The sequence below is a fragment of the Mesoplodon bidens genome (genome assembly GCF_964165515.1).
Source record: "Mesoplodon bidens genome assembly, chromosome: X".
NCBI classification, from domain to species: domain Eukaryota; kingdom Metazoa; phylum Chordata; class Mammalia; order Artiodactyla; family Ziphiidae; genus Mesoplodon; species Mesoplodon bidens.
This window is the reverse complement of record NC_138163.1, coordinates 25,836,819-25,980,997: the sequence shown is the minus strand read 5'-3', so window position 1 is coordinate 25,980,997 and position 144,179 is coordinate 25,836,819. Positions and strand designations below refer to the sequence as shown.

The 144,179-nt window shown below is 43.2% G+C and overlaps 1 protein-coding gene across 2 annotated transcripts; it reads right to left on the bottom strand.

Annotated features, from left to right (window-relative positions):
* Positions 1-27,382: 27,382 nt before the first annotated feature.
* Positions 27,383-138,037, bottom strand: GPC4 (glypican 4). 2 transcript variants are annotated; one of them, XM_081221367.1, is made up of 9 exons: positions 137,773-138,037; positions 62,960-63,118; positions 49,252-49,643; positions 36,859-37,024; positions 31,749-31,879; positions 31,510-31,656; positions 30,782-30,918; positions 29,945-30,120; positions 27,383-29,838 (listed from the first exon to the last, which is right to left on the bottom strand). In XM_081221367.1, the coding sequence occupies exons 1-9, from the start codon at positions 137,930-137,932 to the stop codon at positions 29,636-29,638; spliced, it is 1,671 nt and encodes a 556-aa protein (XP_081077493.1). In that variant the 5' UTR covers positions 137,933-138,037; the 3' UTR covers positions 27,383-29,635. The 2 variants fall into 2 exon arrangements, with proteins under 2 accessions (XP_081077493.1, XP_081077494.1); XM_081221368.1 differs by lacking the exon at positions 31,510-31,656.
* Between the last annotated feature and the right edge of the window lie 6,142 nt (positions 138,038-144,179).

Genomic DNA, 144,179 nt, shown 5'->3' with positions numbered 1-144,179 from the left:
ACCTGTCCCGTGGCCGCCATGCCCTGGGCAGCAAGGCCTCCCCTGAAGAGAGCTTGACCTGCTGCGTATAGGTGGCTCCGGCAGGACTCAGTCTTCTGAGTCTCACTGTCGTCTGGGGGGTTCGGGCCTCCCACTTGGGTAGGGCCAAGGTTTGCTGCTCCACAGCCCAGGGCATTTGGCTCCCCTTCTGAAATTTCACAGTGTTGGAGCCGTGGCCTACGTGGAATGCGGGTCCTGCTGAGGGCCCCCGCCATGGGATGCCTACTGTAGCCTAATTGACATCAAAATAACAAGCAGAACATTCCCAACTGTTTAAAAAAATATATTGCAAAGATGAAAAACGTCTGAGAAACTATTTCTGAAACGTCCATTCCCTGTGCTTACCTTCTGTGGCAGGGGTGGAGGATAGAGATCCTTCTGGGTTTTCTGCTCCATTGTGTTGATAAAATGGTTTCATTAAATGTTACCGTAGATGCATCTGGAGTGAAGAGAACCAGATCTAACTCTGTAGCCATCTCTTATTACTACAGAACATTCAGGGGAAAGATTCATTGAAAGTAGATTTTCACACCATCAGGATCACATGAGTCCAAAATGGAAAAATTTGAAATAGTCCAAACTTTGACCACTAGAGTCACTGACCTATCCTGTGCGAATCTGGAGTGAAGCCTGGTCCTCCAGAATCAAGAAAGGGGGCAATTAGATGAGAGGCTTGTTTGGGTCCAAGGGTCCAGCTGACTGTGCTTGTACAGTCTCTAAAGGGTAGGGAAGTGCCACTGAATGTTCAGCAACCCCATTCAGGACAGTGTCCAGCTGGGTGAGGGGGCGGGGATACAGGGAGTTGGGGGATGAGGAAGGTAGGGGGGACGTCCCCAGCAGCTGCACTTTGCAACTGGGGAATAAAGCTCCAAGGCTTTGATCTTTCCTTCTCGTCCCTTCGTGTTTAATCTGGTGTTTCGAATTTCCTTCTTCATTGCATATTTGACAAACCCAACTACTTCAGAATCTAGGAGATCTTGTAAATAGCGTACTATATTTCCTTCTCCAAACCCAAGAGGCCTGGGCCCATTTGACCTCTGTGGTTTGCACAAAATCACCATGGGTCCCAGAGGACTATCTACAGTTGCAAGAGTTATAGCATCATTAAATTCCATGCTGAAGGGAGCAGCTGAATTCATCTAATCCTTTTCTAGATGACGCAATGGCTGTCCAGGGAGGTTGGGAGGCATGTGACATGTCACAGGCTGAGACCCAGGACTTGTAATTCCCAATCCTGGTTTTTTAAAGGCATCATCCTTCAAGTGGTTTGAATCCATGCTTGATTATTGGGAAGTACATGTAAAGGGCCATTCTCGTGCAATGAACTTTCAGAGAATATATCTATCTCCATGGACATGGAACTTCCATTTAGGATCCAAAGAGAAATACAGGGATCCCCTGTCAGGTTAGCGATTCATGAAAACCCGGCCAAATCCCCATGAGTGCTGTTACACGAAATCTTAACAAGTGAGTCTCATCTCTGGCCAAAAGTTCCTACTGTCACTCTTCTAGGGGTAAAGCCACAGGATATTCTCTGGCTTGGCCACCCAAAGTCTGTAGCCACTCCTATGAGCACAGCACTAAAAAGGCAATGGTGGGGACTTCCTTGGTGATGCAGTGGTTAAGAATCTGCCTGCCGATGCATGGGACACGGGTTCGAACCCTGGTTCGGGAAGATCCCACATGCTGCAGAGCAACTAAGCCCGTGCACCACAATTACTCCTCCCTCTTGCCTCTCCCTCCCACCCCCCCATCCCACCCCTCTAGGTGGTCACAAAGCACCGAACCGATCTCCCTGTGCTATGCAGCTGCTTCCCACTAGGTGTCTATTTTACATTTGGTAGTGTATATATGTCCATGCCCAAGTGGCTCATTTCTGAGGTCAGTGACCATGTCTTGTTGTCAGGGTCCTCTGTGAGTGGTAGGGGACAGCCATGGAGCGTGCCACTACTGACCCATATGGTGTCTCCACCAGAGTTTCCTCAAGTACCAGGAAGAAAACGTAAATGGTTACAGTTGATGGACATCCATTTTTCTCTAAGGTGTTTAAGAAATAGATGATTTAAAGGAGTTTAGGCATGGCAGGCTACATCATGCCCACTCCAAAGATGCCCACAGCCTAACCCCCAGAGCCTGTTATCCTACAGCGCAAAAGGGACTTTGCAGATGTAATGAAGTTAAGGATCACAACTGAGGTGGAGAGATGATTCTAGATCATCCAGGTGAACCCATCGTCATTACAAAGACCTTACGAAAGAGAGGCAGGAGGCTCAGAGTCAGAGAAGAAGATATGACAATGGAAGCAGAGGTCAGAGAGAGATTTGAAAATGCTGGGATTTTGGCTTTGAAGGTGGAGGAAGGCATCATCCACTAAGACATGCCGGCAGCCTCTAGAAACTGGAAAAGGGAAGGAAACCGATTTTCTGGTAAAGTCTCCCAAAGGAACACAGCATTGCCGATTCCTTGATTTTAGGAATTCTGTCCTCCAGAACTTTAGGATCATAAATCTGTGTTGTTTCAAGCCACTGCCTTTGTGGTAAGTTGTTAACAGTAACATTAGGAAATTAATAAAGTAGGCATCTCTCATGAGTAGGCTGGAATGCCCTCCAACCGGTCCTGTTCGTTTCTTTCTAAGAAGTAAGTTAATAGATCATTGCCATGATTTTACTCCTCCAAACAGGAATCTCAGAGGTGGTGGACAGAGGTGCATGCTGTTTTGATAGGAAGTATCATCTGATGTCTCTCGTTCCACTTGGAACTCAGGACCTTCTTTCAGCATTCTCAGTGAAGGTGCTTTCCCCCAGCCTCTCGTGTACTCTTCCTCAAAAAGCATAGCAAGTCAGGGACTTCCCTGGAGGTCCAGTGGTTAAGACTCCGTGATTCCACTGCAGGGGGCATGGGTTTGATCCCTGGTCGGCGAAGTAAGATCCTGCAAGCTGTGAGGCCAAAAAGGATAGCAAGTCATATCCTTCTCTGATTCTCCTCCTCAAAATCATTCAGTGGTTCCCCATCACCCAAGGGATAAAAGTTCAACTCTTCGGCATTCCATTCAAGCATCTGGCCCTAAATTGCCTTTCTGGACTCACCTTTCAGTGTTTCAAGCCTCCCCACATCCTAGGTTCCAGTCACATGGAGCTTCCTGCTCTCCCCTGGCCTTGCTCTAGTCACATTGTCCCATGTCCCTGCCTTGTTGCTGAGGCACTGGGTCCCCCTGTAGATTACCAGCACCCCGCTTGAACCCCTTTGCATTCCACCTCACTAGATGTTTATACATTTGTCTGCCACCCAGGAGCATAAACACGATGAGGAGAGGAACAACGAATAAATAAATTTATAATAAGTAAATAAGTAAATTTCTTGAAGATCTCTTCTCTCTCACCTCTGCCCCCCAACCATGTCCCCTACACCACACACACAGAACCATACATATAGTGGTGACTCAATAACTGCTGAAAGAAGGAAGTGTGTATTGGGGTCAAACATGACAGAGCTGCAGTGGACCAGTTTCCATATTTATCAAATGCTCTTTCCACTCTGCGAAGGAGAAAAGGTGATAGGAGCCAGGATTAGGGGCTGGAGAGGTCTGGGTTCAAATACGGGCTGTGACACATACTAGTGTCACACATACTAGTGTGACTCTAGGCTGGGTACTGAATATCCCTGTGCGGCAGTTGGAACTCAGGACCTTCTTTCAGCATTCTCAGTGAAGGTGCTTTCCCCCAGCCTACTCATGAGAGATGCCTACTTTATTAATTTCCTAATGTTCCTCTCCTCATCGTGTTTATGCTCCCGGTGTGGCAGTTTCCTCATTTATAAACTGGGAAGAGTAACAATGATATGTACCTTCTTCCATAGGACTATGGTTAGTGTAAAGATGAAATATGTTCAAAACCCTTACAACAGTAACTGGCATGAAGGAAGCAGTATATATGTCAGATGTTATTGGTAGGATGATGATTATGATGATGATGATGATTGTATTTTTAAAAATTTTTACTGGAGTATAGTTGATTTACAATGTTGTGTTAGTTTCAGGTGTACAGCAAAGTGAATCAGTTATACATATACATATATCCACTCTTCTTTTTTTAGATCCTTTTCCCATATAGGCCATTACAGAGTGTTGAGTAGAGTTCCCTGTGCTATACAGTAGGTTCTTATTAGTTACCTATTTTATATATAGTCGTGTGTATATGTCAACCCCAATCTTCCAATTTATCCCTCCCCCCTCTTATCCCCTGGTAACCATAAGGTTGCTTTCTACATCCGTGACTCTACTTCTGTTTTGTAAATAAGTTCATTTGTACCCCTTTTATTAGATTTCACATATAAGTGATATCATATGTTATTTGATGATTGTATTATTAACAGTATTTTTACTGGATTAGCCTTCTCAGCATGGGCTAGTCCCTTCACCTCCTGGTGGCCTGCCTCAGTTTCCTCATCTCACCATGATAACAGCCCATACTTGTTTGGTTACCTTGAAGGTCACACTTTATTTAATCATGTGAGAAAATGACTTTTTTTAAAAAGGTGTGTCAATGGAGAGTACTAGGCAAAGGTTAGGCAGCCCCCGTCTAGTTCTGATGTTACTTTACCGCGTGCCTCTCACCAGCACACACCCCCCTGCCACCAAAATGGAATCCCCTCAAGTTAATGAAAATTAATCCTAACGATAATTTGTAAATTAAAAAAAATCATTTTCTAAATAATAGTAATTTCTAAATCTTTTCCTTACACTGTAAACCACAGTGGAATTATCCTTATAAGAATACCCATTCTGTGAACAGCCCAAGGGCCTTTTTTTTCTTTTTGGTTTTTCTTTTTAACATGAGATCTGACATCAGTCTCAAAAGTGAGACAGGGTGGGAACTTTGTCAAGTTCAAGTCATCTCTGCAGCACCGCTGCTTTGCTCTGTTTTTAATGAGCTGACGTCCTCCTTTTGAGACCGAGTGAAGTGAACTTGGATCAGACCCTTAGTCTTGAAACAATGTGTCCTACCTTTGTTGAAGCCCAAAGAGCTTTTCTGTGCAAAGGCCAGTGTGTCTGAACAAATGGCATTCCGCGCATTTTCGCGGGCCTCGGCTCCAGCCTCAGCGGGATTCCACTGCATTCTTGGCAGTCGGGCTCCTCCGCTCTGGCAGGGGGTCAGCCCGGGGCCAATGGGGTCAAGGAACCTCCACAGGCTGCTTGGGCTCCTGTGTGCACGACTGACAGCTTGAGGCTGCGCTGGGGACAGAGAGGGTCAGTCTCATTGCTAGTTCCTGTCTGTCAGGAGGGGATGCATGTGGGAAGGGGCTGGGAGGGCTCCCCTTCCTTAGGAAGCCCTTGCAAGCGGCCCGAGCTGTGGGAAACACACTGAGAGAAGGTTAAGGCCACCGTGGTCCCAGTCCCAGCTGGCCCTCCTAATAAGTGTCCCAGGCCCATCAAAAGGCCCCATGCAGGAAGGAAATACTACGAGCAGTGCTTATGTTTGGGGAGAGGGATCGTGGGTGAGTTTCCTTCTGCTCTTTACCGTCACTGGATTTTTTCATTTATTGGAACAATGACTATGCAGTCTCCTGGAAAAGCATTGATCCACTCCACCCTGAAAGACTGCAGCCCTAGCGTGTAAAATTTCCCACAGTCGAAATGAGGATAAGGCGCCGATGTCCAGAAGGCCTCTTTGAAAATACGGGTGTGTGTGTGGAGTGAGCCAGGCTGGGGATGGAGGTTTCGCACGTGAACCCATTAGCACCCATGAACTTCTGACCTGGGGGTGGAGCATCTCCCTTGCTAGTCTGGAAGCCTGGACCCGGGGGCAGCTGGCCACAGGAGAGAACATTTTCGTTTGTGTGAGGCTAGGAAGGCAGTCTGGAAAGCAAAATGCAAAGCATGTGAGCAAATACTTTGTGTGTGTCTGTGTGTGTGTGTGCGTCCATCTGTCTGTCTGCTGCCTCCCCAAGTAAGAGGACAGTCACACCCTAAAGGAAGAGAAGAGTAAACATCTGGGATAAGAATACAAAGTTTTGCGGGAAAATTTAGGAAGCAGACCAGAAAGTGTAACTTCCAGGCCTGGCCCTATTTCCTCATTTATAAAACGAGCAGGTGAGGCCCGCACAGTCCGGTAAAATTGCCACTGGTGATGCGTGGCTATTGAACACTGGGGAGGTGGCTGGTCTTTACTGAGTTGTGTGGTTAGTGGAAAACACACACCAGGTTTCGGAGACTTAGAATGAAAAAAAAAGGATGTAAACTATCTCGCTAATTTTTTAAATATTGATTACAGGTTGAGATGATAATATTTGGGGTATATCAGGTTAAAGCAAATCTATTGCCAGAATCAGGTTCACCTGTTCCTTTTTTCTTTTGAATGTGGCTACTAGAAATTTGAAATTACCCATGTGGCGCATATTCTATTTCTCTTGGGCAGCACCGGCTTGCACAGTCATAAGTCTTAGAGCCCCTTAAAATGTCCCACAGAAATATCACTCAATACAAGTCCCACCGAAGTGGGGGGCGGGGGGCAGGCTGCTTCAGAGCATAATCTGAAGCAGGCTGCCATAAGCAGGGGGTTTCTTTGAAATCTCATGTTTTCAGTCTATAAATGCTTATGTGCTTGTTTGAATATAAAAATAACAGGTCTAAAAGGAAAAAAAAAGAATTCTCTCCCTGTCTCCACTTTCTAATCGCTATCTTTAAGTAAGAAGACATACGTTTTCTCTGGTGGCTTCAAGTCCCACCCCATCGATAGCACACTGTCCTGGAGCCCTAGGGGTCTGCGGACCTCAGTTTGGGAAGCACGGGTGGTGATGTCTAAAAGGGCCCGGCCATCTTTCAGTTTCTATAGGAGGCTCCTGAGTTCCTAATTGCCACATGGCCCTTTTGTTCTGAGGTTCTCACCTTTGCTCCCCACCCCTTAGAGTTCCCGAGGCCCTGGTAGTGGATTGGGCCAAGTAGAAAGGACAGAAACAGCCTTTCTTTCTCTTTTGTAGCCCCAGAGAACTATGCACACAGGTGCCCCATAAATACTTGGCGTATTGAATGGTTCAGTAACCAGAACTGGGGGCCGGCCTGCCCCCTGCAGCCGGCAGCCTGCAGCAGCTAGCAGTGTAAAAAGGTCTTTCAAAATGATCCTGCTTTGAAAATTCACTAGGGAAGAAAGCCTCCTCCAATCCTTCAAGGGAAGCGGATGGGGGTAGAAAACAAATGATAAATAAGCAAGCAAGGTAAGAAATCAATCTGGAACCAGCACAATTCAGAAAATCATGGGATGCTCCATCACATAACTAGACGGTAACCCTTATCGAAATTACACCTCCATCAATGGAGTAAGTCGGGATGGATTGCTTATGAGCAAATTTCACATTTTCTCTCTCCTCACCCCGGATGAGGTCTCCAATGAACTTGGCTGCCTCTTTTTTTTTTTTAACATCTTTATTGGAGTATAATTGCTTTACAGTGGTGTGTTAGTTTCTGCTTTATAACAAAGTGAATCAGCTCTACATATACATATGTCCCCACATCGCTTCCCTCTTGCATCTCCCTCCCTCCCACTCCCCCATCCCACCCCTCTAGGTGGTCACAAAGCACCGAGCTGATCTCCCTGTGCTTTGCGGTTGCTTCCCACTAGCTATCTGTTTTACGTTTGGTAGTGTATATATGTCCATGCCACTCTCTCACTTTGTCCCAGCTTACCCTTCCCCGTCCCCGTGTGCTCAAGTCCATTGTCTAGTATTGGCTGCCTCTTGTTGACACCTTTTTCCACCTTAATATTCCCTCTTAGACTAACAATTCTAACTGCCAACAGTGTCCAGCTCTGAGCCACTCACCAGGCTGCAGCCTTTGCAAGCCTCGGGGCAGAGGGATCCCACAACACAACACATCCTGGAACAGAACCCTTGGAAGTTACAAACATTTCCATCTGGTTGATTTGATAAATGGCCTTGAATAAACCTCCAATCCTTGAATAAGCCTCCACGTGGGCTGCAGTTAAACCACCATCACTGAAGGGTGGCTTTATTCCCTAGAGGAGAGTGCCCAGATCACTGGCCCTCCCCCCAGCTCTCAGGCCATGAATAAACAGGAGCTGGGAGCTGGGGCCTGGTTGGGGGGTGAGGTGGGGGAGGAATTGAAGTTGTTTCCAGCCCTCCATTCAGGCCTTTGTGGTCCTCACTTTTCCTTGGGAGTTCCTTTGCTTGGAGACCCAGGGAGCTGCTTCTGGGTACAGAGTCGGACTTACCTTCAGGCTCACATAAGGAAACCTGTGTGAGCATGCTCCGTGGGTCAGAAAGAACCCGCTCAGCTCTTCAGCAGTTCTGGAAACTCTGAAGGGCCGCCCTTTGGTTTAATGAGCTCTAGACAGCTCACACCACCCGGGTAGGTGGGCCTTTGACCTTCACTCAGCTGGCTCCCTGGGGGGAGACAAACTGAAATGCTTCTGGGTCAATATGGCCCCTTTCCTGTGAACATAAAGCAAACTGGAAACTCACAAGAAAACCCAAGTCACATGCGTGCACAACCATTGGACAAAAGCAGTGGTCTTTCTCCTGTGGTCAAGGAGGACGTCTGCTGGTGTAACGCAGGAAGTGTCATGGTGTTTGTGGCACTGAAATAAGTCCCACAGATTGATCTAGGGCTAAGCTCGGTCACATTTCTGGGAAATGAAGTGCTTCTTCTCTAATCACAGAATATGTGAAGTGGAAGGGCTTTTCGCTAGCAATAAGCCCAGTTCCTTCTTTGTAGGTGTGAAGAAACAGAAGCCCAGAGGAGGAGCAATAATTTGCCTAGCTATCTCCCAGCAAGTTAGTGGCACAGGCGGGATGTGAATTCAGCTCTCCGAGCTCAGCAAACACATCAGAGCACTTACCGTATGCCTCGCGTGGCCCCTAGGCACTTGGAAGACACTGAATAAGGTAGATGTGGTCTCTGCTCGCTTGAAGCCTCGCATCTATTTTTTACAGCTTTGAAATGGAGCATAATTCCAATCAAGCCTGGCAGAATCTTCAGAGCCCTGTTTCCACCAGCAGGTGGGAACTAAAATTAGTCCCGCTACCCCGTGGCTTGGGCTAGTCCCTGAGCACAGACGAGCTTGTCAAGCTGTAGCCTTCCCCTTCAACTTGCCACCGTTCATCCATCAACAAATATTTCTCTCTTTTAAGAAACATTTGATTTATATTTTCTTTTCTTTTTGGCCTTGCTGCCCGGCTTGTAGGATCTTAGTTCCCCGACCAGGGATCGAACCCGAGCCCTCAGCAGTGAAAGCACTGAGTCCTAACCACTGGACTGCTAGGGAATTCCCTTAAAAACATTTTAAAACAATTTATTTGTTCAAATCAGAATCAACCTCCAATTCATTCATTGCAATTAATCGATACATTTCTTAAGCCTTTTAAAATCTCTCAGGTCCCCCTTTCCTCTCTCTCTCTCTCCTTTTTTCCTTTAGCGTTTGTCTTTTCCAGTTTCCCACAGTCTGGATTTTACTCATGGAAACATACTGCTTTGTTCCCTAGATTTCCTGTCAATTGGAAGTTAGAATTAGAAGCTTGATCAGGTTCAGGTTCGATTCTTCTGGCCTATTCCTTCATAAATGGTGGCGTGTAGGTCATCAGGAAGCATGCATTGTCTGCTTGTCACTCTTCTCATGATGTTAATGTGACGGATGATCAAGGCCTGGACTCATTGATTTATTAGTGGATGCAAAATCCTGACACCCCCATTCTGTCAGTCTCTCTTCATTTATTAGGTGGAATGCTTGCAGTAAAATGAATCTTCGCCTCATAATATATTTGGTTCCCCTGGGGTATGGTTTACGTAGGAAAGGAAGATAAATGCTTGATTCTTTCTTTCTATTCACCACTTTTCAGATGATTTAGTTACCTGACATCCTCAAAGGGGACCAACGAATTTATTAATTTTTTGTTCTTGTTTTGTTCTTTAAACTACATTATGATACTATGTATTGTCATGGATTGAAACGAAAAATTCTTGATCTCCTACTCCATGTCAGGCATTGTTCTAGGCATTGTTCTGGAATAAGTGCCTGAACAAGACAGACCTGGGCCCCTCCCTTGTGGAGTTGACCATCCAGGGCTTGCTCTATGACACGCTTTCCCACTCTGCTCCTTTAACAGGGGATATTGCACCAGATGCTAACATATGACCATCCCTGTGCAGGGCAAAGGAAATGAGCTGAGAATTGCGTCGTTATGGGGTTTTCCTCAGTCCCTTCTCAGCATAATCCCTGCCCTCAAAGGCTCAACTTTTGTCACATCTCCTCGCTAATCTGTCCTGGCTGTTCATTTTAAACAGGTTTTATGGAGAAAATTATTAAACAAGAACAATCTACACCATGTGATTTCCTTCCCCTTCTGGATCTCCCAGAAATAGCCTCTGTTGCCAGTCTCTGTCCCACGCAAGCAGGTAGAAGGTTAGGCTTTTTCTAGAATGCTGTGGTCCAGGCATCTATGACCAGACCCCATCCCATCGCCTGCACCCCTCCCAGAGTGGATGGGGCCCTGCCGTGCATCTGTGAGGGAGCGTCTCTGCCGAGGGGCAAAAACCCAAGTTGCCAGTACAAGACGCTCAGCCACCCAAAGCCATTGAGAGGAGCTGTTCGTCTCTCTAGTATGCCTGGCTGCGGTGAACAGATGATCTTTTAATTACTTATTTTGGTCCCATACACGCTTAGAACTTCGCTGCAAGGTCAAAGCAACAGCCCACACAAAAGTTGGCTAAACATGTAAGAGATGGAAAATGTTGATGGTGGCAGCTAAATATAGACACACATATGGGTGGATTCCGGAAACTGCAAAGCAGTGAGCCTGACATTGAGCCCCAGCAATATTCTGGACCACATTCTCAAACAGGTGGCTTTTGCATATTTAGAAAAGAATGTGGATCCCACACACTATTGGGCTTGAAAATGTTAAAGAGGAAACCTCTGAGCAGCTCCAGTCAAAGAGTGATGTTTGATGACGGGAAGCAGGAAGGCCATAGTGCTCCTGCTTCTATAACAACACCTGCAGGAGGTGTTAAATACAGGACATCACGAAGATCACGGAAAGTACTGAGAATGACTGAACCTACAGCATAGGTTATATTTTGCAACAGTGTTCTCAAACAAAAATAAAACCAACAACCTAGAATAGCTTAGAGTGGGTTTCTGATGCTGACTTTTTGGGTTTTTTAACGTCTTTATTGGAGTATAACTGCTTTACAATGGTGTGTTAGTTGCTGCTGTATAACAAAGTGAATTAGCTATACGTATACATATATCCCCATATCCCCTCCCTCTTGCGTCTCCCTCCCACCCTCCCTATCCCAGCCTTCTAGGTGGTCACAAAGCACCGAGCTGATCTCCCTGTGCTATGTGGCTGCTTCCCACTAGCTATCTACTTTACATTTGGTAGTGTAGATATGTCCACGCCACCCTCTCACTTCATCCCAGCTTACCCTCCGCCTCCCCGTGTCCTCAAGTCCATTCAAAAATATGGAACGCTTCACGAATTTGGGTGTCATCCTTGCACAGGGGCCATACTAATCTTCTCTATATCATTCCAATTTTAGTATATTGGAAGCCAGCACCTAATGCTGACTTTTAATTCCTTCCTCACTTACAAAACAGTGAAGGCCCTGCTCCAGATTTTCTGGTCCAATAAGTACTCTTCCTTACCTGCACGTTCTAAGCTCTGCTGATCCTCTGTGTGTTCTAAACTGTATTGTCTTCCATGATAGTCTCATCAACAAAATGGTGAAATGTGGGCTGGATGATAACATTTAAGGAGGTTTGCACCTGGTACATTACCTCTATGCAGGGAATCGATCGATGGTGACATCGGGCTGCAGGGAAGAGTGGGACCCTCCAGCCCTGTGCGATGTACATTCTTTGTCAAGGAAAGATCAAGTAAAGAGAATCCCTTGATCATATTTGTTTATGAGCCCAAGCTGACAGGGCTAGCGTGTACAATTCTATATATGTAAATACACACAAACTCCTAACCCAAACCCATTAAGAGCTGGAAGAATTGACCTGTTCACATTCCTGCTCTGAAGGGGACTCCCTGCTGGTTGAAGATCCCTCGCTCTTATCTGCTTGATCTCTCCCCCAAAGAAAGAGAGGAGCACACACTTCTATAGCCCCTCTGTTCTCCCTCCAGGTAAGCCCTGGGAGAAAACAATAGCGGATCAGTATCCATTTCATTCAAAGATCCTGGGAAAATGAAATTCTTCATAGAGATCATTTCATGTTAAAGCTCTCCATACCATACTCACTTGAGGTCTGAAGGAAGTCGGTGTAACAAAATACAATTTGAGCACAAATCTCAACATTCTTACTATAATTGTTTGCTCGACAACAAGGCGTTGCTGTTAGGAAATTGGTTAGGTCAATCCTGTCGTTGACAAATCCATTACTGAGAAGATAGGCCAAGGAGGACAAAGGAAGAGTGAATTCGAAATGCTGGCTCCGCTCAAACAGCCTCACCTTCAGCTGCCCCCCAGCCCGAATGGCCCAGGTTTACACAAGTTAGATATTACATCCCTCCTCTGTTGTAGAAGCTACTTCAATGACTTTGATAAATCTCCTTGAAGCTTTGGCCCACGCAGCACTTGTCAAAGAAGATTCAAACAATTCCTTCACTTGACTTTCGCAAACTAGCCCATGAAAAATGCCCAAGGAGCATTGCCCGACGTTTGGTTGCAACTTCTTTCTAAGAAAGCAGCAAACTTTATGAATATGTTGGTTGGAACTCACCCACTTTTCTTTTAGTAACTTAGGTCATTCGGACTAGGAAAGTCCTTGGGCTGAGGACACAGGAACACACAGATTCTCCTCGTCTCTCTCTCCCCAATGGAACTCTTTATTAAACAGGTGGTTATGTTTTTATTCCAGTATCTTATCAGCACCTTATTTTCCATGGAATGAAGAAGGCATTTGTTCAAACATTTTTGTATATACTGATCAGTTACGAGAAAAGTTGTGCCTTAATATACTCTGCCTGGAAAATACTTTCTAAGTCCAAGAAGAAGAAGTTGGCCTCAATTTCAATTCTAGCTTACAACTGGGAAGGAAAAACCCAGTTTATCCTGTTCTGAAATCAGAAAACCTAATAGACTTGGTAAATGCAAAACTTCATTTCTCTTTTCAGAGTCTCAGGAAAAAAAATTTGAAACACATGTACTGTGCCTGTACATGATCTTTTTCTACCCTCTCCCTTTCCTCTTTATTTCTCAACATTTTCACCTACAAATATGACTAATTTCTCCTGGATTTAAAAATGACTGGCTAATTATATGTGGATTTCAACATAGCATAAAGAAACCAGAAAAGGTTTCGAATGGTCTCTAAGTTCATTAATTAGGTTAACTTTGGTGAGTTCATGCTAGAGAAAGCAAAATCACAATGTATATTTTTACACACACATATATGCAGAGAGAAATCTCCCCAAAGGGTATATGAAGCACCTCCCATGCCATTTTTCCTCCCTCTGGTCACATCCAGGGCAGACTACCTTCAGATTTGTGGTGTCTCCTTAACAAGGAGGTGCTCTCCAGGAACAGTTTGCGGGGGGTGCTTCACAGGAGAGTCCATTGAAAGATTCATGACCGGGATCAAAGTTCTCCACTCCCGTTCCATTCGGTCACTGAAGAGGAGCAGGACTTCTTAGTTGTTCACCAGTGATCAGAGAACATGGCCAAAGAGTGGGTCCCCTAGGGGCACTGCAGACAGCATAGTTATAGTATTCAAGTGAGAAAATCAAGTACAGTCCTCAAGAAACAAAAATAAGAGCATAAGGCCCCAGCCAGAACAAAATGGAATTTGAAGCAATTACCCCACTAACTCAGCAACAAAATTAAAAAGACCCATTCAGATTCATGAGGGTTTAAGACACCCAAATGGTCATAAACCAAATGGCCTCCAATCTCAGATCCCCTTTGGCTACACTGCCATGCTGTCCAGCTTGAGGCTCAGACCCACAGACTGCAGAGAGGCAGAAAGGCTCCAGGGCATTTCTTTTTTTTTTTAATTTAATTTTATTTTTTAACATCTTCATTGGAGTATAATTGCTTCACAATGGTGTGTTAGTTTCTGCTTTATAACAAAGTGAGTCAGTTATACATATACTTATATCCCCATATCTCATCCGTCTTGTGTCTCCCTCCCTCCCACCCTCCCTATCCCACCCCTCTAGATGATCACAAAGCACTGAGCTGATCTCCCTGTGCTATGCAGCTGCTTCCCACTAGCTATCTATTTTACGTTTGGTAGTGTATATATGTCCATGCCATTCTCTCAATTCATCCCAGCTTACCCTTCCCCCTCCCCGTGTCCTCAAGTCCATTCTCTATGTCTGCATCTTTATTCCTGTCCTGACCCTAGGTTCTTCAGAACCATTTTTTTTTCTTAGATTCCATATATATGTGTTAGCATACAGTATTTGTTTTTCTCTTTCTGACTTACTTCACTCTGTATGACAGTCCCTAGGTCCATCCATTTCACTACAAATAACTCAATTTCATTTCTTTTTATGGCTGAGTAATATTCCATTGTATATATGTGCCACATCTTCTTTATCCATTCATCTGTCGATGGACACTTAGGTTGCTTCCATGACCTGGCTATTGTAAATAGAGCTGCAATGAACATTTTGGTACATGACTCTTTTTGAATTATGGTTTTCTCAGGGTATATGCCCAGTAGTGGGATTGCTGGGTCGTATGGTGGTTCTATTTGTAGTTTTTTAAGGAACCTACCTACTGTTCTCCATAGTGGCTGTGTCAATTTACATTCCCACCAGCAGTGCAAGAGTGTTCCCCAGGGCATTTCTATGGGAACCAGAAAGCCACACCAAGTTTGCCCATATTTTCACATGAAACAAAGTACAGGTTGAACTTCCCAGTTTGGGAACTGAATTCAGAGAATCACCTAGCTCGCTGCTGAACACCCAGCAGATACCCACCTGCAAATTCGTCAGGGTTTGCATATGTCGATGATTCTGTATTTGTTGCATTCCAGTAAGTATTTGAGACCAGTAACTATGTAAAATCTTGCAGGTAATTTTCCCAGTAATGCCACAGATGGCCAAATGTGGCCCAACATATTGAAAATCTCACAGTAAATTTATTCATTGTGTTTGTAGTTTTTTTTTCTTTTCTTTTTCTCTGGGGGGTATTCGTAATCTTTTAATATAAGCCACACTCAAAAGTGATGTTAACAATAAGGGCCACACTCAGGCCCTTGGCTACCCTTTCCCAACTGTGTAGAACTAATGTAATCCATTGAGTTGGCTTTAAAACACTGACCTGTAGAGCAGGTAGAAACCTTAGAAGTCCCATTCAAACACCCAAGCATTACCTACACATAGCGGTCCTTCTGATCCAAAGACAGTTTGCAGAGTGGGTTGGTGGTGGCGGGCGTCCCACTGTGCCCCCCTTTCAACCTGAGCTCTACGTCCACATACATGGGACCAGCACACCAACTGCACCAACCCACAAAAACTCCAATTAAGTTCTACATTGACTGGTTGTAACCAATATACAATGGTGGGTGTTGTTCCTCTTTAAAAAAATGATGGGGCTTCCCTGGTGATAGGGCTTCCTTGGTGGCACAGTGGTTGAGAGTCTGCCTGCTGATGCAGTGGACACGGGTTCGTGCCCCAGTCCGGAGGATCCCACATGCCGCGGAACGGCTAGGCCCGTGAGCCATGGCCGCTGAGCCTGCGCATCCAGAGCCTGTGCCCCACAACAGGAGAGGCCCATGTACCGCAAAAAAAAAAAAAAAAAAAAAAAGATAAAATATTAAAAATGAGATGACATGCAGTAGAAGCTATTATGGATAACTGGGCATACAGATGGAATCAACTTTCTGTTTCTAGGTAGCAACACTTGGACAGATCACTTTCTGACTTATTCTTGACTGCACTTGAAAATAAGCACACTACAGGATGAAGATGAGGGTATGGTTTGCAGAGAGCAAAGAAAGGAACTGCATTATTTAAATAATAACCAGGAGCCCACACTTACAAACACACACACACACACACACACACACACACACTCCTATGTGACTGACCCCTCTCTCCATGGAAGAAGAGTTTATGGAATGAATAAATAAACGCATCAAGGAATGCACCAATGAATCAGCCCTACTTATGAAATACCTCCAATGCACTATAGTAAGCTTTGAAGCTTTGAGAGAAGAGTCTGGAAAACCCTAGTCCGTACTGCTTGGTTGGCAGTTGTGCTTCCTTCTACTTTTGTCATTTTCTGTATGTTATGCCTTGTATTAGCATGTCAGTTGCAGCTTTCTCTCTCCCATGTGCTTACATGATGCCTGCTGCTTGGATCAGCAGCCTTCATTATTTTCCCCTGCTCTTCATTGTGAGGCAAGGTCTGCAACTCAACAACAACCCCATATCCTTTTGACCTTCAAGGAGCCCCCTTCAGAACAGAGGCTCAAGCAGACCTCATCCTTAGTGGAGCTCCAAACCAACAACGGGCTGAGACGTTGGAGCCAGAAAAGCACTGTGGGCCTCAGACAATCCATTTTCGAGAGTAGGCAAAAACCCAAACACCACCTGTTTTCAATATGAGCGTCTCCATTACCAAACACACATTTTTACTTAGGTCTCAAATTAGGTGGACTGCTAAACCAGCCTCCAGTTCCCCAACAGCCCAGCCCTCTCCAGAGTAGGCATCCGCCTGTATAATCAGCTTGCCTGCACCATGGTGGTCTGGCTGGCATCCACTCATGGTGCCTTCTACCCTGAGTCCTCGCTCAGCTTATCTGCAATCCACATAGCCACCCGACAAGTCTGGCCGCATCGCCAGACAGGCTCCTGCCTGTTATAAAAACAGTGAGTAGGATGGGCCCGGCCCTCCCTTGGGGAAGCAGCCGAAAGTATAGACTAAATGGAAACCATCTTCCTCTTGGCCAGTCATGACAAGGTTGTGGAGACCATCTTGGTGGCATGTTCTTTTGAGGATGTGAAACAGTCCAGTGGCTGGTGTTTTTCGGAGCTAGTGAGTGATTTGGGAAACTTGGAAGCAGCCTCCCATGCCCTGCCCTTCCTCACTGCCCTCTCCTCAAATCCCGCAATGACGATGTCATTGCTTCCACTGAAGACGTTGCTCCCTGTCAAAATGCAGAAGCTCCAGGAGGGAAAGCAGACCATCCGAGCCTCTAGGGTAGGAAGAGACTGCTACCTGGGAGGATGAGGGGGCCTGGGACAAACCTGGCCTTCCTTAGTTTTTTTTTTTTTTCCAGTTTCAGAATTTGTCTGTGAGAGATTGAGGCTCCAATGGGTCTGAGCACTGATCACGCCAGTGATGACTGCTGGAGAAGCAGGTCATGGGTGACAAGATGACAAAGGCCAATGTTGAAGGAAGCTGGATAAGACCACCAAGCTGATAGGTCCTCTTGATGCAGCCTCACACCAGCCCACCATGAGTCCATGGAGTCATGAAATCGGTGACTTTTAACAAAAGAGCAGGACTTGCACTTGCAAGCATGCTGGCTCCTCCTCCCCAAGTACAGATGTGAAGCACTGTTCACGTGACCTGCCTTCGGAACCCACTTCTGAGTCGAATGAGAAAATCTCTCTCCTTCTTTCATAATCACATCTCGTTTTCGAGCAAAATTACTTACCTTGAGACTGAGGGCACCCCACGAGAACTTGGCTTCCTTGGCATCTATATAATACGCAGAAGGATCTGGTTAGTGACAGAACACTGCGTCCAGTGCATCAGACTTGGCCTTTACTAACTTCTGGCTATTAAAAAAATTATATCCATCATCAGACTCAGGAGATGTGCCCCAAAGTGGGGGGGGACTCCAAGTGTGCCACAGGCTGGGACAACACTCCCTACTGAGTCACAGGAGCAGTGAGTAGCTAACCTCTTGAGGGAACAGCCTAAAGAGACACCACTGGAAAAATGAGGGCACGTTGGTTAAAGTAGAAGAATGGCCAAGTATGACTATTGGGAATTGGGAACAATTTTCTGAAGGTTGGTTCCACAGGCTATGTCAGACTCTTGGCCACTGTTAGAGAAGAATTAATCTGCCTTAACCGTATTTACACAAAGCCAAAACCAAATCCAAAGCCCATGTCTGAACATGGGGTGGCCAGAGCCAAAAAAGGGAGGTGGAAGGGAGGAGTAGGGCTGCTGCAAGGATAGTGGCTTCAGAGTTGGTGGTGGAGGGAAGGAACATGAATCAGGAGGATGGTGAAAAGAGGGGGTAACATTATAGATGGAATCAACTCTAATTTGAAAAGATACATGCACCCCAATGTTCATAGCAGCATTATTTACAATAGCCAAGACATGGAAACAACCTAAGTGTCCATCAACAGATGACTGGATAAAGAAGATGTGGTACACACACACACACACACACACACACACACACACACACACACACACAATGGAATACTACTCAGCCATGAAAAAGAATGAAATTTTGCCATTTGCAACAACATGGATGGACAGGGAGGACATTATGCTAAGTGAAATAAGTCAGACAGAGAAAGACAAATACTGTATGATGTCACTTATATGTGAGATCTGAAAAATACTACAAACTAGTGAATATAATAAAAAAGAAGAAGACTCACAGATATAGAGAACAAACTAGTGGTGACCAGTGGGGTGAGGAAGGGGGGAGGGGCAAAAAACAGGTAGGAGATAAAGAGATACAAACTATTAGGTATAAAATAAGCTACAAATATATATTGCACAACATGGGGAATATAGCCAATATTTTATAATAACGATAAATGGAGTATAACTTTAAAAAATTGTAAATCACTATATTGTACACCTGTAACATAATATTACAGTATGTCAACTATACTTCAGTTCAAAAAAATGTGATATCATGTCTCTGACAATGCAAGCATATTTATGGGCAGTCTTCCCAGCTGGACATAGAGAAAATCTTTCCATAGCATCATACTGAGATTCGAGAACAATTGACTAGAATCCATTATTCTGGTGAGCCTAGACAACTACTTTTGGTCTGGTTAGGCAGTGGTGATCCATATAGTCAGAGAAGAACAGTCACTGGGGGACAAAAGGTCCCTTAATCTCTACCCTAGACTCTCCCTGGGACATTGTCCCCAACCCCTACCCACTGCAGCACAGCAATCGATGCTACCAAGCCCTTGAACAGTCATGGCCAAGGCAGGAGCCATTGTTATTCCCCATTCATCTGGATTCATGTGAACACTGCAAATACACCATCCTACACTGAGTGAAGGTGGCACCAAGGGAAATGATCTCCTCTTCCCACAGGGACAACCAGGAGTTCAGCCAGGCTTCTCCAATCTAACCGGGGAAGGAGCAATGTGGGACTCACATACAATGAGTACTTTCAAAGCTAATACTGCAATGCATTTCCTTAAAACATTTTCCCCCAAAATGTTAGTTATTAGGTTATGCTATGGTCTAATCTCTTGTTAAAATTTAAACCAGTCAAACCCAAAATGGGTTTGAATTTTGAAAAATATTTACAGATCTTAATGAAGACAAGCCAAAATTTTCCCAGAGTTATTTGGTTGTTTATTTTTTTTAAGTATCTCTTGGCAACACATATGAAGTTGCAAGGAAATTTTAGTTGGAAACATCTGAAAACTTCCATTTCCAGTAAACACTGACAGCAAGCAACTTCAAAGGCTCTGCCACCTAATCACTGAGCAAACAGTACATGTGTGGACACTTTGGAGTCGGCAGAAAACGCTTTCTAATATTTAGAGCTCCCTAGAGATAACATTGCTTGTTAAGTGGTGAGATCCCTGCCACGGGAGGTGTTCAAGCAGTGTTTGGGCAACCACTTGGCAGGACTACTGTAGAGGACAACCAATCACTAAAGATTCAAGATTGACCTGGATGACCTTGAAGAGACAGTGGGAATTGAGTTGAGCTGGTATGTCTAGAAGGTGATGAGTTTCTTTCTTTGTAGCTCTACATTCTGGAATCCCTGAAGCTCAATGAAGTTGTCTATCCCTGCCAAAGTTGCTGATGCCTAATGCACTTCTCCACCCCAGATGCAGCAAGAGTGCCCTATAGGCCTACTGGTGTTGCCCTCTGGGAGTGCACAGGTGTAGTCAACCCAGTTGTTCACCTACCCAATAGATGTTCCTCCCTTCTTCCTTGCTGAAAATCCCCTAATTTGTTCAGGGTAGTGTTCATCCTCCTCTCTGTAGCCACGTCTTTCAGGTAAGACTGGCCTCTGCCCAGGGCATGAATCTTGGTTAGCCTTCATACTCAACAGCTCAGGGCATGTGAGCTGACTCTGGGCAATGAGTCGTGAAGGGATGTCTGCTGGACGAGGGTATTAGCTCTTCACAGGAGACTTGAGAATAAAAAGAGTCTCATTGCTACCAGCAGGAAGTTGCGTGTGAAGATGTATTATTACTACAACTGTGACAGCCATCTTTTTTTATTCAGCTTTATTGAAGTTTTACAACCATCTTTCAACCATGAGCAAAGCTATCCAACATGCTGAAGTGGGCTAAGTTGAAAGATGGAAAGGCTCTGGATCCTTCATAGTAACGTTGAGACGTAACCATCCCTGGAGCTTCCGTACATCGCGGTGTCTTGTTATGTGAGATGATAAATCCCTTGTTGTTTAAATCATTTTGAGTTGGATTTATCCTTACTTGTAGCCACGAGCGTCTTAACTAATACCACAGTCTTCGATCGGATCTTGTCCTCTCAATGTCTTATAGAGACGTGGTGAAACCACTCTTTTAATCCACGTGGTCTGGGCCAGAAGATTACAAGAAAGACAGACAAGGGGATTACTCAGAATCACCCGTTCACTCCAATACTGGTCTTCCAAGACCACTTTGGATTCTTTGGGGAGATACAGATGGGAATTTGATCCTGGGAAACACTTCTGCATAGCTTTCTCCTTTCTCCCTGTCAACTCTGGAATCGGAGGAGCTGGTGCAGCTTCATTATGTGACCCGGAGAGAAAAACCTTTCTTTACAAAGGAGATGGCAACTCCCCAGGAACTCAGAGTCTGGCGGCAAATGGGGGAGAACGGTGGAGAGAGGTGGGGTGGGGATAGGTAATCAAGAGGCTGGAGAGGTACTCGCCTGAGTGTCCTGCTTGCCTGCCTCCTGGGTAAAAGGCTTAGTGTGTGAAATTCTCCTCTAGGGGCTCTGGTAGAGAAGAGTAGAAAGAGGTATTTTAGGGATGGAGAACCGTGAAAGGTCAGGGTGGAGGGGTAAAGGGACCCTTCGGAGCTTCTCCTGTTTTGAACACTCAAATCAGAATATGTCATCATTAGAGAGTTAGAATATTTTCTTGCGAGCAAGAAGCAGGCTTCACACTCCCATCTGCTCATTTTCTAGAAAACCTCAGCCTAAGGCTTTCATCTAAATGCAGCTTTCCTGTTATCACTCGGCAATGGTCGGTGTCCAGGCTAGCTCCATTCTAAATGTGGACAGTGCGCAGCCCACAGGGAGGGCGCCAAGAGGGCAGATGTGGCCAAGATCTTAGAGTCCCTGCAGCTGGAGCCCCTTCCTGTCCAGGCCCCAACCTGTCTCCCAGCTCCTGAAGTCTAAAAGAGAAAAGCCCAGCAAGAAGTCAAGCTTTGCGGTTTTCAAACTGTGATCACCCAAGGGGCAAAATGACACAAGCCACCTGGGATGGCAGGAGGCAAGCAGGCAGGGATTCTCCTTAATGTGATGGATATTTGGCCCATTCATCCCCCTAGCTGGCCGTCTAATGCTTGGAGAGGTTTCCCCACTCCCTTGCAATCCCAGGTCCCTGTAGGATGGTGTCTGGGGAACCAGACTCCAGGGATCCTTCTCTGTGTTTCTCTGCAGAGCCAGGAGGCCAGAGCAGAAGGGTGTGGCCAAAGATGCCTTGGAGCTCTGGAGGGCCTGTGTGGGCAGAGGCATGCAGGCGAGCTGGAAGCAGTGCCCAAAGAAATGGAGAAGATGTGTGCGTGTGGATGGCTGGCATGCAAGGGTGTGATGGGCTGGGAGGCCGGGAGGAGTGCTTTTAATGTGTCTGACTGCATTCTGAGTCTGGACGTCCAAAAAGTACTCCTTGGGTGGAACTGGGTTTTCTTCACCAGTAAGTTCCAAGTCAAGATCGTTTGGAAGAGGCTAGAGTGTACAGGGTTATGAAGGGAGCTGAGCACTTTAGGCTGTAGAGCAGTGTTGAGCATGTAGTCAAGCCCAAGGACAACCCCATACTTAGTTCATCTTCTTTATACACCCTGGGCATCGGGTCAAGTCCTATTCAATAGTTTGCATTAGATTGTGCCCCCCTTGAATTTTCAATTGCCTTGCCTGGTTTTTGAGAGCTTCGTATTGACCCCCCCTTCCCTAGTCCCATACTAGCAAACGCATCACCTCTGCATTTTACACACATTTCCTTTCTGCTGCCTCACTACGCATACCTATCACACTACCATCCCCAGACCAGTTAGTCCCACGTCCCTGTTTCTCCCCAGTGGCTTCCTGACGGTAAGGACCCCATCTGACTGACATCCTCCCTCTCATCCTCCTGTGCACAAACCAAGGCCAGACGTGTCATAGATCAGATTACTGCCCCAAATCCCATGTGATTTTGGAGGCCCACATATTCAGAGCCATTAGAGACCTCTGCTCACCAATAGCTGGCCTCTCTAGGTATTTCACCTTTGGAGTCTGTTTCAATATGACAAGGACTTGCAAATTCGTTTGCTTGTACACTTCTCCAAAAGGGAACTTAGCAGACAAATCACACAATGTGAGGCACATAAGGATCCAGCCAGCCCTGACTTGTGTGGAGGCCAGTGGCCCAAGGGGCAAGTTGAAGAACACCAGTCTCTCACAGCCACCTCAGACGATGCCTTCCTCCCCCATACCACTCTGATCCACCTCTTGGATCCAGGGGTTTTGTTCATCATCACCATACAGCATCTTTGGTTTATCCAGTTACATAACTCACTACTCATTGAGTAAGGGAAGAAACCCTCTTTGTTCAAAATGGACCATTTACACATTCTAAGAAGGCAGTTTGCTAAACTTTAGCTCTAGAAATTCACCCTTCCCACAACTCCCGATTCTAGAGGTGATTCACATTGCCTCTCAGCGCCTCTCCTCAGACTAGTGAGGCCATCACTTGCCTTTCATTTGGAGGCAGAGTCCTCAGTCCCTGCTGATCTTAAATTACATCTCTCTGGACCTTGTAACAAGGTCTGAATACCTCTAGTCAAGGACCTTTCCAAATTTTTCTAGCACATACTGTCTGATGGGCATGCTAGGACATATGTTCAGGAAACAACCAACAAAAGCTCCAGGGTTCTCTCCCCTCCGCCCTTGTCTGAGGTAGGAAATGGCAAGTCAAAATCTCTTGACCCTAAAGCACACATTTTGCCTTCAGATGTTGTCCTTTCTAAGATGAACTAAGACCAGCCCAGCAGGAGGAACCTATTGTTACACTCCCCAGGCTAGAGCAGCCCGTTATCTCAGATCTTTGTGTCCAATCTCTGACCCAGGTGTAACTTTCAAGGTGGAATCTTGTCAAGGGCTCTTTAAGAAGCCCAGATATTATTCACTGGGCCCCATTTATCCCATCTATCCTCACAAAGCTCCGGCTGATTAAGCAGGTGTGAATTTTCCCAACGTAAACCATGGTATTCTTCTCAACGGATCAAGGCAGCTGTCCAGGCACCCCCAGAGCCCATTCACACAGGGTCACGTGAGGCTGTCCTGCAGAGGACCAACAGGTTCACTTGACTTAATCCCAGTTCTTTAAGAACCAGCAAGTAGAGACCACAAGGTCCCCTTGCACTATCATCCGAGCTCTTTCTGTTTTGAAATCGGGCTGAGCAAACAGCCACTGCCACTGCGGTAAGAAAACCTCGGCATCATCAACATTTGTCCCCAGGTGGTCCTGCACTCCTCGCCCTGAACTCGGGTCAGCCAAGTCAACCAGTGTCTGCCATGACCCTTACCCTGGCCCTTCCGCCGGACCAGGACAGCTCTACCTGCAGCAAGCCTGACAAGCCCCGCCCCCCTTCCTGATGATTCAAGGAGGTGGAATAAGGGGAAAAGGGTAATCAGAGGAAAAATACCACTTGAGATAAACAGGCTTTTGTGGCAGACCAACCTCGGTTCCAGACCTGGTTCTTGCATTTCTTACCTGTCATGCCTTGGACAAGTCACCCAGCTTCTTCCAGTCATTTGACACATCTTTAAAATGGAGGGATTTCTACTCTGCCGGATCATGTAAGATCATTGCCGTGGCCCAGCTTTTGTGCCAGGCACACAGGTTCATCCCATCTCGCTGCTCAGTGGAGAGGTTACAGGTGAATTAACGGCAAGGAACTACTTTCCGTTTTACAGTAAACATGCCCAAATAACTGTTCCTTGCTACTGCCAGAACTCGTTCCAAAGTACTCAGAACTCCAACAGGATAACAACAATTTTTCCTTACACTTGAGAGACATGAGAGCAGGGGCACTAAAGACCTTTAAAGGCAAATGTAGTGAAAGAGGGCTGAGATCCTAGTGCGTGTTCAGAAAATCACCCACTGACTATGATTATTTCTTTCTGGCCAACCTGGCACCAACTGCCCATGCCGTGAGTCACCAAGAACAGTGGGTTATAGGCAGCTTGAGGCTGTCGATGGTGATGCAGAGCAAACCCCAGGCAGTGGTAAATCTAAGAAGTTCTATCTGGAATGCATTTTATATGTGCATGTGTGTATATTTTTTTTTCTCGGCAGGAGACTTACCTTCCGAATTATGTTTCCCTTAGGCTATTATTAAAATAGTGTGCATTTCCCAAGCACACACCACTACCAGCAGGGCAGCCCATAAGTGACAGGGTAGAGTCTAACTGGGATTAAGTGTTTGAAAATACACAAGTACACCTGTGTGTAGATATGATTGTGTGTATACACACACAAACACACAGGACTTCCAACTCTGTCTGCTAAGAAACACAAGTGCAGAGAACTTTGATCAAAGTCCATAAGACCTTTAGAAAAGCATGTTGGGTCAACACACATGTGCTGTTTTTTTCAATTCTTTAACCACACCTGTCACCTTTCATCAGCTTTAACCTGACAGGATTGACACATGAAAACCTTGTTCTTTACAATGATCCTGTATTTTTTTTCAGAATTCCTAACATTTAAGAAATGTCAAGGGCTTCCCTGGTGGCGCAGTGGTTGAGAGTCTGCCTGCCGATGCAGGGGACACGGGTTCATGCCCCGGTCCGGGAAGATCCCACGTGCCGCGGAGCGGCTGGGCCCGTGAGCCATGGCTGCTGGGCCTGCGCGTCCGGAACCTGTGCTCTGCAATGGGAGAGGGGCCACAGCAGTGAGAGGCCCACGTACTGCAAGAAAAAAAAAAATGTCAAAAGTAGAGTAAAATGGCATTTAATTCCACACATGGACACTCATGCTGAGAAATGGAGTTCTGTAGTTTTTACTGATTAATTCCGAATTTAGAAATCACTTCAAACATTGATGAGTAAAAATTTAATCTTACATGAAAACTGAATGTGGACATTTGCATATCCTTATGATTCCTCTACCGCTGGACAGATAAATCACGCAGTAACCCAGACGATCTAGTTACACATTTTCCTAACACTCTCACCTCCATCCTGTGTGGCAGTTGATGGTGCTTCCAGGCATTTGGGTGTGAGGAAACATTAAGAGTACTTCATTCTATTAAATATGAGTCGATTCCAGGGCACATTTCATTTCTGAACCATTTCCAAGCATTAAGAGTGGTATTAATGTGCTGTGTTCTAAGAGGATCTTCCCAATCACTTTTGCCAATGTCTTCTTCACTGGTGATGATATGGAAATAAAGCGCCAAAAATGAAGCTTAATGAACCACAGAGAGCATCCTAATTGTGCACTCCAGGATGATAGCACTACAACGGCAAACTGCTCCCCGTCAATTCCATGTTTGTTTCTTGAAAAATTACCTAGATTAATCTGGGCCAAAATGCATTAAAGATCCAAACTGCAGTAGCACGGAGAAGCCATGCCTTTAGAATAGGAATCCATTATCTTTAGGGACTCCTCCTCAATACTTTTGAAAGTTAACCTAAAAAATATGAGATGATTGAGTATAATATGCTACCTTTCATGTAAAGAGGCAAAAAAGAAAAATCTATTCATATTTGCTTCTATTTGTATAAAGGAACTTTGAGAGAAGATATATTAAACAACTAATAAGTTTATCTAACGTGTGGGAGGTAACTGGGCAGATGGATGCAGGAACAGGACAGAAACTTGCGCTTTGCACCTTTATAGTACATGTTTTGGTTTTTAAACCCTGTCTATATATTACCTACGTAAAAACTAAATTAGACAAGCAAATATTATATGGCATTTGCCTTACTGATGGACTCGAAACTCCTATATTACCAGGTTGTGTTTCAGGTATTTTTCACATATATAAAAAGGATTTTTAGAAGAAAATAATTAGGAGTTTAAAAGTGGAAACTGAATTTCTATAGTATAATGTATCACGGAATGCCGAATTATATTTTTCCCAGTAAGCCCTAAGTTGGAGGAAACTTCTCAGTGCTTTTTTATTTCAAAAAAGAAAGTATTTGGTAGTCTAGTATTTGCTTGAGAGTGAGTGCACACACATACACACACACGTGCACATACGCATGTTCGCGTGCACACGCACACACACACACAGAGGCTTCCTATAGTAGATACAGTTATTAACATACTACCTTTTAGCTATTCAAATGGACATAGTCTGCCAACACAGAAGGGCAAGTAGAATTTTGTGTAGCACCATCTATACGTATTTTTATTGTGGTTCTGTCATCACGTGATAAATTTTACTTCAAAAATTTAACTGTTAATTTTCGTAAAAAATTACCTGCAAACTATTAGGTTTCTAACACTCAGGAACTAAAGTTCAAAAATTTAAGCCAATTGTTTGTATGGTTTTATCAAAATCATAGGTGCTAATTACTGACTTTTTGAAATGAAGTACAAATCTAAGTGTCGTAAAATGTTGTTTCTTAAGGTACAGATGAGAAATGACTTTGTAAAGCACGAACCCTTCACGTGTTATTAACTGAGGCTTTGGAAAAGCAAGGTCTCCTCACAAAGCTTTTCTTCTACCTCATATGCTGAACTCTTAGGTTTTAAAATATTCAACTTGCCTTTATTCCTCTTTTGGGGAGGGTGTGGGGGTGTGAGCCTGCCAGCTGGTTAGAAGCCAAGAGTTATCCAGTCAGACCTGAGTGGAAAAGTCTAGGATTTGTTTATTTCATATTCAAGTTCAAAAGCAAGAGACAATTTAAATAATAACAGAGTAACAGGGAAAAAAAAATGCAAAGAAAGAAAACAAATCAGTTAGACTCCAGAAGAACCTTCAAGAATATTTAATTCGGAAAATGTTATTGGTTTCGAGAACTTGACTGAAAGAAAACAGCTGGGCAGAGTTCAAGGTTTTAAATTAAAAAACGATCTAACAAGGTCTATGGGGATAACTCTTTGAGCCACATTTTGGAGACCAGATTCATTTCTACCAAGTAAAAATAATAGCAGTCTAAGCTATAAAGGAAATTCCTCACAACTGAGGTAGTTACTAAGTATCAGCACATTTTCCAAGTTCTCACAAGGCAGCTTAGCTATTTACAATCAATTTTTCCTCATACATAAATGGAGGGCCTTTTCAATTTTATGTCTTCTGTGATTTGTTTAAAAAACAAAAGAACAAAACACTTATACACACCAGCCAGAATATGCCTATTTTATTAACATCATGCTTTAATAAATAACTGGCTACTTCTAATAAAATTAAGCCTCTGTTGACAACAGCCCCCAATATTCCATTTTGTCCATTCTACAGAATTTGGTGTAAAAAGTTGAAGGAAATGTAGACCCTGAGCTATCAAGTAATTATGTTTCAATATAAAAATAGAGAATTACTCTTATAACTGAAGATTAAACAATAACACAAACAACCTCTGTGGGTTTCAGCTTCCGTGGAATTGGCTGGGATCTTAATGGCTGTCTGAAGCAGGAAGAGACTTGCAGAGCGTGATTCTTTCTGAAGACTTCTGGGAACTCTTTTTAACGTGGTTTTGTTACATTCTCATAGCTTTATGGGCTGTCATTTGGTAAGGACTCAAGGAAAGAAAGGGCTCCAAAGGGGCCAAGGCAGTGCTTACTTACTCTTTGGCCTGGGACAAGAGATAATGGCCTTTGCCCATTCACCCGAGTGGCTAAATGTCACCACTAAGATGTGGTCTTCTCAGCTCTACCTACTCCGACTCCTTCCCCGCCCCCCCCCCCCGCCAAATCCTGACAACACATGCAAAACAATCTGGACACTCAGATCTCCCCCAAGTGGGCTACTTGGCTGATAGGGTAGCACACAGCTGTGAACCATGCATGGCAAGACCCTTGCCTTTCCGATCAGACGGGGCTGGGAGAGAAAAAGACTCAAATAAGACGCCTTAAATCTCTTAAAAAAAAAACAAAACCTGGGATCCCAAAACAAATGCAAATACACCTGCTCGGACGAAAACTTTGCTTGAGTGTTGATAGTTACTCCCTGAGCCCAGGCTGTACCCCAGTTCTGGCTAGCCCCCAGACAGCTCCCTCTATATGACCAGGGTTGAAATCTGCAACAAGAAGGACCAAATGAGATCGTTGGGATAACAATTCAAGGAAGGTCAAACGTGGACACGAAGACCAGCAAACAGTGGGCGTGCTAACTTGCCTGGATAAAAAAACCAAACCAAACCAAACCCACCCCCAAACTAAGTGTGAACAGGTGATAACTAGGATATCCTGCATGCCTTATATCTTTCGAGGGAGAATGCGTCAGGAATCTTCTAGATGGACTACACTTTAAGTATAAGCGGCTTCAAGAAATGGACCTGTGATCTTAGTTTATACAATCCAACTCAACCAAAATGGGTAGTCTGCAGTCTCTTCCAGTCACCAGCTATAAATGAAGTAGAACCTTCTTCTTGTATTGATGTTTGAATACAACCTGACAAGTGACTCAGAAGCCCCCCTTGCACCTTCACATTCTGTCCTAACTTAATAAAAATTTTAAAAAAGGACCTCCTCTTCTCTCCAGATAAGGCAACTAAAAACAACAGGGATAAATGGCAATTTTACTGCTTGTTGGGCTTTTTCTTTTAATAAGATAACATGATAAATAAAACCTGCTTCTGTACAGCTATTTAATATTTCAGAAATACGTACATGTTACATGCCAAGAAAGGACCCTGGTTTTCTTGTAAGAAACAAGGTGAGACCGTATTGAAGAAGAAAAAAAACCCCACAAACAAAACAAAACAAAAAACAAACAAACAGTGATAAAAATCACAAATGCACAACTAACTACAGTTCTGTACCTACACTGTTAGCCACATTTAACATGATTCTGAGGAAGCAGGACCGACCTTACGTACAAGTCCCCTTTTCCCACAAAACTGAATGAAAAAACAAAGTCAGCATCTTTTAAACCAGTGGCCACATAGTAAAAACTGTACATTGTTGTCCATTCATTTAAAAAGCAAAGTCACTAGGATGGTATAAAAGTGATAACCGGTGCCTTTTTAACTTTTTGATGAAGAACACTTTTTCTCTAAGGTTGAGAATTATCTCCATTCTCCCTGCATAACCAGGGACAAGATGCAGAAGACAGTGAGGAGGTAGGGCCGGGCCCCAGCGGGGACCCCAGCGCTGCTGGCTTTATCACTGACACTCTTCCCAGAGTGGTCAGTTGCGTTATACTCAAACTCCGAAGGGCACTGCTGATACTCACATCCACTTCCACTTCCTTCTCCACTGCTTTCATCACCTATTTTTGAGAAACAAACAAACAAACAATGGAATAGAGATTTCACTCTGCTGCTTCTCATCACAAGGTATACAACAATTTGTCCTTTAGAAGCACAAATGCTTACTGATATCAAAGAAGTCCACATCATTCCCATTATAAGCATTCTTCATTTTACTGGTCATAACTCGAAGAGCCATGATTTGACGAAGGATAAGTATGTCCGGTTTGCTGGTGTCAACCTGGACCTCCGGATTATTGCCCTGGTTGGCTAATCCATTTCCTGTCACTGCAAACAGGTACCTGCAATGAGGAATGACCCCATTCACATGATCAGTAAAACAAAAAGTTACAGAAGATAGTCAAAGATTCTTGCCTAGGCTCTAGTATTTTCCACTGAGTGCAATGAAATGCAAGTGCTTGCCTTTCGAATAACTCGAATCTCTCCTTTTCCTGGGTATACATTATGTTTCTCCAATCTGACTGTGACCTTTTTGAAAACTACCCATTTCGGGGAGGTTGGTGGGTCAGAGTGAAGTAGGTACTTGTCTAACTTACTGAGTATGTAGGGGAGGGACACAGAGCATCATCAAGTAAGAGAATGAGACCTTCGGAGAACTGGTACTTTATGAGGCCAGGCCATCGAGCACAGGACCACAGGTATAAAACATTAAAAATAATGACACTATTAAAACAGCTCAATCCCTCATTGCAGCTGTAACACCAGCTTATAACCACTGTCACAAACCTTTGCCCCAGAACTCTTTGCAAGTAGCTGGGGGCCTTCCCGACACTTCTTCAGCAGAGCCAATTCCTAAGAATGTCTAGAAGCCTTCCATGTTGTTGCTACCTACTTGTGAAATGCTTCATGCTGCCTCGACTAAACAACTGAGCAAACCTTCTCTGAAAGGTCTCCGGGCATCTAGGAAGGGAGAGCTTGCACACCCGTTCGAGGGAGGCTAACCTGCTTTTGCCTTTTCCATTCCAGCAGTCATCCTCATTGCCGTTCCCTGCAGCCATCCTCTCATCGTTGCACACGTTACCAGGAAGAGAGGACCAGAACTTCTTGGCCTGTTTCAGTTTCTCCTTGACATCAGTAACCTCATTAAGAGAGAGAGAGAAAAAGAGACCTCTGTAAAACCCCAAAACCACCTACACATGTGCCTTTTTCATCAAAGTATCTCCAGAGTCTCTCTGTAATCAGGAGAGAAAAATGCAGATCACACTGATACGTAAAATGTATAAAATCACCCAAAGAATTAACAGGTGAAATAGAAGCTCTGTGAAAAAAATGTTGCCTAGTGCCTAGATCCACAGTCCATTCTCACTCTACATCAGGACCGCCATCTGAGGCCCACCGGCTCTCACACCCCAGAGATACACTGATAAGACACAGTCTCTTCTCGCAGGCTTTTATAACTCAGGATCCAGCCTATGTGTTACTACCCACACTGTGAAACAAAAGGCAGGTGTTCAGATATGCCTCAGCGCACCCCACTTGTTAGCCTACGGATGAAATTTCTGAGCTAGGGAATCAAAGAGGCAGATTCACTGACATCCCTGTGCAAGTTTCTGGAAAACTTTCACTTGAAAAGACCCAACAGTTGGAAGCGTCCCAAATAAAGATGCATTTTGAGCACATGTTTTCAGTTCTTTGGCATTAAACACGGCCATTCCTGCCAAAGTGCTCACCAGTCGGTCCAAACTAGTGCCAGCTGCTGTGGTTGGGCGCTCCTCGGGGTGAAAGGGTCTGAAGCGGGCACTGAAGGCACTTTCAGAGATGGAACGGGAAATCCGACCAGCTGGGAGAGGCTTAGGGGGTCCACATCCCTGGAAAACCTGTATTGGCATAAGTGTGGTCACGTGATGGAAGTGACATCGCAGGCTGGAGCGATGCCTTCCTCTCCTTTGCAGGACCCGGCCTTCCTTACCTTCTGAGACACCTGCACGCTGTTCTCCTGCATGTTCATAATAGCATCCGAAATCTTCACATCGATGGGATCCATGACCGATTCAATGTTGAAAGGACCCTCTAACCTCTCGGCCACCATCAGCATAGCATCTAACATGAGGTTTGGGGCAGAACAACACAGCATACAAAGGAAATCATTAGCTTGGCCTTGAGTGATCAGTCTGATTATTTTACTGTCTTTGTTTCCCTTGGGGGATGGTGCTGGGGGGGCGGGAGGCAGGGAGAGGCATGATCATCATTAATTCATGCTTTTAGATCTATTTCTATGACACAGAACTTCATTCAGTCAGCATGTACCACTAGCTCTCTAGAGTGTGAAGTGACCAGATGAAGGCTTTATTCCACAGCAAGGAAACCCAATCGGGAACCTTCTAATGCACTGATTATTCATCCCTCCATGTGTCAGTGACTGTCGTTGTACGGCTCTGAGCTAGCTCCCAGCTGACAAACCTAAGGCTGGAAGCAGAATAACATGCCAGTTCTCCCAGAGACCTCCACGTTTCTTGTCATTTCATGTTCCATTTACAAGAGTGAAAAACATAAATCAGTTCGCATACTGGCACACCAATTCTTTTCTTTCTTTTTTTTTTTTTTGCGATACGCGGGCCTCTCACTGCTGTGGCCTCTCCCATTGCGGAGCACAGGCTCCGGACGCACAGGCTCAGCGGCCATGGCTCACGGGCCCAGCCACTCCGCAGCATGTGGGATCTTCCCAGACCGGGGCACGAACCCGTGTCCCCTGCATCGGCAGGCGGACTCTCAACCACTGCACCACCAGGGAAGCCGTGTACCTCTTTTTATTCAAATGAAAAGACAACCCAAGACAGGGCACAAAATCCATGTGTTCACAATATGAGTCTTCACTAATTACTCTGGAAACCACTTTTACATTTTGGAGGAGTCTAGAATTTTTTAGGACACACTGAATCTCTTAAATGAAAAGCGCTGTTTGGGTTTTCTTGTCATCCATGGTTCTTGGGATTATGCGATTTAGTATTTTTCCCTGATACTTATTGTGTAAAATTAGAAGAAATTGGAAAGGTAATCTCCAAATGAGAAAAAGGATGCCTCATTCATGACAAGCAGTGAACTTTTAAACTTGTTCTTTCCCCTTAAAGGAGAGTTAGGCTCACATTCTTCACAGCCTTCAGGTAGTCCAAGGACAGCTGCCAGAAAGAAGGGCGAGTTTCTAGAAGATGGTGTGTCTCTCTCAAAGTGCAGGCCACAGCTGAACTTCTACCTAAGCTCGCTGATGGAAAGGAGTTCTGGCATCAGCAGATCAGTGAACCCAAATCTGGTCAGCGACCTTTCACCTTCTCCCGAGAACAAATGCAACCCAACATTTTAAAGCACGGGCTCATTTCTTTCAACTACAGTTCCGATGTCACAAACCACGGATAGATGTCCGTGCAATGCAATTTTTTTTGAAAGTCATAACAAATGAAGTTTCAGGTTGCATTGTGGTAAGCGCCGATAAACGGACACTTCCAACCTCTAAGGAAAGGCTGCCAGCATGAATATACCATTGTGCTCGAGGAGAGGAAAAATGCGTTTGATGTGCTAGCAAAAGGGGACTTTTGTAAACAAGTGGAGCACAACCTAAACGTGTTCATCATTGTCGAAGCATCAGGGCTGCCACGTCCAGAGGGCACGTGCCTTCGGAGCCGAGAAGGAGTTGCTGGCTCCAGAGAAAAATATTATGAAGGGACAGACCATAAACATCTCAAACACAGAGGTTTCAACAGGAAGGAAATGGCGCACCTCGTCACTACTTATTTCCCTAGTGGGAAGGAAAGGCCAGATCATGAACGTGTTCGTGTGTTTGTGAAAGGGAGCATAAACCCCAATTCTCCTGGCTGTTTGGTGTCTTTGTCAACTCCAGGCCAGCCGGCCGTGCACAAGGGCCTGGGAAGGGAGAGGGGCCAGGTCCTTGTCGTGGCGGTGCCGTGGCGTTGCGTGTCCCGCGACTGAAGAATGCGAGTGAGGCTGTGGTCTGCCTGGAGGCTGCAGCCCGGGAGCCAAAGCCGCCCCTCAGCCCCAGGGCAAGTCCTGCCTGGCTATCCACTGGGCACCTCCATAGAAGCGGACGACCCTGATGAGAAGCCCCAAGGCGAGTCCCACAGTGGCTGGTCCAGTGTTGCTGCTTCTGATGGATCTAGGCTGCAGGTCTCCCTTTGCGGGGTATCTGACTGGCTCCTGCCTCTTGCCAGGAACTGGCTGATGTCCCAGCTGGCAATCCCGACCCCATCATACTAAATTCCCAGTGGCAGCAGACATGTCACATTCATAAGGGTGGCTAGGAGTCAAATGAATGTTACCACGACGGCAGTATATGACGGAGAGCAAGTTGCACCTACCCGTAATTTATGATTCCCCAGAAACTGACTTTCGTGGTCGTGGTGGTAGTGGGAGTATTTTTCAAAAAGAAGGTTTCCTGTAACCAACCTCTTACGAAGCCAAGTCCAAGGTGTTCTGACTATTCGGATCCACCTTGATAAAGGTGGACGACAGTTTAATAGGTACAGTTCAAGAGAGGGACAGGAAGGCTCGGCAGCAAGAAGGCAGAGCTGGAAAACTCATCCTTAGTCTCTTCAAAGGGTCTAGTCCAACTGCAGGATTTTAGTGCTCAGGACACTCCCCCCGCCACCCGGGCAACAAAGCAGCCCCTTCTCACTAGGGAAAGCGATTCCTCTTGCACTGTGCCACCGATAATCAGAAACCCAATCTTCAGCCTCGCGACCTGACTGGATGAACAAAAGGCAGTTTCCTGACTTAACCCCAACATCTGATTTAAAGAAGTGGGGGGGAACAAGCCCTTGCCCATTCATTAACTGCAGTCATGTTAAGGGGGGAAAATTCCTTGCAAAGAAAAAAGAAAAAGAACTTATGGCAAAGGTATGTAAATTGGGACTGAATTCTATAACCACAGAGCAAATTAATTAAACCCTTGTGAAAATCCACGAAAAAGCACTGGAGATTAACAATGTCTATTACTCCTGGCCTTTTATATCAGCTTATTAGAAATAAATAATAAAACACCCATTAAAATGAAGTTTAGATATAATTATATTCTTCCACCCTCCAGAAAGTATCATTTAAAATAACTGCAGAAAATTGATTCTGAAATCCTACCAATTTCCACTTGGGTTGAATTTTTGTTTCATCAAAGATAACAAATGTAATTTGTAAAACACACAGCAAGAATAGGGGCAGCAAGGGATGTCCTCCTGGATTTAGAGTACCTGGTTGAAGACGTTAATTAAGCAAGCCAAAGTATGGTTTTGATATGGACCTGCAGACTCTTGGAAAAAATATGTAGAAGAATTTGTATTTTAAGACGAGTTTCTGAGTTATAGTTTCTGTCAGACACATTAGAAGAACAGAATAGTGTACTTCATTCCTGATGTGCCTGTAGAAAAGTTACCCAAACTAGATCACTGTCACCAGATATTTTTGCTACTGTATAGCAAATGCTACAGCTCTGCCCAGGGAACTAGTTCATTAGATGTTACAGGGGAAAGCGAAAAGGCAAACCATCTTGTTTTCTAAAAATGAGTTTAGCAAAAGTGAGCTGCAAACTTGACATTTGGGGTGGGGGTGAGAGTGGGATTAAAAAAGAGAGAAAGAAAAAACTTTCAACTTTAGATCTAGAAATGCCATGGGCTTTTATTTCCATGGGAAATATTTTCCAGCAACAATTTCTCCCATGGCTTCTTTCTGGGCATGATGTGCCATTTGTGCGTGTGTGTGTTGGCTGGTCTCATGCCTTCCCTTTCATGGGATTCTGCTTTTCTGTGTGTGGAAGATTTTTTCAGGTCTTCTAGCTTTGAGCTATTTAGGCTACAATTGTGCTGAAGCGTTTAATATTCACATCTTTTTTTTCCCCCTTGTGTCAGTGTTCTCAAGAATCTGTTGGAGCCAATTTATTGATGCACTTTCAGAGTTAATATGGTAATCAGCTCTCATGCAGACTAAACAGCATTCCCCGGCTCCAATCCCCGCATTCCCCTCCCCCCCAAAACCCTCAGCAAATTGCATACGTGTTCCCATGATGTGGACAAATAAGTGAAAAATAGGTGCTTAAAAAGACACTCAAATTCTACAATTATGTAAATGTGACTGGGAGAAAAACCTGAGTTTGTTTTGGGGTGCTGATAGTATGTGGGTGAAGCCCCACCACTAGCAGCTTCAACAACCACCACTAACATTCCGGGATTCCCATATGCATTAAGCAGGCATCGAGGGAGTCGATGACTGGATATTTCAATCATCCATATTTTGTCCTTTCCCACAAATCATAATTAACGTTCTTAGAAACAGGCCACTTTATTTCCATTGCTGTCTGGGTTCCCAGTAATGGTTTTCTAAGTTTTAGGTGTAGACGAGAACACTGACCTCTAAAATTATCAGGACAAAAGTCCTTCCATTCTCACCAGAGCAGTCTGTGATTGTTAAATCTCTACAGAAACATAACCCTTAAATTTCCACAATCAGATTGCACCTGATCCAAATACCCAGTGGGTATCTGGCCGTTTGCAGAAGATTTGGTTGCAATGTAACAAATATAACATTTGAAAAGCCGCTTTCACAGCTCAGTGATGGCTGTACTCCAGCATTTACATGGATACCAGCCTATGATGCAGAACTAAAACTGACCTTTAGGGGGAAAATGTCAAAAAATCACTTTCTTGTTATTAAAACTTGGTATTCGCTGTGTCTAATGTCTGTCTAATGTCTTCAGAAATGCCACCATTAGTTCAAGGGAACATTTACCTGTAGAGTAGTGTGAACTTTGAGTACAGTTAGAACTCTGGCAAACACTACATAACGAACAGAAATTTATCGCTGACAATTAAAACATTCCTTGGGGAATTCCCTGGCAGTCCGGTGGTTAGGACTCTGCGCTTTCATTGCCAGGGCCTGGGTTCAATCCCTGGTCGGGGAACTAAGATCCCGCAAGCCATGTGGCATGGCCAAAAAAAATTAAAATTAAAAAATAAATAAAACATTCCTTGTGGCCAGAAGCTTAGCAATCAATAGCAACAGAAATACATTAATTGTCTGCTCACCTATGAAATTGTTCCACTCGAAATCAAGATCCCCTTGGTTGGCCAAACAACCTCTCATGATGTTGGAGCAGTAGTTGTAACAGGGTTTCACAGTCACGAGACCTTGGCAGTGGGAGCAGTAGATCATCTTCAACAGGGCATGGGTACACTGGGCTGTGGGATTTACCTAATTGGGAGAAGAAAAAGACAACGGTGGGGCAAAGATAGACACAGCACTTGCAAGTCTATCAAGTTGACTTTGAAGGCTTGGCCATGAACTTCCCTTAAGAATGAGTCGTGATGGGTCACATTTAGCAGGCCTGGCTTGCTTCCTGAAGAGCAAAATTAGATAAAGAAAAGGGGTATGCTGGGAAGAAGGTGGAGGTAGGGATGAACACTGAATTACCTTAAACAACAAAGTTGCATATCACACACACACTCAACTCCTCACACCCATTTTAAATGGCTCGATGATTTCAAAGTCCTTTTACGAATAAATTTCCAGGATCGCCATAGACGCAGTAGTAGAGGTGGTCTTTACCTGTCCGCCATCCATGGCCAGCTGTGGCCTCTCCCATCACTGTGTTTGCCTTGCCAGACTGGAACTCAAGCACATCTTCTCTTCAGACACATTGACTACAAGACTGCCCTTTCAAACGTAAGCCCCCAGTCAACGTTTAGAAGGGTACCTCGTGTGTACTCCCTTCTGTGCCAAAAGCTGCACAGAAGGCAAAATTAATGTATCCTACAGGGAAGAATATGAATAAATTTGAACCTGGGGTTCTGTGAAGGCCGTTCAAGGCTTGGGAGCAGTACAGCACAGAGTGCTCAGGGAACACTTAATGAAGAGGTGGGACTTCAGTTAAATTCTGAAGAAGGGGTTGGATTTATTTATTTATTTTCAAAATTTTTATTGAAGTAGAGTTGATTTACAATGTGTTTAATTTCTGCTGTACAGCAAAGTGACTCATATTTATATTTTTTCCTATTCTTTTCCATTATGGTTTATCATAGGACATTGAATATAGTTCCCTGTGCTGTACAGTAGGATCCTGTTGTTTATCCATCCCACATATAATAGTTTGCATCTGCTAATCAGAAGAGGTTGGATTTCAATGATCAAATGAAAGGAGAACATCGCAGTTAGGAAGAATGAAATGAACCAAAGCATACATGGTACTGAGCAGACCATGGAATCTTAGAACGGGGTTGAGGAACTATGGGAAATAAGGTTGGCTGAGTACAGGAAGGGCTGTGTATGTGACCAGACAGTAAAGGGGATTGAAAACCAGGCAGAAATCAAGACACCATATGGCAGGACACAGGGAGCTACTGAAAGTTCATGAGCAAGGGAAGAGGCAAGGATGAAGGCGGCACCGAAGACAGATTGGGCTAGGCGTCCTCTGTAGAGAAACGAGACTTGGTTTCATCTTTCTTCAATTGTTTCACCTTTCAATTGCACTTCTATAGGGCGCAATTGTCTTGGGCATAGAAGAGCCGATCCCATCCTGTCACTCATTTCCATCAATGCTTAGAAAGGATCATGGCCAGGATCACAAGCTGGCAGCTCCCCAAGAGTTCCTGTGTTCTCATTCTCTCTGCCCCACCCTCCCTTTTTGGAGTCAATATCAGAGGATTAGTGCATTCCTCTCTATCAGTACCAACCAGCTCTGCAAACAGAGGCTTCTGAAAGCAGATACCACCGCAGGGAACAGATGCTGGGATGCAGGGCAGTCCAGCAGTGCACTTCACCTGCTCTGGAGCATAACTTTGGATACCACTTATCAACAGTAGCCTTAGGGACAGGAATGGGGGATTAGCACCATCAGAAGAAAAACTTCACACTGTTAGGCTCCTATCTGATGTACACACACACACCCTCTTATCTCAAACAGAACTCTAGCCTAAAAGGGGGAGGAACATCCAACAAGACGGTAGTTGTATACACAGAAGTCAAGGTTCCCTGCGAACAATTAGGACTTTTCCACAGTTTTAACCAGTGCCAAATGTTTTCCTAGGCAGTGAATTAGTCCTTTTAACTATGTATTAACGGACAGTAAAATCTCGGCTAACCAATACCCTGGAGGAATAGCCAATCTGGATAGCTAGGTTTCCTGGATAGCAACAAGAGCATGCCTTTAAAGTCACAGAGAGTTAGGACTTTGATACTTTCCCACCCCCTCACTGGACAGAGGAACAAACAGGCCTGGAGAGAGGAGGTGGCCAGACAATCATAGAAGTTGGAAGGGGCCCTAGAGATCACTGAGTACAGCTCTCACATTTGAGGGATGAGAAAACCAAAGCCAAAGAGAATAAGTGACTTGTGGGCAGCCACCTCACTGTATATGACTCTAGCACTGCACCTTAGCAAACACTGGAATGATTTCCCACATATATCATGTGTCCCTGCCTCTTTAAACTGAATATATGAAACTTGAATCTTAAGCATCGGCAGATTTCTGCTTTATCTTAAATTAGGTTCCACATTGCTGAGATTGCCAAAATGGCTGGATTTTGGAGAGGTAAAGAGTTATTATGAAAATGTCTGTGAAATCCAGGTTAGTGCATGGCATTTTTTGATTATGATGCTTCTCAGGAAACAATGGACTTGTGCGAGAAAACAATGTAAAAAGTTAACATGTCAACAAGCAGTTACTGAGCACCTACTATGTGCCAGGGATTATTCTGGAATGCATTTGTGATTAGGTAGCAAGGCAAGTAGGAATTTTTAGACTATGAGACCTGTCCTAGAAAACGCAAAGAAATTTCCAAATGGTGTAGACCTTTTGGAAATAAACAAAAATTTAAAACTCCACAATTGTGCTCGAGAAACACTTTTGGCCAAAGAAGTCCTTTCCCTTTATTTCTCTTTTTTAACTCTAGGATGGGGTTCACTACATCCTTGGTTCAACTGTAAGTCAAATCATTTATGCAGTAGGCCTTACAGGAGTATCCTAAAATAGGTTGATGGAGCCTCAAGTTTTAAAAGAGAGACCAAACCAAATGACACAGTAGAGTTTTATTAAAGGAAGATTATGAAGCTGGGTTTGGCAGAGTTTCTCCATTTCATTCTTTGGCTAAGTACTGGCTCATGTTCTGCACATGATTTGTTGTGTAACTACTAAAAATGATCACAAGGAACTCAGCTATAACATGCTATGGAAACACTAAATAATACCAGAACTGGGGAAGTTATAAGAAAACTGGGATGAGAAAGGACATATGAAATACCAAAGTTAGAGAAATTCTGTCTTTTGTCTCACAACCACTAATCAGACTACCATGCACTGTTTTTTACATGAAGGGAATTCAGAACCTGGGAAATAAACCCCTTGTGTGGGATAAAGTAGAAAGACAAAGGTTTTTAAAACAGTCATGAGAACTAAAGAAATAGGGGTCCCCTGCAATGCTCACTCCCCTGGAAGAAGTGATGAGACTACCCCCCAGGTCTTGGGTCCCCATTCTTACTGACCTGACCAAGTTCAGGATGGTGAACACAGAGTACTAAGGACCAGCTCTCCTTTCTGACTCTGGACTACCCCAGTGGACAAACAAAATGGCTGTCTCTCTTTTGGAATTGTCTATGGCTTCTCGGTAAAGAGCAATGTAGGTTGGTCAACAAGCCAAAGGAATACTATTGCACTGGGAAGAAAAAGCCTAATAGTATACAGTACTTCAATTTAAATTCTCCTGTGGAGTTTCTGGCAAAATGTAGCATTTCCTTGATCCAGTGATGGCCCTCAAGGATGCTCCATTACAAGCTCTCAATGGTCTCTCCACCATGCCAAGGGCAAACCTTTCACCCGAAAACAGATATAATAGTAGACTCATAAGCAGATATAATAGTACACTAAGTCATACTGTGTTCTGGGGATTTAATAATTTTGAATATAAACTCAACTTCACTCACATTCTACTCCCTTGTAACACTCAAAATCAATCACTTCTCTCAAGTCCCCAAATAACTTACTTACTGAAATAATTTACACCAGAAGACCCAAGACTCAGTGGTAGATCATGCCACAATGGGGATTAACAAAATGGGTAACCATAGTCTAAGATCTTCCTTTAATCCTCACTTACGTACTGATTCTCTATGGCATGCCGTGCCACTTAAAATGATCAATCTGATTACTCCTTTGGGTCACAGGTCTTGACTAACGTTTCATGTTTTCCTTTTATTTAGAAGGGTCTGTTGAGCCCAGATGTGACTTCCAGAATCCTTGGGGCTGGGGGAGGAGTCGGGTAGGGGTTAATTATGGTTGCTTTTATAAAAGTCAGATTTTTCAGACCTCACTTAGCAATTCAATAGTTATTTCTCAAAATGATATTTAGAAAGAACAGGAAAAGGAAAACTGTACACTCCTCCCTTCCTCCTTTGAACCACTGACATAAAGAATGGGTTAATGGTCTCAGAATATGCTTATTCAGTTTCTATGGTTTCATGATCATGAAGGTCATGATGTTAATACTGAAGAGAAAAATATTCTGTTCGATGTCAGAATTAATTTTCTACTGATAGCTTTTATTGGACTTTATTGCTTTATGATATAGAGTACTTACTATGTGCCAGGCTCCATTCTAAGTACTTTATATGTATTAAATCATTTAAGCTTCAAAATAATCATAGGAGATGAGTATTATTATTTCATTTCACAGATGAGGAAGCAGAGGCCCAAAGAGGTTAAGGGACAAATACAACATCTTCCAGTAGATGGCCAAGATTTGAACTGGGGCAGTTTTGTCCTAGAGCAGGTACACTCAATTTCCTTGATGTATATCTTTTGAGTGCCAGACTATCGGAACCTTAAGGGCAGCACATGGGGCTGGTCCTTCTGCATAGCTCCCAGATCTAACAAAGGGTATCCACACACAGCGAATACCTCAGCTCTGGGGTTGGATATTTTCTAGTGAGAATTTGCAGGTTTCAAATTTATTGACCAGATGAATCAGTTTTTATGTTGATGGGCAAGTTAGGATGCAACTGTTCCACATGGAACAATATCTGACTGGACAACTATGGATGAGATGACAGATTTTTTAATAATGACTTATGCACTCAATGCTACATCCTTACAATGGTTCAAGATGCTACAGGGATGAGAAAAAAAATATTCAGAGGTAGACACAAAGAACTCAAAAGCTCAAGTAAACACTGCTGGACATGAAGAGCAAAGAGGTTACTGGAACAAAACAGGAAACTATATATTTTGCCAAAGTTTTAACAGTTTGAAAAACTTGCAGCTAAATGTAGCAGAGATGATCAATTTCTACTAGAACGTGGCATATTATTTATACAAGAAAAAGGTTTTGACATTAATTACAGAAGAATGAGATGGCTTGATTTGTTTACTTTGGGGGACCAGTATGATAGAAAGGGAACATCGTCTGGACTCAAAATTCCTTTATTAACTCAAATCAAAATCAATCTGAGTTATTGAGCATAATGCCAATACATTAATAGTCAACTTCCAAGCCTTATGAAATCCTTCAAGACTGACTAAGGTGTTTCTAAATGGTAAGGTAACAAAGAATTTAGATCTTAGGAGCTAGTCTATGTTTCATGGTAAAAGTCAGTGGAGGGGGAGGGGTCCTCATTTCCTTTTTAACTTATTAAGACTCCTTTAAAAATACTCATTCCTGCATTCCTCAGGATATACATTTAACATGACATCTGCACTCCATTTCTGCTATAAAATGCCTTTGCAGAAAACTCCTTTTCTCTGCAAAGACTCTCTTAATATAGATTGGGACTTTCTACCAAATAACCTGCATTTTCCAAACACCACATTAAAAACTACTGCAAGCCGCCTGAAAAAAGAGAAATCCTGGAACAGAACTCTTCACACAGCCTGGATCTCATTTCAGTAATTCAGAATGAGCCTTCAGCCACATTACACAGTGATGGCAGTCAACATGCGGCACTCAAGTTAGAAACACATTTCCTTCTAGTTTCTTCCAGTTCCTAACATACATTCACTGCAACATTTTCCCCCTGCACCGCCAATAGTACCAAACAAACAGAAAGGGTCTAGATTTTTATCTGTTCTTGGTAACATAAGCACCCAACAAAAATAACAGGAAATTGTTCCCCAAATTATGGCCAAAGAAAGAGATAGGGGGACTATCAAAGAAAAAGATAGGGGACTTCCCTGGTGGTGCAGTGGTTAACAATCCGCCTGCCAATGCAGGGGACACAGGTTCGATCCCTGGTCTGGGAAAATCCCACATGCCGCGGAGCAACTAAGCCCATGCACCACAACTACTGAGGCTGTGCTCTAGAGCCTGCGAGCCACAACTACTGAGCCCGTGTGCCACAACTACTGAAACCCATGCACCTAGAGCCCGTGCTCTTCAACAAGAGAGGCCACCACTCACCACAACCGGAGAAAGCCTGCGCGCAGCAATGAAGACACAACGCAGCCAAAAATAAAGAAAATTTAAAAAAAAAAGAAAGAAAGAGATAGGGAACCCAAACATGCTGTGAGATGTGAAGGGTTTATTCAACAACTTCCCAACTTGGTTTGATTTCAATACACAAACGTGCAAAGAAAGAAGGTGGAGATTCTATGTCCCTGATAATAGGATTTTAAACACATAACAAAAGATATAAAATAAGCTAGGATTCATTCAGGAATATTTGGAGCCACACTGTAGGTAAAACTAAAACTGCATAAATGCTTGAAAATAAGTCTTGTGTTTTAAATTAGACTCCGTTATGATAAGTTGAAGCATCTTTGCAATCCTAGTCTTTAAGGTTGTGTGTGAAAAAGAATATTAAATGTTGAATACATATTCACACTTAAAAGCTTTTTGTATTGATCATTTTTTAAAATAGACATAATGATTTGGGGAAATGGCAAGCTAATTTGTGTGGTACTCTTGTAGGTGTTGGGGCATTGTGAATAGACAACAGTGAAGGGGGATCAATGGAAATCGTTTTCAAGGCAGGACAGTCATTTAGACATCACAAGGCTAAGGCACCGATTTCTAATTACAGTCCCTGGAGTTTGGGGTTGGGGTATAGACACAGCCCCATTATGTCAGTGTTAATTGAAACCATGAGAATGCAACTCTCTTTGGCATAGGAGCTATTAATTTTCACGGTGCATGTAACCACTTGTGCATTTTTGAAAGACCACAACAGACTTCACCCTTCCAGGCAAAACTGCTGCTGCTAGCAGGTAAATAAGAAATGTATCATGAACTATGACAAGTAAAGATGGAATAAGTAATACAAAGATGTGTAGCACCAGGGTATTCATGAACCATCTGTTCCTAATTAAAGGGACTTTTCTGAAGTTTGAATTGCAAAGCTCAATGGAGTAAGCTGAAATCACTGGATGTCTGTGCCCAGAAAAACTGAAGCAAGGCAAGTATACTTCAAGTAAGAAGTGAGTTTCTCCTGAAGTCAGTTAAGCTTGCTGGTGCTAATAGCCTTTAAAAGGTTTAGTGATAATCAAATCATTGCTCAGCAAATAACAGCAACCCTTTTGTTGCAAAAGTAAACGAGAAGCAGGGCATCTGCTCATGAAAAGAAAGTGTGAACATCTCTGAGTTAAGTATGCATAACTAGTCCCAAGACCACAGTGGTTTTCATAGTTGACTTTAAAGACTTCTTTGTAGATGAAGTGGGTGAGGTTCTCCACCCTGAAGGGTCTTTTTCAGGCCCAAGGTAATTAATTCTACTGGACACCAAAAGAAGGAAAGTATTTCTTGGGTTGCTCCAGTTCCAACCGTCAACTACATTTGGACAACAATTCCTACATGAAAAAACATTGCTTGGGTCCCCACACTGTTAGAGCTTACTAATTTTTCTCAATCAAATGTAGATTATTTTCAACATGTTCAATTTGAAATATGTTTTTCATAGCCAGATCATTTACCGTCTTCCCCATACCACTACACCTTAAATTAAAATCTCTTTTGAGCTGGTACTCATACTCCAAAAATGAATGTAATGAATATTTTTTCAAATATGCAAGTATTCCTTTCCAGCCTTCTAAAAAGAAACATTACACTGATGATAGATTTTTACATAATTTGTGTTTTGGCATCTTTAGAAATTGATTTGATGCTTGAGTGTCTTATTATTATGTAATTTAGATATAACTCAACCTAGTTGAAGGGTTTGATTTCAAGTCAGTCCTTAAGTCAAGAAGGTGCTCAGTAGTAAAGCAAAACATTATTTTTTAAAGTTTCCAATTACAAACACAACATTTAAAAAATCATATTTCTCCAAAAAAGATATACAGATGGCCAATAGACACATGAAAAGATGCTCACCTTCACTAATTGCTGGAGAAATGCAAATCAAAACTACAATGAGGCATCACCTCACACAAATCAGAATGGCCATCATTAGAAAGTCTACAAATAAAAAATGCTGGAGGGGGTGTGGAGAAAAGGGAATCCTCCTACACTGTTGGTGGGAATGTAAATTGGTGCAGCCACTATGGAAAACAGTTATGGAGGTTTGTCAAAAAAAAAAAAAAAAAAACCTAAAAATAGAGTTACCATATGATCTAGCAATCCCACTCCTGGTCATATATCCGGAAAAACACTCTAATTCGAAAAGATACAGGCACCCCAATGTTCATAGCAGCACTATTTACAGTAGCCAGGACATGGAAGCAACCTAAATGTCCATCAACAGACAAATGGCTTAAGAACACGTGGTACGTATATACAATGGAACACTACTCAGCCATAAAAAGAGAATGAAATAATGCCATTTACAGCAACATGGATGGACCTAAAGATTATCATATTAAGTCAAGTATGTCAGACAGAGAAAGACAAATACCGTAAGATAGCACTTTTATATGTAATCTAAAAGATGACACAAATGAACTTATTTACAAAACAGAAACACACTCGCAGACATAGAAAACAAAATTATGGTTACCAAAGGGGAACGGGGTGGGAGAGGGATAAATTAGGAGTTTGGGATTAAAAGATACACACTACTATATGTAATATAGATAAATAACAAGGTCCTACTGTACAGCACAGGGAACTACATTCAAATCCTGTGATAAACCAAAATGGAAAAGAATATGAAAAAGTGTGTGTGTGTGTGTGCGTGTGTAATGAGAAACTGTACACGAGAAACTAACACAACATTGTAAATCAACTATAATAAAAAAAATTTTAAGTCGTAAAAGTATTTTCCACAGAACAATTGGCAAGTAATGTTTTACTGGAAGTAAATTGAGCCCTATAGCTTGTATTCATTGTATTCTCATATAACGATACAAACAACTCTTAGGCAGACATGAGAACACAATGAATATAGAATAGGGATCAATTCTCCAAAAATTTAGGGTCATATTTGGAAATTAACTTTCTCAAACAACTTGACAAAACTAAGGTACACAGAAATTTCTTTCTTGCTTTAAAAAAATTCATACCAGGGCTCCCCTGGTGCCGCAGTGGTTGAGAGTCCGCCTGCCGATGCAGGGGACATGGGTTCGTGCCCCGGTCTGGGAAGATCCCACGTGCCGTGGAGCGGCTGGGCCCGTGAGCCATGGCTGCTGAGCCTGCGCGTCCGGAGCCTGTGCTCCGCAACGGGAGAGGCCACAACAGTGAGCGGCCCACGTACCGCAAAAAAAAAAAATCATACCAAAAGCAACATTGGAAATTGTAATTATTTCCTTATGGGTCACATACATTTTATTGCACAGGTAAGTAAGGGTGAACAGTCAATCTTATTGATTTCCCACCAATCTTATTGGTGGTGAACCAATCTTATTGGTTCTCAGTTAATTCTGGGAACCATGTCAAGAAGAATGCGATACTGGGAAGCCTCGAGTGTTTATTTACCCTGGGAGGTGGCATGACGTGGACTAGACTTCTAGCCCTCAATCTTTTAACCTGCTTCCTTGGGTTCAACCACCACCTTCCCCCTCAAGTTAGGGGTTCTGGAATCTCAGTTATCTAAAGGGGCCCCAACGGGGCTAAGGGAGGCTAACACCATGGCAGGCTTGTGTCAGCCTGGTCCTTCTTCCCAGGAATCAACTCAGGGCGGGGGATGGTTAATGTAAAGAAACCACTTTCAGACACTTGCAAAGGGTGTTCTAGTCCTTGCTTTTCTCTTTGGCACACACATGCACACGCACATAGACGTTCAAAACCACACGGCATGCATGGACTCCCCTGGTGGCGCAGTGGTTAAGAATCCGCCTGCCAATACAGGGGACATGGGTGCGATCCCTGGTCCAAGAAGATCCCACATGCCACGGAGCAACGAAGCCCATGCACCACAACTATTGAGCCTGCGCTCTAGAGCCCGCGAGCCACAACTACTGAACCAGCGCGCCGCAACTACGGAAACCTGTGCACCTAGAGCATGTGCTCCGCAACAAAGAAGCCACCGCAATGAGAAGCCCGCGCACCACAACGAAGAGTAGCCCCCGCTCGCCTCAACTAGAGAAAGCCCGTGCACAGCAGCGAAGACCCAATGCAGCCCCCCCCATCAAAAAAAAACAACAACACAGCAGCACCTTTCTGCCTATTCTGCTTAGGATAAATGCGAGGAATTGCTGAAGGAGGGCAGATGTGTTAGGGGAACTACGATGTAATTAACTTTGATCTGGATTAACTGTGCATTGTTTAGGGACTCTGAAACGAGCATCTCCAAGATTAATAATGGTTGCAGAGGTGGGGGCAGCAGTTCAGGATTCAGACTATTCCTTTACTTATACCCATCATCTCCCTACTTGCTCCCACCCACCCCTCATATGCCCCAACAGTTTTTTTTTGCAATTTATGATGAAAGTATCAGGAGGAAAAGGAGTGAACAAAAACATACTGTAAGGAATTGTTTCCTGATGGCTTATGGCTGGGAAATGGGAACACACACACACAACTGTAATAATGGAATGCAACCAACAAACTAATACTAACATCCCCCAGTGCTAACATGAAACAGCCAATAAGCACCTAATTTTTAAAATACACAGTTCTTTATCTTCACTCTGGTAAATGTAAGGTTCCTCGCTAGGGGGACCATGAATTCTGGTCTGCCCACGTTATCTGGGTATAATTGTTTTTAAGCACCTCCTGGTTTGGACAATAAGTTATATGGCTACCCTAAATCTGAATGAACTCTCTAAGAAGCCACTGGATTTATATTTTACTGTTAGTATCACTGTCTAGTTTGTATTTTGACCAGTCCTCCAGTCCTCAAAACAACCAAATGGGCTAAAATTTGGCTTTTCCTTTGAGGGCCTAAAGGTAACAGCACTATGATCAGTCCTGCAAAGATAACTTTGCTCCAGAACATTCTATTTCTTCACTGGCATTGAGTCACAGAGGGTAGAGGTGGAAAGGCCTTCAAAAGGTTTGCAAATTTCATCTTTTTTGGGGGGTGGGGGGAGTGAAGGAGACACAGAATCTTTCCCCCCTTGAAATCATGTTCAACACCCTACTACATACAACTGAGGAAAGCAAAGCTCCCCTGGTGCAGCCAGGAGATAAAGACACAGATGCAGAGTCTGGCCCACTAGAAGAACCCTGTGTCTCCCTTGTCTCTCCTCAAGGAGGCCCCTGAGGTACCTCCTTAGCTGGCTCCAAAGAACAGTCTGAAATATACTGGTGTGGTACAATTCCTGTAATTTACAAATGAGGAAAATGTGGCTCATTTCATTTGCTCTTTCCTGCTAGTACAATTCCATTCTCTTACCTGGTAATTCTATAAACAAAGCCATTAAGTCAAGAGCAGGTGGTCCATATTAATTGTCATAGAAAGGTCTGTCTTCTAAAGGGCTCTGAGTATACCTTATAACAAGGAAACATATAGTAATGGATGTGAAATTCTTTTCTAGACTGTAACTAGCAGGCTCAAACATAGTCACTCAAAACAACCAAATGTGGAGTCTATCTGTATATGTTTCTTTCTCTGAAGGAGAAGCAGAATAAGAGCTGAAAAGAATATGGAGGTATTAAATCCATTTTTTGAAAGTTTTTTTTTTTGGTTGTTTGTTTTTGTGGCTGCACGGCATGTGGGATCTTAGTTCCCCGACCAGGGATCAAACCCTCGCCTCCTGCAGTGGAAGCATGAAGTCTTAACCACTGGATGGCCAGGGTAGTCCCTAAATCCATTTTTTAAATTAAGGTTCCAAAGTGAACACATATCCTGCTTCTAAGAATAGCTACCAAAGAAACCACAGGAAAGAATGATGTTGATACGTGAAGATGTTCATTGCTGTATTGTTTATAGCCACATGATGCACATGTATCAGGACGAGTGTAGGAGAGAAGAGGGGAGAGAAAGATGAGAAAAGAACAGAAGAAAAAGACGATTGCCATTGAGACTATGGAATTCTACTGACTTATTTTTCCACACCTCCCAAACTTTCTTTTAACGTGAAACAAGAGAAAACAATAACACAGAATGCAAATAGCACTTACCACCGAGACTTTGCTCACTACATCTCTTGCAACTGCTAAGCCCTGAGCAAAAGTGCGGGCTGCTACAAATGCACGAGTGACCTGGAGCTTCAGTTTCCGAGGGACATCTCCAAAGGGCTTCAGCTGTTCCGTGTACTTGCTCACGCACTCCAGATAGTCGTCTGTGAAGTGGTACTGGGAGTTCACCAGGCGGAACATCCGCTCCAGGAGGCGGGCCCAGAAGTCATTCAGCATTTCTTCCAGGTTCACATTTCCCGCCACATAGTAGCGCTTCAACTCTTCAAAGAGATCTTTAAATAGCTCGGAATTTTGCATGTACAAGTGACCATATGTCTTCACAAACATGTCATTCAGGGATTTCTCCGCATTTTCAAGTAGTTCTTTGAAGAATTCTAAAAACAAAACCCAAAAAGAAAGGAAAAAAGAAAGGGTTCTCAGTAATTAAATAACAGAGTGCTTACTTTTCAGGTAAATCTGAAAACTGGAAAAAAAATCCTGAAATTAAATTGGAAAACATGCTTGTATATAGGGTGGATTTCTTTGGGGGGGATTTGGCATCTCTGATCGTTTGTCAATGAAAGGAAACCTATGTCACAAAGTCACGTGTGTCTATGTCTAAGAGAGGGAAAAAATGAAACTTTTAATGGACTTCTCAGGACTCCCTCCTTTTCTCATTTAGTCACAAGGTAAATAAAGAACTGGATAAAAATGGATACATTAAGTCTAAAACATGAGGTTTCCCAGAACTTTTTACTATAAGAATCTAAACCAAAGTGGATAATGCCTCCTCATTGTAACCAGGTGTTTTCAAGACATGCTGTTTACTTAGACATGATTTTTTTTTTCATTTTCTCCTCCTTACATCTACATGACATATAAGAAAACTGCCTGGGAAATGCTTGAGGCCAAGAAACAGAATGAAATACCACATAAGCAGGAAAAGAACTTCTTAGGTGTTCCCTGTGACATTAGTATAAACTGGGATAGCCAAGGTGACCTCGGGTTCCTAAAGGATTCATACAGTAAAACCATGAGATTAAGATAACATGAAAAATAACTGGGAAAAAAAAAGAATACCTGTGTTTTTTTTTCAGATTTACTGTTTGAGCACCACATACCCACACAGCCTAAATGTTAAAGACTTTAATCTCTTAAATACCAATGTCAAATTAATTTCTCCTGAAGCTTTTCTCAGGAAGTTCCCTGAAGAGAGGAGCTAACAGTCTATCTGCAACATTAATCATTCTTAAAGACTCTGTGTCTGGTATAAAAATAAACACCTCATGGTATCAAGTTTATAAGCAGGAAATGTAATAAATACCAAAGCAAAATATAAGGACCACATCAAGAAAGAAGCTGGCTCCAAGTGAACATGGAACAGAAAGGAAAATAAGACAACTCCTTCAAAGCCAGAAGAGCATTAAGTGATCTTCTCAAAATGCAATAGCGCTACAAAACCATTCTCTACCATTTGCCTTTTATTTCCTGGGTTTTCTTCAGCGAGAGAAAGGGAAATCCCCATTACAACTGCACAGCCTGGCATTTTTACCAAAGTTCTCTCCCTGGAAGGAGGCCAGAAAGTACATAAGGAGCTAGGGGAATGAAAATGAAAAGAGTTACTCAAATCAGGCAGCCGGGAAGGCCTCTGATTCTCTCTAAACCCCAAGTGGTTCTCGAGTGTGCTTCCATGGGCACACACCATCACCACTGGGACACAGGTTCTTGGACCCCACCTTAAACCTACTGGATCAGAAACTCTGGAGGGTGGGACCCAGCCATCTGGCACTCTGCTATACCCCAAAGTTTGAGAAGCAAGACTCCAGCCAATGAAACTTCTCCCATTTTGCCTCTCACTAGCACTCAGCACCAACCTGGGAACTTTGCTGAATGTGAAGCATTCAGGGTAAGGGCTAATGTTTTAATTAGGGGAAAATATATTTCCAATAAATTGGGTTTAAAATTTTTTGTTGCATTCTTGGGTGTCATTTCTTAAAGAGGTTTTGGGGATGAATTTTCTTGTGTGGAAGTATCTCTCAACTAAGAGTCGAGATGCAGGCAGCACTTTTCTAGACTTCAAAGTTGTGGAATCTTAGGGTGAGAAAAGACCTTAAATGTCATCTGGTCCACTTCCCGTACCATCCTTGAATCACTACCGTCCTTGAATCACTACCGTCCTTGCCAAGTGGTGCTGGCTTTCACATACTGGAAAAATAAAGCCTGGTTATTGAGATCAGTATGGAAGCCTTGTGTCAATCCAGTGCTACTAATATTTCACCATCCAAAAGAGCGCATTCCAAAGGAAACCATAGGTCCTTCCTTAGATTGGATTTTTACTATATTGCTCATAAAATTGGCACACATCATTTAGTGTAGAAACAGGATGTTGAGAATTATTTGACTTGTGCTTTCATGACTCATTAAATAAGTAATTCTGAATACTCACTTGCATTTCTAATGAATGCTGTTTTTTAAGGGTTGGGGCAGAGTGGCATGTTGAGCTCAGTTTTAACTGAAAAACACTATGAAATATCACTATTTTTTTAGGCTCAAAAGTGTTCCAGGTCAAAAAAACGCTAAGACACTGAACATTTTATGGAAAAAATAAAACATTCTTAGAGATCCTCATTCAGGTCAACAGCCTATGGGTTGGTGTAGTTATATATAATACAGCTACTTCAAAGTACAAGAGCAATGATCCAACGAAGAACAGGACTGATTTTAACCCAGCATGCCCTCTGTCCAATATCACAATGGACCTTACTTTATTTCCTGGGACTTAAATTCTGCTACGAAGGTGTGTGTGTGTGTGTGTGTGTGTGTGTGTGTGTGTGTGTGTGTGTGTGTGTGTGTGTGTGTGTGTGTGTGTGTGTGTGTGTGTGTGTGTGTGTGTGTGTGTGTGTGTGTGTGTGTGTGTGTGATGTTAGCTTACATTTTCAGAGTTTAGTTTGGTGCTGTATACATATTAAACTCTAATTCATTTAATCATTCAGAAAATTGACTTCCTTTCCTTCACATTTTAAAAGATTCTTTAGTGTGGTCGTATAAGTTGCAAATATAATTCCACTGAGTGGATTATATATAGAAATTCTACAAAACTGATATAAGGAGTTAAAATCTGCTAATTTGGTCTCTCCAAATAGCTATGTAATTTGACAAGTATGTACTAAGTGGTTGGTATGGGCTCAAATCAAAGCACACAGCTTTGCCATGCATCTTAACCTTCCTGCCCAAACAGACTGTAATGAAAATTTCTAGAAAGATGAATTTTCTCCATCCAATTCACCTTTACTATACCTGCCACTTTCCACGCATGGTTTTATGGAGGCACCAGAGATTTTTAAACCATCTATAAAATCCGTAATCTTTCATTTCATACAGCAAGTTTTTTTTAATATTCATGTATTTCACCTGCAAAGTCAACAGAACAAAAGTCAAGCGAACCAAAAGACCCAAACTCATTTCTCCTTAGATGTGTTCTTACTGGCCCTGGTAAATGGGACTATTCTACCTATGCTTTTTGTCTCACAGATCTTTTAAGTATGGCAGACATAATTTAAATTCTAAAATCCATACCAATTAGGTACAATATCAATCAAAGCATAATAATTTGCTGTAAAAAAAAGGGGGGGAAAAACTTTTACATCTATTTCTCCTATCAAACTAGTCGCTCTCATATGTTCTTATAGATTCCTCAACCTCCCCACCTTTCTTCCCACATTTCCTTCTACAGTGGGGGATAGAACACAAATTAGACATTCAGGACCTGGTCCCCAGCCACCAAGAGCAACTTCATTCATCACTGCAAACCTCATCTCCACTTTCCCCCCCATTATTCAGAACTCAGAATCAGATCCTAACTGCTGAAGAAAAACTGTGCAGGTCTGAGACACCTAGCAATCATCCCATTGTAAACATTATGCCTGAAACCAATTATAAGACACCTGGTGGCTAAGAGAGAACCAGCCAGGAGCAGTGTAAACCAGAGGTCCACCAGGATCAGAAGCTGACTTAACTGGAATTCAGATCTCCCTTGCAGCAACTGCTTGTATTCATGAAAGATGCTGCTCAGAGAGTCTGAAAGAAGAGTGAGAGAGGAGACAGTTTATAAGCATTTTAAATATGGTGTCTGTGAGCACGGTTTTTTTCCTCCTTCAATTTTCAGTTTGGGGGCTTAAGGATTTATGTTCCAAGGATGAAGCAACTGCTACGCCTTGGGCTCATGAATGACCACAACATAGGAATGGAAATAAACACTTTAATGTGCTAGGATCTAAAGCAGCATGACACAGTGGGAAAAGCATGGGCCCTCTCATTTATGAGCTGTGTGACCTTGACGGGACAGAAGATCTAAACTCTCTGAGCCTCTGTTGCTTCTTCTTCCATAAAATGGGGCTATTACTGCTCACCTCATACGGATAATGGCTAGCACACAATAGCTGCTCAATGAATGGACACTATTCATAATATGTGAAATAATGTTACTGTCACCTTCAGAGTTTCTTTATATCTACAATTATTGAAAAAGAAAAAAAACCTTTCAAGGCTGGTTTTTATCCTTCTTGGCAGAGTCAAATATTATCCATCTGGGGGAATATAAATTAAGCCAAAAATAAATAAATAAATAAATAAATTAAGCCAAAGCTGCTGAAGAATGGTTAAGAAGACCCAAGGCCTTATAAAACTGGGAACAATTCAGCCAAAGGAAATGCTTAATGGCTCTAGCTTCCAATTCTGTGAAACGTCCCAGACATCTACGAGGGTGGAGCAACTCCTGAGTGGAAAACATGGGGATGAAGAGATCCAGGGAAGAGATTTTACATGATATTACAACACAGAGTATCATACACAGCATGCGTATATACAAAAACATCGAGGCAAAGAATCAGGGAAAGGAAAATTGAGAATTAAGCAGCAGGTCAATGCCCCACCCTCCCCATGTATTTCATCTGCATCCTACCAGAAGCACCTCAACGCAAGGGTTGACCTAGGAGACTGGGAGATTGGGAGTGTTTTCCGGCTCTAACATCTGATTATTCTTAATGTCAGTAGTACCAATTTAACATGGGAAAAACTACTAGAGAGAAAAGGCAAAACCTTTCCATATAAAAGTTTTCTATGTAAATATCCTGTCTTTTACAAAAAGAAGAACATCATGTACTTCTGGAACTTCTATCCCCCGCCACTTGTCTTGCATCAAATAAACATTCAAAATTCTTGAAACAGGTCAAAAGACCCTCAGTTCTGCTATTAAATGCCATTAGCTACTACTTTATAAACAATCGACTGTCTATTGATTAATGTGCTAGAATGCATTCTAGAATTAACCTGTGATCTGAAGAGACTGGAAGCCCTTTCTATTCAATCCATTTGCTTGGTGCTATAAATTACCCCCTTGTATTTATATTATTAGGAAGCTGCCTTTTACATATAAGGATTAATTTCCTCTTTAATGTAAAGGCTGTATTTCACAGCCCTGGTGTGGCATGCAAACAGTAAGTTACCACATCCACAAAATTCCTAAGAAAGAAGTCTCCTGGTACATGCTACAAATCATACTTCTCACACTGTTAAGAAAACTCAGAGTTATAGCCATCCATTCTTTCACCCAAGATCAAGTACTTGATGAAGAACAGCTAACATAAGCACCTACAAATGGAAGGGGGAACAAAAGGAAATTAAGCAAGCATTTTACTGACTGAAACCAAAGACTATCTCCTCCTCTGTCTTGCTTTTTTGGTCAAGTCTGTGTTAAGTTTCTAACAGGCACTTTCCTCAGGAGTGCCTGCTAGGGAGGGCATGGTGTACTAAAAGGACGTGTACTTGACTAACAATCATCAGCTGTAGCCCAACAATGGTCCTCGCCTAGGAGGAGAAGGCCAGTGCCAGCTGAGGTCCTTATTAGGGGCTGTTAGCATATGAAAGGGGGCTGGGGGACCCTGCCACTTTAGGAGCAGCCCTTTCTTCCCAAGGTTACTTTTAGTAGTTAATGCATTTTGAATGCTAATTCTCTCTCTGGGCTAACTTGGCCAGGGACACACAGTCAGTACGGTAAAGGTCCCTTCCCCTGGACCACATTCCATTTCTAGCAATGGTACTCCCAGCACCAGCTAGCCAAGTCTCTTTAGCACAGCCGGATTCCTTCTCACTGAGAAGGGCCCATGAGGGCATGTTTAAGAAAGCTCTGAGGGGACTTTCCTGGTGGTCCAGTGGTTCAGACTCCACGCTTCCACCTCAGGGGGCATGGGTTCTATCCCTGATCTGGGAACTAAGATCCCACATGCCGCGTGGCCAGCCAAAAAAAAAGAAGAAAAGAATGCTCCAAGGCTGAAGCAGTGTTCCAAGTGCCCCATATACTAACCTCCACGTGGACCTATTACATGACCTCATACACAAACCTCATAATACAGTCTATCTGCTCATGATCTAATAAAGAGAAAAATCAGGATGCAAAATAGCACAATCGGTTATGATGCTGATCTGTATGTATGTATATACATTGTCTACCTGACCAAAAAAAGATGAGGTGCATACAGTGGTGTTGGATGGGTGTTAGGGAATCGGCGTAATTTTTTTCAATGTTTCTCAATTTAGTTCACCCCAATTTTGCAGTGACACCATAGGAAAAGTAATCTAATAGGAAAAGTAATCTATCTCATGCTTTCAAAAATGACTTATTTCCCTTTATTCTATTCATCCGACTTAAATGCTGGAGGCTTCGACGCATTTTTTTCTACTTATTCCAAACTGTCTACAGTGAGCACTGTAATACTGAAAAACAAAACCAAAACATGGCAAAACAACACCAAAGCAGTTCTTACATTTTTCGTTTAAAAATACCGTTTTTTCCCTATAAAGTATTCCTTTCAAATTGCAGCAATTTGAAAAATATGGCAAGGTATGAAGAAAACAAAAATTCCCATAAGCCCACCATTAAGAGAACAACAGTGGTTTATTGAATTTCTTTCCTGCTTTTTCTGTGAAGGTATGTATTGTCACATGGTTGAGGTCATACTGTATTTATACCCTGTTCTCATGTAACACTGTATGGTTAGCAGTTGCGATGTGATTAAAAAGCCTTCAGAAACATCAGTTTTAACAACTACATACTATGACACCATATGAACAGATCATAATGTAATCATTATGGGACATTTAGGATAATTTCCTATTTTTCATTATTACAAGTAATACTGTGATGAACATTCTTGTATATAAATCTGTATGCAGATCTTTCTTTCCTTGAGATCAAAACCTAGAAGTACAGTTACTGAGTCAAAGGGTATGAATGAAGCTATATGAAACCTCTGATACACTGCCAAACTGACCTCCAGAAAAGGTATGCCCATGTAGCATTCCCTGCTCCAGTCCTCTGTATTATGAAGAGCTTCAGATTCTTGAGGGAATGGGGGGAGGGGGAGGGGGAGGGGGGAGAGAGAGAGAGAGAGATACAGAGAGAGAGACCCCGCGTGCTTTGTGCACAATAGAAATGGGCCAGGACAATGAACAAGAAAGGCCTGACTGGCTTGGGAATTCTCTCAGTCAGAGTCACTGCTAGATCAAATAAGCCCTTTTCTTTGCTGGGACAGACAGACGCATGGAAAAAGGGTGAGCAGAGATGATCAACAAGGCTCTCAACTCCCAGGCTCAAAGTACAATGAACCAAAAAATAGATAAAAGCAATTCAGCTGAAGCTCTTCTGTGTATTTACTCGCCTCCAAACAAATCGGCTGCTTCTTGCTGACACCACGCCTTCTTTAAGAAGCCACAGCTAATAGCAGAGGCCCAAAGGGAGTGTGCTCAGGGCTCCCTGGAAGCTGCACAAGCATTTTCAATGAGACGGCCAATGCTAGAGCCACAACTGGCCACACCTGAGATAACAACTCAAAAGGCAGAAAACCTTTGTCAATAGAGAAAAGTGTGTGTTTTATCTGAGCTCTTGATTTGATTCCAGTAAACTGGCAGTGGCTCGTTCTCATCATGTTTCACAGAGATTATCAAAGAATTAGCAAAAATACCCAGTGTTTTAGTCTCTTTTGCATGGAAAGAAAAAAAAAGAAGGAAAATAGAATTGTAAAGCACAGAGTAGCAGTGCTTTCCAACCAAATCAAACACCCATAGTATGATCTGGAAGGAACACTGCATTTGCAGGAAGGTCAGAGGCCTCATGTCTTTTTCTGTACTTTTGTGGCTACTTATCCTACCTGCCGCACTGTAGTAGAGGTTTAAAAAAGCAACAAATTTAAAAAAGACATCTTAATGAATGATATCTGAGGTAAGGATTACAAAACAACCGTATGTTGTATGTACGTCACACATTTCTATGACACATTTATCTTGAGGATGTCGAAGACTTAAACTAAAGACCCGGGAGGTCTGTACGAAGTCAGTATGGCCATGCAAAGGACAATAAGAAAACCGTGCAGTTGAAAAATACTTGCAGTCAGGGGTCAGGAAAATTCCAAAACCTTCAGCTTAGCCAACAGCCATGAAGCTTAGTTGGCTATATTTGTCTTTCATGGGCATGGGAATTCAAATGCCTTCATCTTGCTGAGTCTCCACACTGCTGAGCCTACTGGCCTAATGAGGTAATGGCCAGGATGAACCATGGAAAATTTTTAGTCACTGATTAAAACAGAAATTTGGCTCAATATGAAGAGTGGCCACCCTTTCCCTTAAGCTCTCCAGCCCCCTTGTTTTCTATCATTTCACAAAGGCAGGACATGAAGCACTCTTCAGATAGATGGGACAATTATTTCTTTTATGTGCGTTTTAAGCTAATTCAGAACATTTCTACTATTATTCGAGTTAACAAGCTTCAGGCTCATGGGAGGGTTTTCAAAGACCCAGTGAAAGTAGCGGAGGGTTAAGAAATGATAGGAGGAAAATAGAGGGGACCGTGCAGACGCCTAATTAACATCTTGTAAGACCTTTCACTGAAGCAGCTGGTCTAGTCACATGTTGAGAAGATTCACAGAATTTGTAGAATTGAAAGGGTCTTTAGAGAGCATCCAGCTCAACCCCTTGATTTTATGGATGGGAAAACTGAGACCAGTTAATTGCCCCAGGTCACAGTGGGTTCACAGCAGAAACAGGCTGACAACTCGGTGGGCTCTGCCTCCTGGGCAAAGTTGCTACATTTGCTCCTACAATGGCAAATGAAAGTAGTCTTCCCAATGGACTAGCATCAGACAACATCACTATTTTCTTAAAATTTCTTTTATAACATGCAAAAACACCTAGCAAATAATTTGGTTCGGGGAGTTTGCAAGCAATAATCTATCTTTGTAGTTGTTAACATCATTTTTACTATGTAATGGCAGCTCTAATCTTCTTAATCTATTTGGGTTGTTTGATTTCGCTCTGATTCTTTTAAAAACAACTAGTCTCTCGCAAAATGCGACATTTTGGGGCGGGTCTTTATGTTGTGGTCCCCAAACACGGATTATGCCGCACTTCTATTATTTCTATTCCTTTTGCCAAGCAGTTCTTTCAAAGCCCCCTGAACGGAGTATCTGATTAGCATATTCATGAGATAACTGATTCAGCTATGTTAATTAGCAGCTCTACTTCAAAAAAAAAGAAAAATTCCCAAAACTGGCCAAGAGGGGGAGCAACTAGCTCTGTCATTAAAGTTTTCTGACTCTATGTCTCTAGCCCAGGATAGTCGATTTCTGGTTTTGAATAGTCTAAGTCAAAGATTAGATGAAGAAGATTAACGTGCAAGAAAATGAAGAGGTGAGTCCTTAAACTCAGAGGCACAGGTGTAAAATATGGGAAATCTGAGAATTGGGAGAGGGGAGGTGCTGCCTAAGGAAGTTCTTCTGTACTTCAGCCAGGTCTGAAAACACACACGTGCTCACAGTTTACAACTTAAAAACTGGTTTATACACTGTATAGTCTCTTTAGAGGTGCAAACAATAGAAAGTTACATGTGTAGAACAAAAAAGGACCTTAGAGATAAGTGGACTGACTCCAAAATGCCAACTCTGGCGCTCAGACTGACCAGAGCTCATGGAGGCAGTATGATAATGGGATGCTTTCTGGTAAAAGAAGGCTAATTCCCTAAAAGCCTCGAAACCTTATTTTTATTTGAAAGTTTATTTTAAAAAAAACAAAACCTTGTTCCTGCCTTAGAAAAAAGTGGTATCTCATAAACATGACTGAAGTTTTGCTGACAGATGAAGTTGCCTGAGCTCAGGATCACCACTTCGAAGTTATACTGTAAGCTTGGAGATGGCAAAAGATGCTCCTCTGAAGTACTTTGACCTCCTGTGTTCCCATGAGTCCTTTGCTATTTCCTCAGTACTTATCCCCAGCCTTCCTTATGCCACCTTGCTGCCCCATTTTGGTTCTCCAGTCGCCATCTTGTTACTCTGCCTAACTTCCTCCCTTCCATTCACATCAATAACCCAGGGTTTGGCTTTTATAAAAGCTTAGACAATTCTTTGACCAAAGCACTCCACTCTTGAATTTCTGAGTCACCACAGCCCCTATACAATTTCACTCAACATCGTTTTTAGGCCTTGTGGAGTATTGGCAGGTCATAATTGCCAACCTTAAAAATCAATCAATAAATGCAGCACCCACTTGAGGATTACGGTTTGTTGGATACCAATCAACTGAGATTTTACCATATAAAAGCAGTTAATTGTCTCAGAAAGCCTAGCTTGGAGGAAATATGCAAAGTATCCCAGCTCTGTTCTGATCTCCAGGCCAGACACATTGAAGCTACAACTCCTTCAAAAAAATTTAAATCTATGCTCCCTACCTTTATTGTCTGTGCCATAGTCTAATTTGAAGTCAGAAGAAACAAGCTGGGGTTTCATCATCATTTTTCATGGGCAGTTTTGAAACTGATAAAGAAACAGCGTTAAACACATTTATTGAAGGTGAAGTCTGGTAGGGAAGGGCAAGAGAAACTTTTTCTGTCCTTTTTTTTTAAATTTTATTTTTTGGCTGCGCTGGGTCTTTGCTGCACGTGGGCTTTCTCTAGTTGTGGCGAGCGGAGGCTACTCTTGGTTGCAGTGCGCGGGCTTCTCATTGCGGTGGCTTCTCTTGCTGCGGAGCATGGGCTCTAGGCGCACGGGCTTCAGTAGTTGCGGTGCACGGGCTTAGTTGCTCCGCGGCATGTGCGATCTTCCTGGACCAGGGCTCGAACCCGTGTCCCCTGCATTGGCAGGCAGGTTCTTAAGCACTGCACCAACAGGGAAGCCCCTTTCTGTCCTTTTTAAAAAAAACATATGTTAATACTTACTGATAAAATTTCTCTGTGTGGCTTTTTAAAAAGTACACACTGGAATCACATGAATAATGCTATAAAACCATGGGGAGTGAGAAGGGGAAAGAATAGTGAAACTACCAGGCAAGAGAAATCACTAAATGTCTGTGCACTCCACACCTGGAGGAGACATGTCTAAGAAGAAATGGGGTGATTTGGAGGCAGTGACCTTGGAAGTTGGAAACTGCCTCATCTCCACTGTATCTTGCTACTGACACGCTAGCCATTTCTAAAGAGCAGGAATTTTCCCTTCTAAGTCCCATTATTAAACCCCCAAGTGGTAATTTTAAAATATCAGCATCTCAAGTTTTCAAAGATGACTGTCTTATTATCTCTCTAAGTTTTCTCCTCAAAGGAAAAGAAATTGCTTCAGTTACTGTCTTGAATGAGAAACACCATAGTCAAGAATACCATTCTTTCCAATAATCATACTGATAATTTAGTGACCAAGAGACAGAGGTGGTCTAATGATGTCTTTTGCCAATAACACTCATCTTCACGTAGTGTTAACATAGTTAACAGCCTGTGCATTGGGGATTACAGAATAATAAACAGGATATATAGATACATAAATTATTTCCATCCATGCAGGGAAAGGAGATGAAGACTAAACACAACTCCACATACAAAGCATTGGGGGAAATAGGCACAATAAATGGTACACTACATGGAAAATTTTAGTTCAACTACATTACAAATTAAATATGCTTTTGTTGGGGCTTCCCTGGTGGCACAGTGGTTAAGAATCCGCCTGCCAATGCAGGGGACATGGGTTCGAGCCATGGTCCGGGAAGATCCCACATGCCGTGGAGCAACTAAGCCCACGTGCCACAACTACTCAGTCTGCACTCTAGAGCCCACGAGCCACAACTACTGAGCCCACGTGCCACAACTACTGAAGCCCGTACGCCTAGAGCCCGTGCTCCACAACAAGAGAAGCCACTGCAAGGAGAAGCCCACGCACCGCAACAAAGAGTAGGTAGCCTCCTCTCGCCACAAGCAGAGAAAAGCCCGCGCACAGCAATGAAGACCCAACGCAGCCAAAATTAAAATAAGTAAATAAAAATAAATAAATTTATAAAAAACATATATATATATAAATATGCTTTTGTCATCTAGCCTGGGAACCGACTAACACTTATTAAATCAGTTATCAGTTTCAAATAACGAATCTCAAAGGCAACATTTGAAATACAACCTGTTCTTTAGCTGGGGGCTGCCTTATCAGCTAGATCAAATCTAATTTAATCCCACTTCTCACCATGGTAATGAGCCCTTTGCAGAAATGCTCAAAGACATTTCACGTCTCAAAAATTTGCCTTGTACTTCTTCACCACACAGAATGTCAGGGAAAGCATGCTTCAAAGGTACTATGTAATTAGAATGGCCTTTACAACAGGTACAAAGGAAATCATTCCTATTAAAATTAAATCTACTTCATAATGACCTGCAAACTGCATGAACAGCACCAGAGAAAGGAATCCTGAGGTGTTTGGACCCCATACTCTAGTTTTGAAAGTCTGTTATCTATTACATTGCTTCAGATATGACTGAAGTGCCTCTCTTCTGGCTCAGATTGTCTATTTCTTCACTCTGAAAAGAAAGTGTGCATGTGAAAATCTGTGTTTGGCACAGGGGACTGAAATGGCTTTTCTTGTGGCTTTAACGTGGATCGACCAAAGCTTCAGCTAAAATGAGGCCAGGGATGGTGCTGAACTTAATGAAGACTGGAGCCCAGGCGCTACCTCTGGGTCACTGCCGCATGGTCACTGCCGCATGAGCTTTAATCCTGTGTTCTACAGGGCTTCTAGGAATTCTAGTTGGCTTTGAGGGATCCATTTTGAAATTTAATTTGAAGTCCAGCATCTGCAGAATCTCTGTGGTTATTTTGACTAAGTTTTCAGATGCCTGCTTTTTATTAGGAAGATTTTTCTTTAGTGACTTGTGTCAACAACACTATTGTGTGTTCACCCAAGAAAATAAATGAAAGCATTTAAATTAAACGACTTTCATCTCTTTTTTGGCTCCCTGTGACCATATTTCCATAATGGCTACCATACCGTACACATTCTAGTGTATCTGGAAGGATTCTAGCAATAAAGCTGTAAGGCTAACTTGCCCCTGGGGTCCAGCCAGGAGAGTCTCTTGGGAGAAAACTTGAACACTGAGAGAAGAAAGGCACTTGGGAAAAGCAACTGTATGAACTTCACTGGCAGCTTGTAGATGTGACTTGACTAAAAGGTATAAGATTAATTCAAGGGAGTTCCCTGGCGGTCCAGTGGTTAGGACTCGGCGCTTTCACTGCTGTGGCCCAGGTTCAATCTCTGGTCAGGGAACTAAGATCCTGCTAGCCATATGGCAAAAAGAAAAAAAGAATTCAAGAACAAAGCAAATATCTACACTTACGTAGACCAAAGTTCCAATACATACCATCAAACTTCTTGTAACGGGACGCAAAGACAGCTTGCAAATGATTGCACTGTTCACTGACCACACTTTTGAAATCATCCTTACTTTGCAGGCTGTACTTCTCCTCCATCTCTTGGGAGCAGCAGGTATAACCCTGGGGACAAATCTTCAAATGATCACCTGGAAGACAAAATGTAGGACAATCAATCTCCATCATCATTCATCAAGTCCAAAACGGAAGAGTCTGATTTAGGTGCACATGCTTGGCTTCATTTCTCTCCGTGATGTTCCTGCAAAGGCCCAGGCATCATGCGTTACCTAAAAAAGTTTCATTATACTGAAAATATTGATTTCCTTCTCGGAAAAATAAGATAGTGAAGCCATCTCCAAAAGACAAAAGAACTTTCCAATCAGGAAGATTGTTATCATACAGGAAAAATCGGTGTGGCCAGTAAAGAGAGTATCATTCAATATCAACAGAAAGCTCGCATAAATTCTTTGAGATTTTATGCTAAATACTGTGCAAGTCATGCAAATGAGACATAGTTTTTCTAGCTTTGAGAGTTTACACTACAAGAGAGGGTACCATTAATGAAGAATGATTTGTAAAACATGTGACAACAACCGAAAACTGAGCAAACATATAAGCAATTGATGTGGCAAACAAAGCAAAGGGATAAATGCATTTCAAGGAGTTGTCAGCCAAGAGGAAAGAATGGAGTCCACTCTGGGATTTGAGTCTATGGTAAGTCACAAAGGGGGACGTTAAATGATTCTCAGTTTTAAGATTTTCTTGTCCAGCATCTTCTGTACAGATGTTAGACACTATAATATTGACCTTTATGATTGTGTGCAGTGTAGCCACTTGTCCAAATACAGATGAATGGCTTCCAGTAAATGTCACCTTTAGGTAGCCCTAAGGGCCAAGAAAATGTCAAAGACATGCAGACCATCTGCCTCCCCAATACCAATGGCATTCTGTTTGTGGTTTGGACCTGAGAGTTTGGAGAGCTTCTGCCTGTTCCTCCTCTGTCACAGACCAAAAATTGTGCTTTGGACAGACCACGCCTCTCCCTCATAATGACCAAGAGATACGGCGCCACTCAAAAATAACCCCACCAGGCACTATCACATTAGTCACACCAATATTCATTTGTGGGGTACAGGAGCCCTCGCATCATTTTCTACAGATGTTTATAAGGATTCACCTTCACTGTTCCTTCTGTTATTGCAGTTCATGGAACATGAACTGCAAAAGGGGTCTGAAAAGATCTAAGGTCTCAGGAACTCAGGAAGGCGTATACTGAAGACATATGAACCTATCAATAGTAAGTGTGTGTACCTCCTAGAGAAATGGAAATAAAGACAAAAATAAACACATGGGACCTAATGAAACTTAAAAGCTTTTGCACAGCAAAGGAAACCATAAACAAGACCAAAAGACAACCCTCAGAATGGGAGAAAATATTTGCAAATGAAGCAACTGACAAAGGATTAATCTCCAAAATTTATAAGCAGCTCATGCAGCTCAATAACAAAAAAACAAGCAACCCAATCCAAAAATGGGCAGAAGACCTAAATAGACATTTCTCCGCAGAAGATATACAGACTGCCAACAAACACATGAAAGGATGCTCAACATCTTTACTCATTAGAGAAATGCAAATCAAAACTACAATGAGATATCATCTCACACCAGTCAGAATGGCCATCATCAAAAAATCTAGAAACAATAAATGCTGGAGAGGGTGTGGAAAAAAGGGAACACTCTTGCACTGCTGGTGGGAATGTGAATTGGTACAGCCGCTATGGAGAACGGTATGGAGGTTCCTTAAAAAACTACAAATAGAACTACCATATGACCCAGCAATCCCGCTACTGGGCATATACCCTGAGAAAACCATAATTCAAAAAGAGACATGTACCAAAATGTTCATAGCAGCCCTATTTACAATAGCCCGGAGATGGAAACAACCTAAGTGTCCATCATCGGATGAATGGATAAAGAAGATGTGGCACATATATACAATGGAATATTACTCAGCCATAAAAAGAAATGAAATTGAGCTATTTGTAATGAGGTGGATAGACCTAGAGTCTGTCATACAGAGTGAAGTAAGTCAGAAAGAGAAAGACAAATACTGTATGCTAACACATATATATGGAATTTAAGAAAAAAAAATGTCATGAAGAACATAGGGGTAAGACAGGAATAAAGACACAGACCTACTAGAGAATGGACTTGAGGATATGGGGAGGGGGAAGGGTAAGCTGTGACAAAGTGAAAGAGCGGCATGGACATATATACACTACCAAACGTAAGGTAGATAGCTAGTGGGAAGCAGACGCATAGCACAGGGAGATCAGCTCGGTGCTTTGTGACCGCCTGGAGGGGTGGGATAGGGAGGGTGGGAGGGAGACGCAAAAGGGAGGGGATATGGAAACATATGTATATGTATAACTGATTAAATTTGTTATTAAAAAAAATAGTAAGTGTGTGTAATAAATCAAGGGAGGAGGAATGAAGAGCAAAATCTTTTTAACAACACTAATCATGGACATGAACTGGGCCAGGAGCCGACGGCCATTGCTGCTTCTTGGCTGTGAGTGCTTAGAGGAAATAAGTCTTCACTTCGGACAGATACCAAAGTAGTTTTGCGGAGGGGGTGGATTTCAAATAACATGGTGTTGGCAATTTATTTGACGAACACTAGTACTGTCAACTGCACAGATGCAAATAATTACATAATCAGATATATTCCTGATCATTCTTCCTTCCTGGCAATTCAAAAGTAGGGAGAGTGTCATTGCCAGACAAAAATGGATATGCAGCATTAAAGGACTTTTAAAGAAGGGGAGAAGGGAAACATTCTTCAAATAACTTCCTCATCCAGAAACTGCTAAATGCTTCATTTGGCATTTTTGAAACCCTTGGTCAACCGATAATTCTAACAAAGGTGGTGGGGGTGGGGGGGAGGCACAGGGAAGAATGTGAAAGAGTTTAGAGCTGTGAGGTTGCAGAACATCTTAGATCTCATTAGTGGAAGAAGCTTAGTTTTCTGGAAACATCTTGTTACAACCAAAAACAAAACTGCCTCTTGACTGGCTTAACAAGTTCGCAGCAGGCCTTTGGTACTGGGACACCTAACTAACAAAGAGATACCTAGTTGTCTCCTGGTTTCAGGGTTGAGGATCTCCCCAAACACCATCTTAATACATAAAGTAATACAAAGGACCCCCAACTAGTACAGTACTCGATGTAGCTGTATTAAAGAATCCATATCACTCTCACACACCACAAAGAAAATTAACTGAAATGCTCACAATGAGAACTTAGGACGTACAGAACTAGGTACGTGAATTATAATAAGAGATCAGCTACTTTTTAAAGATTTTCACAGGCTAAAATTAATCACAGGCTGGTTTTCAAGCCCCTGCAAAGATTCGATTGTGGTAATGCACTGAATTTCCAAGGCAAAACAGTTCAGAGTCTGGAAGCGAATCTATATTCACCTAATCTTAACATGGTTCACACATACAATAAACGAAAGGGTCATTCATGGATCTTATCAAAATAGGCATCTATGACCAAGGAAAAAAGCACCCTTTTTTGCACCTCCAATGCACATACGCACAGACACACACACAGAACCTAGAGCCAGAAAATTCGAAGAGACAGCAGGAAATAATACTTTTCTACATATAAGAAGGTGCTAGATGTTGAGAGTTTTAAATTTTTGGCACTGAACAAACACCCTTCAAAAATGGGTCACAGCAATTAAAGTTTTACTGGTGACCGACTGAACTAGCCAGCAGCTAAACAAAAGGCCTGTGCACTCCACCCACCACCTACTCACCAGAGGCCCTCAGCAGGACCTTCGGGAGACCTGCTGATATCTGAACACTGGAGCATATTTATTTGTTTTGGCAAAAACTAAGGAAAAAGAGTCCACTTCCATGTTACAGATAAAATCTTTACAGGAAGACTCTAATGGTAAAGCCTTGCCTTGTGGAAAGGGTGACAACGGGGTAGATACCTGGCTAATGTATCTGCTGGCGAAGTCATCTTCCCGAGTGCAAACAAGCCACTCCAATGGGCCACTTTTGCCCATTTGAGCCTTGCATACACCACGTATTCTGTCTGTGTTTCTAAAAAGCATTCCTTGAAAATGTAATCTGGCATTCTTGCCAAAAGCCCTGTCCAAGACACACTTATGAATTAAATCCCAAGCCACACATGGGCCAGTGGGGATTCAGTGCCATAACCAGTTTCCGCTGATGAGAAGTTACTAGGAAGGAAAAGGGGACAAGTCTTGGTGCATCTGAAAATGAAACTACAGCTCTGCACTGTACTAAGAACTCGAGCAACTCATTTGATTTTAAAAACTTGAATATTTCTACTGTAACACCAAAAATGAGTTCTATGATTAAAAGCCAGGGCATACGTTATCAATGGAAAGACATTCCATTTTGCCTGTTGGAGACTGCTTCTAAAATGCTGTGTCTGGGGGCTTCCCTGGTGGCACAGTGGTTGAGAATCTGCCTGCTGATGCAGGGGACACGGGTTCGAGCCCTGATCTGGGAAGATCCCACATGCCACGGAGCAACTGGGCCCGTGAGCCACAGCTACTGAGCCTGCGTGTCTGGAGCCTGTGCTCCGCAACAAGAGAGGCCACGACAGTGAGAGGCCAGTGCACCGCGATGAAGAGTGGCCCCCGCTCGCCGCAACTAGAGAAAGCCCTCGCACAGAAATGAAGACCCAACACAGCCAAATAAATAAATAAATAAATTTAAAATGCTGTGTCTGAATAAGACATGCTTTTTGTTTCTGGAGATCTCTCAACCTGGTGATCCTGTATACTTCTTATTTAAGAAGGATGTCACAATTTGTTCTTTAGGCTGAAAGTGTTGAGCACAGGGATGACAGGATCCAATGTGGGACAGGAAGATGACAGCCACTGCAGGGGAAGCGGTGAGCTCATGCATTTAAAAAAGGTGGGGGGTGGCCCTAGAGGATTCTGATACGTACCCTTCCTGAAGAATTCTAGTTTGAAAGGCTGAAGCATTAGAACCACAGAAGAACCGGGAATCGAAATTCATCCAATGGTTTGAGTCAACAGTGGGTTATGATCTACAACCATCATTTGCCTCCTCTATTTCGCTAACTCAACCTCCTGCTTCCGGGACCTTCTGTGTTCTTCTCCATGGCCCTCTTCTGTCTGCTTTCCACTCTCTTTTCACTCTGCTCATCCTGTTCTCTCTTACCACACTCCACCTCTTCTAACTGCACATAATGTGAAACCAAAGGATTGTTTTTTGTTTGTTATACTTGTTGAGAGATCCCTGTTCTTAATTTTAAAAGCAGGTGAATTGAAGGCTTTATGGATTTCTAAGAAAGCACCTAAATTAAGTTGCTTTTTGTACATGGCCCTCGATTAGGGTTTTTCTTTGTGGGTCAGTGGCCCTCAAAAGAAAAAAGGTCCCTTAGCCTTGTCCTCGGAGGCTTGGATGAGAGTCAATGAAGCGTGCTTTTAAAGCTTAACTCTGTGGCATTAAAAACAAAAAAATCACTCGAAAGAGCCAAACTTTTTTCAGTCACACCAGCTCTGTGTAATTTCCCTTTAGTCTTAATATCAATGCCTTCGTTTTTCAAAGCTGAACAAAGACAATCACAATAAATTACTACTCAATCCTGCCGAGTGTGTGGATTGGTTCCTTTTTTTTTTGAAGCACTTCAACTCGATAGTTAAAGAAGCAGGCACTGAATATGAGGAATCTAGTCCATCCTTTAACAGGGCTCTGCGGCAGGCAATCTGTAGAACTGTGCTTTCTCATTTTATTTCATTTCTTCCTCTCACGAAAGGCTGGCTATGATGTACAGATGGGGTGCAGATAATGTCCATTTATTTCCAGTTACTCATAACCCACCTGCCCATAGAAAATGTTATAAATGGTGGTTACATTCTCAGGCCAGCTCCCAGCCTATTTACTATCAACGTAACTACTTCTAACTGTAACTTCATTTTTTTTCAGCTTGGTATCGTATTTTATTGAAGATGCATTTAAAATAACATCCAGATTCATGTCTTTTTTACATAAAAGGACATTTTCTGTCAGTGTCATGTAAAAGACGAGTAAGGGGACATTATTAACGTATCTTATAATAAGATTCTCCCTGATACACCACTATACCCCCAATTTATTTTTTTTCAGTAATATTTCCACATTTTACGTTTATTAAAGCATACATGTACTTTGGTTTTTTATACAGCAGGTTCTTATTAATTATCCATTTTATACATATTAGTGTATATATGTCAATCCCAATCTCCCAATTTATCTGTAACTTCATTTTGAAGTCCAAGTAGAAGCCAAGAAAATGTTTCTCAGATTCTCACACATTTTGGGGGAGATGATGATAGAGGACTACTTGTAGTTACCACTAGGTTGTCAGCTTTCTATACCTGTGGGAGATAAAGTAAATGTCTTCAGGATTACTCCTCCAGAGTCCTAAATGGAGGAAACAGCAGCCAGAAATTTTTATGGGACACAATGCAGAAAACCCAGGCATGCCTGCACCAGCACGATTTGGACAGCAAACATTCTCTGTAGCCCAACTCATTTTACCAAAAATGCAACCAAATGCCTTTGGTAAAGAAGAGACACACGAACTGCACCCTAAGGGTGGGGGCTGCAGTGAGGGACATTTGAGAATAACAGACTGGAAAGCGCTTAGGAAAACTGCCAATGTAAGAGATTCGATTTTGCAATGGCCTTTCATGCAGAAAGGGATTTGGAGAAAACTTAGCTCCTTTTTTGTGTGTGTTTTTTAAAATTTTATTTTCTTGAAGTAGAGTTGATTTACAATGTTGTGTTTAACTTCTGCTGTACAGCAAAGTGACTCAGTTGTGTATGTATATATATATATATATATATATATTCTTTTCATATTCCTTTCCATTATGGTTTATCACAGGATATTGAATATAGTTCCCTGTGCTATAGAGTAGGACCTTGTTGTTTATCCATTCTATATATATAATAGTTTGCATCTGCTAATCCCAAACTCCCAATCCCTCCTTCCCCCTTGGCAACCACAAGTTTGTTCTCCACATCTGTGAGTCTGTTTTTGTTTCACAAGTAGGTTCATTTGTGTCATCTTTTAGATTCTACATATAAGTGATATCATATGGTATTTATCCTTCTCTTTCTGACTTACTTTACTTCACTTAGTATGATAATCTCTAGGCCCATCCATGTTTGCTGCAAATGGCATTATTTCATTCTTTTTAATGGCTGAGTAATAGTCCATTATCTATATCCACCACATTTTCTTAAGCCAATCGTCTGTTGATGGGCACTTGAATTTCTTCCATGTCTTGCCTATTGTAAATAGTGCTGCAATGAACACTGGGGTGCAGGTATCTTTTTGAATTAGAGTTTTCGTCTTTTTCTGGATATATGCCCAGGTGTGGGATTGCTGGATCACATGGCAACTCTATTTTTAGTTCTTTGAGGAACCTCCATACTGTCTGCCATAGTGGCTGCACCAATTTACATTCCCACCAATAGTGTAGGAGAGTTTCCTTTTCTCCACACCGTCTCCAGCATTTATTATTTGTAGTTTTTTTTGTTTTGTTTTGCGGTACACGGGCCTCTCACTGCGGTGGCCTCTCCCGTTGTGAAGCACAGGCTCCGGACGCGCAGGCCCAGTGGCCATGGGTCACGGGCCTAGCCGCTCTGTGGCATACGGGATCCTCTGGGACCGGGGCACGAACCCGTGTCCCCTGCATTGGCAGGCGGACCCCCAACCACTGCGCCACCAGGGAAGCCCCTATTTGTAGACTTTTTAATGATGGCCATTCTGACTGGTGTGAGGTGGTACCTCGTTGTAGTTTTGATTTGCATTTCTCTAATAATTAGAGATGATGAGTATCTTTTCATGTGCCTACTGGCCATCTGTATGTCTTCTTTGGAGAAATGTCTGTTTAGGTCTTCTGCCTATTTTTAATTGGGTTGTTTGGTTTTTTGTTATTAAATTGTAGAACCTGTTTTTATATTTTGGAAATTAAGCCTTTGTTGGTTGCATCGTTTGCAAATATTATCTCCCAGTCTTTTCATTCTGTTTATGGTTTCCTTTGCTGTGCAAAATCTTTTAAGTGTCATTAGGCTGCATTTGTTTATTTTTGCTTTTATAAGCAAAATTTTGCCGTGGGAGACTGACCTAAGAAAACATTGGTACGATTTATGTCAGACAATGTTTTGCTGTTCTCTTCTAGGAGTTTTATGGTGTCTCATCATTTCGAATTTATTTTTGTGTATGGTGTGAGGCTGTGTTCTAGCTTTGATTTGCATGTGGTTGTCCAACTTTCTCAACACCACTTGCTGAAGAGAATGTCTTTTCCCCATTGTGTATTCTTGCTTCCTTTGTCGAAGATTAGTTGTCCATAGGTGTGTGGGTTTATTTCTGGGCTCTCTATTCTGTTCCATTAGGCCATATGTCTGTTTTTGTGCCAATAACATGCTGTTTTGATTACTGTAGCTTTGTAGTATTGTCTAAAGTCTGGGAGGGTTATGCCTCCAGCTTTGTTCTTTTTCCTCAGGATTGCTTTGGCAATTCTGGGTCTTTTATGGTTCCATATAAATTTTAGGATTATTTGTTCTAGTTCTATGGAAAATGTCATAGGTAATTTGATAGGGATTGCATTAAATCTGTAGATTGCTTTGGATAGTATGGCCATTTTAACAATATAATTCTTCCAATCCAAGAGCATGGGATATCTTTTTATTTCTTTGCATCATCTTCAATGCATTTATTAATGTTTTGTAGTTCTCACATATAATTCTTTTACCTCCTTGGTGAAGTTTATGGATACTTAGCTCTTGACAAGGTGTCTTAAAGAAGTGAATTTAAAAAGCTTCCAAATACTTGATACTATCTGTGTCTTTTATTCTGTAGGCCTAATGGTAGTCTGGGGATAAGAAGACTGATCTGGGGAGTAAGAAATATGGGTTTGAGTCCCAGCTCTACATGATTCACTGTAGGCTCTTAAAGAAGCCCTCTGTAAAGAAGGAAACATTATGAATACAGTGCAATTACAAAACCAAGACAAAAATGAAGAGCATCTATTATACTGATAAGCTACTGAACGAAGTTCTCCAGGAAGAGACTTTTCTGATGACTTGTACCAGGTGAGGCAGAGGGGCCAGGAGAGCAGCACCTTCTTTCTTCCAGCTACTTCAGGGAAATTTCTTATTGGAGGCAGAATTCAGGGGAATAAAGATAGCCAGAAAAGGCAGCGTTATCAATTAGGAATTCAGTGGCATGCATAAGCGATGGGGAACTGATGACAAGTAAGTACAGACATTTATTTAAAGGGCCTTCAAAAGAAAAGCCTTGGGAGCCTAAGGAGACATGATGACGAGATATCATGTGGTGCCCTGGCTGGGATCCTGGAACAGAAAAAGATATTAGGGGAAAACGAAGGAAATCACCCAAAAACTTACATGCAAATGTTCATAGCAGCATTATTCAAAATAGCCAAATGTCCAACAATGGATGGATAAACAAAATGAGGTGTATCTGAATAATGAAATGTTATTCAGCCATAAGAAGGAATGAACTTCTGAAACATGTTCCAACATGGTGAAATCTGGAAAATACTATGTTAAGTAAGGAGCCACTCACAAAAGTCCACATACTGTATGATACCGTTTACATGAAATGTCCAGCCTTGGTCAATCTATACAGACAGAAGGTGGATTAGTGGTTGCCTGGGGCTGAGAGGGGAGGGTGGTGGGCAGGGGGATGGAAAGTAAGGGAGGGGTTACAGCTAAAAGGTATGAGATTTCTTTCTGGGATAATGAAACTGTTCTAAAATTGATTTTGGTGATAAATGCACAATTCTGTGAGTATACTAAAAGCCACTGTATACTTTAAATGGGTGAATTGTTTGGGATATGAATCATACCTCAATGAAACTGTTAGTTAAAAAAAAAGCTAAGGAAATCAGAATAAGATATAGACTTTAGTTAACAATAATGCATCAATATTGGTTTATCAATTTGACAATGTATCACAGAAATGTAAGATATTAATAATAGGGGAAACTGGGTTTGGGGTATAGGAAAGCTCTGGGCTATCCTCGCAAATTCTGGAAATCTAACTCTTCTGAGATAAATTTTATTTTTTCTATTTTTTAAAAAAAGCAAGCTTTGGACTTCCCTGGTGGTGCAGTGGTTAAGAATCCACCTGCCAATGCAGGAGACACGGGTTCAAGCCCTGGTCCGGGAAGATCCCACATGCCGCAGAGCAACTAAGCCCGTGCGCCACAACTACTGAGCCTGCGCTCTAGAGCCCACGAGCCACAACTACTGAGCCCACGAGCCACAACTACTGAAGCCCAAGTGCCTAGAGCCCGTGCTCCGCAACAAGAGAAGCCACCGCAATGAGAAGCCCCTGCTGGCCGCAACTAGAGAAAGCCCATGCAGCAACGAAGAACCAACACAGCCAAAAAAAAAAAAAAAAAAAAAATTAAACTTAAAAAAAAAAGCAAGCTTCAGTTTTCAAAGTAAAAAGGATCAATATGTGGGGTGGGTGGGGGCTTTCATCAGTATTACATCAAACACTTGATGTAATTCTAATATTGGGGAGCAACATCAAGCTATTACTTGCTGCAGTAATTTTCCTAATCCCTCAATTGCTACTTTACTCTTCCTAATTTTTATTTGTTCTGAAGGTAAAACAATTCCTTGCCGTTGGTCTAAAGGGTTACCAAAATAGTTTCTGTTCACTTTCTAGATCTAAATTCATGTAGCCACAAAGTGAGCTAAAATGCAGGTTGCTGTATAACTCCATCCCCTCCAAGCTATCTAAGAACCCCAGGAGGAACATACAATGCTCTGCTTCATGGGAACAAAGAAAGAAAATCCCTAAAGGTTTTTAATAATCCCAGGGGGTGAGGGAATGTATACATTAATCCATCCTTCCTCCCTTGCAAAACAGCAGTGAAATGACTGCATGTAATGTGCTATGCACATCCAAAGCCTGAAGCCATTTGACCTAAACCGTAATAATAAAGCACATAAATTACAGTCATTATGGAGATGTATGATTTGAGATCACCTACCAATCAGTAGGAGAAATGCAGCCAGTTAGCATTTTGCAAAACCTTGCCGAAATATAGCTCTGGAGGGCTTTGCTACCGATTATTTTTAGGTCCACTAATCCTGCAAGGTAGGCTAGAAGACCAATCAGAAACACATACATTTCAAAAATCAGTTCTATTATATTTTTCTAAGCATACTTCGTTTAAGTGTAGTTGTAAGAGTTAGGGCTGCTACTTTCAAACTCCACACTTCATTTCAGTGAGCTTGCAACAGCTTTAAAATCCACCTCAGATCGAAATCAAGCAGGGCTTTTTATTGCTTTATACTGATAAGCAAATTATGAACCAAAGTTTTTATCTGACTATCTTCAAACTCCATTTTAACTGTACCAAAGGTTCACTGAAGAAAGGCACATCAACCAAACTGAGTGAATAACCTGAAATGCATACTCTGATCTTATGTTACCATCACTTTAGAGCACGTAGAGCAACTGCATCTATTTTGCACATTTCCAACCACTTCGTCCAGGTCCAGGACTCAACAGGAATAATAATACTGGCAATTAACCCAAATCTCTTCAACAATTCTGAGGATCCAGTAAATACTACCTAAGCTAATAAAAGGCTCCCAGAAATGTGTTGGTGACTTGGGTGGGGGGGGAGGGGCGGATAGGGGCAAGCAGAAAAAGAAGGAGCTCTCTTACTTGTTTTACAAATAACGAAGATCTTTCCTGTCAGTGATTCAGGTGCACACACCTGGAGTAGCATCATTTCAGAGTTTCTTTCGAACACTAGTTTACGATCTCCATTGGGCTTGTCATTTAACAGAATGCCTGAGTCCAAATATGCCTGTTTCAAATTCAGCTACAAATAAAAAGTAGCCTAGAGAGGAAACACCATTGGCTAGGACATTTTTTTTTTCTTTGGTGCCCAACAGTACTTCTTTCTGGAACCTATGTACCCAAGCCAAGTGTCCTAATTACTGGTAGACCAAGGCCTTGTGAGGGCCGTCTCTAAGACAGTGAAGAGACCAGGCTCAGAGGGTCACGGGGATTCCTGGGATGGGAGGGATGCTGGCCCCCAGCATCTTGTCCTTTCTCTGCACCCCTGGCATACACTCTTACAATAATCCCTGTGAGCAGTCTCCTGCGGGCAATCACATCAGACTTCAGAGAAAGTGGAGGAGGAAGGCATCCTCAGAAAAACACTGGAGACACTCCTGTCCTCCTCCTCCCAGGGGTCTGCCCGAACACCAGACTTCCAACAGGGAGCGATTTTCCTTATTATCTCCTAATCATTTCTAAAGAAACCCCCAGGAGCCCCATTCTAAGATAACCTGCCACAGCCATTTAGGTTTCACAGCAAGATTGGAAAGGGTCAACAGCTGGGTACCAAGTTTATTCCAAGTGTAGGAGAAAATGCAGTAGTAGGTGGGTGGGGAGGCGCTAATACAAACATTAATTAATGCCTTTCATTTTATATGCGTGTCATGGGTCATGTGGGTCATGAACATTTTTAACATTGTTTTCTCTTTTTGTATGCCTTTTTTCAGCTTGGGTAACTAGAAAAATAAAAACCCTCCTTAACTTCTCTTTGCTCCCCCTCTCATGACATACCTAAAATTCCTCCCTCCAGAATACAGTGTGAGAATAGGGTTTTAGTAAATCTACTTTCTAGGAAAAATATACCTAAATAACAACATAGTCATTCATTAGGAATTCTCCCACAGATAGTTTTCCAAATGGCTACTTAGAATGCCTTTACTCTAAGTGATAACAAAGCTCACTGCCTCACGTAAAGAAAAATGATTCTCTAACAACAGATTTCAAGCCACATGAACCGTTCTTTAAAATTCTAGCCAGGTATCAATCAAATGGCGAAGGGGAAAGAAAAGTTACTTTTTCAAAGTCTGTACTTAATTAAAACCCTTAAAACCCACTTGCACAAAATTCTTGTTAAAGGTCACAGTAAGTTACAGCCTACTCTAATACAGATCTGCATTTAAGGACTCTTAATTAGTCTCCCTTCCCATGGACATGGGCCACAGTTGAACAGGGGTTAATTTTTATAGCATGAGATAAAAATGTTTCACAACCTTAGCGCAGGCAGATGGAGGAAAGGCAGAGCCCTCATTTTGCAAGGCTGAGTTTCCCCAACCCTCAGAAAAGCTCCTCTTCACCATTATCTAGTATCCTAACACTTGGGCCTGCCACCCTTGGGGCAGACACCCTAGAATTCAGTCCCATTTTTGTTGCCAAACGTCAAGTTTTCGACGTACATTTCTTCTTTTAAGCCATTTACTAGAGTTTTAAGCAAAATTTGTCTCCATCCTAATTTTGGAGAGAATGCCACTGTTAATGTGGCTATACAGAGGCTTGACTTATTTATCCCTAACCCTTTGCTTCCTGCCTCAAAGCCAATCATAGTATTTGATGGAATAGCCCCACAGTTCTGCGGTGATGCAAGCTATTTTAAGTTTCCTTGGCTTGCTGTGCAATCCCATGAAGAGCTTTTTGAAAGCCCAGATAGATCACATTCACTGGTTTCCCTCTGTCCACATATGCTTTAGTCCCTTGCAAAACACAAGGTCATTAATCAAGCACAGATTCCACTTATAGAAATGATGTTGCCCTTCCTAGAAGATTAAGTTTGCTTAATTTCCAGTGTTTCCATTTTCTATTATACATTCTACCTGCTTCCTTTATAAGTGAGGCACCCCAGGTCTGACTGGCATTTATTTTAATGGCTATCTACCTATTTATTGTAATAACCATCTCCTTGGCACCACTCAATTCCCCAATCTCACCTTTCAGAATCTCTCCTTTAGGATCAGACCTGTTGATTAATTACATTTGATTTGATAATTAGGATTTAAAAAATTCAGTACATTTACTATTTCAACCATTCCACCTCAAGAGATTATCTGGAAATGGAACCCTGTCCTAAAATTTTCTCCAACTCTATATCAAAGTATTGGTTCACTTCTCCCAAACTAACCTTTGGCCCAATTTGACAACACGAAAAAATTATTGGTGCTTAATGCAGTATTTACCCAGTGCCTCTTACGTGCTAGATGCCATTCCTCAGTGCAGAAAAGGCAAAAGGCTTGGTCTCCACCCTCTTGAAAATTACAAGATGAACAGAAGTGGATTTTATTGTTGCTCTATAGGCTTTTTCTCTCTCCCTCTTACTGTATATTCTTTTTTTTTTTTTTTTTTTGCGGTACGCGGGCCTCTCACTGTTGTGGCCTCTCCCGTTGCGGAGCACAGGCTCCGGACGCGCAGGCTCAGCGGCCATGGCTCACGGGCCCAGCCGCTCCGCGGCACGTGGGATCCCCCCGGACCGGGGCACGAACCTGCGTCCCCTGCACCGGCAGGCGGACTCCCAACCACCGCGCCACCAGGGAAGCCCTTACTGTATATTCTGAATCACGCCACTCCTCCCCCCTCCCCCCACCAAAGATCTCTAAGGTCTTCTGATCTCATCTAGAAACAACTCAAGTTCGAAAGACAGGAGGAGAGGGGACACTATCCCAGGCAAATCCACCCAGCCCATGCTTCTTACACTGGGGCATCAACAGATGTGCCTTAGGACGTGCCTTTGGACAAACTGGGAGAGATTCATCTACTCATATATAATCTATACGTTGCCAGATATGCCGTGGCCATTTTTTGAGTCATCCAAAACTAACAGAAGGTATTAGCTTGGACTCAAAGCAAAATCTTGCAATGAGCGGATCTAGTTCCGCTGCCTTTCTTGGTCAATAAAGCAAAATCCACAAAGGAAAAACTTCACACAAATGCTTTACTTATTTGGCTTGACAAATCAGGTCACTGAACATGCAAATTAATTTAAAAATGCCATCTCTCAGACAATGTTCATGCTTCAATTTTTGAAACGTCTCTAAATCTAAATCTGGTCCCTTGATAATGAGCTTCCCGAACCTTATATTCCAATAGTCAATAAATCACTGGCGTGACACCCCATCCAACTTCTGCAGCTGAAGTCAGAGGAGAGGAGCTTCTGTGCCCTCAAGTGACTGACAAACCAAACAGCAAAGGAATTGAGAGACTTCATAATTCCTCTCTACCATGCTAGGAATAATCCCTGTTTGTTCCGGGCTCTGAAACTGATAAAAAGGTACTTAAAGTTAAATGTAAGGTATCAATTAGGAAGTTCTTCGGCTGGGCTGTCATGCCAGCCATCTACCATTTTCCTCTGGTTTAAGTATCACAGAGAAGGGAAAAATAAGGGCAGATCTTGGGCACTAAACAGATTAATGTGATTACTTATTTATGACACACACAAAAATTTACTTTGTTACAGAAGAAGATGGAAAAGTGACTGACCTTGCCAACAAGTGATGAGGAAAAGAGAGAAACCAGTCGTTCGCTCTGCATTCAAGCCCCCACAGGCCTATTCAACTCCTGACCATCCTCAGATATAGGCTGGTCAGATCAGAGTCCTCTTAGTCGCCCCAGAGCCACAGAGATAGATATGAATGTTCCAGAAAGCAACTAGTGCATCAGAGGTACCCTGGCCCTGTTTCCTGCAGAACTGTCAGAAAACTAAGAATAAAGGGGTTGCCTTTTCCCGTGTTTTGCTTTGGGTGGGGATGAAAGGAGAGAGGCCATTCTGCTTTGAGCCTCGAAGAAGACAGGAAGGTTGCTGCCATAGGGCTGACACTAGAATCACTATAGAATGGTGTCTGTCACAGGACCTAAGAGAAGTACCAGAGCATCAGAGTCTGGCCAGGAGACAGTCTGGAGGCCTCATGTTCACAAATTCCAAGCATCAGACCACTTTCCATGGCCTGGAGCAATGGGAGAGTAAGTACCTGTTTCATTATTTCAATATCCAATTGCTTTCCATAAATCTTTTGGGTCATGGGCCCACTACTTGTAAAGCAACTGATTTAGTCAAATATCTGATCCCAAAGAAGTTCCAATTACTCCTCCAGTCTGAGAATGTGACTCTGCATCAAGACCCATCAGCTAATTTAGGATGAGCAACAACCATGGGGGATGGGGAGGTTCAGGCTGCAGAGGTAGGGGAGGGAGAGAGCAAGAACTGAAGAGAAATGGGCCCAGGGAAAGGGAAAGAAAAGGAAGCTGGTATGTGACCCAGGGCTGAGTAGTGCCAGGGCCACCTAAAGCTGATGCTAGTGGCAACCTGGCACCAGGGCCTCAAGTTCACGGTAACTAACTCCCATCAAGCAGAGGGACACGTTTTTCTCTCCAGTTTCCGCTACACAGAGCCTGCAGATGGCACACAGCATTACTTCTGCAATTATTGACTATAATTATTGTGAAAAGTCTTTGATGTGATAGCAAAAATTATTAAAATGGCCCTTCTTAGAAAAGAAGGGCAGTAAATACAGCCTCCTTTGGAAAATTCAAGGACCCAATTTCATACCAGGACTTTTTGCCAGAAAAGAATAAGTCACTTTAATATACTTGTTTTCAGCTCCTCTCCTTGAAGATGTTTTATCCTATGTGAAAAATGAATAATGGTATGTGGTTTAGGATGTATTTTAAGAATATACTTAAAGGTACTTCAAAGGAAAATAAAAACTAAAGTAACTTTCTCCTTGCAGTCACACACACCTATATGTGCACAAGCTCCTACTTTTTCCGGATCCCACAGTAACCCACGAGAGGCAATTTTTTAAACTGTCTTGGAGGATGAGAACAAACAACAAGCGACACTAAGTGTCTGTCTTGTTTTAAAAATAACAGTGGGCGGTGCTGTGCTTATCTGTTTGAATTAGTAAACATTTTAGTGTACTTAAATGAGTATTGGTCACTAGAAATATGAAAGAACGGAGAATAGCTTACTTTGTCCTCTTTGTCTTTCATAGGATCATAAACCGTGCAAGGTCACATTTTTTTTTTTTTTTTTTTATAAATTTATTTATTTATTTATTTTTGGCTGTGTTGTGTCTTCGTCTCTGTGCGAGGGCCCTCTCCAGTTGCGGCGAGCGGGGGCCACTCCTCATGGCGATGCGCGGGCCTCTCACCATCTCGGCGTCTCCTGTTGCGGAGCACAGGCTCCAGACGCGCAGGCCCAGCAGCTGTGGCTCACGGGCCCAGTCGCTCCGCGGCATGTGGGATCCTCCCAGACCAGGGCTCGAACCCGTGTCCCCTGCATCGGCAGGCAGACTCTCAACCACTGCGCCACCAGGGAAGCCCATGGTCACATTTTTAAAAAAAACATCTACCTAATCTTATGTTTTAACTCTGAGCCAAGGTGGCGTGATCCCAAATAACAGCCAATGTTACAGGAGCATATGCATTACCATGGTGAAAGATTTTCAATCACATTCTGGAATCAGTTTCAATGTAGTAGGGAAAGGCCATTCCAAAAGCTGAATGTCCAGCATTATAAGCCCTGGTTTTTGCAAATGAACAGCTTAAGTTCAAATGAACAGCTTAAGTTAGAATGAGTTCGACCGGGTGATCTGAAAAAAATACTTATGTTTTTGCCCATGGGCATTTCTATGTTTAATATATTACAATGGACACAGCCCAATACAAAAAGACCAACTAATCATATCGAAGTTTAACCCTACTATGGTATGATAAGTTCAATCATATAGAATATGATCCTGAGACCATAATTAAGTAAGCTTGGAAAAGAACCACAGCTCAATCTCAAGTTTCATAAACATACACACCAAGAGGTGCTCAGTGACACAAGTCTGACTTTCTGGGTTTCCATTTGGCCTGATGACTGAGTGGGAATGGGTAAATGGTGGGTATACTCTTATAAAAAGGCATTGTTCCATGTGAGATGAACCTCTGTGCTACCATGATCTGTGGCCACAAATGTAAACAGAAATTACCTCAGGGATTATTACAAAATGAGCCTATGGAAAAAAAATAATGAGCCTATGTTTAAAAAAAATCATGATGCATTATTGGCTAAAACTCTTATAATAGTGTTGACAAAATGTGGTAGCCCTGGAATAGCATACAGAACTCAAGCTTCTTTTCATCTCACCAGTGAACAGCAACTTGGAACAGGAAGGATCCGGCTCTTAAAGAACCTAGAGCTTCAGCTTATTTTATTCAGCTTCACCAAGGTTCCTCAGTCAGACCAGTTCATTACAAAACAAATGAATAAAGTCACAACAAGCAGGAAACTCAAAGAAAACTGAAAAGCTTCCTACACACAGTACTTGTTCTGAGTCTTTGAGGCAGGAAGGCACCATGTTATACGAAAAGCATCAAGGCTCTGGAGTTACATAGACCTGAGTTTGAACTGAATTCTGTTGGTTACTAATTGTGCAACTTTGGGTTCATCTCTTTACTTCTAGACTACTTCTTTTGTAGAATAGGGACAAAAACAGAACCTACTTCATAGATTCGTTGAAAGTGTTATCGTTAAAAGCATTAAACTATACAAGTGTCAAACTATATATAATATATATACAATATAAGCATTAAACTATATAGTGCCTCACTAAATAGTAGCTATTATTATAAATACACATCAAAAGATGCTATACAGTCATCTCTCCATATCCACAGGTTCCACATCTGTGGATTCGACCAACCGTGAATAGAAAATATGTATTTTTTTAAATTCTAGGGACTTCCCTGGTGGTCCAGTAGTTAAGACTCTGTGCTCCCAATGCAGGGGCCCGGGTTCAATCCCTGGTCAGGGAACTAGATCCCACATGCCACAACTAAAAAAAAAGATCCCGCATGCCGCAACTAAGACCCAGCGCAGCCAAATAAATAAATTAAGTAAGTATTTTTAAAAATAAATAAAATAAAATTCCAGAAAAGTCCCAAAAGGCAAAACTTGAATTTGTCGTGTACCAGCAACCATTTACATAACATTTACATTGTATTAGGTATTATAAGTAATCTAGAGATGATTTAAAGCATATGGAACGATGTACTAGGTCATATAAGGGACTTGAGCATCTATGGATTTTGGTATCCCTGGGGGGGGCGGGGTCCTGGAACCAACCCCCCACCCCAATCCCGAGGAATGGTTGTATATTCCTCAGAAGGGGGGTCCTTTCTATGCTTCAGGGTTCAGCTATATTTAATCAAGGGAAGAGTGTTGTTTTCCTGTTGTGATTATCACTACTATTATTAGTAGTCTTAAGAAGCATTGCTTCTAAAACTTACAGAAATAACCAGCAATTTAGCTTTATTTAGCCCAAACACAAACTGTCCCTGGATAAAAATTCAGGCTATAGCAATATCACTTTGGGATTACAGACTAGAGGATCTTTTCTTTAGTTTTGAAATGGCTCTGTTATAAAGTTGGAGATTAATAAAAAAACAAAACAATAAAGGTTGATTCATATGAAGTTGCCATTATTTCAGGTCAAAAGGGTGAAATATCAACAATTTCACATAGCCCAGCCTAATGTTTTGAGGAATCAACTTTGCATCAACATCCAAGTATTTCTACAAATAAACTATGAATCATTTGTATTCTAGAACTCCTGCACTCATAAATACAAAAGACTGAAATAAGACACTCCTATTTACTTACTTAAATATGCATCTTACTTTTTAAAAAAATACCTGTGCCTGGAGTACATACTATGTTAACTGCACTATCCTGACAAATGATCAGTTCTTTCTTAATAGCCAATCACCTTGTTGAAACAACACTGCTCTATAAAATAAAGGTGGATGATTCAGAAATTTAGAGTATCTAAGGATAAATGTGTATCAAATAAAAACAAACACACAAACAAAAACACTCACCCCGAGATGAAGGGAGTTTGTTCCCTATCACATCAAAGAAAGGGAGAACAAAGATGGAAATGACAGCTCCCCTGCACAATTGTGATGCATTTAAGTGCTGGTTTTTTGATGTTGCTGATGAGAGTATATCGACCTCAGAGTGTCTGTCAGTTTATCATCTGATCGCCTCCTTTTACTCTCTTTATTCCTTTAATATTTCTGTCAAATAGGTCTTTCTCTACTAGGTTTTAGACTGGGGCCATAGATTTCCCTGCATTTCCCCTTCACAATTGTGCATATAATTTACAGACATGAGTGAGAAAAGGAAAACTCATCAACATAATACTCACCTGCCAGGATGTGGAGGCAAGGTTTGGAAAGATGAAAAATGCTTCCCGAACAAATGTTTCCATAGGGTGGGGGTGTGCGGGGAGGGAGAGGAGGACGGGGGCCTGAGACACCCTGGCCTTGGTCCTGAGTAGTATATAGAAGTTAGTTAGGCACCAAGGAACTGGATAAACAGTATGCAGTGGGGATCCCAGCACTATGAAATTCAACAATGCCATGGGAGAGGAAAAGAAAAGTTCAAAATTACATGGATTTTTCCCATTTTAGAGTAAGAAGCTGCGACAAAACCAGGCATTACTGAGGGAGAAAAAAAGGGTTCAAAAAGTAAACAACAAGCAAGATGCCTGGAGACTGGTTTGAAAATAGGGGGTTGGGAGGGGGGGACCTTTCCTTATTGTTACTTCAGAGTAAGTGCTCCCAAGCACTTAGATTTTGAGGAGAGGGCTGGAGAGAGAGAGAGAGAGAAGAGAACCTTCATCATGGCTAAAAGGCCAGAGTAAAAAGAAGTAAAGGTATCATTGATGAAATAAAAAGCTAGTCCCTGACTGGGTACAGAGAAAAGCCCCAAAGGCATAGAAGGTTAGACACAAAACAAAAATTAGGCAGGAGCCACTTGCAAGAGATTGCAAAGCCAACAGAGTAAGAGAGGAAGCCATTTAGAGCATCTGAGGACCCACTTAATCACAGTCACAGGCTAAAAAGGAGATGCTCAAGAGACTGAATGAACTCTTTGTCTTGGAAAGAGATTCGCATTCCCAAACCAGAACACTGAACTCGGCAGGTCAGAGGTACTAGATCAAATAGTGGTAAACACGATGCTCTGCATCTAATCACAAACCAGGAGTAGATAAATCACTGGGACCAGATGGTATCCACCAGCCAGTTTTGAAGTCACTCAAGGGTGAAATTGTTTTGGCCAACATGTGTCGGCCGTCATTACAAACAGCCACTGTGCCCAAGAGACTGGCGCTTGTCATCGCGATTCCTATTCATAAGAAGGGTTCCAGAGGGGACCCTGGGAAGTAGAAACCAGTAAGACTCATTTCCACATCAAGTAGGCCGGCCAACTTTACAATAAAGGTGAAATCAGTGCATATCTACAAAAGTAAAGCCTGGGAGGAGAGAGAACACCAAATATTTTGGCAAAGGAGAAAAATCCAGTTCATCTAATAAACTAGAGCTTGTGGGGTTGGTGAGGCAAGGAGAATATGCATTTGAATAAAGGGGACCCTGAATATACAAGTTACGGAGGGTGCTAAAAACATAACAGAAAGCATTACCATGCACCTGTGCTCCTGTGTACCGGCACTGAACCGTAAAAGATACAAAGGAGATAAGCAAAATTCCGAAGTTAGATAAAAAGAAGTTAAGGGAGGTGGAGGAGATGAAGGAAAATAAATTAAGGTTTGGTGTGGAAAGATGGGAATATTACTTTTTTTCATTACACGTATGGAGAGGCTTTAAAAGTAATTTTTATGGACTCCCGATATATTACACTCATTCAGTAAACAACCCTAGAAGCATAGCAATCGCTCACACATTGCCTCAACCTTTGAGACAACCCAATGAGCAAGGGAAGCCGAGGTTTAACAACAGCAAAAAGAGGAAAACAGAAACAGTCAAAGTCTGTGAAATTTACTGTAGAATACTGGAGCCACCCTCTGGGACGCAGCCTTTATTTTGCACATAAATATTGCAGTTGCATATTTAACCAACTCTGCTGTCTGATTTCTAGACCTTCGGTTCTGCCCTGGGTGAAAAAGGACAAAAAGTGAACCCAAATCAAGGACAGCTCAAGTGACAGCTGAAAACGGAGGCAGAAGCAACACAGGCAGAACCTTCTAGGGCCACTTAGCTTAGGGGCAAATAGCTCCTCATACTTCAAAAACCCCTAAGGACATTACTGCATTAGAGTATCATGTATTATATGATTTCCCTGATGACCCTGGGTCTTCTTTAATTAGCTATGGTTTTTGTCATTCTGTTTAATTAGGAAGGAGAATAAATATTTCAGAAATATTTTCACTGAGATGTTTAGAACATCTTTAAAAGTTTGTTTGATGTATAAAAGAACAGTTATCTAGAAAAATCTGTTACTCCAAATATTTCCTTTTCAGATGAAGCAAGACAACTAACACATAATATTTGACTGCCACAAGTGTAAGGTCAACAGTTGTCCGAGGTTACAACTCAAGAGCTTCACAGAAGTTCTAGATGTATTCAGAGAGAGATCAATGGAGTGATTTATTAACGAAAACTGGTTTGTTTTGTATACATTTAGATCCTTAGATTTTGTTCCAAAAAAGAACATTCTTTATCCTTCCACCTGCGTGTGGTGTCCTTGCCAGAGACACAACCGACCAGAGAGCTGACCCAGGTCATAACGCTGTTTTTTCTTTCAAAGGGCATCAAACAGCTGATTCATATTACCAAAAATGTTAATCCTAAAAGACTTAAAAGAAAAAAGTTAAGTAAACATGAAAATAAATTTATTTCTCAGAATGGGCTTATTTCTACAAACACATATTTTCCTACTTGGGAAGAGAGACTCTGCTGTCTGTACTTCAGACCATTCTTAATTTCTCTCAAGACAACTAGGTCTTAGTGAAGGAAACAGATCTGAAACATCCAAGAAGAAAGCAAAAATAAGATGCTTAAGTAGAGCCATTTCTCAAACCATATGCCTTAGAATAAGCCACTGCACACACCAGAAGAACACCATAGCTGTCTGAAGTGCTCCAGGGAAATAAAATGTTAGAAAACCTGGGTAATATCAAAGACCAAAATAACCAAAGTTTCTGGAAGACCAAATTGCATAAATTCTATCATTCATTCATTTTAGAGTACCCCAATGCAAAAATTGCTCATCTCTCACAAAAGAGAACAAGTGACAAGGCAGGATGCTCAGTAAGGAAAAGACCCCCCCCCAAACAAATTACATATGATAATGGAAACAAAAACCTTGAAGGAAAAGGACAGAGAAGGGAAGAAGCAGGAGAAAACAGTAGCTCACTATTTCTCATTCTAAAAGTGCCAGTGTACCAAATGTTACCTGCCACATCTGTACCCTATGTGTAACATAAACATAATACAAGTTCAGAACGGTTTTACAACTTGGAGACTGAACTTCAATGTAAAACCATCATGGCTCCCAGTCTCATAGGGCATTTTATAAATGGACATGTGTGTGGTCATAGATGGTGCTTAGCACTGATATTCGGAGATCATTTCTTTAGAACAAGGCCCTCTTAACATTTCCTACTTCTTTAGCAGGATCAGACACTAAAAGCACCAGACTGATGCCTTGCTAAAGAAGGGATGAAAAGCTTACACACTGCCAGCATTTCTGGGGGGAAGGAACAAACATCCTCTGTGAGGGATGTCCTGAAAACAGCCCTCTGTGATGGCTCACACAATCTTTATTTCCGGAAAACCTACACGATGATGACTTTTCCGTAAAAGCTTGTAAACTCCTTGTTTCCTCTCAGAGCGATGATGAATGGGTGCTGCTGTGGATCTGGACCCCCTCCAACTCCCACCCATTGCACAGCTGTCTCCCACCACAAAGAACAGGTAAGTCACGTCAGGCGAGCCAGGCTAAGGGCAGAAGGGGAGGGGCAGGGCAGAGACGATGCTCCTTTTGGTAAAACAAATGGTGGTGATGGATTGCGGTTCTGACAGAAAGATGAGGCATGAGGAGAGCTGGGATTGCCATGGCAGAGAGGCCAAAGGGTGCCTGGGTAAATCATTGTCAATGCCCGGCCTGGATCAGTAATAGGAATTAACCCCACATGCATTCCCTCGCCCAATAGTCTGAGAAATCAGATTTGCTTTTTAAACATATAGCTCTGCTATGGGCTGAATGTTTGTATACCTCCACCCCCCAAACTCATATGTTGAAACTTAATCCCCATTGTGATGGTATCCAGAGGTGGAACCTCTGGTCATGAGGGTGAAGCCCTCGTGAATGGGATTAGGGACCCTACAAAAGATACCCCAGAGGCTCCCACCAAACACTGACTCTGCTGGCACCTTGATCTTGGACTTCACAGCCTCCAGAACTGTTAGAAATAAATTTCTGTTAAGTCACCCAATCTATGATATTTTTGTTATAGCAGCACAAAGTGACTAAGCCAAGCTCCTTTTCTCCCCCCCTTCCCCAGATACCCTCAGTCCTTTTATTATGAAAAGGATATGCTATTTTTCCCACCGCTCAACTCCCAACATCACCCTTCATTCTCTGGGGATGGAGAACAGTGAAATAAGCTTGCATGTAAGTAAATGGCATCAAAGTTTCCAACTACTAAGAACTGGAAGGGACTTACAATCTTGAGATCACATTTCCTCAGTCTATAGAAGAGGAAATGAAGTTCCCTGCAAATGTGGATGAACTTGTCCAAGGTGGACAGTATCAACTTATTTGGTTAGGGCTAGAACCCTGGTCTCCTGTGGTCCAGCTTGTAATTCTTCCATCCCATCAGTCAGGTGAGCCCTGACATTAGCCATTTCAGAACTGGACATCGGAAACGATGCTAACATGCTGCTTTCCACTCCCACCCTGCAACTTCTAAAAATCCTAATATAATTCACTTACCATACACTTTGCCCACTTAAAGTGTACAATACCGTGGGTTTTCGTATGTTTAGAGTTTTGCAACCATCACCACTATCTAATTCCAAAACATTTTCCTCACCCCCAAAAGAAATTTCATACCTATTAGTAGTCACCATCACTCTCTCCCCTCCAACTGCACACACACATCAGCCCAAGGCAACCAGTAATCTACTGTCTGGTTCTATGGATTTGTCTATTCTGGACATTTCATATAAAAGGAATCATACAATATATAGTCTCTCTGTACTGGCTTTTCTCACAAACCATAAAGTTTTCAAGGTTCATCTGTGTTGTAGCATGTATCAGTGCTTCATTCTTCTTTGTGGCTGTATAATATTCCATCGCGTGGCTATACCTTAGAGGTATACCTCAGAAATATTGCAGGTTTGGTTCCAGACCACCACAATGAAGTGAATATCACAACAAAGCAAGTCACGTGAATTTTTTGATTTCCTGGTGCATACAAATGTTATGTTTACACTAGACTATGCCTTAATTTTACATGCCTTCTTTAGTACAGACCTTAATTTTAAAATACTTTATTATTAAAGATGCCAAAACACTTATGATAGTAACGCCAAAGACCACTGATCACAGATCACCATAACAAATATAATGAAAGTCTGAAATATAGTGAGAATTACCAAAATGTGACTGAGACATGAACATGCAGGATTGCCACAAACCTTCAATTTGTTTAAGAAAACAAAACAAAACCATGCAATATCTGTGAAGTGCAATAAAGTGAAGCACAATAAAACGATGTAGACCTGTACTTTGTTTATCCATTCATCTGTTGATGGACATTTAGGTTGTTTCCACCTTGTGACAACTGTGGATAATGTTGTGACAAACATACTTACATTATTTATTATAGTGTCAGATTTTTATTTTGATACTGGATACAAACATTAATAGGAAACCAGCTTTACAGCACTGAAATCTCAGTAATCCCCAAATTTACAGTTTTGTTTTTCTTTTTTCTGCCCAAAGGGTTTCAATTCTCTTAGGTATGTACCTAGGAGTGGAATTACTCAGTCAGGCCAAAAAGTATGTTGAATGCCATCCATAGACATTTTACAGTTAAGAATCCCATCTGAAATGACCTTGCATACAAGCTTAACACAAGTTATTGGTCTCCACAAGCTCCTCTGGCCACCAGAAAACAACAATGCCATTTAAATTGGGAGTGATGACCAAAACAAAACAAACTCGAAAACATGGGTTTTAATCCCTCAACTAAGAAAACACTTAAATATAGTCACTACTTCCTGTTTTCATTCTAAAATTTAGCCAGGGCATTCAGAACTTTAATACACACACACAACTGTAAAACTGGAATGAAATAGTAAATAAGAATCAGATAACACCCCCCCCATTTCTTTAATAACTCTCATGTGAATTACATCTTTCAGAAATGGTAAAAGGAAAACATAATCAACTTTCCAGGTCAGAACACAACAAATTATCCCAAAGATATCCAGATATGAATGCTGTTGAAAATCTAAGAATAGCCACTGTTTCTAACACAGCTGAAAACTGAGTAAGAAATTTAAGACAGTCTCATTCTCTAACAAGAGGTCCTACTAATGCAAACATTATCAATTCATTTTAGGAGAATGGCTTGGGTGGGTAAAATGTCATTCTTGTCAAAGATGGTGGGGGGCAGCAATTGGACAGTCACAGCACTTGTTGATTTATTTTCTTCTGAAAATTCTTTTTATTCATTACTCAGACTGCCGGGCAGAGCATTCTCCCTGATGACAGCTGCAGAATTTTAGCCCCAAAGCCAAATAAGTAATTTTTTACAACCTCCACCAATTTGTTTTTAATGCTTCATTCTATTTCAACTATAGTTTTGGTGGCTGCCTGTAGACACACCCTGTGGTTTCCACCTAATTTTTAAAACTTGTGCTTTTTAATCCCAATTTCATTAGTCTTTCACCACTACCATGCTTGTTCTACCTCTATCTCCACCAGTTTTCTGTCTCTAGTCACTCAAGCATTGTGTCAGATGATGAGGATAAAAAATGAGCACACTCTCTACCCTAAAGGAGCTCGGGGTCTAGTATGGATTATTCCACCAACCCACCCCTACCCATTTCCATTCCATCCCAGTTATGACAATATCCTACCAAGCTTCCAAGTCAAACTATCTATTTGAGAGCCTGCTGAATTTGAGATCTGTTCCCAGAAGACCCTCTGACTTACTGCTCTACCATACTCAAATTATTCAATTTTTATTCTGATGCTGAATACCAACATTGACAGGGAAATCTCTTCAGAACAAGAAAGTCTTAAGAATTTCCAGCCCCATTTAATAAACCAAAGTCAGAATGCTTTTATTGTCGGAGGTCTTCCAAACCTACAGGCTGTGATTTTTTTTTCATTTATTTTTTGCTAGAAAAGGAAACAACCCTGTTAAAACCTGAAAATATGCACTATTTTCTGCATTACTCATCTTTCCTAAATAGTTGCAGCTGTTTCACATGCTTTTCTCTGCAAAAAGATGGAGCAACATCCTGTACTAGATGTTAGGTTAGAGGGCACACGTTTTAGACAGTAAGGTCAGAAATGGCAAATGATTGGCTGATAAAATGTTAATAAGCAATCCCTCAAGAGCTGGACAGCAAGGATATAATACTATAGCAGGACATTCATCAGTCCAAGTGTTTACATGCCATCAGAGCGGCCTTCTCAAGTCTTTATCAGCTTCATGCATTTCAGGTCAAAAGTATGTAATGAAGGCACGGATCAGGTATGCACTGAGATGACTCAAGTTTAAAAGCATTTCAGATCATAACATCAAGTTCCAAGACCAAAGCCCCAAATGTTGTCATTACATTAAGGCACACACACACATGTTTTCAATGGTTCAGTTCAGTGGTTCTCAACCTGTGGGTCTTAGCAATATTGCCAAACATCTATGGATTTACAGGTCCGCCAAGTACTTCCTGCACACTGAACACTGCCCCACTTACAGAACACACTATGGTTTTCTCAGACTACAGAAGGTTGGGATCCACTGCAGCCTACCCTGAGCACTACTGCACATCCCTCAGAGAACACAGCCAGTGAACTGGTGCACAAGAGACAAATGATCAAAATGATTTAGGAAAGGATGTTGAACCATTCTCACTTTGTACTCAGCCAAAAATGGTCACCACGGATGACACCAAACCAATATTCTGTTAAGCCCAAAGAGAGAGAGAGAGTATCATTTAAAGAGCAACGATGAAGGACTTCCCTGGTGGCGCAGTGGTTAAGAATCCGCCTGCCAATGCAGGGGACACGGGTTTGAGCCCTGGTCCAGGAAGATCCCACATGCCGCGGAACAACTAAGCCCATGCGCCACAACTACTGACCCTGTGCTCTAGAGCCCATGAGCCACAACTACTGAGCCCGAGTGCCACAACTACTAAAGCCTGCGCACCTACAGCCCGTGCTCCGCAACAAGAGAAGCCACGCAATGAGAAGCCCATACACTGCAACGAAGAGTAGCCCCTGCTCGCTGCAACTAGAGGAAGGCTGGGTGCAGCAACGAAGACCCAACGCAGCCATAGATAGATAGATAGATAGATTGACTGATTGATTGATTTTTTAAAAAAGCAATGATGAAGAAGATAAGAAGCCTTGGTCCTCAAACTGACTCTGCCACAAGGCAGCTGGGTGATGTGGGTCAAGTATCCCCCTGTCTGGGTGTCAGTGACCTCATCTGTTAAATGACTTCTGACCCCCGCTCTGGCTCCAACATTCATAGGAGCTCTAAGATCTTACTATGCTCCCATGATTCTGTTCCTCAGGGGCACCCAGGGACCTCCTGTCGGGGGCAGAGCTAAGGAGCACTGGCCCCCGAATGAGCTCCTAGACTGGGTGCTCCTCTAGCAGCCAATGGTTTCTTTTATTCACCTGAGCGTCCTCAGAGCTGCAGTACCTGGTTGAGTTGTTCTCAATAAATACTTGGATGAATAGGAGGGCTGGAAAGGGCCTTCAGACCAAACCTCTCATTTCTTAGTCAACGGAGGTCCTTAGAGGTTCTTAGAAAGATCGGATCATTTCGGATTCCTTCTGCAGTGTACTTTCTCTTCCCCAACCCTGCCTCTCTGAGTTCAATGGCAACTTCTACATTCTGCATTTAGTACCAGGCCAAATAGAGTAGCTGTATTTTTATAAATTATGAGACTACAGTTATGTCTACCTCTGTGGAATGGTTCAGTTGGTACATTCCAGTGTATGAATGCCAAAAGCTGGCAACCAGCAGAGTTTTCGGTCCATTACGTCTGCAAGGCTGGAGGCCTGCCAAGGCTAATGGGCGGACATTTCTACAGAAATAAACGGGGTCCCTTTGCAGACTTGTCCTTTGGAAACCAATTTTAAACTTATACCACCGACAAACAGAATATGATTCCGATTCTATCAAAGGGTAAAGGACTGAAAAGCAGCAATGAATTAAACAGTAATAAACTAAAGCAAAACATTCTTCCCATGGCCACTGCCAGCCTAACCTACTCCCAGTGCCAGCCTAGCACGACAGAGGTAAGTCCCTAGGACCAACTTCATAAATCGTATCCAAGCAAAGTACTTAACCTTTGGGGGTCTCAGTTTCCCCTGTAGGCTAGCCCCAAGTCTAATGTACTATGGTCTTTCTCTATTTAATTTTTCATTTAAAAGAATCCAGGCAAAATCACTTGCAATTAATTTAGGTAAGAAAATCCTAAGAAATAAGTGTTCTAATCACCACTGAAACTGAAAGTAAGCAAGATTAACATAACTTGTTCCCATGACCATAAAGGTGCACACGTGAAGCTCTCTGACAATGAACTCCAAGGGCACAGGGCTCCATGGAAAGCAGGCGGAGGTGGCCCAAATCTGGCCTTATGAACTAAGGTACTTTCAAAACATGGGGATCCATGTGTTCTATCCTTGCTACTTGCCCTATTCCCTCTGTCATGGTCTCTCTGAACCAGATGGCGTAAGAAGCACTTCCCAACTGCTCCAAGGTAATCCAGTTTTCTCAACTGAGATATTCTCCTGGTAAGTAACTTGTAACTGCCCTATCCACTGCTGCCCAAATAACTCACTTTTTTTTAATCATCAGCCAGGGATGGACTGGGACCCCATCCTGGCCCAATTTAAAGCTTCCCCAGAGGGGCCTGCCACTCATGGCTCCAGTTTAAAACACTGCCCTGGAAAAGCAGTTGACCCACCCTAGTGCCCCAGAACTAAAAATAGTCCTGCAGGCCTGTGGGCGGGCCAGTTCCAGGCCTTCTTACCTCCTGCTACACTTAGGCTGCACATTCCTGTCCGGGAACTCTATGCATTCTGAATCTCATCCTGCTCGGGGCAAGGGTTAGAGCTGAAGGCACTTGTAAAGCCCTCCGTGACCTCTCCTGTTTTAGCAAGTGAGACACAAGGCTGAGTGAGTGAATGTGTCTCCTGTAAGCAAGCTATTCACTCCTTTAACCCCAGAAGAGTATTTCCGTAGCTTTGTTAAGCCTCGAAAAGTAGAAAAGGGACCTAAAGCACAGAGGGATTAAGTGACTTATCCAAGGTCATCCCGTATAGCCTGGGAATCAATCACCCTGCTCCAAGTCCACTAAAGCACATGTCATAATAATAAACACATAAATCTGATTCGAAAACACCTCTTCTGCACTATTTGGACATTTCTATCCAACTTGGATATTATGGTGTTCCCTAGGCTGAGGAGATTTGATCACCAGGCACAAAACCATAATTCATAGTTTCGCCCTATAGCACTGTAAGCAGTTTAAAAAAATGCACAAATAAAACAGAAAAGAGTGCTTCTTGGCTGCTCTTTGTTGTTCCCTGGAAAGAGGTTCACAAAAGAAAAAAGATTGTCTTTATCGGTCATTGCAAAAACAAAAACACTGGCAGGCCCTGGAGGAAGGCAGTTGCATATTCTGCATCCGACTCTCAGGCAAGAAGCCTGTCTAGGGAAGCAGATACTTGAGAGCCCACAAAACTCCTCCCAGGGCATGAGTCCTGAGCCCTGACTCTTACTGTGCCTGCGTGCGCAGCCAGGGTCAGGAGAGGTGCTGTTCATAATGGTGGCCCTGGAGTGCCATCAGAATAGGCCTCAATTCTATTCTAAGTGATTCTTTTTAGACATCGTCTAGATGGCTTTCTTGCGTCTTTGAAAAGTGCTCTTCCAACACACACAGAACCTCCTCCTCCAGGACATCAACCTGCTGCTAACTTAGGCTAACTCACATCTAGCAAATATTTGCAACTTCATTTACCCATTTTTTGGAGCAAGACTCTTTGAAATCATTTTTAATTATCGAGTTCTTTTTGTGAATATGCCGTTTCCTGTCCTTAGGGTGACCGTAAATTACAGTCCACCCCAGGACATGTTTGAGAGTGAAAGGAGGCGGTATTAACAATTATGCTGGGACAACAGGTGAGAACCTGGACTGTGCTGGGCAAACTGGAACAATGAGCCCCTCCCTCACCTATAATATTTCAAGTAAAGTATCTATTTGCTGAGATTTTCAAATAAAAGGGTAAAAAAAATGCATAGTGGTTCAACTCCATGCCATCTATCTTCCAACTGTGAATCATCTTGAAACCATACTGGAGATGAAATGGATATGCTATTATTTTTCCTGGCAGCATATGAAGTCTTAATTTAATCCCAATTATCTGCATGGCCAATCTAGGCCCTTCGATAACGATGCAGGCCTCCCTGAACAAGACACCCCGGGGCCGGCGAGGCAGCATATTTTGCAGAACTCCCAATGTCCAAGCTGAAAACACCGCATTCTTTCCCTCCTCCACACCAAGGTGTAAGGGGATGTTTTCATTTCACAAAAGCTCTGTTAATAAAATTATTCACCTTCCGACGTCTTTTGTACTCTCATGACTTACCATCTAAAAGATTGTTGATTCACTTAGAGCTTCACGCTCAATATTTTTAAGAGCATGGTAATTTTATCATCTAAGAAAATACTGACAACATTACTTCAATATAAAGGGATACAATGATGGATGACACATCTTTAGACTTTGGCCTGGCTTCTTGATTTTGTTCATATATCCAAGTGTAAATCCTACTTATACATAAATGTATACATGCAACATGTCATAAAATACAGTACAGACGGTCCCTGACTTAACAAAGGTTCAACTTATGATTCTTCAACTTTAGGAAAGTGCGAAAGTGATTCACAATCAATAGAAACTGCACTTCGAATTTTGAATGTCAATCGTTTCCTGGGCTAGGGGTATGTGGTAGGAGACTCTGGTGATGCTGGGGCAGCGACAGCCACGCATTCACGAGGAAAAACCATCGATAAATTTACAACCATTCTGTACCCAGACGACCATTCTGTTTTCCACCTTCAGGACAGTATTCAATAAATTACATGAGGGCTTCCCTGGTGGCGCAGTGGTTGAGAGTCCGCCTGCCGATGCAGGGGACATGGGTTTCTGCCCCGGTCCAGGAAGATCCCACATGCCGCGGAGCGGCTGGGCCCGTGAGCCATGGCCGCTGAGCCTGCACGTCCGGAGCCTGTGCTCTACAACGGGAGAGGCCACGACAGTGAGAGGCCCGCGTACCGCAAGAAAAAAAAAAAAAAAGAATAAATTACATGAGATTTTTAACACTTTATCATAAAATAGGCTTTGTGTTAGATGACTTTGCCCAGCTGTAAGCTAATGTAAGTGTTCGGAGCAAGTTTAAGGTAGGCTAGGCTAAGCTATGATGCTCTGTAGGTTAGGTGCATTAAAATGCATTTTTAACTTATTGTAAGTTGAGGAATATCTGTACCTTTTTGATATGCAAAACCAGGACATTTTTATCCTACTTATAATTAAGTAATTTTATATAAAACCACATCCTTTTATCTCCCCCAAAAGCAAGACATATAATTGATTTAATCTTTATTACTGCTATATGTTTGCTTTCAGTCCTGTTACTACATTCCTTCATGTAATAAAGTGCTCTATAAAAACTAGTATATCAGTCAAGTTTGCCTTCTCTGAGAAAGGTTATGATCCTTTAATACCCTGGGGGGCCTCTGACCCTAGTTCCTGTTTTTCTTATATTTCTGTGAAGTTATAGTTCTCACAGAACCACTGTCAATTACATGAGATAACCAGAGTCTGTCTTAAATGATATTAAACTTGTACACATTAGACAGTGTGAGCTAAGCAAAGAAACCTAATATATTATGATGCACTTGATAAAGAATGACATGAAACCTATTCAAGAATGTCAGAATATTTTTCAAATCCTTCATTTACACGGTAAGTTAAAATGCAGTCACTCAAATCCATGGTACTAGTCTCTTCAAAATGAATTTAAATTGAATTAAACACCCCAGTATTTACAAAGCTTTCCTTCCAGGACACATAATTCTTTCTGCATATGATATGAACATTGAAGTGAGGAATTCTTGAATGGCAAGTAGCTAGTTAGAGGTACAGTACTGAGCATTTAATTATCCTAAGGCACTGGGGGAAGACAGAGGTCAAGAATTAGGCTTTAAATAAATCATTTTCATCAGAAAATTGTTTAGTGACCTATGAAACATTCAACCAAGGAATCTGGACTCAAGCGCTCACAGCCCAGCTGTGACTGATATTACTATTAACAACCCACCATTCAAGAGGCAGATCAAAATAATTAACACTCGACTTGATAAAAAAAAAAGAGGCCAAATTACTCCCATATGATTGCTTTTAAAATAAGCAAGTTATGTCAACTAGTTGATTACTTAGTTAAAAATGAAAGCTGACAAGGTGGATTGAGCAGAGGTGGGAGGTCAGGGCTCTCAAGCCAGTACATATGAAAATAAAATTTCAAAGTTAAGTGTCTTCTTACCAAACGCTTTAAAACAAAAACAGAAGAGCGCCTCAAAACCCACCCACATCGCTCCCAAAATAAGTGTTTTTGCCCTGAGAATACGGGACATGCAATCTGAGGTTTTTGTTCACCTCAGCGGCAGCCACAGCAGCAAAATCTGTCCCCCAAATTTTCTGGTAAAGTCAACAATCTGTTTTGTCTTTTACTGTCAACCCCAAGCCAACCATGGGTGGAAGGGAGGGAGGGAGAAGCTATTTTGCAAGAGCTGGTTAAGAGTTCCAGGTTGGTTTATTTGATGGAGAAAAGCATTTTTCTACAGAACCACTTGAAATAAAGAAGCAAACAAGCAGACGTGGAACATTGGGAAAGCTCATCATTTGGACTCATCTGCATCAATTCATAGTTCCTATACCTAAGTTTTTTTGGAGACTGGAGATTCCTTTTTTCATACCTTCATTGTTCCAGGGGACAGTTCCATCATCTCTACTTTTTGACCTGGATCAAATTTCCAGTCTTACCCAAGAGATGCTTTAAATGCTCCAGTTGTAATAAGCCATTTTTTCCTCTTTGGATGTTCTTCAGCCACCAGAAGCCACTTAGAGATTTAACTAATTTCCCTGCCAAGAACTGAATGACCACTAGCTCTATAACTATTTAAGACCTAGTCCTACATTCAGAAAACTTCCATAGAATTGCTAACCAAAAGAGATGTTCTTTTAAGACTGTAGCTCTTTGGGGGGGGGGAAGCTCCAAGTAAAAAGGAAGTTTCAATTACCTTGTGAAGTGAAGCAGAAAAATCAAGTGAGATCCAAGCAAACTTTATTAGCTATGACAAGCAGTCCTTAATGCTTTTGTTTCATGGGTGTTCTGAAACCTTTCCTAAAATATTTGAAAAATTCATCAAGCTGTGGCATCCCAATTTACTGCTGTCTGTGTGTGTGTACACATATATGAAACCAGTCTTTAAGTAAGTTCCCCTTCAGTGTGTTTTATGAGCATCACTTTTCTTAAAGTCCTAAGCCTTCTTCCTGTTCAAATATAAACATAATTGGAAACTATGGCAAATTTTAAAACTATTAATTAAAAGTCTACTTTATTCTTGACTTCTAGGCCTAAATAAGACAGGGAAGAACTACAAATTGCTAAGAAGCAACTCATACTCAGTGATAGTGGTATTTTTAAGGCAAATACGCAGTCCTTTGAAACACGGTGTTTGTTATTTTAAATTACTTCTAGTTTCAGGACTAAAAACTCACATACACACAATATGTGTGTACATATTACTACCAACTCTTTTGCTTTACTCAAATCACTTTGTCTTTTGGGGGAAGTGTCAGTAGCCTCCCTTCCCCAATGCTGAAACATGCTCAGGTTTTGGAATCTAAACAAACTCATCAAAGAAAAGCCTGTAGATAGTGCTTCCCTGGTGGTGCAGCGGTTAAGAATCCGCCTGCCAATGCAGGGGACTAGGGGTTTGAGCCCTGGTCCAGGAAGATCCCAAGTGCCGCGGAGCAATTAAGCCTGTGTGCCACAACTACTGAGTCTGCACTCTAGGGCCCGTGAACAACAACTTCTGAAGCCCTCGCACCTAGAGCCCGTGCTCTGCAACAAGTGAAGCCACGACAATGAGAAGCCCGCACACCGCAACAAAGGGTAGCTAGCCCCCGCTCACTGCAGCTCGTGCGCAGCAACGAAGACCCAACAGTCAAAAATAAAAACAAATTAATTAATTTTTTTAAAAAGCCTGCAGCTCTCATTTCTAAATATAAATAAAGCTATCTTTATACATGAAGCTTGTCCTTAATGGACATACGATTTCTTTCACAGAAAAAAAAAAAAAAACATGCTTGAGTTGACTTCTCTTTTTCCAAACTGATCAATATAAATCTAACAAACTTTAGGCCATTATATGAGTTACAAGGTTTCTCACAGAGAGAGGCAATTCACAGAAACCGAGGCCCCAAGATAAGTAATTTACTTTCCAGGACATTCTAAAAGTCATTCTAAAATTGAGCCCAAAGGGCTGCAGGTAATTTCATAGCAATGAGTGTGGCCCCCTACCCTAAATGAGGGGCTTCCTTCCTTCAACGCCCAGTCCAACACCAAGCCGCTCCACCCAGACCCTGGCTCAGCAGCTCGAAGGAGGCTCCATGAGGCCCAAATTTTGCTTTTCAATTTCAGAATGTTTTTTTGTTTTGTAAGGAGGCCCCAAGGGTATAAATTAAGGCTAATCATAACATGCGGGTGTTCATTTTCTAGAACGAAATCTCCTGACCCACTCCCAAGCTTAACCCTCGGACCCCTCTCTCCAGAGTCATCTAACCCTACTTGTAAAGACACCCCCCCCAGCCAGTCAGCTTCAGGACCACTGACAACCAGATGTTCACGGAGAAAACACCATTAAATGCAGTTTCTGGTTCAATACGAACACCTACTTACTAGTTTCTTCAGGATTCTTCCCGTTTCTTACATTTTCTGGAAATGATTAAAAATCGAGACACATGGTATAAAGGGGAATGTGTCCCACACACACACTCGCTCACTCACACACACACATACCCTACTCCAAAAGAATCAAACTATAACATTTTCCTAAAAGCCAAAATATAGTAAAAGATTTTTATCCCCCTGCCACATGTTAGAGAAAAACAGCTGTGGTCTCCATTTACTGATAAACACTATCCCTTCATCTTTCCTGAGGAAGGTGGAATTATTTCAAAATTCTGGTTGCTGACAATTGTATCTACAAAGTTATAGATACTTTGCGTCTCTGAAAATATTCTTCTGACCCGCTCTTCTACCATCTACTTAGAAGCTTCTCAATGGACTTGAGGACACAGGGAGGGAGAAGGGTAAGCTGGGACGAAGTGAGAGAGTGGCATGGACATATGTACACTACCAAATGTAAAATAGATAGCTAGTGGGAAGCAGCCACATAGCACAGGGAGATCAGCTTGGCAGCGCTACGTGACCACCTAGAGGGGTGGGATAGGGAGGGTGGGAGGGAGGGAGATGCAAGAGGGAAGAGATATGGGGACATATGTATATGTATAACTGATTCACTTTGTTATAAAGCAGAAACTAACACACCAGTATAAAGCAATTATACTCCAATAAAGATCTATTAAAAAATAAAAAATAAAATAAAATAATAAAAGCTTCTCAAGCAATACAGATCCTAATTCTAGGAAAGCCAGTCATTACTTCAAGGTCACAGACAGCCAGATAGGCATCACTTATTTTCCTAATGCGGAATTGGTCTTCTGGACTGTTAAAAAGTCTTTAATAAGAATGAACAAACAATTTCTTTAAAAAGGCTTCATTCCTAGCAGTATCATGGCTAAATGGGGCCTGAGGGTGGGAGCGCCAATGATCCAAAGCTTAACACGAAGCCAAGTTTTCACTGATGGGGTTAAGGTTGTTACTAATAAGTTACTGTGCACGGTGGGGACAGTGGTCTTGGAAGGAAAGTTGTGGCAGCTCAGGAAAGAGGATCCTCTCAAATTCCCTCCTCTTTGCTTCCCAATTCCTTTTCCACTCGTCCACGGTCCACCTGCCTTGACAACGAGAAAGCAGCATGAAATGCTCATTCCCCAACCCCTACCCCACGCCTCAGAGGTTAAGCTCAACTAATTCTCATAACTGCCAAACGGGAAGTTTTGCCAAGGCCTTTGATAAGGTCTCTGGTACAAATTAAGAGCATTTGAGGTGTTTGCTTAAGAGCAAGCACATGTCTTTGGAACTGCTGCATTCCTGCTTATCGCAGTTTGAAAGTTGCTGGGACAGTTGAGATAGCAAGCTTTGCAAGTTCAAAGCAATTTGCAATATTGTGCTCCTTAGTGTGTGGCTTTTAATATCCTATTGTGGGACAACATTAAAACCAAATGACCCTACAGGTTTCACTTTGGAATCTTCACTGATACCAGAGGGATGTGAATATGTGCTGAGCTTCAAAATGCCCTGAACTCCTGGAGTCTCCCCATTAACATTTTATTGGCACTTTCTCAACTTTGACACCAAGCCCGCTGTTCTGGCAATCAGAGATATCTCAGATAGAATGTCTCACTCCCACTTGTTTTCTGACTGCACAACAGGCATGTCCTCAATGGCAAGTAAAAGCATTCCTTACCAGATGCTCATCCTCAGATAAAGGAGAAAAGCGCTAAAAAGAACCAAAGCAGCTACCTGGAGTACTGATGTCTATAGCATTAGTCCTATTATGTCCTCTAAAGCGTCTCCTTTTTTCCCCTTGAAATAAACAGAGCATCATGTTGTTTTCTCCCCGATAGGGACCACACTCACATGACAAGAAACAAAAGGTTGAGAGGAGAGCATACGTCTCATTAATACACAAAATGAGATACATCCCGAATTTGTTCTGACAACAGCTTTACTATTTTTAAAATGATTCCATAGTTGGGTTATTTAAAGAAAACACACACGTACACAACAGCATAAATGAACTCAGTTAACAGTGACAGGTATGTCTCAAAATGCCGGGGTAACTTAATCTTCGTTAATGTCAGTGTGCAAGCTCACTCATTCAGTGAACACTGAGCATCTCCTATGCCTCAGGCAGGCACTGGGCTCAGAGCTGGGGTTTCAAAGTCCCTGCCTTGAGGAGGCTTCCAGTCTTGGGCTTTTCTATCACCAGGGTTCAGGGGCATCCGACAAACAACAAGGCTGCAGGAAGTCAGACATCAGAAAGGGAGTTCAACCCAGAGGCTCTCCAAGGTCCTATCCCAGAGCCTGTAGAATAGGAATTGGAGTGCAGGGCACACTCATCTCCAAGCTTACTGGACTCTAAAGAAGTTAGTGATATGTCAAGCTAGTGAGGAAAAATGGGCAAAAATCAGGAAGGCCACTGTCAAAGTGGGCAAGTGAGCAGCCACACGGCTCCTCTTATCACAGGGAAGGGACCATACACTGGGCCCTCAGGATGTCACTCTGTACACAGAAAGCAGATTTGTGGTTGCCTAGGACTGAGGCGGGGTGGGGGGATGGATAAGGGGAGACTGACTGCTAGAGGGGTTTCTTTGCGGGAGGGAGACAAAAATGTTCTAAAATAGACTGTTAAGTGATGGTTGCACAACTCTGTGACTATATTAAAAACCACTGAATTGTACACTTTTAACACAGTAAGTTTCACAGCATGCCTTATAGAGCTGGGGGAAAAAATACTCCGCCCATGAGAGACCAAAACCAACACTCCCCCCAGAGCAAACAAAGGAAAAAGAAAGGCCTACTCTTTATACAAACCAAAGGGTAACTCACTTGTGTCTGGAATATCGTCTGCTATTCTAAAACACATGAACACTACCAAGAGACTTTCTGCAGAAGGGCAACAACAACAATAAAATGAAAGGGACAGGAAGGGAGAAAGGCCAGTGGGAGAAACAGACAACCAGTGGAAGGTGGGTGGAGGAAAGAAAAGAGAAATGTGCAAAGTCACAAAGAGCACGGCCAGGGTGAGCCGAGACCTTCTTTGATTATAGAAACCTTTAAAAGTTATCCAATTGGAAGAGTGGGGGAAAGGGCAAAAGCAACCTACATCCAGTCTGTTACACATGTTGAGAGGAAGCAAGGCTGACTCAGTCTGACTCTATGACCTTGAGAACAAATCAGTGACCCTTCTTGGGCTTCCACTTCCAGTCTTCAAACGCAATGTGATTCCTAATTATGCTCAAATCCTCTCCCATTAATCAAGCAGAGCCCTTAAAGAACCAGGAGCTCTTTGTAGCAGGGCTATCGTATTCCATCTGAGCTCACAATACAGAAATTGACTAAGAAAGTCATTCAGCAGGTATGTGGATGACATAGAAATGGACCAACATTTCACAGCAGATATTGAAAACCCATCCATAGGGTTTAAGACCTTGGCAAAACCTTTGACAAAACCTTGTTGGTTTAGGCTGTGAAAACTCCCCAGGAACCTTCAGGTTTGTCATGAGATTGCTGCAGCCTATTAGGAGACTGTGTATTTTTTTGCTGCCCAGTTGGCCAGTATAGTCTAAAACAAGAAATATAAACACTTCCACTTTCACATACTGCATAATAAAGCATCTTCAAAGTTTCGGACCATTTCAGACCTCCATTTGTAAATATCAGCTAGCATGCATGACAAAGTAGCTCACAGGATTAACACAATCATGGAAATTCTGCCAACATTTGTATATTGTGGGATTACAGAAACCAAACCAAACACCCCTGGTATGTGTATATGTAGTAGTCTACAGCTTTTTGATTTGTTAATGTGTCCTCCAGGAAATAATTCTAATGGAAGCAGCTCACAGTTAAGTTCTCCCCAAGATACCAAAAGAAACATGGTAATAAAACGGATAGAGGCACTTATCGTATATTTATACCAAAGGGCAGTGTACAGAAAATGGAAAAAGATCTGTCTCTATTAATAATCAGATTCTCAAAAAACAATTTATTCATAGTCATGGAATAAATAGCATTTTTTAAAAGCTAAAAGCCACTGACACTAATAAAAGAAAGTTTAATACGAAACCACTTTACAACCGAGGCAATTTCCATTTCTTAACAATATTAAACTGGGGAAAGTACAAGCAGTTACACATTCTGGAAAATGGCCCACTTGTACTTGGGAATACCATAGCCTTTGGCCATTTAGCGGTCCGGTTCTCAAGTTCTGTTCAGGGGAGCAAAGCCTCCCTTCTTTCTTTTTCCCTCCAAGGCACTGAAAAGAAGACTTTTTTTTTTTTTTTTAAGAATGAGAAATGCTAACCCAGGAAAACAAGCACAGGCTCTAACTGGTCCAACCATTAAAAACAAGCGCCTAGATTTGAACTTTCCTTCTTATTGTGCATTTCAACGGTCCTTACCATATTTTATTGGTCCAGATACTGGTCTAATCCCCTCCATAGCTGCGGAATCACAAAAGTACACGAGGGGATTATGCTGTAGGGTTTGCAACAGTAAAAACCCGTTTAGGAAAGGAGAGAAGAATGTCACTTGAAATAAGACAGAGAGAAATGGCCCCTCTTCAAATTTCCCAGCACAGCTTTGAGAGCTGTCCTATAGCCAAGTCTCCCCGGGGTTCTCCTAATCCTCGGCAGCCACTGAAGAGAGCCAGGATGAAACTTTTTTCTGAACAAAGAGAACTGAAAAGGGCCAAGTCTCAAAGTCACCGGTTCCCAGCTCGCCACTGGCTCGAAGCCAAGGAGCAGCCCACGTGCTCAGGCTGGCAGTCCCCCAGCTGATGGGCAGACAGCAGGCTGGAGAGGGGTGGGCGAGCAGGCAGGGAGAAGCTGCACATCAGAGCCCAGGCCCCTTCCTGCTGCCCACGACCACCCCCTCCCCTGCCCCAGGCAACAGAGCTGCACGCTCCGGCCCCCGGTCCTTGCCAATGGCATTTCACACTTGCCAGCCTCCTGGCAAGGATATCCCTGTATCTGCCACGATGGCCCGGGCATGGGCTCGGCCACAGAGTGTGCGTGTGCGGCTTCAGCTGGCAGAGGCATCCCTACCCCCATGATGGAATCCAGCACAGATACCCTCACAGAAGCAGACACCAGGGCTGAACAGTCTCTCAGTGACAAATCACTTAGCGGGTCGGTAGCCCAGGGTGTTCCCGGCCGTAAAACACGATCAGTCCACGCAGGACACCGGCTTCTGGAAAGGAGGCGCAGAGATGGCAGGAAAGCACTCTGTGAACCTAAACCCTTAACCATATTGCCTCGCTAGGCACTTTACACACTCGGTTTACAGCCTGCCCATTGGACTCGAGAGCATGTTCTCTGGACATGATCCTCAGTCCCTTTATGTGTTTGCTTTGAGTCTGTCTCCTCAAATACTGGGGGGAGGGAGGCTGTCTTTGCTCTTGTGTGCCCCTCAAGTGGGACATTGTCCAATGCCTGGAGCCTGCAAGTTGGAACACAGACAAGGGCTTGGCTCTCTCTGGAGGGCCTTCAGCCTGAGAGCAACTGGACCAGCGGAGCAGCTCGGCGTTTTGTCCTGCTTTCTTTTCACTCACAGATTCCTGTCTTTTAGGCTCCTGCCTTCCATTCCCATCCCAGCTTTTTCCTCCATTGCTCTAGAAAAGCTGCTGGTTCCTTTGCTAGCATGAGCACCTACCTCCAAGTTCCTGGGTATGGGAGGCATTAGGCAAAGAGAGAGGAAAACATATCCAAGGGAGCTAATCTACACCAGGAGTCCTCCAACTGTGGGATCATGACCTCCAAAGAAACCGGAGAGAATTTCAAGGGGGTCAGAGACCCTGGAGCCCAGAGCCCAAGACCTCCCAACATCTGTTGTCAGTGAAGGGCAGAGCAGCCTTTTTAATACAATTTCCTCTCCCACATCAGCACCAATATTCTTTTTCTAGCCCTTAGGTCTCTACCCAACGCCCCCTGCCACATGACCTCATCTCCCATTACTATCCGAATTATTGCCTCATTATGTTGTCCTGTATCACTCACTGCCCTCGGCAGCAGGGTTGAACTAAGAATTCAAATTGTAAGAGGAATTCCACCTACTTCCTGTCTTCACTGTCCCATCATGAACACCATCTATCAGTTGGATCTTCAAAAACTATTTTATGATGCTAATATTAATAGCTACCAGCATGCAGTGAGCACTGGTTATGTGTCAGACACCATGCCAAGCACTATATTATCTATATTAGCCCCTTTGATCTTCACAACTCTGTGAGGTAGGTATAACCTATTATTTTACCATCTTTTACACATATGAACCCTGGAGCAGAAGTCACTAAGGAACTTGTCCAAGGTCAGAGCTAATAGGCGGCAGTGAGACTCCAGAGCCGACACTGATTTTTAACGTTTTAGTGACATACAATATTCACCCATTTAAAGTACACCACACATTCCTAGAATAAAAAAAAAGTGCATGTGTGAAAAATTAAAGGAACATTGTTGAGATGATTAACAAATGAAATAAAATGAAAAGAAACTCTAAAAAAATAAAATAAATTAAATTAAAAAAAATAAAGTATACCACACAGGGACTTCCCTGGCAGTCCAGTGGTTAGGACTCGGCACTTTCACTGCCAGGGGCCTGGGTTCAATCCCTTGTTGGGGAACTAAGATCCTACAAGCCACGTGGCGTGGCAAAAAAAAAAAAAGAACTGTATACCACATGATAGTTTTTAGTATATTTAGTGCTACCATCACCACAGCCAATATTAGAACATTTTCATGACCCCTAAAAAAGAAACTCCATACCATAATCATCACTCTCTAAGTCCTAGGCAGTCACTGACCCTACTATCTATGGATTTGCCCACTCTGGATATTTCTTAGAATTGGAATCATACGGTATTTGGTTCTAGAGCCTACCCTCTTCACCACTACCTGACACCGAGGAAGAGGAGATGGCCACTGACAAATTGCAAACACCTGTTCTTTCCCCCAAGCTGAAGTCATATTACCACCAACTTCCCCTCGAAACACGAGACATGCTGAAACGTGCTTCTGTTGTTGGCTGGAGGGGAGACTTGGCAGGGGGCTGCTGGAGCCTTTGCGGAGTTATTAGGAGATGGTATGGCCTAAGAAAATAAGCACAGCCTCTGGTGTCAGAAAGACCTGCGTTCACCTCACACCCCCTGATGGCAGTGTGAAATAGTGCAGCCACCGTGGAAAACAGTTTGGCAGCTCCTCAGAAAATGAAACACAGAATTACCATATGTCCCGGCAGCTCCACTCCTAGGCATATACTCAAGAAAACTGAAACAGGTGTTGCAGACAAAAACGTGTACATGAATGTTCATAGTAGCACTACTGAAATAGCCAAAAGGTAGAAACAACCCACAGGCCATCCATCAAATGAGGAATGGATTAAAAATGTGGTATGTCCATACAAAGGACTATTATTCGGCCATAAAAAGAATAAAATGCCAATAGATGCAACCATGGGGATAAACCGTGCTAAGTAAAAGAAGCCAGGCACAATAGGTCCAATATTGTATGATTCCATTTATATGAAATATCCAGAACAGGCAAGATGCTTACAGACAGAAAGCAGATTAATGATTGCCGGGGAGATGAAGAAAGCAGATTAATGATTGCCGGGAGATGAAGAATGGTGGCTTAATAGGTACAGGATTTTACTTTTGACATGAAAATATTCTAGAATTAGAGTGTTGACTGTTACACAATATTATGGAATGTACTAAATGCCACTGAACTGTACACTTTAAAATGGTTAAAATGGGGAATTCCCTGGTGGTCCAGTGGTTAGACCTCCGCACTTTCACTGTCGAGGGCACGGGTTTGATCCGTGCTTGGCGAACTAAGATCCCACAAGCCATGCGATATGTCCAAAAAAAATAAAGAAAAGGGTTAAAATGGTAGATTTTCTATGTGAAATCTACCACAATGAAAAAAAATAAAAGAGTTAAAAAAAGAAAGTCCTGGGTTCAAATTGCATGCTGCTTGATCCTGTGCAAGAGACTTAGATAAGTCTCAGTTCCCTTAAGTGGAAAATGGGGGAGGGGGGAGTAATTTTACAATGTTTTACAAGAATGAAAGGAGGTGACACATGAAAATCAGTGCTGAAACAGTGGAGTTTCCATAGAGAAGAGAGTGGTCCTAAATAGCAAATAGTAACAGAGAAATATGGGGCTCCAGGAAAACTAGATGGCTTTGACCCGGAGATGGGACAGTTCCGAGTTTTCTTCACAAAACCTTAACCTTTTTACAATGTCAGCTCCTAATTCCAAGGACCCATTCCCAATCAAGCACAGCAGCCCCATAAATTTGACGTAGCTCCCAGATAGCAAGAAGTTTTAAGGCTAAGGATCTATCTGTCTCAGCCAATCTACAGAAAAACCCAAAGGTTCCCAAGAATAATAGAGCCAAAGCATGTTTAGTGAGGGGGATTATAGGAAATAATACACATAGAGCAGAGCATCTGTATTTTGTGGAGAATCCCTCCCTCCAAAGTGAAAATAATGTATTTGTTCCCTAGAACAGAAAGGCAGCATCTTGCTGTTGTTGTTAGAGCACTTGTCTATATATTTATACGCAATGTGAATGTCTATATTTGAAAATAAATTCCTCTCTAAGGTGTTGTTTTCCCTTTGAAAACGAGGTTTTTGACATGATTGAAAGTTTCCCTAGTAAAAGATGGTTTCTTTAATCCATAAGGGGAAAAGTGCACAGAAAAGAGACACAACTGAATCCAGTCCTCTTACGATCCATGCCAGAGACTGGAAAGAAGACCAGAGTCTAATATGCTTTTAATTACTCTAGGAAGACAGTCCATTTGAGGGCTCAAATATACAGCCAGCCTTAGTTAGACCAACTCCAGGGAAGCCTTCTTGTGACTCATTGCTGGCCAATGCCTCATCCACACCAGCAATTATGAGTAAGCCAGAGGTATTAACACAGCATTCTCCCATCAATATAAAACCAGAAGTCACTCTTCGCATGCTAACCGGCCCTCCCAGGCAGCACAAGAGGCCCCTTGTGGAGGGACTGACTGGTGATGAGAGCCCTGGTCAGTGGACCCTCAAGAGCAGCACTTCTGGGCAGCACATACAAAGGAGGTCATATGTGAGCAGCTACTACCCACCCCTACTCAAGAAATCAACAAAGGATATTAACTATAGTCCGCTATGCTACAATGCTTATTTTGAAAATGTAAATTTCTTCCAATGCCATTGATAAATTAGGAAGCAATTTGGGCATAATTGTGAACTTCACAGCTCACTTGTGGTCCCCTCACTGGTGATTTAATCTTCAAGAAACACTAGGTAAAAGCAGAGGACTCCAACTAGCTGAAACAAACCAAGTAGGAATCCACACATAAACACACAAACATCCACCAGCTCTGTCAGTTCACTGTGTTGAGTCACACCCATTCACATTTATTAATTTCCCATCTGATTTCAGATAACGTCCTGCCACCACTTCACCAGGACTCACAGTCTGCAACCCTTCTGACCACCACGCCCCTCCCCGTGTCCACAAGCAAACTTCAGGTGTTCTTTAAGGTAAAGTGTTGTATTTATTGCAGTTTTTATATATTTCTGAACCATTTTAGCATGTGCAAAAGTAGGCTATTGTTTTTCTTAGGTTTCCTGCTTTTAAAATGTGTCGCTGGTGAAGGTTTTTTTTTTTTTTTTTTTTTTTTTTTTTTTTTACTGTTGGACCCTAACCCCAATATTCCCAATAAGCCCTGTGGTTCTACTGCATGATTTTACATAGCAGAGTGACTTTTAGGAATGAATACGTTGTGTTATAGCAGAACTAACTGGATTTTCTGACATGGTTTATACATTCAATAGGTTAATTGGCCGCTGCACACTTAATTGATCACTAACTTTTACCTGCCCTTTCACCAGAGTCATGTTAATAAAAGTGAATCCTTCAGCAAGCCCGGGGGAACATATACCAAGCATGATCTGCCTTAAACCCTACATATCTTAGGTGAGATATGTAACCAAAATTAAAATGTCTAGCTGCCAGTTAGAAGAGAACAAATGAACATCTGTCATAGGATGAAAAAATATTAGTAAGAAAATGAACAACCTGATTAAAAACATGAGGCAAAGACCTGAGTAGACATCTCACCAAAGATACACAGATGGCAAAAAAAGCATTTGAAAAAATGTTCCACATCATCACTAGAGAATTGCAAATTAAAACAATAATGACAGAATGGCCATCATCAAGAAATCTAGAAACAATAAATGCTGGAGAGGGTGTGGAGAAAAGGGAACACTCTTGCACTGCTGGTGGGAATGTGAATTGGTACAGCCACTATGGAGAACAGTATGGAGGTTCCTTAAAAAACTAAAAATAGAACTACCATATGACCCAGCAATCCCACTACTAGGCATATACCCTGAGAAAACCAGAATTCAAAAAGAGACATGCACCAAAATGTTCATTGCAGCTCTATTCACAATAGCCTGGAGATGGAAACAACCTAAGTGTCCATCATCGGATGAATGGATAAAGAAGATGTGGCACATATATACAATGGAATATGACTCAGCCATAAAAAGAAACGAAACTGAGCTATTTGTAATGAGCTGGATAGACCTAGAGTCTGTCATACAGAGTGAAGTAAGTCAGAAAGAGAAAGACAAATACCATATGCTAACACATATATATGGAATTTAAGAAAAAAAAATGTCATGAAGAACCTAGGGGTAAAACAGGAATAAAGACACAGACCTACTTGAGAATGGACTTGAGGATATGGGGAGGGGGAAGGGTAAGCTCTGACAAAGCGAAAGAGAGGCATGGACATATATACAGTACCAAACGTAAGGTAGATAGATAGTGGGAAGCAGCTGCATAGCACAGGGAGATCAGCTCTGTGCTTTGTGACCGCCTGGAGGGGTAGGATAGGGAGGGTGGGAGGGAGGGAGATGCAAGAGGGAAGGGATGTGGGAACAGATGTATATGTATGACTGATTCATTTTGTTATAAAGCAGAAACTAAAAAAAAACAAAACAAAACAATAATGAGATACCACTACACAGCTATTAGAATGGCTAAAATCCAAAACACTGACAACGCCAAATGCTGGTGAGGATGTGGAACAACAGGAACTCTCATTCATTGCTGGTGGGAATGCAAAATGGTACAGCCACTCTGGAAGGCAGTTTGGAAGTTCCTTACAAAACTAAACATACTCATTTATCCAAAGGAGCTGAAAAATACATCCACTCAAAAACCTGCACACAGATCTTTATAGATTTATTCATAATTACCAAAACCTGGAAGCAGCCAATATATCCTTCAGTAGGTGAATGGATAAATAAACTGTGGTACATCCAGACAATGAAATATTACTCAATGCTAAAAAGAAATGAGCTATCAAGCCATGAACAGACAAGAAGGAAGCTTAAATGCATGGTACTAACTGAAAGAAGCCAATCTGAAAAGACTACATACTGTCTGATGCCAACTATAGGACATTCTGGAAAAGGCAAAACTATGGAAACAGTAGAAAGATCAGTGGTGAGCAGGGGTTGGGGGCAGGGGGGGAGGGAAGGATGAATAGGCAGAGCATGAGGATTTTTAGGGCAGTGACACTATTCTGTGTGATACTGTAATGGTGGATCCATGTCATTATACATTTGTCAAAAACCCACAGAATGTGTCACACCAAGAGAGAATCCTAATGTAAAGGGCGGACTCTGGGCGATAATGTAGGCTCACTGATGTAACTCTGTAGGCTCAGATTGTAACAGATGCACCACTCTGGTGCAGGATGTTTATAGCAGGGGAGGCTGCACATGTGGGGAGGCGCAGGGTACATGGGAACTCTTTGTACTTTCTGCGCAAATTTGCTGTGAACCTAAAAGTGCTCTAAAAAATAAAGTCCATTAAAAAATATTAAGAGTTGCTCTTAAAGTTAAAAAGCCCTTTCAAAAACATTTATGCTTATTATTGTGATAATGCAACGTGAAAAGTTTCTTCAGAGAACTAAAAATGCACAAAGAATTGCACTTTAATGTGTCCATAGGAACCCACTACCCAGAGCAAATGGCCATGCACAAAATAAAAAAGCCCTAACTAATTGTGACAACTTTGACTCCTTTATGAAAAGGAGCCATACAATCTTTTTCTTTTTTCCTGGAAGGAATGGTGCTATCTGTTTTTTAAAAGTTATTAAGTCTCAAGGATCTCTGTCAAACAAAGCCACGTCCTTCAGCTGAAGCTGGGAGCAGGGCCATTCATACGATGTTGTTAAATCTGCAGTGAATTAAACTCATTTCTTAAACACACACACACACACCCCGGACCTCAAAGCTCAAACTTTGAAAGGGGAAAGAGAGAAGAGATGAGAGGAACTTCAGGGTTGCTATAAATGTCTCAGTCTTCAGTTTGAAAGGTTACATAAGGATGCACAATTACCTGAGTAGGAGGGAGAGCCCAAGCCAAAAGCAGACTCAGGGCCTTGTCTTTGGCGCATGTAAAGCGTTTCCGGAAGGCTTCAGAAGGCTTCAGACTTTGGGCTACACGTACAAGCAGGAACCTCGAAAGGTCCCAGGTCAGACATCACTCCCCAAGGGTGTCAGCAAAGACCTTCAGAGTAACCAGGAACCCTAAGAAACTACCAGCACAGATGTCACATCTCAGGAACGTGCATACAGCCCTGCCCCCCACCCCCGCAAATCTCTTACTAGCCAGCATTCCCCTTTCTGACCTGCCGCCCACTCCCCACAGAACAGGAAGAGTATCTGGACCCAGCTTGAAAACTAAGGCCTGCCCTCTCTAGTCTGTAAGACCCTGCTGGGAGGCACTGCCCTTCAGGATCCCCTCAGCAGCCCTTTTGAACTCAAGAGGGGACTCAGATCAGGGCCAGAGAATCCTGAGCCAGGACTCATAATGAATGCACATCTGTTTGCATAAAAATATCAAAATGTATCTCAGTACAGGTAATTGATGACTCCAAGAGCCTAGTATTACTTCCTTACCAAGTCCCTGCACCTTTCCAACTTGTGAGTAAATAAAGAAAGTGTATTTAGGGGCAACACAGCCTCTGCCTCACAGGAACATGTCCGTTTTGACTTTGTAGTAGAGCATTTCGTTCAAGGACACAGTATTGCTCGCAAACAGGGTGACCTGCAGTGGCATTTACAAATCAATTTTTATGGGGTGGCAGGTTGGGGAAAAGGAGTCTAAAAATGTTTGTAATCGAGGTGGTCTTAGAAGAAACGTCAGAAACAGTCAAAAGATTGGGCTCGTTGGTTTTGATTTTTACTTGAAAGTACCTGTGTATAACCAGAACAGAAGTAGCTGTCTTAATAATGGCACCTCACATGGTTCATATGGCTCTTGAAGCATCTTCCCATATATGATTTTCTTTTGTCGAAGGTAGTATCCTGTTTTACAGTCAGAAAAACTGAGGCTCCGTTTCTGATCAGAAAAATGAAGAAATAAAATCCTCTTCCAAGGTGCTTGTGAAGTTGATATATCGATAAGATTCCCTGAAGCTTATCCCAGAATAGGCCCTCTGTACTAGTTACAATACAGGTCATCTAACTGCTGAGCTCCTGCTGTTCCCACCTACATCCCAAAAAGCAAGGGATCCAAAACTCATGTTTGATTTGTGGATGGCTTATCTATGTGTATGTGCTATTAAGCTAATGCTAAAATTAAGGGACATTCCTAAAATACTGATAATAGTAGTTTGGCAGAGGGATAGGACTGGGGTTTCAGCTTTGCTGAGGGTACTGATGCTGGTTCTTTATGCAGCAGCTTTTTGATACAGGGGCCTTGTGGCTGTGAAATAGCAGTAAGGGCACCGGCGTCCATTTTACTTGATTTGGGGAGGTATTTTTGTTCTTTGGGGTTTTTGTTTTGTTTTGTTTTGTTTTTAAATCTAAGCAGTTCCTTCAGAGGACTCTACCAGGGACACAAATGGAATTGGAAAACGTTTAAACAAAGAATACATATTTGCTTGTTTAAATTAAAAATACTTCTAGGCACATTATCAAGAAACTTTATCTGGAAAAGTAATTGGGCAAAGCACCAGGGCCCTTAATTTTAACACGTCGTGTTTCAGGGAGAATGAAAGGGACATGATTTTATTCCCTTTCAAAGAACAGCAATAAAGAACGCTGATGGTCCTGTATTACACATGATATGCAGCTCTTAATGACGTGAATGGAAATGAGCGGCAGGTGCACATGCTCAGAGCCTAAAGAACAACCTGAGAAGTGGCTGTTAAGTCAGAGATCTGTCTATTCAGATCCCCCCTTGCCTCCCTTGTTTTAAGGACCGGCTCAATAACTAGCAGAGTTGTGAAAGCATTAATAGTCCTAATTCACTCTGGCACACTTAAAGTAAAAGTACCTATTCTCTGAGTACAAAGGACTCCCCCCCACGCCCCGCCTCCAGTTTCTAGTCCGTTTAGTTTATGTTTTTGAGATGAGAGCTCCTTTTATGCAGAATTTGATTTTAGAATTTGATTTTAGAAAAAAACTCACACCCAGTGCTTCTGGACCCCAAGCTAATTATGGCCATTAGAGACCAGATTCTGTGGGAAGACTTGAGGGGGACAGCAGCCAGAAGCCTTCCGTCCCTCCCTCTGAGGGGTCCATCATGCAACCCAGCCCACTGGTGGTAGCAGATGTTGGGATCTGCAGCCCATGAGGAAGGGTACCTGCACTATGGGCCAATGGGCCGTTCAAATCTTCACTGTGACTCCTGATCAGCTGTGTCCTGACAGGATCCTGTTTTCACAGATGTCCACTAAATCTTACTTGGCCATAACACACCGGCCTCAGTTCACAAGGGCAAAGTGGCTTTATGGGAGAAGGCGTCCGGTTATCCTTAGGGTGAGCTGAGAGTCTCTCCTTTGGTCTCCCAGTATTTTCTGTTATTGTAGTCATGCGGCATGAAAACAGCAGTGGGTTTCAATTATATGCTGTGAATAAGTGTCCTGAAGCATTGTGTAGTGATATTAATTCCTTGTTATTTATAGTTGTCTGCCAGAGTAGAAACAGCAGATAATTGGAAGTATTTCTGGGGAGTAATGGTTAATTTTTGAACATTAAATAAATAAATAAATAAATAAATAAATAAGCCAGCCAGCAAGCCAGCCAGCCAGCAAGCAAGCACAGAAGACTAAATGAGATTTCCAACTTGTTAGTGAACTATAGCTTATAGGTTTAAAATATTATTTCTCAAATTCTTTCCTGAAAGGTTTAGGAATAATTATATAGCACTTAAAGGACAGGCCTTGCTAGATAAACCTAGTAAGTCTATAATTTGTACCAGAGGCAGGGTTTCCTGTAAATGAGGGCTGGATTTAATTTTATCATCACACTTCGAAAGGTTTCTTGATAATTAATCACATGATATGTAGGACCTGTGAGGTTGCAGCCCTTCATTTTCCTCTCAGTGCAGCGCTGGTGCTTGAATCAAAGGGCTTAAATACTTGAATTCCCCCAGTAAGTTCTTCAGTTTCTAACTCTGAACACCCATTTACACTCAGCATAATAAATTATCCCTAGCTATATTATTTTCACACTAGACTCAAGAACTAGATAATTAGAAGCTGTTTTCTCCAACACCACTGTGTGGTCTAAAAGCCTTATTCTTCCTGAAACAATTCATCTGCTAGGCTTTCCTACAGCTGAGTAGATGGCATCAAATCTTTTCAATAGATGCACATATTTGTAGCTAAAGCACTCTATCAACTCTGGGCATAACAAGATAGGTGGCAGGCTGGAACGTGCACTTATCCAGGAGTACAAATGGGCAGAAGTCCTTATTTTGGAGGCTTCACAGTAAAAAGAAGACCGTTCCTGTACCTGGCTGGCAGTGACTGGTCTTAACCCTGTGTTTTTAGTCCATTTGATGTTGAGGAAAGTGTGTGCTTCAAAGACTAACACGCCTGCTGTTGTTAGATCAAAGCACCACGCCAACGACGACACTTTGGAAAGGGCTTTTGGGAATGTCTGCCTTTTTTTCATGGGCAAAACGTTGGGTGTTTTTCAAATCAAGCTAATAAACACTTATGGAGCCCCTGTACTGTGTGTGAGGCATGATGGGGGATTATAGAGCTGAGCAAGACAGGATGCCTGACATTAAGGAGCTTCCAAGCCTGGAGAGGTAATAAAACCAATAGCCAATTTTAATAGGGGATGAGGATTATTTCCTTGAGGACTGAGACACGATCTGTCTTTTTATATCCCTAGTAACTGCCACTTAGTTGGGCACATAGAAGATGTTGTATAAATGCTTACAGAATAAGTGAATGAATAGTTCATTCTTTTTTTTTTTTTTTTTTTTTTTTTTTTGCGGTACGCGGGCCTCTCACTGTTGCGGCCTCTCTTGTTGTGGAGCACAGGCTCTGGACGCGCAGGCTCAGCGGCCATGGCTCACGGGCCCAGCCACTCCACGGCGTGTGGGATCTTCCCGGACCGGGGCACGAACCCGCGTCCCCTGCATCGGCAGGCGGACTCTCAACCACTGCGCCACCAGGGAAGCCCAAGGATGCCCATTTCTATGCTAGGGGCAAGAAGGGGAGATGTTCAACCATGGGTATCAGAGAAAATGAATGCAAAGGTTTGTGAGAGATGCAGAATATTCAATGGGCAGAAGTAGGTAGGGGCAAGTTTAGGCAGACAGAAGAACACGTGTGCCACGGTTGGCAGGGAGGGACCTGACAGTCCTGCTGGTCTTGGGGAATGAGTAGTCTGGCTTCTTTTACTTGGCAAGGTTTATCCGCCTGGATTGTGGGTTATGGCCTGCTGCTATTGGCCTGATGGCCAGAGAGAGTATTCTGAACATAATGATGAATCATTTCACTTCTGTCTCATGCAGGAGCCACTGAAAGAAAATTCAGAAAAAGGAGGCATATTGGGATGTTAATGCCTTGCCAATGAACTTTCTGAAGGGTTGGCTTGATAGAAGTTCCCACTCTGGGACTATGCCCTGAGTCTCAGGGAGCAGCATGTCTGTAGCTTTTCAGAAGCTCGAGTGCAACATTCCGGGCACCAGGCAGACAAGCGAATTCTAAACATACACACACTGGCTGGGGCAGCACCCTACTTCAAGCAGAGAGGCCCACCTGGGCCGGCTTTCTCTTTAGAATCCAAGCCACAGCTCCTTAGCCTAGCTCTTCACTCCCAACCACTTTTCTGGTCCTTTACAAAACGAGGCATCTTCTGATGCATGTCTAGCCATCTGGCTACACCTTGGGATACACACTAAGTCCCCGGCCCCTTCCTGGTCTCAGTGCCTCCGCGCCTTCTCATCCACCTACTGTGACTAATTAGCTTAGAGAAGAAATGTGCTTATTAACTACACTAATGTCTAGCCTGAGACAAACAGGGATAGAGTGACACATGGCCTATCTGGAAACTAAAAATAAGCCCCAAAAAGCTCTGATCAACCAAAGTCCACAGGCTGGGGTCATAGGAGAGGCCCTCCCAACAGCTTCTCTCCACTTACTTGGCACAGAGTTCTGCTGAGCCTAATGCTACGGTTTCTAAGAACACAAGGGAAGCAGCCAAGAAGGGGGGACAGGAGTTGCTAAAAGCCGGCATGCTGACAGCGATACAGAATGACAGCTGACAGCGAGGAAGGAGACAAAAACCATTCAGAAAGCTCAGTTACCCAGAACTGCTCATTTCAAGGTTTTATTGTATTCGAGAATACATATGCAATGAGGAAAGGGCTTTCCTTATATTCCTCTCATCTTTCCAGATCATCTCATCAGCTCTCAACTCATTTGCAGTGAAATACAGAATATCAGAGCTGGAAAGGATCTTAGTGATAATCTAGTGCAACGCCCTCCTTTAATGAACACCAGGAACAAGGCGCTGATATGATGACATTAAATGCCCATCACCCTGCTGGTCAGGGGCCGAGCAGGGAGCAGAACCCAGGCTTCCTGACTCACAGGCCGTCCAAGGAAGGCTCTCTCCTGCCTGCCAGTGATATGTTTCCGTGCTTATGTTACAGCTTGTGTCTGCTCAGGGGATAAACCAAACCGAACCAAACCAAACAAATCAGCTTAAAGCCGAATGTAAATATTCTAATCAAACAGCATAGTGAAGTAGCTTAGAACTTCTGAAAAGGTCAGCAAAAGGAATTAAAAGCTATGCATACTGTCAAGTTTCTTGAAACCCCTCCCTAAAAAAAAACTTTAATTATTATTGCTGTTACTGCTAGCATCTGCCTTCACTTAGGACACTGAGCCACTTTCTTTAATATCAAGGCTCTCTAATTTACAGTGAATTTCTAAAACCCCATGCAAGCATCCTGCTTCATGGCAGACAGAAAGCTTTCCCTGCCTCAGCAGATGGCCCTCTTTCCAAGAGGCCTTTGTTACCACAGTGTTCTAGTACAAAAAGACAATGTGGACCGACTTCTGCTCCTTGCTTTCACCATTACTGATCACTCAGTTTCCTCCCCAAGAGGCCACTTGGAAGCCAGGATTGGGCTTGAGCAAGAAAAGAGGGTCTGGAAAAGAGCCTCTCCTGGATCCCAAATCCTTTCAGTTATGTATTGTCTTAGCTTCACTTGTTTTACTGGTTAATTCTTTAGACCGGTTTAAACCTTACATCTTGTTCTTAATTATTAACAGGGCTTAATCTGTTAAATGTACTGTAGTCCACAACACCAAAAAAAAATTGTCCCCGAACCTAGGGAGGGGATGGGAATCAGAAAACACTCTCCTACCTCTCTTCCAACCACCTGGAATATTCTTGTATAATTCTGGGTTGTGCAAATGAAACAAGCCATAAACTGAATTGAAGGCTCAGGAGACAGAAACTGCAATGATGAAAAGTCAGCAGTAGAATGGGATGAGGAGTGAGGGCAGTCTGGTACAGGAGAGAAGATGTAAAAGGATACATACGTATTCTAACTCTTAGGACATCATAAAGGCCCATTAACCCTAGAAGTGACAATCTCAGGAAGCTACCAATAACCAAAGGTTAAAAGACCTGGGGAGTTGCTTCAGTTATAACAAAGAAGCACTAACTTATCCAGCAGGCAGTCAACAGTCAATTTGCCATCCCCAGGAGTGGTATAAACTAACGCAAGCATGGCTAAAGCAAATCAGGACTATTGGAAGACATCCCTGAACACCAGGGTCGCTGAGACCATCTGAGATACCACGCTGGCCTGGCCTCTGGGGCTGATCCAAAGCTACAGCTCCCCCAAATAAAGACACCTAGCTTTTGAATGGCTTATCACTACTCTTCACCATCACCGGAAATTAATCTACACAGTTGCATCCTCTACAGATTCTAATTCTGCTCCCAGTAAAAGGCAAAGACCCTGAAATGGTCCTAAAAAGGGTACAGCTGTCTTCCAACTGGAGGCCTTGTCGGCAAACTCCTCTTTCAAGGCCCCGTTGAGGAGAAAGAGCATGATAATCACTCGCCCTGTGTCAGAAAGCCCCAGAAGAAGCAGCTAACCTCTCTCGTCTCTCTGCACTGAGATGCCCCTCCTCCTTTACCCCACCCTGTAAGCACCTCTTTCACCAGCCACCTGTCAAAATAAAGCAAGCCACGGATCTTTCAAAAACTGACACTGGAAAGAAGCCGTTGGACGATTTCTTTCCAGGACCTGTTGAAAGATAAAAGATGAAGCGGACAATTTAAAAGGCGAGACTGTACCCTCCCGATCACAAAGCTGAAAGCAGACAAACCGTGGAAGTCAATGACAGAGGAAACGCCCTTTGACCAGAGACAGACACTAGGCATAGCAAAGTTATTTTCCATAAAGAATAAGAAGCTGAATTAAGCCATTTCACAACTAATAGTCATAAAATCTTCTCATTGTCAAAAACTGGGAGAGGAGTGAGAAGGAGGGTTATTACAAGCCCCTCTTTTGAGAAAAAATGACACTGCTTTCTAGGAAGTTCTGTTTAGACGACAAATGTTTTTAGGAAGGGTTTTGTTTGGGTTTTTCCCCTTTGTTTTGTTTTGTTTTGTTTTAAGTGGGACACACAGACATGTGGGAAACCCTCCTCCAATCAAAGGGCAGAAAAACCAGAGAAAAAGGCATTGCCCTGCAAGCAGCTAATTCATACTCGCCTTCAGGTTTAATCCCCCCTCCCACCGACCAACATTTGAGCTGTTTCTGGGATTATTGCTGAACTAGGTTTTTAGGGACCAAAGTACATGTAGGTTCCTGGCAAGAGCTGAGAGAGGGTGCATCTGGGAAATGCTGGAAAAAACAACTGAACTCTTAGAGCTGACCAAGTCCCTGGGTTAAACCTCAGATTTCCTCTCCTCTCTCTTCCCTGCACACCTGAACAGAGGAGCCTGGAGTGTGCCGCCAGCATGCTTGAGACACCAGGGGAATGTTTCCTTTTTTTTCTTAAAGCTTTCTGAAATTAAAAAAAAACAGAGATTTACATAAAATTTAACCTAAGGAAGTTCTTCAACAGAAGCCACACACATAGGGATGAAGATGATCATTGTTGTGCTCAATGCAAAACCAAACACACACATCTACAAACCACCAGAAATAACTAAACAGCCATATGGGGTACGTAAAATAGATTCTGGTGCATCAACTTCCGGGACTACCATACAGTTATTAGAAAATTTGAATTCTATAGAACTACAGAAGCATTTTTCATGTTATGTTAAAAACAGCAGATACAGGAGGAATTGGATGAAGGTGGTCAAAGGTACAAATGTCCAGTTATAAGATAAATAAGTACTAGGGATGTAATGTACAGCATGATCAAGAGAATTAACACTGCTGTGTGTTATATATGAAAGTTGTTAAAAGAGGAAATCCTAAGAGTTCTCATCACAATGTTTTTCTATTTTTTTAATTTTCTATCTATACAAGACGATGAATGTTCAACTAAACTTGTGATAATCACTTCATGGTATATGTAAATCACATCATTATGCTATATGCCAACTATATCTCAATCAAACTGGAAAAACAGCAGATACACCAAGTACTATAATTTAAGCCACATAAAAACGTGTACATGTGAATAGGGATTGGGCTGTGATGTGCAAAGGATATAAAAGTTACTCATTATTATTACTGTTATATCATCTTTTCAATTGGAAAATATGTAACCTACCATAAACAGCAATCTCTGGAGGCCAAATGACACTCTGACAATTCCGAGTGCCAGGTACAAAGTCCTGAGAGCAGAGTCAGGACAGGGAGAAGAAAAATGGCTGAAGAATCAAAGATGCTGTCCAGCTCCCCAAAATGGTTTCAATCCCTAGATCTAAAGTGGCTTCAGCCCACAGGCTCTCACTTCCCCTGGTATGTAACTCTTACTGGTTTTCTGGACATTGCAGGTGGCTGTACTTGCTGCTATCATGGGGCTGTTACAGGAGAGCTCTGACTCAGAGACCAAGAGATATGATTTCATACACAAAAAGGAAGCAGTTACCCAGAAAGGTACAAGAGGTGAATTCTTTAGACTGAAGATAATACCACGGATCTGAAAGCCAGACTGAATTTCTCAAATGTTGTTTCTTGGGGTTTTTATGGGAGATCAGTACAATAAATGAAATCATGTTGATGACACTGATTATTACAGTTTGATGTCTTTTACGTAAAAACCTATATAATAAATTCTTTCCAGGTTTAGTAACAACAAGAAAGTGTCCTGCCTGAAGAACTGTCCGGTTTCTTTTTCTCAGATAAATGCTACCTGGAAAGCCTACTGGAATAGCCCATTCACTGGCATAAGCCTTGCTTTTAGAATTCCTCATTCACCTCTCCTTCCATCGTGTGTCTTTTTATTTTCTGTTTATATAAAATGGGTTACTCTACATAATGCTTTCCAAAAAGACCCATAGTGAGTGATCAGTACATACTATCTATCGTAACTAAAATAATGATGATCACTATGATTGTAGGAATCTTACTGAATATGGATTAAATAATCTTAAGTAGGTAGGGTTTCTATTACAGTTAAATTTTTAAAACCTTGGAAGAAAATGACATGACTTCTCAAAGTTTCAGGCCCTGCCAGATTTCTAAAAATTAAAGACATATGGTTGAAGAACCGGTCACCAGCACCCTTGCTCTTGAACGGACCAACAGATTTCCATTAATAAAGCAATTAGAGGGCTAATGAAATCACGTTAGCCTCTTCTTGTTGTTGTTTTTTTTAATATTTATTTATTTGGCTGTGCCGAGTCTTGGTTGCAGCATGCGGGATCTTTGGTTACGGCATGCGGGAACTAGTTCCCCGACCATGTATTGGACTTGGGCCCCCTGCGTTGAGAGCGCGAAGGCCCAGCCACTGGACCACCAGGGAAGTCCCTCTTGGTTGTTTTATTAAAATGGAAAAAAAAATTATCAATATTGACTGATTAAACAAAACAAATATTAGGAAAGGAAGAGAAGAGAAAGGAGATGAGAAAGGCCTGGTCAAGGTTATAATAAATTGTTTAGAAAAGAACAAAAGCACAAAAGTCAACTACTTCAGTGGACAGAATTCCATACAACCAAGAGACGAACTGAAGTGATGTGGTATTTGAAGAAATCTCCAACATTTTACATTTAGCTGGAGTAAAATGTCCTGCTATTCTTCCTGGGTTTTTTTTGTTTTGTTTTGTTTTTTATTTTGGCTGTGCCACACAACATGTGGGATCTGTTCCCCCACCAGGAATCAAACCCGTGCCCCCTGCAGTGGAAGCTTGGAGTCCTAACAACTGGATGGTCAAGGAAGTACCTTTTCTTCCTTTTTTTTCTTTTTAATATTCCCTCCAATTAAGAGGGAGTAACTCCTTTTTTTTAACATAAATTCATTCATTCATTCATTCATTCATTTTTGGCTGCACTGGGTCTTCGTTGCTGTGTGCGGGCTTTCTCTAGTTGTGGTAAGCGGGGGCTACTCGTGGTGGCAATGTGAGGGCTCTAGGCGCACAGGCTTGTTGCAAAGCACAGGCTCTAGGTGTGCGGGCTTCAGTAGTTGTGGCACGCGGGCTCAGCAGTTGTGGTGCACGGGCTTAGTTGCTCCGCAGCATGTGGGATCTTCCCGGACCAGGGATCAAAACCATGCCCCCTGCATTAGCAGCGGATTCTCAACCACTGCGCCACCAGGGAAGCCCTATTCTTTCTTTTTTAAATTAAGGATCAAAATTGTCCTTCATTTCCAAGAATGACTATACAAGTGAAATACTCTAAGGACATTTTAATGGTCCCTTGGAAGCTGTCTGCAGTTGGGGTTCTGCTTTCTTCCACAAGAGCGTACACAACTAAATATACACTATTATGAAAATGTAAGGTTTGATCACACAACAAGTAACTCGAAAATGGTGAAAAATTCCTTTACAACCAATTTTTAAGAAAAACACTTAATACTGAGGCAATTCATATTTGGCAAAATACAGGATCTAAATCTTACATTTCTTAAGTGTCACCCCAGGAAGCCACAAAGCATTGGCATAACACTCGGCATATAGCACAGATTCAAAGACATTTCTGAAATTAATAACTGCGTCAATGCAGTCATTTCCCTTTATTCTTAGTGATCAGCTTGCATTCCTCTCACATGAAAAACACATCTCAATTTTTCGGATTGTTTTTCCCTTCTGCAAACTCTGAGGATACAACAGCTGCTGGGACTTCAAGAAGGAAAACAAATATCCTGCCCTAACAGCAGAACTGCCATTAGTTGCTCATGTTGCTATGGTCAATTATAGAAATGCCTTCTATAAATTTGACTAATTGGACGGAATATGAGTCAAATTATGCAATATTTTAAAGGAACACAGATTTATCACTTTTAAACCCAAAGTGACTTCTCCCCACGCTCCCACCATCCGAAGTTTGAAAGTAACTTAGAGACCCTACTTCAATAAACAGAGATATACTTGTAATTAACACAATGGTTTCAATTAAAATAGCTGTTCCTGAGGTGTTTGGAGATCCTCGCTTCCCCTATGCAGGTGTCAAACATCTCCTAAGATCTTATTTACACCATTCATTTGCCTAGGAAACCCTTTTATTACAGATCCAGCAGAGATAAACAAGCTTAGCCTCAGCCTCCATTATCCCAGAATCTCACTGTATTTTACTTCATTCTTGACCTTAGGAGCAACCAAGAAAATCTCTGGGCTCTAAGAGAAACACTAAGAGGTTATTGGAAAAAATGGTCCATGCTGTGTCTGTTTTAAAAATAAAACCAGAGACAATTAATCACTTCTCCCTAAACCTAAAGCTATGTTTAGATAGCTAAGGACTGGTTTGCCCCAGCATGAACCCACACATCTTAGTCCACACCATGAGTACTTCATAGCATATGGACCATTTGCTTGATTGGACAACAAGAGACAAAATGCTTATTTCTATTTTTAATCAGGCAACTTATCCTTATATATTGATAGTGCCAGCCTATTGTATTTAAAATAGGGCATATGCCAAAATCTTCATATTTAAATCCATATATAAAATAGGGAACACCTTAATCTGCATATCTATGCAAGGCTTGGCCCTTGCATACAAACATACGCACCCATTTACTACAGATACAGCCAGTTCACTGCATGAAATCAAGAGCTTGGGGCTTCAGCCTTCATCACTGCAATACAGACTGTCCTTGCTGTAAAAGGAGGAGGTCTGGATTAGAAGATGGTGAAAACCACTGGTTTGTAACCGGGAAACACTGGGCATACTGGGGTCTCATGACTACTTGTGCACTGGTAGGTAAAACTGCCAAGCACGCAAGGTGGTGCCTATACATAATTCAGCCTCAGGGTTCCTCATTAGAGCTTGGAATTTCCGAACGTACTAACAAAAATAAGGCCCTATTTTTATCCAGAGTACTCATCTAAAATTCTGAAAACCATCAATCCTATTTCAATTTAAAAATATATATATAATAAAATTCTGAAAAACACTCCTTCTTGAAATGGGGACAACCCTGTTCTGAGGGGCTCAATGTACAGCAGGGAATGTTCCTTCCCATCCTGTTCCGATGATAACTGCTAGAACACTTATCACTTGGGCTGCATTTCCTTACAATCCTATCTCCCTGGCCAGCCTCTGCACTCACCCCCACAGCCAGGGTCCCCCTCTTGTCTTGGAGACCTGCACACTTAGTTGCCATTCATAAAGGCTTGGAGAGGGAAGGAATCCTGCTACCAACTGGCAAGAGCATCTGGCCCATTTCTGCTGACCCAGAATTCTACTGGAACAGTCACTGAGGGGCCGGAGGGCTTTGTGCTGAGCCACTCACTGGTCATAAAAAATAGCATTTCAATTATTAAAAAAATGCAAATCAAAACAACAATGAGGTACCACCGCACACCGGTCAGAATGGCCATCATTTAAAAGTCTACAATTAATAAATGCTGGAGAGGATGTGGAGAAAAGGGAACCCTCTTGCACTATTGGTGGCAATGTAAATTAGTGCAGCCACTATGGAAAACAGTACGGAGGTTCCTTAAACTAAAAACAGAGTTACCATATGATCCTGCAATCCTACTCCTGGGCATATACCCAGACAAAAGTATAATTCGAAAAGATACACGCTATATAAATGTTCATAGCAGCACCATTTACAATAGCCAAGACATGGAAACAACTTAAATGTCCCTCGACAAATGAATGGATAAAGAAGATGTGGTGTATATACACACATATATGTACATATACACATAGACATATGTGTATATATACATACACATATGTATATATACATACACATACATATGTATATACACAGAACATTAGTCAACCATTAAAAAGAATGAAATAATGCCATTTGCAGCAAACATGGGTGGAACTAGAGATTATCATACTAAGTGAAGTAAGTAGACAGAGAAAGACAAATACCATATGATATCACTTACATGTGGAATCTAAAATACGACACAAATGAACATACCTACGAATCAAAAACAGTCTCACAGATATAGAGAACAGACTTGTGGTTGCTAAGGGGGAGGGGTGGGGGAGGGAAGGATTGGGAGTTTGGGATTAGCAGATGCAAACTATTATATACAGGATGGATAAACAACAAGGTCCTACTGTACAGCACAGGGCACTATACTCAATGTCCTGTGATAAACCATAATGGAAAAGAATATGAGAAAGAGTATATACGTATAACTGAGTCACTTTGCTGACAAGCAGAAATTAAACACAACATTGTAAATCAACTATACTTCAATAAAATATTTTCTAAAAACTAGCATTTCTGTGGTCTCTATGGGGCTAAGAGTGGATGCTGATCTTTCACAGAAACCTGGAGGCTTCAGTACTCATGGTACCTGGTGGTCCTCTGCAGAGCACCCCGAGAACAGAAGACAACCGTGCAAAAGTGACACAAGAGTTCACCGTGCACTTTCTGGTGCCCACATAACCCCGTCTCTAAAGTGATGGCCAAGAGATAAAACCAGAGAAGAGTGCTCCATGTAAGCCTCGCTAACTTAGGCCCATCTCCCTTGTGCTGCTCCAAGTACTCCGGCCTTCGCCTCAGGACCCACTGTCAGGAACAGACCCTGCCATTCAAGTTGCAGGGGTGGTGGTTGTGATGGTGTAAAACGCACATCTCCTAGGAAGTGAGAAGAGCCCCCACGGGCCTAAATGGGGGTCTAAAGTTCCAGCACACTGTGCTTCACTCTGATCATGTGCAATATGCACTCAAGACTACTTCTCCTTCAAAGTAGTTATCAGAACTGTCACTAAATACTGATTTGGAGAATTACCAAGTCAATGTGTCTCGCCATTTAGACCGTGATGCCATGCATGCGAAGGCTGTGTCCTCTTTGGTTGCTGCCTCACCCTCAGTGCCCAGCACCATGCCCGTCAATTCAGAGGTACTCGTAAGCAGTTGCTGAATGAACCTTCGGCCTAGGTACCCTCTTTCTACAGATGGAGGGTCAGATGTGTAGCCTCACACTCACAAGTAGGATGCTCTTAAGTCAGGAAAAAGCTTTCGGACGGGTTAAGAGCACGCTACTTGCCAGGAGGAATCACTCGTGCATTCATTCAACAAACATCCGAGCGCCAAGCAACACACTAGACACTAGGTGTAGGGCAGTGAGTAAAAGAGGCAAAGTCCCTGCCCTTAGGTCAGATTGTGAGAACTGAACAGAGCAGTGGGGGAGAGGGACAAAGTGTCTGTGGGAGGCATTCTAGTTTACACAGAGGTCAGGAAAGCCTTCTCCATGAAGGTGATAGGTAAGCAAAGCCCAGAACCCTGTGAGGGAGCCAGCTGTGCTGAGGAAGACAGACCAGTATATGGGGGAAAATGATAAAAAGCGCAGGCTGGCATGGGAGGGGGCCAGAGGCAGACCCTGTAAGGCCTCCTAAGCTCCTGGCTTTCGGTCTGGGTGGCAGTGGGAGTCACTGGAGCACTTTGAGCACAAGTGATAAGGTCAGAGTGAGGTTTAACAGAATAGGATCACACTGGCTAATGTGCTGGGAACACACTGGTGGGGAAGAGGCTGGAGCAAGAGCCAGAGCAGAGAGACTCATCAGACACAACCGCGATAATCCAGGGAGGAGGTGATGGGAGATGAGATCAGGACGGCAGTTATCGAGGTGGTAAAGAAGAGAACAGATTCTTGGATCCATCTTGAAAGCAGAGCTCAAAGGCAGAGATTCTGACACAGCATCTAAACAGAAACATTTCCCACCCAGTCACCTAAATCTTTGCTCTGATCCCAAGAAAACAAACAGTCTCTTCTTTTGGAAGGTTCTGATTTCTTCATTTGCCCTCCACCCTGAAAGACACAAGACCATCTTCTCCCATCGCCACACTGCTTAATGATCAACCCACCTCCCACCAGTAGAGCCTTCTTCCCAGAATGAATCCAGGCCCGTGGGACCTGAAGAGGGAGGGGAAAAAGAAAGTTACTTCCAAACTGGGGATAAACAAGGCAGACTATTAACCAACCAGCCAGCTGGGGGCATTTAGTTCGGATTCGGTTTAGAGTGAACCCACTGCACTCCTCCCCTTAAAAAAAATTCTCCCCATAAAAACAAAAAAAAAACTATTCCTCATCATAGCCTCTGACATCCTAGTCAGAGAGTGATTTTTAAGGACTATTTCTGAAGTACACCAGTGAAAAGTTGTCTTGCGTTGCTTTGTAAAATCTTAGCATGGGGAAATATTCTATAATTAAGGCAATTTTAACAATAGTAGATAATAATTTGACTATAAATTGTAAGGAATGCTATGACTGCTTATTCTGGCACCATAGAAGCAGGACTTTCTGTGAAGTGACTGCCAAGAAAAATGATACTCCCACTCAGGCTGGACCACTGCAAGTAGTAACTGTTAACCACATGCTTCACACTGCAGTTTGCAAGGACACAGTTCTTTGTTTTCATCTCTAACCAAACACCAGACTGAAAACTCAACGGAGACAAGCCCGGGTGGTGGAATAGAAACAATAACTGAAGGGAAAAACTTTTTTCTGTGGCTTGATGCTTGCTGGGATGCCGACGTCAAGGGTTTGGAGAACTAAGGAAACCTCTGCAGTCCAAAAGAAACCACTTCCCAGTCTGCTCCTGTAGACAGAAGCCCAACATCAAGAAAGAAGCCAGGCTTAAAGAGGCTTGCGAAAGCCAACGGACAAAGTAGCTGGGAGGAGAAAGGACTGGCATGAAAAGATGGCTGGGATGAAGGGGGGGACCAGGTGACCTTGAGCTAGACTAGACAAAGACTGGCAACCCTGCCTGGGGCCCAACCTGAACTGCCTGGGGAAGGGGAGGGACGCGAACACCTGGCTAAGAGTCTAAAGCAAGGAACAGGAGCAAAGGCTATTTTTTCTAGAAGCACCTCTGCAGGTACAGAGGAGTTCCTCTTAATGTCTGGAACAGACAATGTAAGAAGCAGCAACCATTTGTCTACCAGGATTAAAACAAACCACATGAAATACTGAGCTCCCACCTCTGAGCAAGCTGAGAAACAACACTACATTCGAAGTAAAAAAAAAAAAAAAAAAAACAAAGGGAAAAAAAAAGATTCTTTCTCACTTAGGCATCTAGGACTAAACGTACTAGAAATTTTAAAATAAATAGCTAAAAATAAGTTAATTGAATTAAAAGGGATGGATGAATAGAAATATTCATTCCCAGAATGAATACAAAAGTCACAAATCATGCCTGAACTTCTTTGTGAACCACAAACATTTCTCTAACACCTACCATGTGCTGGGCACTGTGATAAAAGCTGGAGCTACATGGCCGTGACCGGGCAGCAACAGCTTCTTTTCCTTTAAAGGTTCCAACAGCCACCTCATCAGAGACAACGACCCTCAAATGTGTCCTCATTCTTTTTTTTTTTTTTTTTTTTTTTCGGTACACAGGCCTCTCACTGTTGTGGCCTCTCCCGTTGCGGAGCACAGGCTCCGGACGCACAGGCTCAGCGGCCGTGGCTCACAGGCCCAGCCGCTCCGCGGCATGCGGGATCTCCCCGGACCGGGGCATGAACCCGTGTCCCCTGCATCGGCAGGCGGACTCTCAACCACTGTGCCACCAGGGAAGCCCCTGTCCTCATTCTTAATACAGTACTCCCGTCCTTAACTTCTAGTGTTTCTTTAAATATGATTATCCATTTACTTAGTTTGGTAAATGTATAAAAGGGAAACCAATATTCACATATTCACCTGTCACCTCTAACTCAAAACCAACTCTTGCTTTCAGTGACTTCAGGTCAGCATGTCAGTTTCCCAAGCTGAGCACAGCAGGTGGTAACAGCAGTAGGAGCAAAATCGGACATTCTAGGGGGATTAGAAGACAAGGTGCAGAGGAACAAAATCACCAACCAAAAGCTCTGAAGTGAGTAAACCACTGAATTAATAATACTCAGTGGTATTAATATTAAAATACTTTTTTTTTCCAGAAAAGGACAAAGTGACACACAGAATTGACTCCTTATTGACCCAGCACTGTTGGGAAACTAGGTGCTCTAAAAAGATAATGTGCTTTCAAGAGCAATTTTTGTATTTCTTAGATGTCTACTCTTTCTAAAATATACTTTCTGGGAGTTCCCTGGTGGTCCAGTGGTTCAGACTCGGCACTTTCACTGCTGAGGGCCCAGGTTCAACCCCTGGTGGGGGAACTAAGATCCCACAAGCCACGTGGTGCAGCAAAAGAAGAAAAAACCTTCGGAACTTTTAAATCAGAATATGCAATTATTTAATACTGCCCTGAGGGGGTTCCCTGGAGGTCCAGTGGTTGCCTGCCTCCAAACCCATCCCTTCCTCTGATGGGTCCACAACCCAACCAGCACTACTTGCTACTCCTAATCAGGTAAGGAGTAGCAAGTAGTGCTGGGAAGCCGGGTAACCTAAACTTTTTATCTTCCCACATTTAAACCCTATCTACCTAATTTGAATGTTTGTGCCTCAAAAAAGCTTGATTTTGGTTTTAGACGAACTCTTTGAATCCCCAGCACCTAGCATTCTGCTCTTGATAGAAGAGCTATTCAGTCAATGATTGCGGATGATAAATTTCTGAAGGTCTTTTCTCCAAGTAGAATGCATGGGCTTTATGACAGCTGTTTCCATCATTTAGCTTTTCTGCTTACTTCCACATTCCCAGCTGTGTTCTGGATGGTTGTGCCGGCCAGAAGCCTAGGGATTTACTGTACTTCTATTTCTTGATAAGATACTTGAAGAGAATAAACACATGGCAAAGAGAACATTAAAGTAAGGGATAAAGAGATTTTTTTTTATTTTACCAATAAAGAGAGGGGAAGAAGTATCATCTAGCACACTGACAATCAATAAACAACAGCAAGGCTGGATTCCTGTCTAATTCTCTCCAAAGTACTCTCAATGTCCTAGTCTTATTTCTCCACCCTCAGCAAAGCATCACTGGTTATGGCATATACTTGCGTCGTGATTAAAAAATATTTTTCCCAAGTTTAACAGATGTTCCTGGACTTCCCTGGTGGCACAGTGGTTAAGAATCCTCCTGCCAATGCAGGGGACATGGGTTTGAGCCCTGGTCCGGGAAGATCCCACATGCTGCGGACCAACTAAGCCCATGCGCCACGTCACAACTACTGAGCCTGCACTCTAGAGCCCACGAGCCACAACTACTGAAGCCCGCGTGCCTAGAGCCCGTGCTCCGCAACAAGAGAAGCCACTGCAGTGAGAAGACCGCACCCCGCAACTGAAGAGTAGCCCCCGCTCGCCGCAACTAGAGAAAGCTCGCGTGCAGCAACGAAGACCTAACACAGCCAAAAATAAATAAATAAAATTTTAAAATAAATAAATAAATAAACCAGACGTTCCTCTTAAATCCAAGTTAGCCAAAATTGAAACAAGCATGCACTGGGTCTAAATCAAAGCTCTCTTCTGAGATAACACTTTGTGATGAATTTCATTGGAAAATTCAGAATCACAGAATCTCAGAGATGGAAGGGAACTCACAGATCATCTAGGGCACTGGTTCTCAACCATGGCCCCTCATTAGAGCCACTGAGGAGCTTTTAAAAAGTTACCAAGACCTACCCCCACTGCCAGAAAGTATGATTTAATTGGTCTGGGGTGATGCCCAGGCACTAGTGGATTTTAAAAGCTATCCAAGGACTTCCCTGGTGGCGCAGTGGTTAAGAATCCGCCTGCCAATGCAGGGGACACGGGTTCGATCCCTGTTCCGGGAAGATCCCACATGCCGCAAAACAACTAAGCCCATGCACCACAACTACTGAAGCCCATGTGCCTAGAGCCCGTGCTCCGCAACAAGAGAAGCCACCGCAATGAGAAGCCCGTGCACCGCAATGAAGAATAGCTCCCGCTCCAGATTCCCTGGTGGCGCAGTGGTTGGGAGTCCGCCTGCCAATGCAGGGGACACGGGTTCGTGTCCCAGTCCGGGAAGATCCCACATGCCGCGAAGTGGCTGGGCCCGTGGGCCATGGCCGCTGAGCCTGTGCTCCGCAACGGGAGAGGCCACAACAGTGAGAGGCGCGCATACCGCAAAAAAAAAAAAAAAAAAAAAGCACCCGCTCACCTCAACTAAGCCCACACGCAGCAACGAAGACCCAACACAGCCATAAATAGTAAATAAATATTTTTTAAAAGCTCTCCAGATGCTTTAAAGCGTTGCCAGGGTTGAGAATCACTGATGTAATCGAGTATTCTAACAACCCCACTCCCATTTTTCAAATTGAGGAGGAAGAACCTCACCAAAGGTACCAGACAACTGATTTGTCAGAGATAGGCTAGAACTGCTCTTTTCAAGAAACCATGGCCTTTCCATGTAAACTACTCCACCTAGGACAGTGGGGTTTCTTCCCTCTCCCCCAACCCTTCCTCCACTATTTCCTCTTTTCAATAAACCAATGTCCTCACCTATCCCAAAGTAAATGCATTTTCTGAATATACTCGTCTTGGAATCCCATTGCATAATTCTTGACAATCTAAACTATGTCTGTTTCCCTGTATCCACCCACTTGCTTCTTTCAAAGAACTCTGGGAGGTTAATCAGGCATGGCTGCCCCTTAAAGAAGCCATATTGCTTTTCCTCTAAGAGGCTGAACTCAGCCCACCCTTTTCACCATTATCATCACATGGGCCCTTTTTCAAGTCCCTGGCAAGACTCACCTCTGATTCTCTTTCAGCTCACTTAATTTCTAGTTTGTACCTGCCCTGCCATACCTCGTGGACTTCCCTCTTTTGCTGGCTTAAACTTTCCATTTTGTGAAAGATGCCTTTTTTGCTGAAGCACCTCTTTCACTCTGCCAGTTAGTCATGCCGGGTTCTTTTTTTCTTCCCCCAAGCAGCTGGTCTTTTTGATGTCTGGCACACATTTATCTGGGCTTCCAATAAGATGTTTTTACATAGTTTCCAGGCTTCCTGGAGGTTATTGACTTTTTTTTTAACTCTTCCATTCAATTTTTTTCCTAATTTCTAACATTTGTTAGAGTTTCTTTTTCAAAAGTTGAATACCTGGTTGATGGATCTCTTTGATTTTTCTCTCCCACCAGATTGCTGAATTAAATGCATCAGAACTTAAATATATTTCAAATTACCTCCAAGATGGAATCGCTTCATGAATTTTCTGCACTTTCATGTTCTCTATAGTAAGCAACAGATGTTTAGCCAAGTGGAATTGAAAATGCTAGTTTTTACCTTTTCGTATTTTAGTGTGTCTGCTTTTTCTTTTTCTGGGGGGGCACACCACACGGCTTGTGGGTTTTTAGTTCCCCAACCAGGGCCTAGGAGGTGAAAGCGCGGAGCCCTAACTACTGGACCGCCAGGGAATTCCCCACTTATATAAAATATTGATATCCTTAAGCCTGTGTTCTTCACCTTGGTAAAGACAACAAATTTAAGATTTTATTTTTTAAAGGTAATTGACGTACATCAGTCAGCTCTATATGCTGAATCTAAGGTGTTAAATTACCCTTCTCCATTTGTTCTAAATTGCCTAATCACAAGTCTCAATTGTTTGTTTCTTAAAGAAGTATATCTCAAGGCAGAAAGAAAAACAGAATTCCAAATCCTTCTGAAAAATTCCTATGACACTTGGTTATTAATGAAGTGGTGAAGATGAGTACGCTCCCAAAAGAATAAAAACATTCTCTAAGTTATAACAACATTTCTAGGAGACTTACTCTAAATTTATTTCACTTCAGAATGTTTAGACCCAAAAGCTTCCCAGGAGAGCAAGAGACCATGGGATGATGATCTATCACCAAGGCAGTATAATCCCATGATGGCACCGGTGTCCTGCCAGACAAGGCGATACAATTATCTATGTCATCCCCCTACCTGTTTAACAAATACTGCACCACACTCGCACACCTGGTACCATCGGGCACACAAAATGCCAGGAGCTGCCATCTGTCCTCAGGTTACTTACAGTTGAGGCAAGAAGACACACATGTGCCTGCACACACGATGAACTAGGAAACAAGACAGTTGTGTCCAAAGACCATGGATCTGATTCAAGCAAGCAGGGGATTCAGAGGAAGAAGGCACATAACCCTGGGGAGTTCAGGAGTGACTCAGTGAAACTATCATTTGAGATACTTGGAACCAGGGAAGCTCAAAGCAGAGGAATGACTCCATTCAATGCACTGCTGAATGCAAAGGAAGCTGGCGATATTTAGGATGGAATAGGGGTGTAACAGACAAGAGGCAGTTAAGAACTATTTAAAACAGCCTCCCAGCAGCTCTCCCTGCCTTCCCCTTGCCTCACCAACCCTGAACTCTGCTGTGCCACTAGTTACCTTCCTGAAACAGCCCGACTAAGGAAGTTCCCCTCCTCAGAAGCTATCGCGGGCTCCCCATGACCCAGGAAATACAATTTACAGTCCTTCTACTGTTAACATTAGATTGTCTCTGTCCGGGTACACCACTTTGCCTGCAAAGGACATGACTGGATCTCTCTACTAGAGCATCAGCAGAGTGCTGTGATGATGGTCTTTTACTAGTTAGTTGCTGGTCCTCTTATAGCTTATGTTTCTAAGACCAGCTCCCTATGGGAGTTGGGAAGGTACTTTCTTATTATCTGTACAACACAGCATAGACTATACTTTGGGTCAGATAAGACCTAGGGTTCAAATCCCACCTTCAACATTAACTAGCTGTAAGACTGCGAATAGATTTCTAAACCCCTTTGAATCTGTTTGTCTGTAAAATGGGGATGATGAAGATAATCATCATTCTGATTTTATATGGTTGCTGTGGACTTTAAGTGAGACAATCTTGTTTAGGACCAGGCCCAGGGAAAGCACTTAATAGCCACTAGCTCTTTTCATCTTTTCATTGAAGCCAAAATGCATTTTTGGTGAACATATATGGCAACCACCTCAGGGCTAAAATAGATATTACTGGGGAGCCACAGACCCTTTCCCAACCGACCTAGATGAACACTGATGTTTCCCTTGTTGAGACAACAACAAAAAAAACCCTTCCTTTTTCATTCCTCAGTCTACTCTCCAGCTAATCCTGAAATTGCACGCAACCCAATGTGAGTCCAACAAAAAAGGAAAATAGTAATTACGCTGAATCAAACATTTTATATTTGTATGTTCTAACTAGAGATTGAGCTGCAAAAGCCAGAAATTTTACCAAGTTCTTTTTTGAGCATGTCCAGGAGATAGTCCCTGTACTACTTGGGACAATTTCTATACTAACAAGTGAGAAAAATCACAAGTTCTCTGCAAAATCCAACCCATCTACTTAAAGTAGGTAAGAGGGAATACAATTCTTGAAGACATAGGCTGTGTGTCTTACATGGACTAATCAATGCAGTATCAGAAAGTATTCCTACTTCTCCAGCACACGTTTTCCATGTAATCCTAACATAGCTTATGTGATTCCCTCAGAGGTACACATATGAGCATGTGTGCACACTCACAGGTGCACTGGTCATGAGCGTAAATGGGAACAGGAAAATTAAAACTCCCAAATCACACCTGTGATGCAAAGTTCTCCTTGGTATCTATCATTCGATGTCACTGTGGAAGGGACCTCTGGCAAGGTGAAGTAGGTTTCTAACCAACTGCCTTACTCTTCAAGACAATTTCAAGCAAAGATCAGATTAGTAATAAATGCCAATTGTTGCATATCCTTTATCCTGTCCTTATGGAGGGAGGTGCAATGTGAATGGTAAGATTTTACAATTTCTTGTCATAAATACATTTTTTTTTTTTTTACTATTGAACTACCATTAGTAAGTTAATACCCTAGTCCCAAATCCCTTCTCCCTTGAACTCCCCGGGTACGCCTTTCTCCTCATCTGTACCACTCATATGGTCCTTATCACACACCATGTTGTATTCCAGTCGTGTGTGTGCAAGGCTTATCTCCCTATTACCTGAGAAGGTCCTGGTGGCAGAGGCCCTCCCATCCTTCTTGCTGCCCCCATGATGCTGAGCACAGAATATCGCACACAGTAGGTGCTCCAAAAGATATGCCCATTGAAAGCTGAACAAAAACCCATCCTTTGTGTTAAAGATCCCTTTTGATCATGGCATCTGGGCTACCCATTATGTGGTTAAGTTCAGGGGTCAAGTGGATAGGCAATGCAGGACCTAGGTCGGAGCCCTGTTATCGTGCTGTACTCCCTGACACCCTTGTGAGCACATCAAATTATCTTAATTATGATCTAAAAAGACTGAGAGTCCTTAAGAACGTGGAGTATTCTCAAAGCCTCTTCAAACCTCTAGAAGGCAAGTGCAAGGCCATCAAGAATCAAACCTTAAACTTGGGGCTAGGCACCCAGACACTGTGACCCTTTGCCTGGAAAACAATCCTGGACTTTTTGCACTTAAGAAAACATACGCACACACCCCCAACCAAGGAAAGTGCCCGGCAATTAATTCATTCAAGTCGCTACACTGACTATGCTCTCCCAAATGACCAAAATTATCTGAGTGGAGCCCAGGGAAGACAATGACAATGTATGCATCTGGAGAGGCCAGGGTGATGGTAAAGATTACCCCATTTCTATACTGGCCGTCTAAAGGTATTTACTTGGGTCTGTCTGTGTTGTGACAGTGTCCTAGACTCAAATGAATGCCTCTAACACTCCACATTTTTGAGCCATTCAGTCATGCATTTTTGTTATTGTTGAAAGTGGTGCGAAATTGCACTGCATGAGCTAAAGTCCTTGGTGGTCTTCCAAGGATTCCAGCTAAAAAGGCACTTCCTTTGTTCCTCGGGAGAATGCAGTCCAGTAGGTCATTCAAAAGGGGAAATAAAAGCAGCAGCCCTGGGAGGGAGATGAAGGACAAGACAAAAAGAATAAAATGTTTTGGGTGTGAGCACATTAGCTTCCATCTCCTGCTGCTGGTCACTAATAGCGCTCTTATCTTTAGGGGGAATATGTCCAGAGAAATATTTATGCAAAAACATTCCTCAGGTGTTTTCTGGGGACCATGACTATCAAAGGGAACACCTAGCACTATCTTTGGGCACCCTTCAAACTTCCTTTTTCATGAGATACTGGCGGGGGAAGATGTCCTGCCCTTGCAAGCCTGCACAGAACAAAGTTGGAGAAAGTGGGGAGGGCAATTTCACAGCCCACTCCCCGAACACCTCCAGTCCACCTCAAAGGCACATATTGTTTTGCATGAGCAGAAGATGAAAACTTGTCACGTTCCCATTAAGTGCATCGTTGCATCTATCCCTTCAAAATGTGCGAATGACAACTGTAACCTTCACGCCAATCATCTCCGCTGGGCCCCGGGCCCAAACCGTGCAGGGCACAAAGACCCCAGGTCTGACCTGTGGAGCCCTCAAGCTTCAGTGGCTACTGGCTCAACTTTACTTTTTCGAGCGGGGCGGAAGGGAGAGGGAAAAGAAAGAGGGCTTCTTAGGGCTCTACAGCCAATAAAATCGTGCCGCTGTGAAGACAGACGTGAGCTCCCCAAAAGACAAGCAGCTCAAGGGCAAACAGTCTCTAATCAGTAACGTGCGAGTTACTTGATAACTCCCAAGGTGCGTGGGGTCCTAGGCTGCTCCAACCATTTCTTAGGTTCTATTTCTAGATGGATGCCGGTCACACTCGAAAAGTGCCCAGCAACTTCCCTCAATTACCTTTGTAATTTTTATGTAATTGATGACTGCACTTAATCTCCAAGGTTATTAATAGCCCTTCCCAAAAAATGACCCCCAAGTCTTCCTAAGCCTTTGGAAGCGCCTGGTTGAAATTACACTATTTCCTTTGCTGGCTGCCGGCCCCCTGCCCGCCCCACCCGGGTGACCAACACCGCGAGGCAAAGGCGCGCTCTGCTCACTTCCATGAAAGGTTCGGAATGGAGGCTTGGCCCCCGGGGCTCTAATCGCTCACTTCTCCGTTAGGTTAAGCTGGCCATCAGCCAGCTAGGTTCGTGGTTCTTTCCGAGCCCTCGGGGCGAAGAGGCTACCTGCGGGGCCGCTGGCCCCAGCGCGGCCCGCGGGACTGCGCGCAACAGTTGGCCTCTGCGAATGAGTGACACCCAGAGGGGATCGGCCCGGCCACCTCCGCCAGCCTGGCGAGGAGGGGCGAAGGGCACCCGCCGCAAAGCTGCCTCCCCAGCGCTCCTGCTTTCACAAACACCCCACGCACCCCCAGCGCGGAAACCCGGTGAACTTTTTCACAGGCTAAGCGGGCTCTATTTGCATAACCATCTCCAAACTGAGGTTCAAGCTTCCAGTAATCAGTGCTTTTAAAGGTTTGTAATTTAAAGTACAATTAACCCTTAAAATGAGGTGAGAAAAAAAGAAAAGGGGGGAAAATACCCTTCTCGTCCAACACGTTCCGGAAAGCAGGAGAGTCCCCAAAACTCAGGGTTTGGAGGAGTGGAGAGTCGTTTGCTTTTTAAAGGCCACTTCTAAAGCCGCTGTTGCTACTAAAACTCCTAATCCGTGTCAGCGGTGGAAGAGAGGCGGGGAGTCAGTTTTTAAAGAACATCAATGAAACATCACGTTCCACGTTTTGCGCCCCCCGGAACCTGGCAACCTCCACCCTACCCGACCTCTCGTCACCCACACAACAAAGCGGGGAGCCCAGTAAGGAGTTCAACCCGGAAAAGGCGAGGGAGCCGGTGACACGCACTTTGCGGGCCAGAGTCCTCTGGGGCTTCCTGGGACCAGGGAGACCGCGGGAGGCGGGGGGGAAGGAAGTAGAGCGCGGGAGTGCCGCCGGGTAACTCGGGGGCGCCCCTCCGCCTGCTGCGCACCCGGGGCCCCCGCGTCCGCAGGGAACGCTCTGTGTCGGGGCTCGCTCTGGCGCGCCTGCCCATTTCTCCGTCTCGGCTACCTGCGTCCGGCGCGGGGGGCGGCGGGGCGAGGGGGCTTCTGCGGCCCCTTCTCCAGTCTCTGCGCTCGCCTCCCGGGGGCTCCCACCTACCGTTGATCTCGTGCGTGGGGGCATCGTTCTTGTCGAAGCCTTTGGACACGTAGAGACGTCGCACTTCCGAGCAACTTTTCGACTTGAGCTCGGCAGCCAGCAGCGCGGCGCTGATCGCGGCCAGGGTGCAGAGCAGCGCGGGCAAGACGAACCGTGCCATGGTGCCGGCCGGGGCGGATGCGCTCCCACCTTCGGGGCGGGACGGAAAGTGGCGGGCGGGCGCGGAGTCGGGGGCTCGCGAGTGGAGTCTGAGGGCGAGGGGAGTTGGAGGAGTTGGAGGAGGAGGAGGAAAGCAGGAGGAGGAGACGCGGGGCGAAAAGTGGAGCTGGGCCTCGAGCGTCAGGCAACGGTCCCCGGTGCCAGGCGCCCAGCCCGAGGAGGAGGAGGAGGGCGTGGAGGCGGTGCGCGGCCCAGGGGAGCGGAGGCGCGGGCCGGTGACCTCCCGGCTCCGCGGGGGCAGCAATCGGGGCGGGCTGACCGGAGGCGGGACAGGGGCGCGGGGAAGGAGAGGAAGGTGGCAGGCGCCGCGGGGGCCGAGGAGGGCGTGAGGGGCGGCGGCGGGCGCTCGCGGCGCGCGGCTCGGGCTGCCCGGCGCTGGTCCGCCCTGCTAGCTCGACTCGGCTCGGCTCGCTCTGCCCTCGGCCGCACGGCTGTGCCCTCTTCAGCTCTGCCGCTGATTGACTGGCCGGCGTGCGCGGCGACGCTCGACAAACTTGGCCCAGCGGGCGGCACTCAGGGGGAGGGGGCGGGCGGCGGGGGGGCCGGAGACAGGCGGGAGCAAGCAGGGCCGGGACGGGAGAAAACCTGGAAGCGGGGTTGGATCCGGAGCGTCCAAATCCACTTCCTAGGGGGCCCGCACCGGGCGCGCGACGCTCCCTCGCGTGACACGCCCTCGCGCGACACGCCCCGCGGGACTCCTCCCTCCTTCCCTCCTCCCGGGAGGCGGGGAGCCTGCCCGCCGCCCCCCACCCGGGGAGGACAGGCTGACTTCTCCGGGGTGAAGGGCCCAAGTCCCAGGGGACCGAGAGGCTGGGGACTTGAAACCTACGTCCGAGTCCTAGGCCTTCTGCGCGCGGCCACCTGACCCGCTGCCCGCGGGCCAAAGCTGGACGGAGCCCTCCGGCCTCGATAGCTAACCACCAGCACCCCTCCGCCGCTGCTACAGCCCCGCAGCCTGGAGGACGCTCGCTCGTAACCGCCCAGCTCCTGGGCTAGGAGTGGAAAGCGCTGGCGTTAATCTCATTGTTTGATGCGGGCACCAGAGGGACTTGGGACTCCGACCTGGCCCTAGAGCCTCACCTGGCCTCCTCAGACCTGCTTTCCGTCAGACGGTGCTCATGGAGCACCGACCTGTTCGGAAACCTGGCAGGCATTCTCAGCCCGCCCCCGGCCCCCAGTCTGGTTCTGCTACAGGTCTAATCAAACCCTGAAGCGGGAGAATCGCCGCCCTGCCAACCGCAGAGCAAATTCAGGGTTGACCTTGGAAACCTTCTGGCCCAAACCCTCCTTCTTCACGAAGGGAAACTGGGGCCCAGAGAAGAGAAGCGACTTGCTGATAGCATGTAGCTGGCGCGGGGCGGGGTGTCCAGAACCCGGGACTTGACTCCCAGGTCACATGGAATAAAGGTAGCCCAGGAACCCCCTTCCCCTCTGCCCTTCAGCCTCTTAACAGAGTCTCACACCTCTCTGGGACCCTGTCTCCACTTAGCCACCTGAAAACTGGAAACGGGTGAGTCTTCCCACCTTCTAAGCTTTGTCACATTCCATTAATGAGTGTTTTTGAAGCTTCTAGGGCTCCTTTAATGAAGGGAACTGTGCAGATTGAGAACTTGTCATTATGGTTGTTATTGTTACAATCTGCTGTAAGAGGTTAGGGTGAGAAGCGCCTCAGACACCTTGGGAGTGTGCTGGGAACTGGGCAGATAAAAGTGGCTGGAACTTATTATTTGGCTAGACTCTCGATTCCCATAAAATTACATAGGGTGAAGATATGAACCATCATTACAATTATCGCCCTCATGGGGTTTGTTGAGACTTCCTCCACTGTTGTTTGGAACCTCGTTGACATGGTTGGCTGTGAGGAACTGTAGAAAGTAGCTCGCTGTTGTTTTGAAAGCCCACTGCAGACTCTTCTACATTTTATTAACTCTTGGAGATCATCAGCAGAAACAGACAGACTGTGACCCATCTATAAGTGGGACTTAAATTTCCAGTTTCGGTGGGTTGGCATAACATTTAACTCTGCAGCTAGGAGAGGAGTCTTTCTAAATATGCAAACTCAACTACAGATGAATTTCCTGCCATTTTCGAGGGACTTTCAAATGGTCCAGGTTTTCCTTAAACTGATAACCGTCAGGTCCTCAAGGCATTGCTAGGGCTTAGCCCAGAGCCCTTTTAACTTTCATTGATTGATGCATTTATTCAAAGATGTTCTTTACCAAAAAGAATACGATCTGAGATGCAACCAACATTAATAATAAAATGAAACCCAGCCACTGTAATCGAGAAAAAGATACTCCCAAACTATGAAGCCCAAATCAGAGAAAGCTTCCTTTCATACCAAGTCCAGGGGGAACTCATTCCTTGCCCCCCAGTTTACTCGGCTCTTCCTGTTCGTGTATTATTAACCAAAACTTAAGCCCTTTCCCACCAGAAACAGTAACCTCTGGCTAGAAACGGATCTGGACAAGTCTGAACTTTACCACACAAGCCAGGAACCCCAAGCCCTGCTCAGAGACGGCTCCCACTTCAAAGCCTCCTTTCATTTAAATACAAACAGGGTGAACAACTGGCAATCTACGAAACAAATACCATCCAGCTTTCCTTTTCTGATGGCCCGAAGCTCCTCCTTCCCTCCCCTCACTCCCATTCCAGTTTTCCTGTGCTCCTTAGTAGAGGTGCATCTACTCTGTAAGTTCTCTGAATGCCAAAAAATGGATTGGTGTCTGCAGGGAGAGTGCAAGAATCAACAACTTCTCAGGATGATTAACCTTCATATAGCCCTTTTGGGGGGCTTTTTAAAAACTGTGATAAAATACATTAACGGGGAATGTCCTGGTGGTCCAGTGGTTAGGACTTGTGCTTTCACTCCCAGGGTCTGGGTTCGATCCCTGGTCAGGGAAACAGGATCTCGCAAGTTGCCCAGTGTGGTCAGAAAAAAAAAGTGTACAATTTGGTGGCATTTAGTACATTCACCATGGTGTACAACCATCACCGCTATCTAGTTCCAGAATATTTGCAGCATCTCAAAAGAAAACACTAAGTCCATTCCCTTCTCTCCCCAACCCCTGGCAGCCACTAATCTGCTTTCTGCCTCTATAGATTTGCCAATTCTGGACATTTCATATAAAAGGAATCATGTCACATGTGGCCTTTTGTGTCTCACTCCTTTCACTTAGCATCAGGTTTTTAAGACCTATCCATGTGGTGGCATGTATCAGCACTTCCTTTTTATGGCTGAATAGTATTCCATTTTATGGATACACCACTTTTGGTCATATAGTACTTTAGAGTTTGCAAAGTGCTTCCAGGCACATTCCCATACTGATTTTTAAAATAGATCAGCAGGGACTTCCTTGGTGGTCCAGTGGTTAAGACTCCATGCTTCCAATGCAGGGGGTGCGGGTTCGATCCCTGGTCAGGGAACTAGGATCCCACATGACATGCGGTGTGGCCAAAAATAAATAAATAATAATGATGATGATAAATAGATCAACAAACTGAGTCTCACTGAAGTTATGTGGCTTGTCCACAGCCACAGAGCTCTTGAGTGGCTGAACCAAGACTGAAAAAAATGTAAGGCCTTTGACTGAATCCCATATGAGTGTCCCTATTTCAGATTAATAAATGTTCATTGAGCACCTACTATGTGCCAGATGCTGCCCAGCCCTAGAGAGAGGGGAGATATACAAGCCAAAAGGAGTTCACGGTTTACTGTATTTGTGGTAATAGTTGGTCTTCCCAGGTGAAGCATTTCTCCTGATGCAGCACTGGAGAAATGTATGTTCGCTGGTGGGCAGAGGGAACAAAGTATGTACTCACTGCTGCTGTCCTTAAGAATTAGTTGAGTTAGGTCCATTCTCTCAGCTTTGGGGGCCCTTCTCCTGGCCTGCTGGGAAGCTGCTTTGGTTGCCAAATAGGTGGACAAAGAGTAGGATGTGGCTTCCTCCCTTAGGATAGGTCTTGTGGGCCTCTAGTCTCTCCCCCTACCATACCCAACCCTCCCACAGCCATCAGAGTGAGCCTTTGGCATCACTTGAACAATGTCCCTACCCTGTTTAACCCTGCCCCTCTCCCCCATGGAACCCTATTGCTTTCCAGGTCAATTGCCAAGTCATTCAGCAGCTCTGGATCTTTGCTGTTGGCCCATAGTCTACATTACCAAGTTTCACACTGGGCCTCCCCAACCCTGTATCATTCTCCATCATGCCTGCATCCTCACCCTGCCCCTGCTGGAAATACCTTTTCATTCCCCTCCATTCTTTGGACAAGTGCTTCATACTCATCCATCAAAACTCAGCTGAGATAGTACCTCTTCTTGGAAAACCTTCATAGATCCCCCCCAAGCAGAGCTCATGGCTCCTGCTTCTAGGCCTCCAGAGCACTGTCTTTATAAAATGACTACCACATTTGCACCTTAGCAGAGGTCCTGATTTCTCTGAGGATTCCTCGACGCCCAGCCTCCAAAAGGTTTTTTAGGCTTTTTGTGTAAATGCCTGTTGCCTGCAAGGGTACAGGTTCACCTGACGGGCAGTTTCCCAGGGGAAAACAAAGACCTAAAATTGTATCTGAAATCTCCTGATTTTTTTGGGTTTTCTTGGCCCGGCAGCACAACTTGTGGGATCTCAGCTCCCCAACCAGGGATTGAACCCGAGCCACTGCAGTGAAAGCACCAAATCCTAACCGCTAGACCAACAGGGAACTCCCTGAAATCCCCTGATTTTTAAATTAGTTACTACTTCAGAACTCTTAAAAGTTTCTTGGACAAACTCAGCCTGTCTTCAGCCTAGATTTCACCAAGTAACTTTCCTCCCTCGCTCCACACCTGTCCTTTTCAAGCAACCAAGCAAGTAGTGTCTTCTGACCACTTCCTGTGAACAAAAGTTGATTCTGCGAAGGTCCTAGAAACTTGAAAGACCAGAGGCCTTTGAGGAGCTGGCACCTTGCCTGGGGAGGTAAGATCCATATCTACATGGAGAGAGATGCTGGCAAAGAAAGCAGAAGGCAATGCACGTCCATCAGGACACTCATCCCAATTTGCTGTTTGTTTCATGGTGGCCCCTCTCCTCTTGGTCCCTCTGGAAATTTACAGAAGTACCAGTAATTGAAGGATCAGCCACTTTGAAGAAGTTGATGTGTGTGGTCTGCTCCTGTCTCCTTACTCCTGACCTCCCTTCAGTATTCTTTCTCTAGTGCCTGAAGCTTGCCTTACTTTTCCTTCGCTCTCAGAGAGCTCATCTGTGCTTACAGCTTTAATCACCAACTCCAGGTACCTAGCCACCATACTTTCCTGTTTGTGCGAGGGTTGCCCCCTGTTTTCCCCAGGCCATAGGTGCCACACTCCCTCTCTCTGTATTAAAAACTTGGACTGAGTCTTCCTTTCCACTCAACAGCCATCAACCTTTGTCCAAGTTCTGTTACCTTTTGTCTGGACTGTAGAGCCAACACCTAACAGAACTCCAACCTCTCCCTCCATCCATCCACCCAGGGACTGTCACAAAATCAATCTTCCTATAGCATGATTTCCAAGTGTCACACTCTTTGGTGAAAAAAGAATTCCATAGGAAGACAATCTCACAATAATAACACATTTGTTTAGTGCAGCAGAGTTTAGGTATTGCTTCCACATGTATTATCTGTGAAGCATGTATTATTTTCCATAACTTACGGGTAAGGAAACTGGCTTGGAGTCTTAAATTGAGGTCCTCTGAGTCCAAGTTCAATGATGTAGTCACTTCTCACTATGTTCCAACCCCAGAATATGCCCAGGAAAACTTCGAAGACAGTGCAAGGCTGATGTGTAAAGGAGTGGAGAAGGTAGGTCTCCTTTTGGACCATGAAGGATGGGGAAGAATCACTAGGTAGAGAGGATTGGGGATTATGAGGCCAGTGAAGACACCATCTTGACCAAGTACAGGTTCATCCGGGTGACTATCATGAAATACAGTGCCGGATAGAGGGGGCACATTACCCTGGGAGGACGGTGCCATCTTGATCCTATCAACACTGAAGATTTGTAAGGAGAGAGTGAAAAGATACAAGTAGTGCATTCGAAAGAATGAAGTGAGGAAGTGAGGAGGCATAGGACGGACTGAAAATAGGCAAGTTAGGCCATGGCAGTCTTCTCAACCAAGTGATAAAGTCCCAGTGATTCCTCATCCGGGGATTCTTTATGAAGAGCAGAAAAT

What these genes read in the sequence shown, in the direction of transcription:
- GPC4 (XM_081221367.1), bottom strand. Translation starts at nt 137,932, where the DNA reads ATGGCACGGTTCGTCTTGCCCGCGCTGCTCTGCACCCTGGCCGCGATC. An exon ending in GCACTAGTTTGGACCGACTG is followed by an intron (nt 30,919 to 31,509) that starts GTGAGCACTTTG and finishes TCTCTTAATGAG; the next exon opens with GTTACTGATGTCAAGGAGAA. An exon ending in TGTGGACTTCTTTGATATCA is followed by an intron (nt 29,839 to 29,944) that starts GTAAGCATTTGT and finishes TCTCAAAAATAG; the next exon opens with GTGATGAAAGCAGTGGAGAA.